We start from the raw sequence: 144,179 nt of genomic DNA on the forward strand, positions 1-144,179 counted from the left end.
TAACTTCCACCCTTTTACGATTTTAACAAATCAAATAAAAGTATTATGTATAAGTCATATTAGTATAATTCAGTGCACCCGGGAGTGCACAACAACATCAGCCCAGCCCTTCCTTGCTTCTGTCTGTCCCTCTGCCTCAGTCTCTAACTCTGGAGACAGATAGGGTTCTTTCAGTTTCAGTATTGGTAATGCAGGCAGGGTTGAGGCTGCAGATCATGTTCACTGTCTCAAATATCAGGCTTATCCATATATTTATTAACAGAAACTGAAACATCCGGGCTTTCAGTCCGGGTGCCAGAGCACATTATGGCCTGGCCAAGCCACGCTCAGCCCTCCACCTCCCATGGCTACGGCCCTGCCTGGGCCCCTCTGCTGTGGGCCTTGCTCTGCCAAGGGGTGCCAAATCCAGTACTGGGACCTTGGAAGTGAGTTTTTGTGCCGCAACCAGGAAACCGATGTGTGGATCCACAGTGTCATTTTGAAACCTGTGCATCACTGCAAAACTGACGCATTGCCACTGCCTGCACCTAAGTCATGGACACCATTCACCAAGTGCATGACGTAACGACCTCCACTTTCAACTAAGTCCTGGCTTTGCTGCAGCACCTCCAAAGAACCACTGCTGCATGAGTCTCAGACACCACATCAGCGGTGTATCGTCCAGACCCATTCCATGCCCTGCATGGTTTTCGACAGACCCATTGCCTTTAGCCCAGCGGTTCAACTACAACACCATGAAATCGACACACCGCGCTCTTGACGTATCACTGATGCTGCGCCGCCATCGGAAACCAAAGCCTCGCACATCCAACCAACGCATCACCTCCTTTTCGCAACGCAATGTCCCCGGGAGCCAACGCCTCAACGACCTTGTACTGCCTCCAGGAACCGACATATCACAAACAGTAATAAAATGAAAACACATAATAAGAAAAATCACAACCCAATTAAAAAAAATAAGATATATTTGAATAAATATAATAACACCATAACAAATTAACTCCTATCACTACACCCAGATTATTTTTAAGTGTTTAGTGAAATCTAGCACCTAAAAGACTAAAATACCAACTGCATGTATCTGGTGCGTATGACCGGGACAAAGTTAAAAGTTAAGGTTGACCACAATGAAGCACAAGTCAGACACACAAGGTGGATTGAGCCTGGTCTTGGCTGAATTTTGGACTGAGATTAATTTTTGAAGAAAAAGTCCAGGAGAAGGTTGAGTGCAGCAGGGCAAGGCAGCAGGCTGCATCCAAAGAAGAGTCGTCATCACCGGGGAGCACTGGATGAAGTCTCGGCAAAGCCATTGACAACAGCAGGGAAAAGCTCTGAGCAGAAGAAGCAGGATTTCCTGGCAGAGGGGTTGTCATCACTGGGGAGCTGGTCACCATCAAGACTAGTAAAGTTTTTTACCTTCTGACTTAAGACAACTTTTTGGAAGCCAAAAACCATCCGTGGGACAGAGCTCCAAGCTGTAGCAGAAGAGGGCTCCATGAAGCCAGACACTGTCACAGATAGTGGTGAACATAATTTGCTGCTGCGTAAAATAACGTAGCAGAAGCTACTGCAATGTCAGACTAACTGGCAATGCACCTTGGGTGGATCGACTGTCAGGTAGCTCCTTGTCGTCTGTCAGTTCTTCTGGTAGTGTCTGTGAAACTTTTTCAAAGTCCCACATTTTTGGGCTAGGTAGGAGCAGGATCGCTAACATCACTTCCAAGAGTGCAGGACCTGGGAAGCACCACTTGGTGGGGGATTAAAACTCACTCCTGCAAAGAAGAGGTGCTTAGTTCAAGGTCTCTGGAGCTTGTTATGCCCCTGTAGTTCACACAGAAGGCCAGCAAACTATCCCTTGGACTCATGTCTGATGGTCCTCTGTTCATGAAGATGGTCTGGTTCTCCTTGAAGCATCAAGGCAGCTCTCTAAAAGCAGGGAAGTCCTTTTGTGAGCAAGGCATTCCTCAAGCAGCAGGGCAGTCCTCTGGGAACCGGAGAGAGGATGTGGCCTAACGGCTAGAGCGGTTGACCTCGAAGCTGGGGAACTGGGTTTGCGTCTTGGCAAAGATGCTCAATATCCTGTGATTCTGTGCAAATCACTTAATCTCCCTGTGCCTAACAAAAATGAATGCGTTCTTCTGTAAGGCAACTGATGCTCATGTAAAGCGGTCTGATACCTTTGGGTCTAGTTTGCGCTATATAAAACGTAACATTTATCTTTTTAAAAGGCAGGCCTCAACCAGCAGGGCGGTCCTCTAGGGGTCCAGGAAGATATTCTGAAGTCTTCAACAAGTTCAGAAATGTACTGAAGAGGTGCTCTGGGGGTGCAATATTTGTACCATGAGCCAGCCTTTGAAGCGGGGAATTTCCCATGCTACCCTCACATCTGGTTCTGGAAAGTTCTTCCCTTAACCTACCAAGGCTCCAAGAAGTCTGGTGTGAGAAAAGGCCAGTGCCAGATTCCCTAGCGTGTGTGCTGGAGGCAGCCCTTTGAACTGTAGGTAGACAGGTAAAAGCTCTGCCCCCAGCTATCCTAGCAGGCTGGCCAAGTGTGCGAACACCTAATCCCATTTTTGTCTTACTGGGAGGTATACACAAAGCCCAACAGCTAAGCTAATCGCAGTCATGTGACCAGCCCATCCAAGTACTACGCATCAGTCAACTTTCTCAGCTGCTTACAAAATATAACATGATATTCACCCGACACTCTGGCGCAGCACCTCTGATTAACTCAGTATGTCAAAAGCGTGGTTGCCCAATCCCTGCTGCCGAGACAGCCTTGCAGGGAACACTGTGTGAGAAGCATACCTATAGGCCGCTGGCGCAGGCGCGCTATAGTTTAACTTTGGAAGCCTGCCTCACAGCTGGGAGACTATCACCAGTGCTGCAACTCCCACAGCATTATGCCTCTTAGGCCAGAAGGGACCCAGGGGCGTAATGATCAACCGAACCGACTCCCAGCTGACTTGCGGGGCCACCGGAGTGGTGGCCTGGTGCCATAGCACTGCAGCCTGGCCCCCAGCTAAGTGATTTTCACAGCAACAGAACCTGGCAGCTTTCTGTAATGCAATTCCTTTTGTAATTCACATCTTTCTCTGATATCGGAATGAGGTTGCGTGTCTTTAATAAAGCTACCTATTCTTTTGGGCAAGGCTCTCTGATGTGATTTTGATCACTGTGGTGTCACAATAAACTGAGGAGGCCTCACGGGTGAGTTAAATAGAAGAAGGAGTAGGTGACAGGAGATCCTTGGGAGGGGCTGCAGTGCATGCAGCCTCTGCTTCCGAATCTCCGGTGTAATGTGGCATTTTTCATTCCGTCAGAGTAAGTGCTGCAAGGGTAGAGTGCATGATCCTGTAACCTAGTCTGGTGCCATTCGTGGTCTAGAGGAACCATTGCTCACCTCCGAGAGGCAAAAACTGCCACTGTGAAGGACTGGATCCCCCACGGCCTGGCTCCCCCGATTGAAGCTGTCAGAAGAACACGGGCCAGTCCATGCGTACCTGTAGGCCCCCAACACCAGGATCCCTGTGCATGCCCTAGAAAGGTGAGAGACGCCACAGATTTAGCAAGGGTTGCAAGCAGTAGCACCCACATGACATGTCTGATGTTATATGTGCAGGAGGGAGAATAGTGTACTCCAATTAATAACATGATGACCTAGCGGGAGATACCTTAGTAATAAGGGTTCATGCACGAGCAAAAACAACATGCTGAGTGAATTCTTTCTCAGAACAAGGAATTCACATGCTTTAAGGAATCAAAGATTTAGCTAGAATGCATGGTATCGGCAACATGTACAAATGGGCTCTGTCTGACGAGCACACAAAGTGTGAAGCATCATGTTTCAATAACAGAATACATTCCATGTCTTTTTGTCTTTAAAGCAATTTTTATTTATCATTGCTCAATCTGTTGTATCAAACATCTTCAGTAAGGTCTGGCTTTTTAGTCAAAAGTGCACAGAAAAGTTACACTACATGTCGCCGAATGCAACTTTGGATTAGATAATACATTTCATAAATGGCAGAAAATGTCACACATTATAAGTCTACTTTTGGAAAGCAGTTCACCTGTCTTGGTACGACTTAATGTTGCTCCACAGCCATCAGCTCAGGTCACACTCCCTGACTGTCACATGTGTGCACCCGGCTCCCGAACCCGTAATTGAAACCATCTAGGTAATCGAATTCAGCAATGCAGGTTTTGTTTGTACTTTATGCTGCAGATCATATTTGAATTTTTAAGTAGATTTTGCTCACATTACCAATCCTGTACTCTGTTGATATCATGGCTACACATTTTTTAAACTACAGTCAATTTGCAAGGGCACTAGGGCCTTTCCATTTCTGATACTTTCCAGCAGTTTTAAAATCTTCTTAGAGTTTCTCGTTGCTCAAATCGGTGTAATTTCTGACATTTATGTTTTCCTCATCTTTATTGCTTAATATCTGAAAGAAACACGTTAGTTAGATTCCTCACCTTAGAATATCCCCAGGCGTCAGACTGGGTCCGGAAGATTTTTCGTCAGCAATACCCCTTGCGCGTCGCTAGGCTTCGTCTGCGGCTCCGCGTCCGTCGTCGGCGTCGTGCCCCGGAATGATGTCGTCGGAGCACTTAGACGCCGCCCTAGCGCGCTGACGTCAGTTCTTCTTTTTTCCGCGCCAGTAAGCGCAGATCCGGGAGAGCTACCCCTTTAGTCACTTTTTGACCCTTTTTGATCTTGTCTCGACTCCGGTGCCGGTAGGATGCCTGGTTTTAAAGCTTGTGCTGACTGTAGCCGCTTGATGTCGGTTACGGACCATCACCGCCGGTGCCTTTACTGCTTGGCCTCGACCACGACGCGGAGTCGTGCTCTGACTGCAAGGCCCTGACCTCGAAGGCTAGACGGGAGCGGTCCCGTAAGCGTCTCGAGATTCGCCACTCGGCTCACCATCGGTCGTCGGGATCCAAGTCTTCGGGTAAGTCGAAGCATTCCAAGAAGTCCAAGAGGCGACACCGCTCTTCGGACTCCCCTCGCCGGTCGCGCGACTCGGCCGAGGGTCAGGGTGGTTCCACCCCCGCGGCTCCGGCGGAGCTGCAGGTGCCGCGCACGTCCCCATACCCTCCGGTCCCTGGGACTGACGCGACGCCGGCGGAAGTCAGTGCCTTCCTCTCGGCCATGAGGAACCTGGCTCCGCCGTCGGCGCCCGCTGGCGCGCCTTCGGGACCCGCGGACCCGACTGGGCTCCCTTGCCTGCCGGTGGCTCCGGCCCCGGCGCCGTTGACGGCTCCGGCCTCGACGCCGCAAGCGCCTGAGGGACCTGTTCCCGAGTCCCCGCCGACGCCGGTCGACCTCGTCACGCCTCCGCCGGCGTCGACACCGGTACCACCGCCGACGTCGACTCTGCTCGACGTCGAGCCCCGGTTCAGTCCCACTCTGGGCCCGGCGCCGGTACGGCGTCGATGGACGCCGCGTTCGGCGCCGCTAGAGACACATTATGTCTATTGCCCGGCTCCGTTACTTTCTCCTGTATACCAGGAATCGGATGATGGGGACAACTGGGAGGGATACGAGGATCCTATGGCCGTTCAGGCTCAGCTGTCACAGGACTGGGCAGATGAACTGGGGGAGGCCAGTGGCCTGGATACCTCTCCAGACACTGGATTCGTCTCTCCTCCGACTGTGGCTTCGGAGGAGGGCGCTGCTTTCTCTGTGGTGCTGCGCAAGGCGGCCGCAGCCCTTGGGCTCGAGCTGCCTGCCGTGGCTGTGAGGACTAACGTCCTTACTGAGGTGCTTCAGTCTGCAGCAAGCTCCACTGAGCCTCTGCTGCAATTCAATGAGGCCCTCATTGACGTTCTGCAGGGCACCTGGTCCAAGCCCTCCAGTTTCTCCTGTGGACAGGAACGTCGCCAGGCGCCACCGCCCTGCTCCGGGCGACCCCAGTTTTCTGTCCCAACACCCTACCCCTGAGAGCCTGGTTATCCAGGCCTCTACCTCCCAATCCTCTTTCCCGACCGCCCCGCCGGACCGGGATTCCAAGACACTGGAACAGTTTGGCAAGAAGCTGTTCTCCTCCCTTAGTTTGGGCCTGCGGTCTTTGAACACCGCTTGTCTCTTGGACCGTTATTCCCACTCTCTGTGGGATGCGGTGGAGGACGCGCTGCCCCTATGTCCGGAGGAGGTCCGGACACGACTTACCCAGGCTCTGGCCGATGGGAGGGATGCAGCGCGACATGCTATACGATGTGGGCTTGACACCACGGACTCGCTGGGTAGGGCCATTTCTACCACAGTGGCGCTTAGACGTCACGCCTGGCTGCGGTCCACGTCATTTTCGGGCGATGTCCAGAGCACTCTCATGGACATGCCCTTTGATGGCACTCGCCTTTTTGGCGAGAAAGCGGACAGTGCGCTGAATCGCTTTAAGGACTCCCGGGCTACGGCCAAGTCCTTGGGCCTCTCGGCCCCGCGGTCGCAAACTTCCGCCTTTCGCCCCTTTCGTGGCCAAGGAAGGGGTGCCTCCTCACGTGTGCCTAGCCACCAGCCGCAGAACCAACCTGCGTGCGGTCGCGGACGTGGTTTCCGCCGAGGCGGTTCTGGAGGACGACTAGGTCAGCCCACATCCACCCCGGCAGCATCCGCCTCAAAGCCTTACTAGTCCGAGCTTTCAGGCCCATTCCACGCCAGTGGGCGGCAGAGTTCGCCATCACCTGCTCCACTGGCGGTCCATCACATCGGACAGGTGGGTGCTGCAAATCGTCCGAAGGGGCTACTCCCTCCCCTTCGAGACAACCCCTCCAGCCATGCCACCGCAGCACCACCGTATATCGGGGGATCATTTGAATCTTCTCCACAAGGAAGTTTCGGCCCTCTTGGCCAAGGGGGCCGTCGAGCGCGTTCCGAGCCCAGAAGTAGGTCGTGGTTGTTATTCCCACTACTTTCTGGTTCCCAAGAAGGGCAAAGGGGGCCTACGCCCTATCTTGGACCTCCGGAACGTCAATGCCTTCCTCCGGAAGGAAAGGTTCAAGATGTTAACTTTGGCTCAGGTTCTAGCTGCCCTAGACCCCGGAGACTGGATGGTAGCGTTGGACTTGCAGGACGCATATTTCCACATCCCCGTCCTGCCGGCCCACCGGCGTTACCTGCGGTTCACGGTGGGCCAAGAGCACTTTCAGTTTACCGTGCTCCCCTTCGGCCTCACCAGTGCCCCTCGGGTGTTCACGAAAGTGATGGCGGTGGTCGCAGCTCATCTGCGCAGATCAGGGGTTCCAGTCTTCCCCTATCTCGACGACTGGTTGTTGAAGGCGGGCTCGCCCCAGACAGTCGTCTCCCACCTCCAGACTACGGCGGATCTCCTGCATTTGCTGGGATTTTCCATCAACGTGCCGAAGTCACACTTGAGTCCCTCTCAGAAGCTCCTCTTCATCGGAGCGGTTCTCGATTCGGTGCAGTTCCGGGTCCATCCACCGGAACAGCGGGTCCGGGATATACAGGCCCTGATTCCCATCTTTCAGCCTCTATCCTGTGTTTCGGTCAGGCTAGTGTTGCGGCTTCTGGGGCTGATGGCCTCCTGCATCCTACTAGTGCATCACGCCAGGCGGCGCATGCGGGCTCTGCAGTGGGACCTGAAGTTACAGTGGGCCCAGCATCACAGCAACCTGTCCGACCATGTCTTGATCTCGGAGGGCACTGCACAGCAGTTGCAGTGGTGGCTCACGGACCGCGATTGGGTCAAGGGCAAGAGCCTCTCCCTTCCCCAACCGGAGCATGTCGTAGTGACGGATGCGTCCCTCCTGGGATGGGGTGGCCATATGGGAGAGGCGGAGATCAGAGGCCTCTGGTCTCCGGCGGAGTCTCGTCTCCACATCAACCTGTTGGAGTTGAGAGCGATCCGACTTGCACTGAAAGCCTTCCTTCCCTCTGTCAGGGGAAGTGTCGTGCAGGTGTTCACGGACAACACCACCGCCATGTGGTATTGCAACAAACAGGGCGGGGTGGGGTCGTGGACCCTTTGTCAGGAGGCTCTGCGCCTCTGGACGTGGCTGGAACACCAGGGCGGCACCCTAGTGGTTCAACATCTGGCGGGCTCTCTGAACGCCAGAGCAGACGAACTCAGCCGCCGGTGCATGATGGATCACGAATGGCGTCTGCACTCCGAAGTGGCGCAAGGTCTCTTTCAGCAGCGGGGAGAGCCTTGGTTAGATCTATTCGCCACCGAAGAGAACGCGCAATGTCAGCAGTTCTGCGCGTTGGAATTTCCAAGGCGGCACTCGCTCGGCGACGCTTTTCGTCGCGAGTGGAGTTGCGGTCTGTTGTACGCCTTTCCGCCTATACCACTTCTGCCCAGAGTGCTGAAGAAGATCAAGCGCCTCCGGGCCCAAGTCATCTTGGTGGCTCCGGACTGGGAGGATCTTCTGTCGCAGCAGCAGGGGACGGTCCTCCACCCGAACCTGTCCAGACTCCACCTCCATGCGTGGAGATTGAGCAGCGGCAGTTGATGCCATTTGACTTGCCTCCTGAAGTCTGTGATATCATTCTGGCAGCCAGGCGTCCCTCCACAAAGACGGTATACGCCTGCCGGTGGAACAAATTTGTGGCATGGTGCACAGCAAAGGCTGTGGATCCCCTTTCCGCCCCTCTTTCTGAGGTTCTGCTGTTTCTTCTTTTTTTGGCCCGGCAGGGCTCTGCCCTGGGCACCCTGAAAGGTTATCTTGCTGCCATCTCTGCCTTCTTGCGGCTTCCTGATCAGCCTTCTCTTTTCAAGTCCCCTGTAGTTACACGCTTTCTAAAGGGCATTACTCACACGTTCCCTCCTGTCCCTTTTGTAATGCCTCAGTGGGACTTGAATCTTGTTCTCACATTTCTAATGTGCGCTCCCTTTGAGCCTCTTCATAATTGTCCTCTTCGTCTGCTGACGCTTAAGACTGCTTTTCTGGTAGCCATCACCTCGGCTAGACGGGTGAGTGAGCTCCAGGCTTTATCTTCAAAGCCTCCTTTTCTCTCTGTTCATCCGGACAAGGTTGTCCTTCGGCCTCGTCCCTCCTTTCTTCCGAAAGTGGTGACTCCATTTCATCTTGGGCAGTCTGTCACCTTGCCCATCTTCTTTCCGCCTCCGCATCCTTCCAAAGCGGAAGAGAGGCTCCACCGTCTGGACCCAAAACGTGCGCTCTCCTTTTATTTGGACCGCACAAAGCAGTTCCGGGTGGACGACCAACTTTTCATTGGATACGTGGGTGCTAAGAAGGGGAAAGCTGTGCACAAACGGACCATCTCCCGGTGGGTCGTTTTGTGCATCAAAATTTGTTACTCTTTGGCAAAAAAGGACCCTCCTGTTGGGCTGCGCGCCCATTCTACTCGGGCCACAGCGGCTACTACTGCTTTGGGACGGGGTGTCCCTTTGCAGGACATCTGTCAGGCGGTGACGTGGGCTTCGCTACACACGTTTGCCAGGCATTATTGCCTTGACAGCCAAGTCCGGAGGGATGGCTTCTTTGGCCGTTCTGTCCTCCAGGACTTTCTGGTGTGATCTTGGTTCGCAGACCCACCACCGGGGATGGTATTGCTTGGGTATCTATTCTAAGGTGAGGAATCTAACTAACGTGTTTCTTTCAGATGAACAAGTTACTTACCTTCGGTAACGATGTATCTGTAAGAAACATTAGTTAGTTAGATTCCTCACCGACCCACCCATCCTCCCCGTTCTGCGAACTGACATCTAGGGTTAAGGTTATCCTTTTCAGGCCCCTAGATTTTATTTTTGGCACCAGTGTCGGTCTTTGCATGGCTCTGCGTTCCTGGCGCGGAAAGCTATGTACAAGAACTGACGTCAGCGCGCGAGTGCGGCGTCTAAGTACTCCGACGTCATTCCGGCGCACGACGCCGACGACGGATGCGGAGCCGCAGATGACGCCTAGCGACGCGCATGGGGTATTGCTGACGAAAAATCTTCTGGATCCAGTCTGACGCCTGGGGATATTCTAAGGTGAGGAATCTAACTAACTAATGTTTCTTACAGATACATCGTTACCGAAGGTAAGTAACTTGTTCTTTGCTCCCGAGAAAGTGTCGCTCATAGTTGTTAAATGTTACTCATAATTACACTGTAACTCTGAAAATATCACACATAATCAATCTGGAACATTAGCAGCTATGTGTGACCCAGGACACTGGCAGCAGGCACCAAATGCTCTACCCTTCTGCTCTATCGCTTGTTCTGACATTTACGGCGAGAGCTGTTAAAGTCTCAACATCATATTAACAATCCACGGTTCTGTGCAAATCACTTAAACTCCCCATGCCAAAGCAAAATGTGACCTTGTTTAATGTAATTAACAATGTAAATATTGCTGATATGAAGCACTCCAATGTCTTACGGTTGAGTTTGTGTTAAAATGAAAATTGCAGAAAAATTCATAAAGAGGTAAAAAAAATAATGAGACAAAACCATACCCATTTAGTGACTGATTTTTACAAAGTGAAATTAGAAAGCCAGGATAAATCGCGGCTCCCCTGTTTAATTTGGTGATTTTAGGCATATATTTGATTTCACAAGCACTTTCAAATATATGATTTCAGAATACCAGCGGCACAAAAACTTACCATGTTTGATTAAATAGACCATAATGTTGCTTGAAAATGTTCTGGGATGCAGCCAGGGTTCACATAACAACTGTCTTGCCTCTTATTTTACTAATGGCACGGTCACCAGTGTAGTTGTGGTGGCAGAAATGGTTCTAAATCCATGTTTTAAAAACTATCACTTTTGATAAGTACTACTCAGTGCAGCGTTATCATGAGACCTATCAATTGCAAATGTTCCAAATGTTAATACAAACATTTTCAAGGTCCAGCTTGTGTACAGGCTCTAAGAGCGAAGGCAGACCCTTGGCTCGGCTTTCAGTGTTAATTTGTTGTATAATCACCTCTGGGTCGAATAAGGAGTCAGAGGTGTCACATGAGATAGCACAACCAGGCACATGTCCATATGCAAATAAGGAAGGCGTTTTCTGCTACTATCCATGTAGTATCTCTAAGGTTTGAATATCTGTTTTTTTAATTAAACAGCCAAAATGTTTTCTTTCTCAATTTTCCTCTCATGCATTCTCTCTCGGTCTTTTTCATTATTTCCTTGCTTTTTCCGTTACTGTGATGCTTTGCTCTACCTTTTAATTCTGTTTAACTCGTGTTCTTTTCATTCCATTTCCCTAAAGTAATCTTTTTGTTTCACTATAGCATTAGTTAATATCTTGAGGCTGTCCATTCAAATAATCAGAGGTCACAGCCGAAAACAGAAACGAAACAGCCGAGTTCTTTATTGAGAACTGGACTGCCAGACTCAAACCTTGTTTCCCAAGTACGACCCAGTGTGTAACATTAGGGGGTCACTTTCAATAAGGCCCCAACTCAAGTACTGTGTCACACATCAAGCATTGTGTTCTGTTTTAGAGACCACTTCTGGAACTTTGTGTCTGGTTCCGGAGATCTCATATGGCAAAAGCTGTGTCAAGTTCTAGAAGCCGCTCCTTGACTAGTGTGTCCATTTCTGAAGATCCATTTGTAGTTGTGTACATGGTTTTGGTAGCCTCATCCAGTGGCGTAGCTTGGTCACTATGTTTGGGGGGCTGTGAGCTTCAGATTTTCCGAAAATCGGGCTGGCATATAATGTTTCAATACATTTTACGACAAGCAGGGTGCATGAGAGGGGCCAAGGTAGCAGTGGTAAGGGAGAAGAATGGGATTAGTAGGAGTACTGAATGAGAAAACACAATATTTTGTCAAAATAATCCAATATTTTGAGGGCTTTCAAAACAGAGAGGGAGAAAGTGTGTACATGTGTTTTTGTCTGTGTATGTAAACATCCCTGGTGAAATTCGACTGACATCTCACAATACCTGACTGAAAGCACCTGTACCCAACTATTTACCAGAAAATACATTTAGTAGGGGAATGTAACACCCCAAACACCCAGCACCCTCTGAAACTAAGCCCCTGGCCTCATCGTGAGTACTGTGCCCAGTAACAGTAAGTAACTTATTGTACAGTTGATTAAAACTCATAATTTTAAAAGAAGAATCCTTTGAGACATTAAAAGTACTTAAAAAGAAAGGAAAAGATACAAATCATTATCTTAATTTACACTTTAACAATAACATCCTAACATTAAAGTGTCCAGTTACAGAGACCACATCTTAAGCATTGTCCCCCTTTCTGGAGGTCGAGTGGTGTTTTTCTAGAGATCTCATTGTATTATGTTAATTTCTCGAAATTACTTCTAGATCACTGTCTCCTGATCTAGAAATCTCATTGGGAGCCTAGTGTGCTTTTTTGCAGGCCTCATCTGTGGTATTGTGAACATTTCCAGTGTCTCATCACATGTATAGTATCCAGTTCTGAAGCACTTACCTAAAATATTATATTCAACTCTGAACACCATATTAACAGGCAAATAAATGCAGAACTGAGAGATACCAAGAATTTGAGCATTGAGGAGCAAGCTTAGGCATGCTGTACTAAAATAATTTAACAAAAGGAGCAGTGAAGGTCTGCAGCAGCATCTTTGCACAGGTGGCGAGAACAAAACGTGAACATGGACCAATGAGGTGTAGGATGAACATAGAGGGCCAATACAAGCCACGGTAGATCTGGAGACAATGTATTGTCTATGAGCAAGAAGGCAGTAGGGTGAGTCGGAGAGTTTACGTACTGTTGGATTCCTTGTCACTCTGTTTCAAGGGTGCACAACAGAGCAGCCCCACTGCATCAACTATCTTGGCAATAGAGTGCGCACATGTTCTAAGGATCAGGAAACTCTTACACAGCCTCCTCATGGCATGGTTGAGGTTCTTATGGGATCTTCAGTAGTTTCTTGGTCTAGAAACTAGTCATGGCCAACCTCTTCACAGCAGGGTATCTTGCACGGCATAAGGAACATGTTCTCTCGACCCCCAAGCTCAACCTCTTCACTTACACCTATGTGTCAGCATAGCAGGAGGACTATTCCTTCTCAACCCCAACATCAAACTCTTCTTAGAAGTGTTTATCGTTCAACAAAAACAGGGTGTTCTCTCAACCCCAGCTCAAACCCTTTCATTTACACCAATGTGTCGGTTCAACATGAAAAGTGCACCCTCTCAAGCTCTTCACAGTAGGGTATCCGTATCTTACGCCAGGTAAAGCGGGTGTCGCTCGACAGCCCCTTCAGTCACAGCAGTGTATCAGCACAGCAAGAGTATCCGCTCCCCCAGAACCTAGACCCTCAACAGCCGGTGAAATTGTACAGCTTCAGCAGGATCCATCCTCCAACCACTGAAGGACTCCTTTACTCCCACGCACTCGCACCAGGCAGCTTTGTACAATTCTCCATGAAACGTACCTGAGGAAGAAGGAAACACACAAAAGGGAAAGTCACAGCACAAGCTGTAACGCGTGAAGAGTTTTACCTACTGGTGCGACGTGTGGAATGGCAGAGCGTCCACTGACCCAGAGTGACTCACCACTATACTATTGAATCGTTCATTTAAAGTATTTTCAGGCTCTGTTGGGGTGTGGATGCTAATTCGTTACTCCATACCTTTACTTTGCTTTCCCTTTGTGGGTGACTCAAAACTAGTTACACTTCAGTACAAAACACTTGCAAAAGTACTGTTTTCACGCAAAAGCCCAGCTCGGGCTCAATTTCGTGACCTGTGTGCCCCTGTAAGCTCTAAGCAGAGATAGGTGTGCTTTACTAACAGCTGCTCGGCTCCGAGCACTGCTGCTTCTGCCTCCTAGAGCCGAGGCTCACCTCTCCTGATGTGGGAGGGCCTGCTTGTGGGCCGTCCGAGGTGGCCAATAGGCAAGACCTCCGGAGTCTGCCGATCCTAGGGGCAGGGCTTTAAGTTGGCTGGGTCTCACCGGTGCTGAGCACCGGCAGTTTTTTAAAGGGGGCCTCGAAACGGATCTGCATCAGGCTCTGTTTTGTGCCCTGGCACAGGCGGTCAGTTTTTTTACGGACTGAAGTGACAATAGGCACATTGATGTGCGCTGCTCACACTGCTCACTTCTCACTAGTGGAGAAGTTACCGTCATGCCATGTGAGCATTGTAGGGGAACGGAAATCCTTTAAAGAGAGTCATTTTCTCTCAGGATTTCCCTTGTTTTTTATTTAACTCAGGAGCAGCAGCATTGTTGTGGTGCCGCCAGGGCATTAAGTGGAAGCTTTTTAGGTCTCGCCTGACCCAGCACATGCGCTGGCCTGGTGAGACATTTAGTAGGTGGGTTTAGAAAATGCGACCCACATTTTTTGCGCTGGCGACAAGCTACAGTGCACGATGGCGTGCACGCGCTCAGCTGCTCCCCGCATTCCCCCCTCCCTTCTCGCCCAGCCATCTGCCTTTCCTGCGCCAGCCTTCAGCACCATACCCCTCCCCCCGCTGTTGCGCGCGCATCCCTAGCGTGCGTCATTGCGATCACTTTCGCTTTTAGAGTGATCGCGATGAGGGATTGTAGCGCGGGGATGCCCTCGGGTCACCAGGCGCTTTACAAATCGCTAAATAATAATTTACAAATCGCTAAATAAATTGTCAGTGTGCTAAAAAATGCCGCTTGCAATCCACTTCCCTTTTGTTGTGTTCTCGGAGAAATACCATGCTATTTGTATTCCTAGGGTGGTTTTATACACAATTGTAAGCCGTCCGATGGCAAAACTTTCCCCCACGCATTTGTCTTCTTGATGGCAGCCGTAAATTACCCACTTCCTTTCTGGTTGGAGTACCAAGCTCCGTTGCCTTTCAAACGATCAAAGTTTAGTTTCTTTCAAAGCCCAACTAGAAACAACCTATTGTGTGTCACGGCCCTTTTAGCCGCAGTCCAAGCAGCCCATAAATACATAAAGCAGCCCATTAAACAACAGGGCATCGACTAACCCGTTGCCTCAATTGAGTCACTGAGTGGGGAGAACTGAACTCGAAACAAAGCACCCCCTTAAAGCACAATGCAGCCCATTGTTGCGGCACCAGAGTGTTTGCGTTGTGAGACCATCTAAGGGCCAAGCCGAGAAATGTTTGTTTTCTGGGGTAGCAACATCCCGTGGCATATTCCATAAAACAAGGTACACTATGGGGATATTGGAGGAGACGTATTTAAGGCGCAGGCAATGTTTGTCCAAAGAGCACCGAAGAAAGTGCGACTTGCTGTGCGGAGACTGCAAAGGTTATGAACTTGTCAGTCGTCTGCGGAAAAGTGAGCGCTTGTCTGTGCTCTCGCCCGCCCCTCCATAGCCCACACATGCCCCGTGTGTCAGCCGGCCCAGGATCTCGAAGGCACCATGGGCATGGCCGCGGCTGCAGCCCAGCCTGCTTCCTCACATGGCAGCTTGTCTCTGCTTTCCCCTTGCTCCATGAAAGCGCTTGTCTCTGCCCTCCTCCTTGGTACACAAGCCTGGCTGTGTAGCCGTGGGACGGTGATGGCCCGCCCGGATTAGCCAAGTTCACAGCTTGTTGTCCACACGTGAAGGCGGCCGGCTCAAAACAAGCCTCTGCCGCCCTTGGGCGCGGAGCTCCTCTGCGTTTTCTATTTTATAAAAAAAAAAGTGTAACAGATTTGCACATGCCGTTGGCCACTTCCGGCTAAAAGGTATTTTTGGGCAGAAAGAAATTTCCAGTTCCCGGAATCATTTACTTATTATTGTGCTGTAGAATGATGTCGGCAGGGCCAACATTATTTTAACAAGCATTGGCATAGCCAATAGGTCTCGCCTCTGGGACCTTATAAGTGTTTAGCCATGCAACAGTTGATGTTGTTGCACCAAGGATATTGTGCTGCATAACTAAATACTAATAAGGTCCCAAAAGCGAGACCTATTGGCTATGCCAATGCTTGTTCAATATTATATACAAGTCATAGTTGCTGCTTATTTATCTTATGTAACTAACAACCACAATAGTCCTGACTTGTTGCAGGTATGATGTTACTTGTTGTATCATATATTTGGATGCAAAGACAGAAACAGCAAAATACAAGGGCGGCACACTATGCCAAGCACAGATTTTTAGCTCATATGTTTTTAACCCACGCCCTTAATTACATTGGACACGCCCCTTGGAGAGACCCGCTAGTTTTTTCATCCCACTTAAAGCCCTGGCTAGGGGGATACACAATCCCGAGGGGATACTAAATATTACACAACACTGTTTTAAAGCCCTGGTTTTATGTAACTTACCTTACCGCCTGCGTTCAAATTCAGTGAACTGTGCTCAAGTTGCTCTGCTCCACTGCCAGCGCTCCCTGCTGCCTGCACCACGGTCGGGTGGCATCATAACTCGAGTGCTGACTGAGACGTAGCCTGTCCACCTAAAGCAACGACTCAGTGGTTAAAGAAAAGCGAAAGGGCCTATGTCAGTTTCGTGTTTCTTTCACCAAGGCCAACCAGACATGCGTACTTCACCTCACTGCGTCAGTGAGCCTGGTCTCAATATGGGAGTTGCCTTTGCTCGCTCTAACCAATCAGGTGCTGCTGTACTGTGGTTCATTTATACAAACAGTATAAAAGCAGCATCGGGATTGGTTTAAGTGAATGCTATGTCTGAATCTCACTCGAGATGTGAAAGGAGCGTGGGTGGTGCGGAAAGCGCGGGCTGTGGAGCAGATCGGCGTGGGCATAGTTGATTGAAATTGAGCGCAGGCGGTAAGGTAATTTATATAAAACATGGTGCTTACCCCAACTTGCCTGAATCACACACAAAGTAATTAGCTCCTCATTCGGGCTCCAAGCTGTTTGTAGGAGGCGGGTGGGGTTAATTGTGTAGCAGCAGGGGGAGAGAAGGCAAGAAAGCGGGCTGATAAACAGTGCCTTCTGTGTTTTTTTAAAAAATGAGCGAAATTATGTTCATGTAAGTCACTGGAGGCGGCAGGGACACTGCTGTTTGCATTCCCATAATGCAGACAGAAAGCTGTTTTACGCCCCTCTGGTTATCGGACCCCTGGGCCCAGTTCGCCCTGCGTGCTAGAGTCGAGGGAGAGTCTCTGGAGAGACTCGTGTTTGACGGTGGGCTGCAGAAAGGGGTCAGTGCAGGGTCTCTTTCAAGCAGCGTCTCCTCCAGGCAGGGCTTTAGTGGACAGGGTCTAAAAGGCAGGTGCTGAGACTGGTCTCTGTCGGGCTCTCCATTTTTGCCCTCCCCCAAAGAAAATCTCGATCATTATCACTGGACCGCAAAGAGACTCGTTTTAGTTTTCAGTCTCTCACCATTTTAGAACTGAAGCCTTTTCAATATGCTATACTACCAAGCAGAGGCGCAACTAGAGCCAAATTTCGGGGGGGGGTTGGGCTAAGAAAAAATTGGGGGGGGGGGGGGTTGAATCTTTCGAGCCATAGGCAGAGTGGAGCTGCAGGGGCTCTTAGAAGGGGTGAAACAACAGCGAGGCCTCATTAACATGCAATTGGTCTTTTAAAGACCTGTGAAGTGCCCGGGTGCGGCTGTGTGTGCGCCGCGAGGCTGTCTCATCTCGGGCTGCCACACGCTACGGGGGGGGGGGGGGGGGGGGGGTGTTGAAGCCCTGTGAGTGCAATGGGTGTTGCGCGCCTGCTACCAAGCCATGATTGTTGCATATTTATGTTGCGCATCTAGCAACCATTGACAAAGCCAATAGTACTGGCTTGTTGTAAGTGCATTGTTAGTTCCTGGATTGTATATCCCGTTGTAATTACAGAAGTAGCAAACTACCAGTCGGGCCTCACACAATGCTAAGCATAAGTTTTCAGCTGAAGTGCCTCTAAACCACGCCCATAAATACGTCGGCTTCACCCCTTTGAGACCCCTCCCCCCCCTCCAGTTTTTTCATCCCACTTGAAGCCCAGCCCCCAGGTAACCCTAAGGGTGGGATTAAGGGAGGTACTTCTGAAGCAGGCTTGGGGCATCAGCTTTAGAAACCTAGCAGCAGACATGCCAACCCTCCCGATTCAGGTGGGAGACTACCAATTTCAAGGCTAGTCTCCCGATTCCTGGGGGGTTTCAGCAGACAGGGGGGCTTGGTATTGTGTAACGTGCTAATTCTTTCAGCAACAGTGAGAGTGGCGATGCAGGGGCTCTAGAAAGGGTGAAAACCCAACAAAGCCTCATTAACAAGGGAATGGTCTTTTAAAGACCTTTGAAGTACGGTTGTGTGTGCCCGGGAAGCGGTTTCAGCCCGGGCTGCCACACAGTGAGGGAATGGTGGGGGGGTGGGTAGAATATGCACTGCCAGCAACCTGTCATGCTTCTGAAAGGTAAGAAAAAAAACGTGCATTTGCTTTTCAAATGTCCAGTCCTGCAGCAGCACCAGGGCCGGCTCCAGGGCGTTGCGACCGGTGCCACCGCACCAGGTGCTGACTCTTCGACGGGGCGCCTGTTTGGAAGTATTTTATGGTGTTAAAAGCACCTGCTGCTGCATTGCTGACCTCTGAAATTTTCATGCAAAAATAAACATGCCAAGATAAGTGATTAATGTTCTTCCAGGAAAGAGAAGGAGTTTTGTCTAGTGGAGGATTTAACTCATTTTATGTTAGCACATAGGTATAAGATGCCTGCTGCAAAGAACTATGCAGATCACAAAGTGCATATATTTTAAATAGGTTAGTGCATTTGTCAGAGATCCTTTTGTTACTACTAAAATCCTAACATGGAACAGTGAGCTAATAACTCATCAAAGAGCTGCATGCAAACTGCAAGGTATAGATTAAAAGAACTATGATTTTTTTCCTCGGGCTTTCATCATTATGATGTTTTTAAAAGGATTCATTTTGGCTTAAAAAAACCTTCTTAAATGTAACCCCCAAACATGGGGTTATGTTTTAAATTCTGAGTCTGTGCTTTTCCAGCCTAAGCACTCTTAAACTATACTGTCTACCAGTATGGATGACATGTGACTCACTTTGTAGTCTTCTGGCTTATGTAACATTTCCTATAACCTATTTTACACACACGATTGATTGTCTGGTATAGGAAGCGCAGAGAGTGTGTTTATGGAGACTTGAGGGGGCACTGTTAAAGGTTAGTAATGAGGGAGTCTACGGGGGGCGCCAACAAACACTGTCGCACAGGGCGCCACCAGTGCTAAAGCCGGCCCTGAGCAGCACACTTCCAAAACCCATACATGACAGTAACCCGATTCAAGACCCCATTCTCCCGATTTTTTTTTTTTTTTTTAATCTCCCACTTTGCTCTTCTGAAATGTTGGCATGCATGTAGCAGCAACCGAGAATCACCCTGACCCAATAGTATAGTAAAGACAGATTATGAGCTATACAAATGTCATATAAAATTTCCTGCCCTCCGTCTCGAACCCTTAGGCCCTTCGAGATCTCAGCCAGGGTCGGACTGTTGCATAGGGCAATGAAGCAGTGCCCGTTGGGCTGTTGACAGTGACACCGTGCTTTTTATCAGTTTGTGGGGCTGTTTTATTAGCTATTGGGCTTGTATTTGTAGTTGATTTCCCTGATATTTAAATAAACATTCCCTGCAGCAAGCACAAACGCACGTAGTCTCTCATTTCTTGAAAAATTCCCTTTACTTCACAAGTTCAAAACTGTCTTGATTTGCAAATATGGGCCACTTTTTTATTAGCTGTCTAGTTTACTAATGTGGATGGGTCACTTTAATTTTTATGCCCAGGCCAATTTTTTGTCCCTGTCGGATTCTGCTCTCAACAACTGTGCCCAGGGTCCTGCAAATGCTGGACTGAGGCCAACATCTGGTGCCCAGAGGCCCTGCCTGGCCTACGCGTCTCTCAGTTTAGTCTGAAACACTGCTTTGGTCTCGGGCAATAATACTGAACTGGTCAGCCAGAAACCTTAGAGAAGAACGACTAGAGAATGTCAGTGAATGGCAGAGGGAGAGAAACTGAGCGAGAAAGCCAGGGATGGACATAGAATTGGCGAGAGAGACAGTAAAACCGGGAGAGTGACCAATATATACAGCGCGATACAGAAAGACAGACATGGAAAGAGTGAAAGCCAGGGACACACCGAGGAAAAAGTTAGACTGAAGTATGTAAACCGAGAGACCGAAATCAGAACATGAGAGATAAGAAGCAAAAGACAAGTGGTGGAAGGAAAGCTACAGAAAGTAAAAAACAGACAAAGGCAGTACGATATAGAAAGACATTGAGACAGAGGTGGGGAAAGAGAGCAAGAGAAGCAGAATTGATGGAGACGGGTGGAGAGAGACTGAAACATTACAAGAGAAACAGGAAAAAATAAACTGCAAAAGAAAGAGAAGCCGCGCAAAATGGGGAGGGATCATGAAATAGAGACAGAGAGAGGAAAAAGACAGAGAAATGGTCAATGAGGCGTGTATTCAGTTTTAATTCTTATTGTTTAAAAATATCCCAATTGAGTGGCTAACATTCCACTATCAATTCGTAGGTCCTTTTGCAAGTGTGTAGAAACATTGTGTGCCCGAAAACATCAGAAGACGTTCCTTGGGTATACGGGGGCTATGAGCCGATGGCATTTTTGGGGTTTAATTCCATACCTTACAAGCCTTTTTTTAAAAGGTATATCTCTAACGGATATTGATTAGTGAGTCTGATTACTGTCTCATACCATATTTATCTTCAACCTCTTTACCACCTCCTGGAGAAAGGCTTAATTGCTCGCTATTGGCACATTTTGATACAGCAATTTACAAAATGGAAATGTTTGTCATACACATGGAATGACACCTAAAAGACCCGTGGTAAACAACCCTGTCCACCATAGATACTTCCCAGTACCACCTACAGGCCCAGGACCTAAAGAAAAGATCACATCATCTGCCTCTGCCTTTTTCCTATCATATGAAGATACTGGATTGACTTTTAAATGGCCACAATACATGCCGTAAGCGCTATTTAAAAAGCAATTTAAAAGACCCCTCATAGGGTGGACAATTCACTGGGGTGGGCAGACTCCAGCACTAACTAGACTTAACATTTAATTGGTGAACAGCCATAATATCGAAAAAAAATATCGACTGGGACAGAATATCGAGTTTTTAATATAGAGTGGACAGAATATCGAATTGCCAAAATATAGTGGTGCAGAATATCGAAAATCAGGTAAATATCGATTTACATAATATAGAAGTAAGTAATATCGACAGTCATAATATAGTGGTTAAAAATATCGCTTTTTTATTTTTTTTATAGTGTTTTAAATGTTAGTATATGTGTTAAAAGTATGTATTTTGTAATGTATGTTTGAATATTTTTAAAGTAATGAATTTCATGTTTAGTTTTTGTGTAATTTAATTCCGTTGTGGGTTTATAGGGGATTAGGGTGGGAAGTCATTTAATTATAGTACATTAAATAATCATTTTTAGGAATTATTAATTATTTTTAATTTTGCGTTTTACTTCTGTTGTGGGTTTATAGGGGAATAGGGTGGGAAGAAATTTAATTAAGTAATTATTGGTATTGATGATTAATTTATTGCAATTAATTGGTAAATAATTTTCAATTGGTAATTTTTATTAATTGGAAATAAATTTGTATTAATTGATGATTATATTTTATTATTCGGAGCGGGTTGTGGGTTTATAGGGTAATGGGGTGGGAAGTATTTTAATTATACTTAAGTAATTATGGAAAATATTTGTGTGTAGTGGTTGTTAATTTACTGTTAATTATTCATTGATATTTTTTTATCAATTTTTGGTATTGAAAATGAATTGGTTATTTAATTATTGGTAATTAATGTGTATTAATTGTTTAATTGATAATTATGTTAATTGTATTAGATTATTTGTTGTGGGTTTATAGGGGAATATGGTGGGAAGTAATTTAATTGTAATTCATTGTAATTATTTTTGTATATTGATAATTAATTTATTAATTGGTATTTGTATTAATTTTTGGTATTGAAAATTAATTGATTGATAATTATTGATAGGTAATTAATTTAAAAATAAAATGTATTGGTATTTATAATTAATTTTTAAATATTTTGTGATTGGTAATTAATTTTCATACTTTTTTTATTGGTATTAATAATAATTGATTTGTAATAAAATATTAAATTAATATTTTCCCTACTATTGCACTCACTGGAGTGGGAATAGTAAATGTTACCCTCCCGCTATCCAACGCTTTCCCTACTGTTGCACTCACTGGAGTGGGAATAGTAAATGTTACCCGCCCGCTATCCTACGCTAAAAATAATGAATATTTTTAATTAATATTACGTTAATATATATATGTTTACTTACATTAATTATTAATTGTAAAGTTATTTAAGTATGTGTTAGTTAATTATATTTAGTATTTCATTAATTTTACATTACTTTTAAGACATTTAAAAAATGTGATATTTTGACCAACTATATTTTTTACAACAATATTTTTGATTCTATATTTTTGTACTTACCTGTTTGTAGATAGGGATTCGATATTTTGGCATTCGATATTTTGGTAGGTCGATATTCTCCTCCTCGATATTCTGTCAGTGATCCCATTTAATCCCATACTGCAGAATAACCCTGGGCACACAGTGCAGTGACTTTTCCCTTGGAAGAAAAGTCCCTTGGTCTTTTCGTCACAATGAGCACCACCCCAGTTGTGGTCTAGAGTGCTAGTTGGAAACTGTGGAAGCAGGAAACCTGGCTTTAATCATGCCCCCCCCCCTCATTTGGCTAAACTGTGTGCTCCTGTGCAATCACCTTTATCCCCCTATCTCCATTCCTTGCCCAATATTTGAAGTATTTAAAATAATTCTCAAGGCTATTAAAATGCTTGTTCAAAAAAAAAATGGCTGGATATGACTACTGGGGAGGGTATGTAAATGGGGCTCTCTCTGTGTCATTTCACTAAAAATGGAATGTGTTAAAATAAGTCTTTGTAACAAGCAGTACTGCATTACCGTACCTGGTTCCAACTTTACCAAATAGTTTTTGCACAAATTATGTTCTCCTTGTGCCTCTGTCTAACAATGTATGTAATTAAGCTGCATCAGTTTAAAGTGTGCCTTATTGGACACTGTCGACACCCCTTCACAAGCTCTCATCCTCTCCCTGTCTGTAAATTTGCCATTTCGCGTGTAACTACTGTGCTGGTTTGTCTGCTCGTAGCGCTCACAAATGTGAGCCACAAGGTGACTACAGTAGGGCAGGGCTGTGTGAGCTAGTTTTGCATATTATAGGAACTGACTTGAACTAATCCCAAAGTTCGCCGGTGCTTCCTCCAAAGATCAAAATCTATTCTTGGGTACAAATATGCCAAAACTAGGTAGCCCACACCTTTTTCACCTTTCCTTTCCAACGACTTGGTCCATGCTATCTGTGGCAACAGGGCGATGTGCCACAGGGGCATGTCTGCTGCGAAAGGCTGCCTTTTAATCATTGTTGGCCATACTCTGTTGCAGAAATAGCAAGCATGATGGCTCATGTAAGGGAGGATAACCTGGGGCCACCTGGGCCTTCATTAGTAAAGTGGGGAGTGGCTCATCATGCGAGCCTCGGAGGAGGAGCACATGCTGCAGCTGGGCCGCCAATGAGTAGAGTTGGACATTCGGAACCTTCAGCCCTCCCTGCTCACACCTGCTTCAGAGTCCGGTTTAACTCTGCTCCTTTTGCCTGCCCATTTCAGACCACCCATCAGTTTGCTAGAGGGCAAGGGCTACATACTTCTGCCGAGGGAGCAAATAGGTGCCCCCCCCTGCAGCACATGAAGACAATCTGGGTAGGAAAAACATTTTTGCCTCTGCCTGATGGATAGTGGGAGTGTTTTCTTAAACGTAATGGATGACTGTAGGCCGGCTACCAGGCACCTCATATTCATCCTTTGGCTGTTGTCCTCCTCCAATGTTCTTCCTATGCCTATATATAAAATCTGATGTTTCCCAAGGAATCGCCAACTAAGGGAAGTCATCACTGTTTAGCTCCTTCCTCTCCTCCTCTGCCCGCTCACCCCCAATCGGGAATAATTTGGATTTGTTTTGGTTAGTAAGAAGACCTGAGATTTTACAATTTTGTGAAAGCCTGCAACAGATTTGGAACAGAGTACATTGATTGGATGCGGCAGGTACACCAGATTATCATCGGCATACATGGCCACTACAAGGATGACACCCACCAGCTCTTTCCCCACAGGTTAAGCACACTTTGTAGTCTGCAGGCAAGCTGTTCCATAGTAAGTGCAAAGAGCATGGGCGACAGAGGGCAGCCCTATCTTGTTCCGTGCTCCATACCAAATCACTGAGACCATCGTGCTCTCCGGTCCTGGGGCAGTGGCAGGGTGTACACAGCTTAATCCTTTTAGTATAGATCAGGCCTATAGCCCGTAGCACTTATAGAGCGGTCAAACAGACGGTGTTGAAGGTCTGTTTAATATTAAGTAGGGCCAGGGTGCAAGCCTGATCCGACCGGCCTACACAAACGTCAGCTGGCGTATATTTGAAGAGTGCTTATCTGTTGTGTAAAACTACATTGGTCATCGTACACCAACCTCAAGGGGGGGTTCTAAGAGGCGATTAGCTAGGACTTTACTTGGTATTTAACGTCTACGTTTAGTATGAAGAGTAGGTGATAAGACGAGATGTGGGTCGGGTTCCTATCGGGCTTGGGAAGAACTGTTTGAGCTTCTCTCTTTGAAGCTGGTAGCACCACTACCTCACAAACTTCATATGAATAGCCTATAATGTTAGACAATATTTAAATAAACCTGCCCCAGTAAGAGTTTAGCAAGCATTGCCAAGCCAGGTGACATAAGCCTGCACACTCCATGGCACATCTGACATTTGTTACTAATTGAGACTGATCACATTATGGACCAGAGCAGGGGTGAAAAACATTCTGTGTAAAAAATAAAAATGTATGTATTTTTTAACTGTAGTTCATGGGAACCGGCTTCACTTGAGACCAGTAGTATATCCAACCATAGTATCACAAAGTTCCTCCTCCCACAATCTCTTGGCAGTATATCATAATTTCTAAACTTTCAAAACCTGTCTTTTTCTATTAAGTCATAGGAATTAATTCGGGCCATTCTAGAGGGAAAGCAGGAAACTCCCTGGCTGCCTAGCCCATTTGAAAGTAAATATAAACATTTAACGCATTAGGACCAGCTCTCGGTTTATAGTCTTCTAGCAACTGAAACTGGCCAATGGGAAAAGGTGCCTAAGCTGAGTGAGCCCTTCTTGCAAATGAAGCCATCGCCAAGGGCTTGAATGCTGGCATTAGCAAGGCATGTTCGGTTAGCGGCATCGCACGGCAGTACAAAATCTCATGTTCATCCCTTCTAACAAGCCTCCACCATACCCAATGCATTCATCATAGCAGATGCATTTCAGAGAAGCATCTATGTTTAATTATTAATATAGTTTGTAACGACCCAGAGGTCACTTGCTCACTCTAGTATAATTTTTGGCCGTTGTGACGCTGGGGCCCTCCACGATATAGCATTAGTTGGCTTTGGCTACCCAGTGGTATCTTTGAAATTCTGGAGCACCTAAGCCTCGTGAGGGCCTCCCTTCATACCCTCAGCAGCTTCCCCACCCAATCATTCTAGTAAGAAGAGGATGGGGTGATGGAGATTCTGTTATATTTAAAGAGGTAAAAAACTTTGAGGATACTCACCCTTTTTAGGTCTTTCCTAGGCAGCGCCTGTGCTGTCTCTTCGAGACATGCTGTATTCAGGATATGGGCATGAAGCTTGGCCTACTTTCTGCCCATCTATTTAATTGGCTCTTGTTACTGTGCTTTCTAAATGGTGGCTTTTCATTGGTCAATTGGCTTAGTAGTTCCCCCTTAGTACCGCCTTTTCTTCTCTTGTAATCTTCCATTAGGACATTCCTCGTTACATGTGGCGTTGCTCGGCAGGTTTAATTACAGCCTCCAACCATTATTTTCTTAAATGTTTTTCTCTTGCCTGCTGTTGCAGGCAGGACACTCTCCTGCACCACCTATTTTTATGTACGCTGCCAGACACGCCTTGGCAGGAATAATACAGTCCACGCCATTCTTTTATTTACGGCACCGAGTGTTACCGCATGCCTTTTTCTGTTTATTTACTTTTTATTATTTTTACAATGGCTGCACCCGCGCTTTAGTTTTAAACATCTTAAGCTAAAGCGGGGATGCTGCGATTGCTTCAAAAGTAAAGAAATAGAAAAACATTTTTTTCTATTTCTTTACTTTGGAAGCAATTGCAGCACCTGTGCTTTAGCTTAAGATATTTATAGATAAAGCGCGAGTGCCGTGATTGCTTTGCAATGCAATAGCTTTGGCATTACTGAAAGTTTGAGGTATTGGCGTTGCATTATTATTAGCCATGCCAATAGCTCAAACTTTCAGTAATGCAAGACATATTGCATTGCAAATGCTTGTTTAAGTATCTGTCAATCCAGACATTGATATTAGCAGTCAAATCCAAGTCTCAACTCAAGAAATCGGCCTGTCAATCACCGGGACTATAGTTTTCTCTGACCAAGTTTTCTACATCATGTAGTAGTCTAATCCTCAAATAGAGATACCATCAAACTGGCTATTCTGTATCGGGGCGAACCATGCTGGAAGGAAGAGGAAATATCTCACCCATATTCCAGTAAATGGGAGACTCTGGAATATCCACCAAACATAATGATGTCTGTGATTAGCGGAGACTATTCTCTGGAATTTTTCACAAAAACAAATGTCAGCTGCATAAAGTGAAAGTAACCTCCTCAGAGTTTGTCCCTGTCTCAGCCGGCACACCAGTGGCACCGGAGACCGTGCACAGACGCAGAGACCGCCTCAACTCCAGAAGGATTTGTTTTATCATTGTAACAAATGTGCAAATGCAAAAAGTATGTGACTGTTGGCCTGGCTATAAACGCACTGATTGTTAATGGGGGACCAGTTTGTCGATAAAAGGGCATAATCTGGCAGAACTGAATTTTGCGAGGTTCTTGTTATCCATGTTGAAGTATGATTGGCATTTTATCGTTCCCCACGTGGTTTAACAAGTATAGAGATTATAGCCTCCCTAAATTATGGCAGGCAGTTGCCCACTCTCCAGTGCTTCATTACATACTTTGATAAAATGTCTGGGTTTGATCTAGCCCTGCCTATGAGTAGGGCGGTTCATGGTAGGAATCTCTTACATCTGACATTTACTGAAAGGGGAAGCTCAATGTTTATAGATTTTCTTTGTTTCCAGCCCCTTTTTTCAATCTCTTTCAGACTTCTCTATCATAGATAGCATTTATAGTGATCAAAACCCTCTGTGCATTTCGACTACCTGGCCTAAGCATGAGAATTCCGTAGGGCAGTTCTCAGGGGAACTTTTAGGGCCAATGACCAGGGTAGAAGGTTAAGGTGGGCCCAGATAAGCCCAGACTCCTTCTATAAGTATTTTGGCTAGGTTCAAGAGGGAACTTGGGGTGTGTGTGTGTGTGTATATATGTGTGTATATGTATGTATGTGTGTGTGTGTATATATATATATACACACACACACACACAACTGGACGTGAGGAGGAAGGGGCTGCTCTGGAGGCCTTCTGTCATTTCACTTACAATTGGACATTTACTCAAGGCACCACCAACATCTTCAAGGGTAGAGTGAAGAGCTGGTTTGATCATGGTGGTTCCCGTACAGCCAGGAAACTGAGGTGTGCATTAGGAACCATCCCAAGGGACCATGCTGTGGTAAGAGTGCAGAGGGATATATAAAGACGAATTTGCCAGGCGGAAGGCTGAGCTAAAGGAGGAGGCTTGGAGTAAGCTGATTGAGGCCTGTACCATGAAAAATAGTAACCAGTTCTGCAGTGTTGTAAACCGTCCATTTCTGTCAGGGTAAAATTCTGAGGCCCCTGATGCACACATCACAGAAGAGGAATGGGTTAGCTATATCCAGGAAATGTTTAGTAGTCCAGGAGATATTTTAGTGGGTGGTGGAGGAAAGTCGCCCCTTGTGATGAAGTTAGCAATTGTATTGCAGGGCTGTCTAGGAATAAAGCGCCAGGACCCGATGGTATCCCACCGGACCTTTTTCTATCCAACCCTCAGCTATGGGTGCCAATCCTCACCAACATCATAAACGCTGCAATTTGAGTGGACTTGCCAAGCACCTGGTCCTGTCCACCATCGTCCCTGTCTTTAGAGAAGGTAATAGTGACCGCACCCTTTGTTATAGGCCCATATTCCCTACTGGATTCATCTGTCAGTGCTGGGTTGTGTTTTGTTGGATCAGTTGTCCTCATGGGTGGATGATAACACTATCTTAACCAACATACAATATGATTTTTGTCCAGGGAGGTCCACAATCGACCAATGCTTAAACCTGTATATGATTTTCAACAAATATACCATTGCTCGATCAGGTAGTATACATCTTGCCTTTATGGACCTGTATTCCGCTTTTGACAGTCAACAGAATTAAGTTATGGGAGAGCTTGTTGAGCATGGGTGTGAACAAGGAGATCGTCTTTTTTTTGTTCAACTTCACAGGGACATCAAAGCGGTGGTTCGATTCACGAATGATGGCCTGGTTAGCCGTCCATTCCCAATCCAGAGAAGGGTGCTGACTGGGCTGTATACTAGCCCCGTTTTTATTCAATCTATATATTAAGACCTGAAGAAGGTACTAGGCAACACTTTGGTAGACTGCCCCCAGGTGGGTCAGCGAGGTCTGCCGGTACTATTATGCGGAAGCAGCTGTTCTCATGGCTAGGACAGCGAGGTGTCGGCAAACCCTACTCGACTCCTTTGTGAAGTTTGTAGAGGACCGGGACCTGTTAGTCAACAATTCGAAGTCCTATGTGATGTAGGTGGGACCAAGTGCAAGGAAGTCCTTCAATTTCAAGGTAGGATCTACATCGGTCCCGAAGACCAGTGCCTTTATTACCTGGAAGTCATGCTGGATGCTAAATTAAACTAGGGTCCTCTAAAAAGGGTAATTTCTAAGGGCAAATGCAGCAATGTTTAACTTTGCTTCACGTTGGGTAAAAAACCAGTAGGTGGTATTTTGGAGATCTATAGAGCCAAGTGTCTAGCTCAAGTTACTTATGGCAGCAAAATCTGGTGTTATATTTCAGTTTATGAGCTACAAAGAATTGAAAATGGGTTTTGTAGACCACTTCTTTGTACAACCCAGGGAACTCCTACTTTTTCTGTACAGGAAGAACTGGGTATGCCCTACTTGTCAGATCTGCTGTCATGCCGCCCATTATCTTATTGGACTAAAGTGTGGGGGACCAAGGGTACTGGTCTACATAAAGGGATTGCATGGCCCTTGATTATGACCATCATATCCCCTGGTTGAATTGTATCCGGGAAGGGTTTAGGACTCTTGGAAGGGATGATCTTTTCAGTGACCTGGATTCAATCCGTAGGAAGGATTTACCATGGGCTAAGAAGTACTTTTTAAAGATTCCGTGCAGTAAAAAGGGAGCAGTATGAGTTGATGAAGCCCAGTGTCTCCTTGCCCACCCTAGAGGGAGCAGCAAATGTGATATCCTGCCACCATGTGGTTGTGATAGTAAGTCCCCCAGGACCTGATCAACCTTTTAATGTTTTGCAGTTATTATGAGGTGCTGGGGAAGACCTACCTAATCCCAATTTTAAAAACAGCAAATTTTAAACCAGTGCATCCTGCTTTTACTCTAGTCTTAGATCGAGCTGTGACTAGCATTATGTTTTGAGATAGCCTGATGAATTTATAATTATTATTTATGTGAAATAGGTGTTTGATATTTACATATGGAAATTGGCAATAGTTGATATTAACCGGCTGGGAGCTCTTTTTTATTCTTGTATCTTTTATGGTTTTTATCAGAAAGCCGCATAAAGTTTTATTGATTGATAAAATGTTGGCAAACTATGTCTACATTTATATAAAACTGTGCTGTAAGGACCAGTTTTTTAGTTTTGGGCTGCTTGTTTTCCAGTTCAAGGAGGACCTAGCCTGGAAGTTCAGGATCGACTGTTCCTTTTGGAGCAGTGTCAAAGGTGACTTGCATATGGCTGGGTCCAAACGGAGGTGGCATGGTGTGCAAAATAAGGATGCACTGGGATACAGCTTCATTATTGGTGGCTGAGTTTATTTCAGTCATTCCATCACGATTTTTGGTATTATTTAGGTTCTTCCGAAAGCAATCCCTCACATTTTGCCAGTGGGCACAGCATATTTACCAAGAAATGTTGCCTCTCTTTATGGATAGTGTTTTTGCTCCATTAGCCCCTTTGTTATGCTCCAAGCATATGAAAACTGGAATATGTAGCCGTTATTCCAGTGCCTTATTTATGGCCTCGATTGCATGTGATGTATACATTTATGACCCAGACTTCAGGTCCCCGACAGCATAGAAAAATACGTGTGGACTGGAACAGCATATCGCACATGGATCCAGGAATCTTGGCGTCTATGGTGACAGACTGGGAAGGAATGAAAATACCAGCATTGAAATATAGAGCCTCGTCCTGCTGCACTGCAGCTCTATGCCTGCCCTGCACCTCTAAGTAGCTGACACAGATGCTTGAGGTCTTGGAAGCCAACTGTGTTTCCTGTGCTGATGGTCTGAAATTGTGAGTGAGTGTATCCTATGTGCATTAGGCCTAGGTCGGTCTACACTATTTGAGTGGACTGTAGGGGTGTGGTATTTGAGTAGATGAAGCCCATGTGCACTTATTCATAGGGCATTCAGTCCAAAATAAAATGGTATGTTTAGGCATGAGAGCTCAACAGCGTTCAGTCTTGTGAAAAAGAACATGGAAAGATCCAAATTCGCACACGGGCATATTATCAAGAACTGTTAAAATTATTGCTGCTTTAACTGCAGCTAAAGTGGCGATAATGGGATTGATAATATGCCCTTGAATTCCAATAGAAGCCCATGTTCTGGTGTGAACATGGGCTTCTATTGGAATTCTCAAGGGCATATTATCGAGCCCATTATCGCCGCTTTAGCTGCAGTTTCCTGCCACTAAAGTGGCGATAATTTTAACGCCGTCCTTGATAATATGCCCCATAGTTTTGGAGAATATTTGGCAATAGTAGACTAATCATTTTCCTGACAGACGTGCTTTCCATATTGCCTTCTCATTTTGATTTCATCTTTGGAAGGTGCACCTTTTCTTCTTATTTATTTATTTATTTATTTATTTTTTATGGAGTTTTATATAGCGCGAACTGGAGCCGAAGGTGTCGGAGTGCTTAGCACCAGTTGCGTTACATGAGGACACATTCTTCTGCCTTTCACAGACAAAGGTTTTCAATCTGCTATGGAATAGAACTAGAGTGTGCATCTGCAGTTTGCATGAGGTCTGCAAATGTATTATTTTTGGGTACTTTTGTAAACTTTATTTGCTGAATCGAGGCTTTCATCTCTTACATTAACATTACAGAGAGTGGAGGTGCAGCAGCCACGTACAGAAAGGACACTCCCTGCAATCAAGCCTTGGCCATGGGCCAGAATAATACTGTTCCAAAGGGCTTTTATTAGGTAGGTGCACAACTAGAGCCTCAAAGCACGCTGGCCCATGAACTGCAGGTGTGTACAATTATACAACAAGTGACAAAACGAGGACCGGTGCAGGAGAAGTGTGTGACTGAGATTCAGTCGACTGGAAATTGAGAGTAGTTGGGGAAGATATTGATGTTGTAAAGAATAAATGACAGGATGATTGCCAGGTGAGGTTAGTGGTCTCAGTGAGAGCTCCAGGACAAGAGGGATGGATCTGAGGATGGATGAGTGGGTGGAGGTGGGCTTGGCACACTATTTCTTTCTTGCAGCATGTCCTTGGTTCCACTTGAGGTCTGATTTGGTGGTGTTTTGGATCCAGTACTTATGCCCAAATGTGTCTTTAAATCTGAGGAAATTCCAAAGGGGCCTATGAAGATCACAAGGTCCCTGCCTTTGCGTGAGGCAAGGCACAGCCCTACTTGGGTGTAAGTGTCTGCTCCACCCACCTATCTAGCCTAGGAAGACCTAGCAGTCTGGTGATGGGCTACCAGGTTGCAAATGTCACAACCAAGCTCCCTGTGTGTGTGTGTGTGTGAGTGTGTGAGTGTGTGTCTGTGTCTGTCTAGAGGGAATGAACAAAGCCCGGCTGGCATCTACACCAGAAGTGTGTTCTTTAAACAACATTCACAGCAACATCAATGGAAAGGATGTACACAGCCTCTCCACACAGCATTAATACATTGCCTGCATTTCTGTGGCTGGAGTGTGGCGACTCATACATATTTGTGATGGAGGCTAGAGGCCGGGTTATCCTTAGAATTTCAATGAGGGCCTATCTAGTAAATGTCTGCTGATTCGTTCTTCCTGGGCATTTACATTTGGTGAAAGGGAGGTGTGGGGGTGGGGGTAGTAATGCAGGTTTTTTTGTTTAAGGGGAAGATCTTGCCAGGGATGACCTTTTAATGTTACCCTGATTGAGGAGTCAAACAGATGCAAGAGTTTGCCACCTCATCAGCACGTTTTCATATAGTTGTATTTACGCTGCTATTGTTGTGAAGGACTGTTATATAGCTGCTGACTATCTGTGCTTAATGTTAAAATGTTTTTACCTTTACATGGTGGAAACCGTACAGGTGAGAAGACTGTGATCAGGGATGTGCTGGAGGGAAACCGAAGAAGAACCTGAACAAGCATGTGGCCCTGCAAGTAAGACTGACCATTGTCAAGGAGGTGTCCGTAAGATAAGTCGGTGACTAGAAGGTGTGCCAAATCAGTGGACCTCCTAGGAAGCCCACAAAAAGCAACTTGGTATACTTCATGGAATTGGATCTATTTACTCTTTCAACATGAGTAGCATAGGGTCAGGTTGTAGGCATACTTTGTTTTTGCAGGTGGACCAGTAAACTTGGCAACGTAGTTAGTTTAGGGTCAGTTTGTGGATTGAAGCTTTCTTTCTTCCAATGCCCTCCCTGATTTCCTTTGCTGTCATAATACCCACAGCACCACATTGTACACCTTCCACCAGTTTTCCTTCCTCTTGGGGCCCTCCTCGCTATTTCGCGAACTATAGTACATACTCCCGGGGAACAGCTTTACTAATCCATTGACGCTTGCAATTAGCCAGGGTTTGCAACGATAGTGTGGGTCGCTATACGATGGTAACTGGGCACTTGCTGGGATATCGTGTTTATGCGCCTAATATTGAGAACCCAGAATTTATCCACAACCTCCATACTCCGCTTTTGCAGTTCGATGCTGACTATATTTGCATGGGTGGCAATTTTAAACTTCTATTGGCCCCTGCGCAGGACAGCACGTCTGGCTCTCTCAATTCCAAGCCACGGTCACTTTGTGTGTTATTGGAGTAGTGTGACTCGCTTGGTCTTGTGGATGTTTGGTGACTCTGGCGACCGGGGGAGTCTGCATATACTCACTACTCTGCGCAATATGACACCTGGACTCGATTGGATTTCGGGCCGGTATCCCCAACTTGGCTGCTTGATATAGGGCATCTCCGCATCTTCCTAGTACATTCTCTGATCACTCCCCTGTGGTTCTCACAGTCAGGGTCCCTAGTACATTCTCTGATCACTCCCCTGTGGTTCTCACGGTCGGGGTCCCTAGTACATTCTCTGATCACTCCCCTGTGGTTCTCGCGGTCAGGGTCCCCAGGCCTGAGGGGTGTGAGACCCGTGGAGGTTTCTTGGTCAGGGGTTAATGGACGAGGTGTTCAGTGCAGAACTTTGTGCTGCTATTGTAGAATACTTTGATTTAAATAAAGGTTTGGTGCAATTGTGGGCCACTCTTTGGGAGGCTTTTAAAGCTTCGATGCAGGGAGTCAGTATTTCTAAACATGCTGGGGTATTGAAAGAACTGAGGCGTATAAATTAGCTCGCATTAGGCGGCAGCTAGACTCACTAGACTCACTTGACAGGGAACAGGTGGTGCAATCGGACCCAGCTAATCGTGGCCGACGATTGGCACTCTTGTTAGAATTCAGGGGAGCGGCTGAGCATGAAACACATTTTTTAAGTAAATATTCCACAGACCTAGTCGCACCTTGGTGCGGCTCCTGAGACCCTCGACCGGACAATCTTACATTGCCTATATCCGTTCCTGATGTGGACAGACACTGATGGGCACACCGGATATACGGGATGAATTCCTGGACTATTACTCAAATCTGTATTCAACGCGCGTAACTCATGGTGATGAGGTTTGCAATTAATATTTAGAGGAAATTACGTTGGTTTGGCTTGATAAAGTAATGCAACAATTCCTGGCTGAGCCATTCTCTACTGAGAATCATTAGTGCTATCAATGACAAAAGGTTCGACTGGCCAGGAATTGGATGGTTTCACTGGCAATTTTTATTAAGCTTACAAGAGCCTCTATTAGATCGCAGTATCTCCCAGACTCAGTTGGAATTTGTCCCTCACAGATCGACAGCGTTAAACCTGCGTACATTGTTTACGGTTATACACAGAATCTCACCGGAGGTCCCGGTGGCTGCCGTATTACTTGACACCAGGGCCTTTGACCCTTTGGAATGGCCTTTTCTCCTGACAGTCATGAAGAGGATATAAATGCCTAAGGGATTCATTGAGCTCACTGCACTACTTTATACTTCGCCTATAGCCAGGCTTTGTCTAAACGGCACCCTGTCTTCTCAGTTTGCTCTCACCCGCGGTACTAGACAGGGCTGTCCGCTTTCTCTGTTGCTTTTCCTTATCGCGTTAGACCCACTGGCCTGACAATTGCTGGAGCGACATCTACATGGGGGTCTTCAGTTCACGACGGGTCCCCTTTTAATCTTACTTTACGCCAATGACATTATTCTTTATGTACGCCACCCAAAGGAGAATTTGGAACCACTAATCGGGGAGATCATTTGATTTGGTGGATTCTCGGGTTTGGGCATAAACTGGGGTAAGTGTGACATTTTTCCTCTAACCCCAAGCGTAGACAAGTGGGACTGAGTTTCCCGTGAAGTGGTGTGATGAATCGGCTAGATATTTGGGAATCCAGATACACAAAGAAACTGAACAGATCATCTTACTCAACTATGGCCCAGCACTGCATAAGTTACAGCAACAGGTGGACCGCTGCTTGAAGCTCCCTCTTTCTCTGGCTGGTCAAGTCGCAATCATAAAAATGGTGGTCCTCCCCAAATTCTTATTTGTTTAATAAAATATCCATTCTAATCCCCAATAGCTTTTGTAAAACTATCCATTCCCTCCTCATCAGGCTCGTTTGTGGTGGGGGCAGAGCCAGAGTTGGTTGGGCCACATTGACCTTACCGTATGAATTTAGGGTCCGAAGGGCGCTTAGAATGCATATTACAGAATTTCCATTGGAGCCTGAGTCCTTCCCACCGCTAACGATAGTGATTACGAGCAGCGGGGGGACCACTTGATTTCCAAATTATACAAGTTTTCAATGGCTTTAGTCCCTAGTAGGGATGCCAAGAGCCGAGAGGCATTGGAGCGAGACCTAGGACACCCGCTGCAGGACTCGCATTGGTCCTATTGTTGTACCCAGACCAGAGGTTTCCCTAAACGGTAGGCATAAGTTGATCCAAGTACCTATGGAGGGCATACATGTTGCCTGCAAAAATCAATGCTATTGACCCAAATCGGCCTCACAGCTGTCCTAAGTGTGGAAGTCCTCATGCCAATTTTGCACATATATCCTGCAATTGTGTTAACATTGGGGATTACCAGAGATCCATTCACATAATTCTATCACGTATGACACAACTGGACTTTGCCCCTATGCCTGAGGTAGCTTTGTAGGGATATGTACACGGTTTCCCCAAGCAGAAGCGCAAATTTCTTGCTATTGCCCTTCTACTTGCGAAGAGGGAGATAGCGCTCTGGTAGGGCAGTAAGGTTACTCCTACTACAAAAGCCTGGCTTAACAGCCTCACATATTGTAATACAAATTGCGAACTGTATGCATCAACACAACCCCCTGCATCTAGACCCAAGGACATTTGTAATCCCCTTATCTACTTGAACTTAGCTCTACCCCCTACCTCACAGCAGCCGGCAGGAATAGTTCCCACCGGGGTGGGGTGAACCTGTATTACTATGTTTTTTTGCTATCGATGTAATGGCCATGCTGGGAATGTGGGGTGGTGGATTTATAGGAAGAAGAATGCTGCCGGGGGGGGGGTAATATATAATGCAACAGGATGCACCGCGCTCTTGACATATCACTGATGCTGCGCCGCCATCGGAAACCAAAGCCTCGCACATCCAACCAACGCATCACCTCCTTTTCGCAACGCAATGTCCCCGGGAGCCAACGCCTCAACGACCTTGTACTGCCTCCAGGAACCGACATATCACAAACAGTAATAAAATGAAAACACATAATAAGAAAAATCACAACCCAATTAAAAAAAATAAGATATATTTGAATAAATATAATAACACCATAACAAATTAACTCCTATCACTACACCCAGTTTTTTTTTAAGTGTTTAGTGAAATCTAGCACCTAAAAGACTAAAATACCAACTGCATGTATCTGGTGCGTATGACCGGGACAAAGTTAAAAGTTAAGGTTGACCACAGTGAAGCACAAGTCAGACACACAAGGTGGATTGAGCCTGGTCTTGGCTGAATTTTGGACTGAGATTAATTTTTGAAGAAAAAGTCCAGGAGAAGGTAGAGTGCAGCGGGGCAAGGCAGCAGGCTGCATCCAAAGAAGAGTCGTCATCACCGGGGAGCACTGGATGAAGTCTCGGCAAAGCCATTGACAACAGCAAGGAAAAGCTCTTAGCAGAAGAAGCAGGATTTCCTGGCAGAGGGGTTGTCGACATCACTGGGGAGCTGGTCACCATCAAGCCTAGTAAAGTTTTTTACCTTCTGACTTAAGACAACTTTTTGGAAGCCAAAAACCATCAGTGGGACAGAGCTCCAAGCTGTAGCAGAAGAGGGCTCCATGAAGCCAGTCACTGTCACAGATAGTGGTGAACATAATTTGCTGCTACGTAAAATAACGTAGCAGAAGCTACTGCAATGTCAGACCAACTGGCAATGCACCTTGGGTGGATCGACTGTCAGGTAGCTCCTTGTCTGTCAGTTCTTCTGGTAGTGTCTGTGAAACTTTTTCAAAGTCCCACATTTTTGGGCTAGGTAGGAGCAGGATCTCTAACATCACTTCCAAGAATGCAGGACCTGGGAAGCACCACTTGGTGGGGGGTTAAAACTCACTCCTGCAAAGAAGAGGTGCTTAGTTCAAGGTATCTGGAGCTTGTTATGCCCCTGTAGTTCACACAGAAGGCCAGCAAACTATCCCTTGGTCTCATGTCTGATGGTCCTCTGTTCATGAAGATGGTCTGGTTCTCCTTGAAGCATCAAGGCAGCTCTCTAAAAGCAGGGAAGTCCTTTCGTGAGCAAGGCATTCCTCAAGCAGCAGGGCAGTCCTCTGGGAACCGGAGAGAAGATGTGGCCTAACGGCTAGAGCGGTTGACCTCGGAGCTGGGGAACTGGGTTTGCGTCTTGGCAAAGATGCTCAATATCCTGTGATTCTGTGCAAATCACTTAATCTCCCCGTGCCTAACAAAAATAAATGCGTTCTTCTGTAAGGCAACTGATGCTCATGTAAAGCGGTCTGATACCTTTGGGTCTAGTTTGCGCTATATAAAACGTAACATTTATCTTTTTAAAAGGCAGGCCTCAACCAGCAGGGCGGTCCTCTAGGGGTCCAGGAAGATATTCTGAAGTCTTCAACAAGTTCAGAAATGTACTGAAGCGGTGCTCTGGGGGTGCAATATTTATACCATGAGCCAGCCTTTGAAGCGGGGAATTTCCCATGCTACCCTCACATCTGTTTCTGGAAAGTTCTTCCCTTAACCTACCAAGGCTCCAAGAAGTCTGGTGTGAGAAAAGGCCAGTGCCAGATTCCCTAGCGTGTGTGCTGGAGGCAGCCCTTTGAACTGTAGGTGGACAGGTAAAAGCTCTGCCCCCAGCTATCGTAGCAGGCTGGCCAAGTGTGCGAACACCTAATCCCATTTTTGTCTTACTGGGAGGTATACACAAAGCCCAACAGCTAAGCTAATCGCAGTCATGTGACCAGCCCATCCAAGTACTACGCATCAGTCAACTTTCTCAGCTGCCTACAAAATATAACATGATATTCACCCGACACTCTGGCGCAGCACCTCTGATTAACTCCGTATGTCAAAAGCGTGGTTGCCCAATCACTGCTGCCGAGACAGCCTGCTCAGACAGCCTTGCAGGGAACACTGTGTGAGAAGCACACCTTTAGGCCGCTGGCTCAGGCGCGCTATAGTTTAACTTTGGAAGCCTGCCTCACAGCTGGGAGACTATCACCACTGCTGCAACTCCCACAGCATTATGCCTCTTGGGCCAGAAGGGACCCAGGAGCGTAATGATCAACCGAACCGACTCCCAGCTGACTTGCGGGGCCACCGGAGTGGTGGCCTGGTGCCATAGCACTGCAGCCTGGCCCCCAGATAAGTGATTTTCACCGCAACAGAACCTGGCTGCTTTCTGTAATGCAATTCCTTTTGTAATTCACATCTTTCTCTGATATCTGAATGAGGTTGCGTGTCTTTAATAAAGCTACCTATTCTTTTGGGCAAGGCTCTCTGATGTGATTTTGATCACTGTGGTGTCACAATAAACTGAGGAGGCCTCACGGGTGAGTTAAATAGAAGAAGGAGTAGGTGACAGGAGATCCTTGGGAGGGGCTGCAGTGCATGCAGCCTCTGCTTCCGAATCTCCGGTGTAATGTAGCACCTCTTCATTCCGTCAGAGTAAGTGCTGCAAGGGTAGAGTGCATGATCCTGTAACCTAGTCTGGTGCCATTCGTGGTCTAGAGGAACCATTGCTCACCTCCGAGAGGCAAAAACTGCCACTGTGAAGGACTGGATCCCCCACGGCCTGGCTCCCCCGATTGAAGCTGTCAGAAGAACTCGGGCCAGTCCATGCGTACCTGTAGGCCCCCAACACCAGGATCCCTGTGCATGCCCTAGAAAGGTAAGAGACGCCACAGATTTAGCAAGGGTTGCAAGCAGTAGCACCCACATGACATGTCTGTGATGTTATATGTGCAGGAGGGAGAATAGTGTGCTCCAATTAATAACACGGGAGATACGTTAGTAATAAGGGTTCATGCACGAGCAAAAACAACATGCTGAGTGAATTCTTTCTCAGAACAAGAAATTCACATGCTTTAAGGAATCAAAGATTTAGCTAGAATGCATGGTATCAGCAACATGTACAAATGGGCTCTGTCTGACGAGCACACAAAGTGTGAAGCATCATGTTTCAATAACAGAATACATTCCATGTCTTCTTGTCTTTAAAGCAATTTTTATTTATCATTGCTCAATCTGTTGTATCAAACATCTTCAGTAAGGTCTGGCTTTTTAGTCAAAAGTGCACAGAAAAGTTACACTACATGTCCCCGAATGCAACTTTGGATTAGATAATAAATTTCATAAATGGCAGAAAATGTCACACATTATAAGTCTACTTTTGGTAAGCAGTTCACCTGTCTTGGTACGACTTAATGTTGCTCTACAGCCATCAGCTCAGGTCACACTCCCTGACTGTCACATGTGTGCACCCGGCTCCCGAACCCGTAATTGAAACCATCTAGGTAATCGAATTTAGCAATGCAGGTTTTGTTTGTACTTTACGCTGCAGATCATATTTGAATTTTTTAGTAGATTTTGCTCACATCACCAATCCTGTACTCTGTTGATATCATGGCTACACATTTTTTAAACTACAGTCAATTTGCAAGGGCACTAGGGCCTTTCCATTTCTGAGACTTTCCAGCAGTTTTAAAATCTTCTGAGAGTTTCTCGTTGCTCAAATCGGTGTAATTTCTGACATTTATGTTTTCCTCATCTTTATTGCGTAATTTTACTCCCGAGAAAGTGTCGCTCATAGTTGTTAAATGTTACTCATAATTGCACTGAAACTCTGAAAATATCACACATAATCAATCTGGAACATTAGCAGCTATGTGTGACCCAGGACACTGGCAGCAGGCACCAAATGCTCTACCCTTCTGCTCTATCGCTTGTTCTGACATTTAAGGCGAGAGCTGTTACAGTCTCAACATCATCTCAACATTCCACGGTTCTGGGCAAATCACTTAAACTCCCCATGCCAAAGCAAAATGTGACCTTGTTTAATGTAATTAACAATGTAAATATTGCTGATATGAAGCACTCCAATGTCTTACGGTTGAGTTTGTGTTAAAATGAAAATTGCAGAAAAATTCATAAAGAGGTAAAAACAAAACCTTAAAATAATGAGACAAAACCATACCCATTTAGTGACTGATTTTTACAAAGTGAAATTAGAAATCCAGGATAAATCGCGGCTCCCCTGTTTAATTTGGTGATCTTGGGCATATATTTGATTTCACAAGCACTTTCAAATATATGATTTCAGAATACCAGCGGCACAAAAACTTACCATGTTTGATTAAATAGACCATAATGTTGCTTGAAAATGTTCTGGGATGCAGCCAGGGTTCACATAACAACTGTCTTGCCTCTTATTTTACTAATGGCACGGTCACCAGTGTAGTTGTGGTGGCAGAAATGGTTCTAAATCCATGTTTTAAAAACTATCACTTTTGATAAGTACTACTCAGTGCAGCGTTATCATGAGACCTATCAATTGCAAATGTTCCAAATGTTAATACAAACATTTTCAAGGTCCAGCTTGTGCACAGGCTCTAAGAGCGAAGGCAGACCCTTGGCTCGGCTTTCAGTGTTAATTTGTTGTATAATCACCTCTGGGTCGAATAAGGAGTCAGAGGTGAAACATGATATAGCACAACCAGGCACATGTCCACATGCAAATAAGGAATGCGTTTTCTGCTACTATCCATGTAGTATCTCTAAGGTTTGAATATATGTTTTTTTAATTAAACAGCCAAAATGTTTTCTTTCTCAATTTTCCTCTCATGCATTCTCTCTCGCTCTTTTTCATTATTTCCTTGCTTTTTCCGTTATTGTGATGCTTTGCTCTACCTTTTAATTCTGTTTAACTTGTGTTCTTTTCATTCCATTTCCCTAAAGTAATCTTTTTGTTTCATTATAGCATTAGTTAATATCTTGAGGCTGTCCGTTCAAATAATCAGAGGTCACAGCCGAAAACAGAAACGAAACAGCTGAGTTCTTTATTGAGAACTGGACTGCAAGTACGACCCAGTGTGTAACATTAGGGGGTCTCTTTCAATAAGGCCCCAACTCAAGTACTGTGTCACACATCAAGCATTGTGTTCTGTTTTAGAGACCACTTCTGGAACTTTGTGTCTGGTTCCGGAGATCTCATATGGCAAAAGCTGTGTCAAATTCTAGAAGCCGCTCCTTGACTAGTGTGTCCATTTCTGAAGATCCATTTGTAGTTGTGTACATGGTTTTGGTAGCCTCATCCAGTGGCGTAGCTTGGTCACTATGTTTGGGGGGCTGTGAGCTTCAGATTTTCCGAAAATCGGGCTGGCATATAATGTTTCAATACATTTTACGACAAGCAGGGTGCATGAGAGGGGCCAAGGAAGCAGTGGTAAGGGAGAAGAATGTGATTAGTAGGAGTACTGAATGAGAAAACACAATATTTTGTCAAAATAATCCAATATTTTGAGGACTTTCAAAACCGAGAGGGAGAAAGTGTGTGCATGTGTTTTTGTCTGTGTATGTAAACATCCCTGGTGAAATTCGACTGACATCTCACAATACCTGACTGAAAGCACCTGTACCCAACTATTTACCAGAAAATACATTTAGTAGGGGAATGTAACACCCCAAACACCCAGCACCCTCTGAAGCTAAGCCCCTGGCCTCATCGTGAGTACTGTGCCCAGTTACAGTAAGTAAGTAACTTATTGTACAGTTGATTAAAACTCATAATTTTAAAAGAAGAATACTTTGAGACATTAAAAGTACTAAAAAAGAAAAGATAAAAATCGTTATCTTAATTTACAAGTTCACATTAACATCCTAACATTAAAGTGTCCAGTTACAGAGACCACATCTTAATTTACAAGTTCACATTAACATCCTAACATTAAAGTGTCCAGTTACAGAGACCACATCTTAAGCATTGTCCCCCTTTCTGGAGGTCGAGTGGTGTTTTTCTAGAGATCTCATTGTATTATGTTAATTTCTCGAAATTACTTCTAGATCACTGTCTCCTGATCTAGAAATCTCATTGGGAGCCTAGTGTGCTTTTTTTGCAGGCCTCATCTGTGGTATTGTGAACATTTCCAGAGTCTCATCACATGTATAGTATCCAGTTCTGAAGCACTTACCTAAAATATTATATTCAACTCTGAACACCATATTAACAGGCAAATAAATGCAGAACTGAGAGATGCCAAGAATTTGAGCATTGAGGAGCAAGCTTAGGCATGCTGTACTAAAATAATTTAACAAAAGGAGCAGTGAAGGTCTGCAGCAGCATCTTAGCACAGGTGGTGAGAACAAAACGTGAACATGGACCAATGAGGTGTAGGATGAACATAGAGGGCCAATGCAAGCCACGGTAGATCTGGAGACCATGTATTGTTTATGAGCAAGAAGGCAGTAGGGTGAGTCGGAGAGTTTACGTACTGTTGGATTCCTTGTCACTCTGTTTCAAGGGTGCACAACAGAGCAGCCCCACTGCATCAACTATCTTGGCAATAGAGTGCGCACATGTTCTAAGGATCAGGAAACTCTTACACAGGCTCCTCATGGCATGGTTGAGGTTCTTATGGGATCTTCAGTAGTTTCTTGGTCTAGAAACTAGTCATGGCCAACTTCTTCACAGCAGGGTATCTTGCACGGCATAAGGAACATGTTCTCTCAACCCCCAAGCTCAACTTCTTCACTTACACCTATGTGTCAGCACAGCAGGAGGACTATTCCTTTTCAACCCCAACATCAAACTCTTCTTAGAAGTGTTTATCGTTCAACAAAAACAGGATGTTCTCTCAACCCCAGCTCAAACCCTTTCATTTACACCAATGTGTCGGTTCAACATGAAAAGTGCACCCTCTCAAGCTCTTCTCAGTAGGGTATCTGTATCTAACGCCAGGTAAAGCGGATGTCGCTCGACAGCCCCTTCAGTCACAGCAGTGTATCAGCACAGCAAGAGTATCCGCTCCCCCAGAACCTAGACCCTCGACAGCCGGTGAAATTGTACAGCTTCAGCAGGACCCATCCTCCAACCAATGAAGGCCTCCTTCACTCCCACGCACTCGCACCAGGCAGCTTTGTACAATTCTCCATGAAACGTACCTGAGGAAGAAGGAAACACACAAAAGGGAAAGTCACAGCACAAGCTGTAGCGCGTGAAGAGTTTTACCTACTGGTGCGACGTGTGGAATGGCAGCGCGTCCACTGACCCAGAGTGACTCCCCACTATACTATTGAATCGTTCATTTAAAGTATTTTCAGGCTCTGTTGGGGTGTGGATGCTAATTCATTACTCCATACCTTTATTTAGCTTTCCCTTTGTGGTTGATTCAAAACTAGTTACACTTCAGTACAAAACGCTTGCAAAAGTACTGTCTTCATGCAAAAGCCCAGCTTGTGCTCAATTTCGTGACCTGTGTGCCTCTCTAAGCAGAGAGGGGTGTGCTTTACTAACAGCTGCTCGGCTCCGAGCACTGCTGCTTCTGCCTCCTAGAGCCGAGGCTCACCTCTCCTGATGTGGGAGGGCCTGCTCGTGAGCCGTCCGAGGTGGCCAATAGGCAAGACCTCCGGAGTCTGCCGATGCTAGGGGCAGGGCTTTAAGTTGGCTGGGTCTCACCGGTGCCGAGTGTGGAATCTGAAATAAAAGCAAGAAATGAATCCACGCAACCAGTTCTCTGTCAAGGGTAAGATAAGAGCGTTTATTGGAAAAACCAACAACGGAATAACGTGCAGCACGGAGGCATGAGCAAAGTCACTGAGTGCCCAAAGAGGTGACGTGCTTGACAGTTTTTATAGGTCCAAACCACAGAGGATGTAGCATCATAACATACGTTGCACAAATTAAGCATAATTCGTTTGACCAATTAACAAGGGCCTAGATAGTTGCATACCATTTAAGGTCCGAAAAAGGATGTATGACGTTACAACGCATACTATTACAACGCATGCCTTTACAACGCAATTTTTACAACGCAAATACCTTTACAACGCGTGTTGTTACAACGAATACTGTTACAACGCGATATAGTTTTATTAATTGTAAAGTGCTATTACAACGAATTCAAATATAACGCATACCTTTACAATGCATCAATATAGTCTTTTTTTTTTTTTTCTTTTCCTTTTTGTAAAATAAAACCTGCCACGGGATACAGGGAAATTAGGGGTTTTTGGGTGGGGAAGTGTTTTGAAATGTAGAGAAAAACGGAACGTTAATGTAATGAAATGCAAAGCATTTTTTTAAATTAATACTCGAGTATTAAAATTAATACTCGAGTATTAAAAAAAATACTCGCTTGTTTCCTATTTTAAAAATTTAACATACGCAACCATTTATTAAATATAATATACTTACAAAATAGAACTAATTCATTAAATAAGTGTTCGTGAAAAAAAAAGTATACCATACACATAGTCGCCATTTTAAACATTGTAGTTCCCAAATTGTCCTACAACACTTTCCATGAAATTAATACCACAACACTACTTTCAAAATGGATACCAAAACGAATCAAAATAGTGAAAACAACACATCTTAACATGCTATTTTTAATTATATGTTTCCACAGTAAATAAAAGGTTATTAAAAAATATAACCAACGCTAACTATGACAGTTGCTAAAACCTATAAATACAACCAACACACCATTTTAAAACCAGTTGATTATCAACTCCCAGAGTGACCAGACGCCAAAAGCTGAAGCTCTGACCTCTTCACCGAGATAAGACCCGACTCCATTTACGAAGTAATATTTGCCGAAATACAAGTAAGTTTCTAAAACGAATAGCAGAAATGTTTAGTTGAATCATTTAAAACGCTGTACCTAATAAGTTTGAGTTTGCATCTTTAAATAAAAAAAAAAAAAACAACCTATTACCATAATTTATTTTAACATTACTATCATATAAACTAAGGTGCCGATTACGATCCTGGAAAAACCAGGTACGAACCGTCGGACGGAGCATATTCTCCGTCCGACGCGTACCCGGTCGGAACAATATTCAAACATGGAAGTACGATTCGCACGGAAATGCTATTTCCGTACGATTCATACAAAACACCGACCGATGAAAATATACACACACATGTGATCCGGGAAAGCGCCGACGTGAGGCCGGGACGCACGCAGCTTGCCTTTCACGAACCAGGAAGTACGATTCGCACCGACGTCGTCCCGCACGGACAATATTTTCCGGCAGCCAAAAACTGCTGGGAAATCAGGACGACGCGAACAAGGAGTACCTGCATGCGATGGACAGACATGGACCCGAACCTACGTGTCATCCCGGCCCTCATAGCAGTCGACCTCCTCTACAGGTTCTGACGCAGACGCCGCAGAAGGTCAGAACAACAAAGGGGGGGGAGCAGGGGCAGGCCACAAAACCCCCACCCAAGTCACACAGCACACATGCTCTGGACATACCTGACCCCCAGGCCCTGGTCACTACGAGGGGGTGGGGGCGTGTCCAGCAAAGCCAGCGTCCGCCACAACGGAAGTGGTTGACGACGCGAACCGGTAACACAACAATACAGGTACGTCCCGTACCCACGCCTTAAGAGCGTGGGTACGAGTCGTACCACGCCCACACCTACGTCACCCCAACAATGGCGGGACGGCTCGTACCCACGTGGCAAAGGCCTGGGTACGGCCCGCACAAGCATTCCACAGCGTGGGTACGGATATGTACGGACCGTACCCCCACCCCCGTATGCATGGAGCGTACCCACACCCGTTCTAAGCGTACATATCCTGATATAGGAGGGTTGGGTGCAGAGTCCTCCCAGCAGTGCCCAGACACAGGAGGGGTGGGTGCCTAACACTCCCAGCAGTGCCCAGACACAGGAGGGGTGGGTGCCTAATACTCCCAGCAGTGCCCAGACACAGGAGGGGTGGGTGCCTAACACTCCCAGCAGTGCCCAGACATAAGAGGGGTGTGTGCAGAGTCCTCGCAGCAGTGCCCAGACACAGGAGGGGTGGGTGCCTAACACTCCCAGCAGTGCCCAGACACAGGAGGGGTGGGTGCCTAACACTCCCAGCAGTGCCCAGACACAGGAGGGGTGGGTGCCTAACACTCACAGCAGTGTCCAGACATAAGAGGGTTGGGTGCCTAACACTCCCAGCAGTGCCCAGACACAGGAGGGGTGGGTGCCTAACACTCCCAGCAGTGGCCAGACATAAGAGGGGTGGGTGCCCAACACTCCCAGCAGTGTCCAGACACAGGAGGGGTGGGTGCCTAACACTCCCAGCAGTGCCCAGACACAGGAGGGGTGGGTGCCTAACACTCACAGCAGTGCCCCTGCAAAGAAAAGGGTGGAGTACCCACAGATCCAATGCCCACAAATGTCAGTCGGGTGCACAAAGATCCTGCAGTACATGTACCACATGTGTGCGAGGCTGGGAGTATACACATGCATAGCGCCGAAGAGAAAACATGTCCACATGAAGTCATGTCAACAGTCTACATACACAAGTACAGTGACCACCAAGGACGCCACGAATGATGCAGGTGGAGACATCGCTCAGCATACATGGCCAAAATCTAACGAGTCCGTCACACACCCAGCCAATGTAGACACAGCTCAGCACCACATATTGGAATGACCCTGCAGGGGAGATGTCAGGTTACACAGAGGAAGGAACACACCTTGGGACTATGTCACCATGCAGTAGCTGCTTACATGAACAAAGTTATGTAGCCAACAGCTTGTGATGGCACACAGATACCAGGGTCCACCCTATGACCAGCACAAGACCACAATTCCCACTCACCCAACACATCACCACCCAAAATAATGGAGCAGGTCCACCAACAGCAATACCAGATAGACAGTAGTGTACTAAGGAAAAAGAAATTGCTTTATTCAGCATCCAAAAATCTGTTTGTCCCTTGAAATTCAAAATGTACAATGCCCATAGGGCAATCCAAAGTTCAAATCCAGGTGGGGGACACAGTGGGACGCGTGTCCCCTAGCTTGCCTGCACAGTCAGACTCCTTTGTCTTCCAGAGGTGGGGGGGGGAGGACCAGGCACCGCAGGGACATGAGGGCGAAGGGTAGGCGTTGTGGGTGCAGGGACGGAGGACTCCACCACAGGGGGTGGGGCAGCGCCAAAGGCGGAGGTCAGGATGGCGCTGCACACCTTAGCAAGGTCCTCCAGCGACTCCCCTGCACCCGAAGGAACCACAGGCCCCAAGGAGGGGGGGGTCGGAGGGATGGGTCGCAGCGCCACTGGGGGAGGGTATGGACGAAAATAAACATACAAATGCGATCCGGGAAAGCGCCGACGTGACGTCGGGACGCACGCAGCCTGCCATTCACGAACCAGGAATTACGATTCGCACCGACGTCATCCCGCATGGTGAATATTTTCCTGCTGCCAAAAACTGCCGGGAAATCAGGACGACGCGAACAAGGAGTACCTGTACGCGACGGACAGACATGGACCCGAACCTACGTGTCATCCTGGCCCTCATAGCAGTCGACCTCCTCTATAGGTTCTGATGCAGACGCCGCAGAAGGTCAGAACAACTAAGGGAGGGTGGGAAAGGGGGGGGGGGGCAGGACCAGGGGCAGGCCACAAAACCACCACCAATGTCACACAGCACACATGCCCTGGACATACCTGACCCCCATGCCTTGGTCACTACGAGGGGGTGGGGGCGTGTCCAGCAAAGCCAGCGTCTGCCACAAAGGAAGTGCCTGACGACGCGAACCGGCAACACAACTATACAGGTACGTCCCGTACCCACGCTCACACCTACGTCACCCCAACAATGGCGGGACGGCTGTACCCACGTGGCAAAGGCCTGGGTACGGGTCGCACAAGCATCACATAGCGTGGGGACGGATATGTACGGACCGTACCCCCACCACCGTATGCATGGAGCGTACCCCCAACCCCAACAGTGTAAGTATGACCCGTACCCTCACCCCCGTACGTATACGTCCCACCCCAACAGTGTAAGTACGACCCGTACCCTCACCCGCGTACGTATGGAGCGTACCCCCACCCCAACAGTGTAAGTACGACCCGTACCCTCACCCGCGTACGTATGGAGCGTACCCCCACCCCAACAGTGTAAGTACGACCCGTACCCTCACCCGCGTACGTATGGAGTGTACCCCCCACCCCAACAGTGTAAGTACGACCCGTACCCTCACCCGCGGACGTATGGAGCGTACCCCCACCCCAACAGTGTAAGTACGACCCGTACCCTCACCCGCGGACGTATGGAGCGTACCCCACACCCCAACAGTGTAAGTACGACCCGTACCCTCACCTGCGGACGTATGGAGCGTACCCCCACCCCAACAGTGTAAGTACGACCCGTACCCTCACCCGCGTACGTATGGAGCGTACCCCCCACCCCAACAGTGTAAGTACGACCCGTACCCTCACCCGCGTACGTATGGAGCGTACCCCCCACCCCAACAGTGTAAGTACGACCCGTACCCCACCCGCGTACGTATGGAGCGTACTCCCACCGCAACAGTGTAAGTACGAACCTTACCCCCATGGAGCGAACCCACACACGTGTATGTACTAAGCGTACATATTGTTAAATAGGAGGGGTGTGTGCCTATCACTCCCAGCAGTGCCCAGAGTCCTCCCAGCAGTGCCCAGAGACAGGAGGGGTGGGTGCAGATTCCTCCCAGCAGTGCCCAGGGGCAGGAGGGGTGGGTGCCTATCATTCCCAGCAGTGCCCAGAGTCAGGAGGGGTGTGTGCAGAGTCCTCCCAGCAGTGCCCAGAGACAGGAGGGGTGTGTGCAGAGTCCTCCCAGCAGTGCCCAGAGGCAGGAGAGGTGTGTGCAGAGTCCTCCCAGCAGTGCCCAGAGGCAGGAGGGGTGGGTGCCTATCACTCCCAGCAGTGCCCAGAGGCAGGAGGGGTGTGTGCAGAGTCCTCCCAGCAGTGCCCAGAGGCAGGAGGGGTGGGTGCCTAACACTCCCAGCAGTGCCCAGAGTCAGGAGGGGTGGGTGCAGAGTCCTCCCAGCAGTGCCCAGAGACAGGAGGGGTGTGTGCAGAGTCCTCCCAGCAGTGCCCAGAGGCAGGAGGGGTGTGTGCAGAGTCCTCCCAGCAGTGCCCAGAGGCAGGAGGGGTGGGTGCCTATCACTCCCAGCAGTGCCGAGAGTCAGGAGGGGTGTGTGCAGAGTCCTCCCAGCAGTGCCCAGAGTCAGGAGGGGTGGGTGCCTAACACTCCCAGCAGTGCCCAGAGTCAGGAGGGGTGGGTGCAGAGTCCTCCCAGCAGTGCCCAGAGGCAGGAGGGGTGGGTGCCTATCACTCCCAGCAGTGCCCAGAGTCAGGAGAGGTGTGTGCAGAGTCCTCCCAGCAGTGCCCAGAGGCAGGAGGGGTGGGTGCCTATCACTCCCAGCAGTGCCCAGAGTCAGGAGGGGTGGGTGCAGAGTCCTCCCAGCAGTGCCCAGAGACAGGAGGGGTGTGTGCAGAGTCCTCCCAGCAGTGCCCAGAGGCAGGAGGGGTGTGTGCCTATCACTCCCAGCAGTGCCCAGAGTCAGGAGGGGTGGGTGCAGAGCCCTCCCAGCAGTGCCCAGAGACAGGAGGGGTGTGTGCAGAGTCCTCCCAGCAGTGCCCAGAGGCAGGAGGGGTGTGTGCAGAGTCCTCCCAGCAGTGCCCAGACGCAGGAGGGGTGGGTGCCTATCACTCCCAGCAGTGCCCAGAGGCAGGAGGGGTGTGTGCAGAGTCCTCCCAGCAGTGCCCAGAGGCAGGAGGGGTGGGTGCAGAGTCCTCCCAGCAGTGCCCAGAGGCAGGAGGGGTGTGTGCAGAGTCCTCCCAGCAGTGCCCAGAGGCAGGAGGGGTGGGTGCCTATCACTCCCAGCAGTGCCCAGAGGCAGGAGGGGTGTGTGCAGAGTCCTCCCAGCAGTGCCCAGAGTCAGGAGGGGTGGGTGCAGAGTCCTCCCAGCAGTGCCCAGAGGCAGGAGGGGTGGGTGCCTATCACTCCCAGCAGTGCCCCGAGTCAGGAGGGGTGTGTGCAGAGTCCTCCCAGCAGTGCCCAGAGGCAGGAGGGGTGGGTGCCTACCACTCCCAGCAGTGCCCAGAGTCAGGAGGGGTGTGTGCAGAGTCCTCCCAGCAGTGCCCAGAGTCAGGAGGGGTGTGTGCAGAGTCCTCCCAGCAGTGCCCAGAGGCAGGAGGGGTGGGTGCCTAACACTCACAGCAGTGCCCATGGAACGCAAAGGGTGGAGTAGCCACAGATACCATGGCCACAAATTCCAGTCAGGTGCACAAAGACCCTGCAGTACATGTACCACATGTGTGCGAGGCTGGGAGTATACACATGCATAGCGCAGAAAAGAAAACATGTCCACATGAAGTCATGTCAATAGTCCACATACACAAGTACAATGACTATCAAGAATGGCACGAATGATGCAGGTGGAGACATCGCTCAGCATGCATGTGCAAAGTAGAAGGAGTCCGTCACACACCCAGCTAATGTACACACAGCTCAGCGCTAAATATTGGGGAACACCCTGCAGGGAAGATGTCAGGGTACACAGAGGAAGGAATAAACCTTTGGACAATTTCACCATGCAGCAACTGCTTACATGAACACAGAAACCTAGCTAACACCGTGTGATGGCACACAGATCCCAGGGTTCCTTCCTATGACTAGCACACTACTACATTTCCCACACACCCAACACATGAACACCACCCAAAACCATGTAGCAGCCCCACCATCAGCAATACCAGCAAAGCAGTAGTGTTCCAAGGGGAAAAAAATAAATTGCTTTATTCAGCATGAACCAAAAAATCTTGTTTGTAGGAAGTTCAATATTTACAAAGCCCATAGGGCAGTCCAGAAGTCACAGCTGGATGGGGGACACAGTGGGATGCGTGTCCCCTAGCTTGCCTGCACAGTTACATTCCGTCGTCTTCCACAGGGGTGAGGGCATCATGTGGGGGGGGGGAAGAAACAGGCACCGCAGGGACAGGAGGGTGAAGGGTAGGCGTCGTGGGTGCAGGGATGGAGGACTCCACCACAGGGGGTGGGGCAGGGCCAAAGGCGGAGGCCAGGATCTCGCTGCACACTTTAGCAAGGTCCTCCAGGGAATCCCCTGCACCCGAAGGAACCACAGGCCCCAAGGAGGGGGGGGGGGGTCAGAGGGAGGGGTCGCAGCGCCACTGGGGGAGGGTGTAGACAGGGGGGGGAATCAACCACCCTGACCGAGGACTTCCTTGACCGCTTGCGGGGTGGTGTCACTGTGGGGCTCAGGGACAGAGCGGCCATGAAGGAGTCTTTGGGGGAGATGTGGCCAGGAGAGCTGAGGGGAGGGGATTTGGAGAGAGTGGATTGGGTGGAATGCGGACTCCCACTCTGGCTGCGTGTCACACGTTTGCCCCCCGACCCAGTGGGTGTGCCTACTTCACCCTGTGTGTGCGTGTCAGGAGGTGTGCGGTGGACCTTCCCTGCTGGTGTGGTGCCTGTGTGTGTTGTGGTGGGTGCATGCTGACATCTGGGTGTACGTGGGACAGGCATGGGAGTGGGAAGTGTGGATGGGACAGGGGTAGGGGGTGGGACGTAGCGCTGCAGGAGACCCACTGCTGCAGTCAGTGTCGAGTCTATCGACCTCAGCAAGCTGCGTTGGTCAGCCTGCGATGAATGAATGCCCTCCAAGTATGCCTCCATGTTGTGCAGCTGTGGCCATGGAGGACATTAAGGATCGCAGCCTGACCAACCTGCAACTGCCGCTGGATGTCCACAGACTCGGCATTGGCGGCAGCAGTGGAGACAGGGGCAAGGGGTGCGGTGCCTGGCAGGAAGGAGAAAGGTGGTGACCGGGCATGTTGGGAAGGGACACGAGCAAGTGGGAGGCGGCTGATCGCAATGAAGGGGGCGGGGCGAGATGTAGTGCCGCTGTCAGCTGCTGGTGCAGCCGCCGCCCACTCGGAGAGATCATCCTCGGACCCGTCAGCTTCATACTCTGTTGTGCCAGTCGACAGGTCCCCGGCTTCACTCTCCTCCGCCTCAGTCCCACTTGATGTGCCAGCCCCGATGTCACCGCTGGCACTGGTGCTCGGCCCCTCTGCTCCGTCTGTGCCCATGTCTCCCTCCGTGTCCCCCGACGATGCTGTGGGCAGGGTGAAGAGACAGAAATGAATCATACACCTGTATACATATGTCACATGAGTCCAATCTACATAGGTCACAGTGCATAGCCTGAAACAAAAGAAGAGTAACATCTACAAAACAAGGTACACATGTAGGGCATGCAAGACACAGTTGTTTGACCCACCATGCCACCGAAAAACTATGGAGAGCATGACACAATAGCAAATGAGATGGAATGGAATTTTGACTGAGGAGCAAGGCCCTGGGGACAATCCAGTGCTGCATCTGCACCACACAGCGTGGCAGGAATTAGGGATGAGCAGGGACCATATCCAGGAACAAGAGGCACATGCAGCCTAGGTTATACTGAAAACATGCCCACCATGACTGGCCCACTGCACCTTGAGTGCATGTCCAGACAAACATCACACACTGGCCAGTCCTAGCAAGGAGATATCAGGTTGTGACATGAAGGCCATGCCCGCACCACCCACCCCCTACATGAGACTATTATTTGGAGACACAGGAAGCACTTACATCCCTTAGTCTGGGTGAAATACACATGGGATGCAACAAATCAAGGTTGCACACAAAATACCCAAGGTGCGCCTGTCCAAATAATCATGTACGAATGGGCATCATCAGATGATTGTAACAAGACACAGGCAATGTCCACGGTGAGTATGAACAAGGAATATCAGGTCAGGCTGTACAGTGGACACTTGTACTACATTTCACGTCAATATACATTTGGCCAGGGGACAATGGCACAGAGCACAACCTATGCTGTAGACACAGAGATTGTCGACATATTCGGATTACACACATGATACCTAGGAAAATATGCCCCTGGGGACAGTAGTGGCCACACAACTCCATGCTCCTGAATGGGAATGACTGCAACACACGCTACCATCCCCGCACTATGCGTACCGCACACTCATGCACATCATGTCACAGGCCACCACATAGGATATGCGTGCTGTAAGGCATAACACTTGAGAGACTAACTCCCATGTCTGGACTCAGCATTAGTGCTAACTGACATGGAACCCACAAGACCAGAACTGGACAGGGCACAGGCAAGGTCCCAAAACCTGTTACACACCACCCCCACACATGATCTTGCAGGCATTGTACACGTGGAGAAGGTGCCAGGCTACATAACCTTGTGACGGAGTGACTTCACAAAGACCAGGGAACACATTGCAAGGAGGGGAAGGGAGGCAGGAGAGCACTGCAATACTGTGGGTAACAGGATCTGCACAGCACCATTAAACCCTGGCAGTGCATCCATGGAACAGTGCACTTACAAATGCTGGTGAAACACAACAAACACACATGTACCTACCCCCTTCCTGCTGCTGCATCTCCTGTAAGCGCCTGTCCAAGTCTGGAAATACCACCGCCAGCACACGCTTGTGGATGTGGGAGAGACGGCGGCGCCCGCGGTTCTTATGGCTCTCAGGTGAGTCCATCAGCAGGACCCGTGCGATCCTCCGCGTCCAGCACCGGATATCCTGCCAGCGTTTCCTCACCTGGGACAGGCGCCGCTTCCGACCATCCGCACTCCTCACGGCACTGACGGCGGTCAGCCAGATCTGCTCCTTGGCAGAGGCGCCTACCTGTGAGGATGTACAAGTGACACTACATCAATACACCTGCAACATGTCACAGAGACACATATGAGAACAAATTAGCTGGTTACAACAAGGCATGTCATGCAGCCAACGCATTGCACCTTTGCCATAGGGACATACTCCTCTGGGGAAGGGCAAAAGCAGTACGTGCCAGTGAAAGTACACAGGTGGAATGAGGGCAAAGACACAATCAATTATAAAGGCTCACACTGTGCATCACACCCACCCCTCCTGTCTCTGGGCACTGCTGGGAGGACTCTGCACCCACCCCTCCTGACACTGGATACTGCTGGGAGGACTCTGTACACACCCCTCCTGCCTCTTGGCACTGCTGGGAGTGATAGGCACCCACCCCTCCTGTCTCTGGGCACTGCTGGGAGGACTCTGCACACACCCCTTCTGACTCTGGGCACTGCTGGGAGTGATAGGCACCCACCCCTCCTGTCTCTGGGCACTGCCGGGAGTGATAGACACCCACCCCTCCTGTCTCTGGGCACTGCTGGGAGTGATAGGCACCCACCCCTCCTGTCTCTGGGCACTGCTGGGAGGACTCTGCACACACCCCTCCTGACTCTAGGCACTGCTGGGAGTGATAGGCACCCACCCCTCCTGTCTCTGGGCACTGCTGGGAGTGATAGGCACCCACCCCTCCTGTCTCTGGGCACTGCTGGGAGTGATAGGCACCCACCCCTCCTGTCTCTGGGCACTGCTGGGAGGACTCTGTACACACCCCTCCTCACTCTGGGCACTGCTGGGAGTGATAGGCACCCACCCCTCCTGTCTCTGGGCACTGCTGGGAGTGATAGGCACCCACCCCTCCTATGTCTGGGCACTGCTGGGAGACATCAGGCATTCCCCCCCCCCCCCCCCCCGGGACCCCCCTACAGTACATAGCATGTGTGTCACACCTGGACACAATGGCAGAAGTCACAGTCACAAAAAAGGGACACAGTCTGTGCTAGTAGCCTCTGCACTCACCTGATACCCTGCTCGCCCATACAGCAGGGGGTACTGTGGGAGGATCACATCCAGCAATGCCAGGTTCTCCTCCAGGGTGAATGGCTGTGACCTCTCCACAGACCTTGACATGGTTCCAGGGAATCAGGAGCAGCAGCAGTGTGGTAGAATCGAAATATGTGCAGGCAAGTGATCCCTCATGGGACCTAGCTGCCTTATATCTGCCTTGCTGGCCTGTTTCATGCACAGGAGTACAGAGTGATTGGTCACTCACATTTGCATCCTATGTTTCCTCCAATCCCTTCAAACCTAGCACAGTAAGTGGGTATCTTTTTTAAGATTCCGTGCAGTAAAAAGGGAGCAGTATGAGTTGATGAAGCCCAGTGTCTCCTTGCCCACCCTAGAGGGAGCAGCAAATGTGAAATCCTGCCACCATGTGGTTGTGATAGTAAGTCCCCCAGGACCTGATCAACCTTTTAATGTTTTGCAGTTATTATGAGGTGCTGGGGAAGACCTACCTAATCCCAATTTTAAAAACAGCAAATTTTAAACCAGTGCATCCCGCTTTTACTTTAGTCTTAGATCGAGCTGTGACTAGCATTATGTTTTGAGATAGCCTGATGAATTTATAATTATTATTTATGTGAAATAGGTGTTTGATATTTACATATGGAAATTGTCAATAGTTTATATTAACTGGCTGGGAGCTCTTTTTTATTCTTGTATCTTTGTGGCTTTTATGGATTTTATCAGAAAGCCGAATAAAGTTTTATTTATTGATTGATAAAATGTTGGCAAACTATGTTAACATTTGTATTAAAATGTGCTGTAAGGACCAGTTTGTTAGTTCTGGGCTGCTTGTTTTCCAGTTCAAGGAGGACCTAGCCTGGAAGTTCAGGATCGACTGTTCCTTTTGGAGCAGTGTCAAAGGTGACTTGCATATGGCTGGGTCCAAACGGAGGTGGCATGGTGTGCAAATTAAGGATGCACTGGGATACAGCTTGATTATCGGTGGCTGAGTTTATTTCAGTCATTCCATCACTTTTTTTTGTTGGTATTATTTAGGTTCTTCCGAAAGCAATCCCTCTCATTTTGCCAGTGGGCACAGCATATTTACCAAGAAATGTTGCCTCTCTTTATGGATAGTGTTTTTGCTCCATTAGCCCCTTTGTTATGCTCTAAGCATATGAAAACTGGAATATGTAGCCGTTATTCCAGTGCCTTATTTATGGCCTCGATTGCATGTGATGTAAACATTTATGACCCAGACTTCAGGTCCCCGACAGCATAGAAAAATTAGTGTGGACTGGAACAGCATAGCACACATGGATCCAGGAATCTTGGCGTCTATGGTGACAGACTGGGAAGGAATGAAAATACCAGCATTGAAATATAGAGCCTCGTCCTGCTGCACTGCAGCTCTATGCCTGCCCTGCACCTCTAAGTAGCTGACACAGATGCTTGAGGTCTTGGAAGCCAACTGTGTTTCCTGTGCTGATGGTCTGAAATTGTGAGTGTATCCTATGTGCATTAGGCCTAGGTCAGTCTACACTATTTGAGTGGACTGTAGGGGTGTGGTATTTGAGTAGATGAAGCCCATGTGCACTTATTCATAGGGCATTCAGTCCAAAATAAAATGGTATGTTTAGGCATGAGAGCTCAACAGCGTTCAGTCTTGTGAAAAAGAACATGGAAAGATCCAAATTCGCACACGGGCATATTATCAAGAACTGTTAAAATTATCGCCGCTTTAACTGCAGCTAAAGCGGTGATAATGGGATTGATAATAAGCCCTTGAATTCCAATAGAAGCCCATGTTCTGGTGTGAACATGGGCTTCTATTGGAATTCTCAAGGGCATATTATCAAGCCCATTATCGCCACTTTAGCTGCAGTTTCCTGCCACTAAAGTGGCGATAATTTTAACGCAGTCCTTGATAATATGCCCCATATTTTTGGAGAATATTTGGCAATAGTAGACTAAAATCATTTTCCTGACAGACGTGATTTCCATATTGCCTTCTCATTTTGATTTCATCTTTGGAAGGTGCACCTTTTCTTCTTATTTTTTTTATTTATTTTTTTATGGAGTTTTATATAGCGCGAACTTGAGCGGAAGGTATCGGAGTGCTTAACATAGCACCAGTTGCGTTACATGAGGACACATTCTTCTGCCTTTCACAGACAAAGGTTTTCAATCTGCTACGGAATAGAACTCTAGAGTGTGCATCTGCAGTTTGCATGAGGTCTGCAAATGTATTATTTTTGGGTACTTTTGTAAACTTTATTTGCTGAATCGAGGCTTTCATCTCTTACATTAACATTACAGAGAGTGGAGGTGCAGCAGCCACGTACAGAAAGGACACTCCCTGCAATCAAGCCTTGGCCATGGGCCAGAATAATACTGTTCCAAAGGGCTTCAATTAGGTAGGTGCACAACTAGAGCCTCAAAGCACGCTGGCCCATGAACTGCAGGTGTGTACAATTATACAACAAGTGACAAACTGAGGACCGGTGCAGGAGAAGTGTGTGACCGAGAGTCAGTCGACTGGAAATTGAGAGTAGTTGGGGAAGATATTGATGTTGTAAAGAATAAATGACAGGATGATTGCCAGGTGAGGTTAGTGGTCTCAGTGAGAGCTCCAGGACAAGAGGGATGGATCTGAGGATGGATGGATGAGTGGGTGGAGGTGGGCTTCGCTTCTGATAGCTGTTGATAATCAAAGTCCGCTCTGGGCTGCTGTCGGCCCCCGAGGATACAGAACGCAATATGACCTGATCATGAGGTTAATTTGGGCCTGCGAACACTGGCCGCTCGGCTGTTCCAACGACTGTTGGGTATTGTACCATTCTCCTTGAGCTAGTCTATTGCTGGAAGCTAGGATTCAGTTCAAGATTGCTTGCTTGACGCACAAGGCTCTCCATTATACCACCCCCATTTACTTGGCAAAATAACCTCGAACTTTCTGTTCTGAATCGGGCCCTAAGAAGTTCTAACACACTCTTGCTAAAATCTCAACTTGAAAAAGAAAAGCACCTTCAACCACTCCTTGTCCGGTCTTGCCCTGAGAATTTGGAATGCTCTTCCTCCCCAAATGAGATCGAGCCCTTCATCCTCCTCATTCATAAAACAAGTCAAAGGTTTATTACTGAATAACCAGTTGCAACAGTACATCTGAAGACACATATATAACTTTTGTTTTTCATTGACGACATGGGTTTCTCATGCACTGTTACTTTTCAAATACCTCTGGGAGGACTCTGCCCACACCCCTCCTGCCTCTGGGCACTGCTGGGAGAACTCTGCACACACCCCTCCTGTCTCTGGGCACTGCTGGGAGGACTCTGCCCCACCCCTCCTGACTCTGGGCACTGCTGGGAGTGTTAGGCACCCACCCCTCCTGCCTCTGGGCACTGCTGGGAGGACTCTGCACACACCCCTCCTGCCTCTGGGCACTGCTGGTAGGACTCTGCACACACCCCTCCTGTCTCTGGGCACTGCTGGGAGGACTCTGCACACACCCCTCCTGCCTCTGGGCACTGCTGGGAGTGATAGGCACCCACCCCTCCTGTCTCTGGGCACTGCTGGGAGGACTCTGCACACACCCCTCCTGACTCTGGGCACTGCTGGGAGTGATAGGCACCCACCCCTCCTGTCTCTGGGCACTGCCGGGAGTGATAGGCACCCACCCCTCCTGTCTCTGGGCACTGCTGGGAGTGATAGGCACCCACCCCTCCTGTCTCTGGGCACTGCTGGGAGGACTCTGCACACACCCCTCCTGACTCTAGGCACTGCTGGGAGTGATAGGCACCCACCCCTCCTGTCTCTGGGCACTGCTGGGAGTGATAGGCACCCACCCCTCCTGTCTCTGGGCACTGCTGGGAGTGATAGGCACCCACCCCTCCTGTCTCTGGGCACTGCTGGGAGTGATAGGCACCCACCCCTCCTGTCTCTGGGCACTGCTGGGAGGACTCTGTACACACCCCTCCTCACTCTGGGCACTGCTGGGAGTGATAGGCACCCACCCCTCCTGTCTCTGGGCACTGCTGGGAGTGATAGGCACCCACCCCTCCTATGTCTGGGCACTGCTAGGAGACATCAGGCATTCCCCCCCCCCCCCCCCGGGACCCCCCCTACAGTACATAGCATGTGTGTCACACCTGGACACAATGGCAGAAGTCACAGTCACAAAAAAGGGACACAGTCTGTGCTAGTAGCCTCTGCACTCACCTGATACCCTGTTCGCCCATACAGCAGGGGGTACTGTGGGAGGATCACATCCAGCAATGCCAGGTCCTCCTCCAGGGTGAATGGCTGTGACCTCTCCACAGACCTTGACATGGTTCCAGGGAATCAGGAGCAGCAGCAGTGTGGTAGAATCGAAATATGTGCAGGCAAGTGATCCCTCATGGGACCTAGCTGCCTTATATCTGCCTTGCTGGCCTGTTTCATGCACAGGAGTACAGAGTGATTGGTCACTCACATTTGCATCCTATGTTTCCTCCAATCCCTTCAAACCTAGCACAGTAAGTGGGTATCTTTTTTAAGATTCCGTGCAGTAAAAAGGGAGCAGTATGAGTTGATGAAGCCCAGTGTCTCCTTGCCCACCCTAGAGGGAGCAGCAAATGTGAAATCCTGCCACCATGTGGTTGTGATAGTAAGTCCCCCAGGACCTGATCAACCTTTTAATGTTTTGCAGTTATTATGAGGTGCTGGGGAAGACCTACCTAATCCCAATTTTAAAAACAGCAAATTTTAAACCAGTGCATCCCGCTTTTACTTTAGTCTTAGATCGAGCTGTGACTAGCATTATGTTTTGAGATAGCCTGATGAATTTATAATTATTATTTATGTGAAATAGGTGTTTGATATTTACATATGGAAATTGTCAATAGTTTATATTAACTGGCTGGGAGCTCTTTTTTATTCTTGTATCTTTGTGGCTTTTATGGATTTTATCAGAAAGCCGAATAAAGTTTTATTTATTGATTGATAAAATGTTGGCAAACTATGTTAACATTTGTATAAAAATGTGCTGTAAGGACCAGTTTGTTAGTTCTGGGCTGCTTGTTTTCCAGTTCAAGGAGGACCTAGCCTGGAAGTTCAGGATCGACTGTTCCTTTTGGAGCAGTGTCAAAGGTGACTTGCATATGGCTGGGTCCAAACGGAGGTGGCATGGTGTGCAAATTAAGGATGCACTGGGATACAGCTTGATTATCGGTGGCTGAGTTTATTTCAGTCATTCCATCACTTTTTTTTGTTGGTATTATTTAGGTTCTTCCGAAAGCAATCCCTCTCATTTTGCCAGTGGGCACAGCATATTTACCAAGAAATGTTGCCTCTCTTTATGGATAGTGTTTTTGCTCCATTAGCCCCTTTGTTATGCTCTAAGCATATGAAAACTGGAATATGTAGCCGTTATTCCAGTGCCTTATTTATGGCCTCGATTGCATGTGATGTAAACATTTATGACCCAGACTTCAGGTCCCCGACAGCATAGAAAAATTAGTGTGGACTGGAACAGCATAGCACACATGGATCCAGGAATCTTGGCGTCTATGGTGACAGACTGGGAAGGAATGAAAATACCAGCATTGAAATATAGAGCCTCGTCCTGCTGCACTGCAGCTCTATGCCTGCCCTGCACCTCTAAGTAGCTGACACAGATGCTTGAGGTCTTGGAAGCCAACTGTGTTTCCTGTGCTGATGGTCTGAAATTGTGAGTGTATCCTATGTGCATTAGGCCTAGGTCAGTCTACACTATTTGAGTGGACTGTAGGGGTGTGGTATTTGAGTAGATGAAGCCCATGTGCACTTATTCATAGGGCATTCAGTCCAAAATAAAATGGTATGTTTAGGCATGAGAGCTCAACAGCGTTCAGTCTTGTGAAAAAGAACATGGAAAGATCCAAATTCGCACACGGGCATATTATCAAGAACTGTTAAAATTATCGCCGCTTTAACTGCAGCTAAAGCGGTGATAATGGGATTGATAATAAGCCCTTGAATTCCAATAGAAGCCCATGTTCTGGTGTGAACATGGGCTTCTATTGGAATTCTCAAGGGCATATTATCAAGCCCATTATCGCCACTTTAGCTGCAGTTTCCTGCCACTAAAGTGGCGATAATTTTAACGCAGTCCTTGATAATATGCCCCATATTTTTGGAGAATATTTGGCAATAGTAGACTAAAATCATTTTCCTGACAGACGTGATTTCCATATTGCCTTCTCATTTTGATTTCATCTTTGGAAGGTGCACCTTTTCTTCTTATTTTTTTTATTTATTTTTTTATGGAGTTTTATATAGCGCGAACTTGAGCGGAAGGTATCGGAGTGCTTAACATAGCACCAGTTGCGTTACATGAGGACACATTCTTCTGCCTTTCACAGACAAAGGTTTTCAATCTGCTACGGAATAGAACTCTAGAGTCAGCATCTGCAGTTTGCATGAGGTCTGCAAATGTATTATTTTTGGGTACTTTTGTAAACTTTATTTGCTGAATCGAGGCTTTCATCTCTTACATTAACATTACAGAGAGTGGAGGTGCAGCAGCCACGTACAGAAAGGACACTCCCTGCAATCAAGCCTTGGCCATGGGCCAGAATAATACTGTTCCAAAGGGCTTCAATTAGGTAGGTGCACAACTAGAGCCTCAAAGCACGCTGGCCCATGAACTGCAGGTGTGTACAATTATACAACAAGTGACAAACTGAGGACCGGTGCAGGAGAAGTGTGTGACCGAGAGTCAGTCGACTGGAAATTGAGAGTAGTTGGGGAAGATATTGATGTTGTAAAGAATAAATGACAGGATGATTGCCAGGTGAGGTTAGTGGTCTCAGTGAGAGCTCCAGGACAAGAGGGATGGATCTGAGGATGGATGGATGAGTGGGTGGAGGTGGGCTTCGCTTCTGATAGCTGTTGATAATCAAAGTCCGCTCTGGGCTGCTGTCGGCCCCCGAGGATACAGAACGCAATATGACCTGATCATGAGGTTAATTTGGGCCTGCGAACACTGGCCGCTCGGCTGTTCCAACGACTGTTGGGTATTGTACCATTCTCCTTGAGCTTGTCTATTGCTGGAAGCTAGGATTCAGTTCAAGATTGCTTGCTTGACGCACAAGGCTCTCCATTATACCACCCCCATTTACTTGGCAAAATAACCTCGAACTTTCTGTTCTGAATCGGGCCCTAAGAAGTTCTAACACACTCTTGCTAAAATCTCAACTTGAAAAAGAAAAGCACCTTCAACCACTCCTTGTCCGGTCTTGCCCTGAGAATTTGGAATGCTCTTCCTCCCCAAATGAGATCGAGCCCTTCATCCTCCTCATTCATAAAACAAGTCAAAGGTTTATTACTGAATAACCAGTTGCAACAGTACATCTGAAGACACATATATAACTTTTGTTTTTCATTGACGACATGGGTTTCTCATGCACTGTTACTTTTCAAATACCTCTGGGAGGACTCTGCCCACACCCCTCCTGCCTCTGGGCACTGCTGGGAGAACTCTGCACACACCCCTCCTGTCTCTGGGCACTGCTGGGAGGACTCTGCCCCACCCCTCCTGACTCTGGGCACTGCTGGGAGTGTTAGGCACCCACCCCTCCTGCCTCTGGGCACTGCTGGGAGGACTCGGCACACACCCCTCCTGACTCTGGGCACTGCTGGGAGTGATAGGCACCCACCCCTCCTGCCTCTGGGCACTGCTGGGAGGACTCTGCACACACCCCTCCTGCCTCTGGGCACTGCTGGGAGGACTCTGCACACACCCCTCCTGTCTCTGGGCACTGCTGGGAGGACTCTGCACACACCCCTCCTGCCTCTGGGCACTGCTGGGAGTGATAGGCACCCACCCCTCCTGTCTCTGGGCACTGCTGGGAGGACTCTGCACACACCCCTCCTGACTCTGGGCACTGCTGGGAGTGATAGGCACCCACCCCTCCTGTCTCTGGGCACTGCCGGGAGTGATAGGCACCCACCCCTCCTGTCTCTGGGCACTGCTGGGAGTGATAGGCACCCACCCCTCCTGTCTCTGGGCACTGCTGGGAGGACTCTGCACACACCCCTCCTGACTCTAGGCACTGCTGGGAGTGATAGGCACCCACCCCTCCTGTCTCTGGGCACTGCTGGGAGTGATAGGCACCCACCCCTCCTGTCTCTGGGCACTGCTGGGAGTGATAGGCACCCACCCCTCCTGTCTCTGGGCACTGCTGGGAGTGATAGGCACCCACCCCTCCTGTCTCTGGGCACTGCTGGGAGGACTCTGTACACACCCCTCCTCACTCTGGGCACTGCTGGGAGTGATAGGCACCCACCCCTCCTGTCTCTGGGCACTGCTAGGAGACATCAGGCATTCCCCCCCCCCCGGGACCCCCCCTACAGTACATAGCATGTGTGTCACACCTGGACACAATGGCAGAAGTCACAGTCACAAAAAAGGGACACAGTCTGTGCTAGTAGCCTCTGCACTCACCTGATACCCTGTTCGCCCATACAGCAGGGGGTACTGTGGGAGGATCACATCCAGCAATGCCAGGTTCTCCTCCAGGGTGAATGGCTGTGACCTCTCCACAGACCTTGACATGGTTCCAGGGAATCAGGAGCAGCAGCAGTGTGGTAGAATCGAAATATGTGCAGGCAAGTGATCCCTCATGGGACCTAGCTGCCTTATATCTGCCTTGCTGGCCTGTTTCATGCACAGGAGTACAGAGTGATTGGTCACTCACATTTGCATCCTATGTTTCCTCCAATCCCTTCAAACCTAGCACAGTAAGTGGGTTCTTATTGTGTTTTTTTCTTCAGCATGATGTCAACCCCACAAACACATTGCAACAAAGTAGATTCATTCCAACTGACTTCTGCTGTGCACCTTCCAGAACAAATTCAAACTTAAAACTTGGTCTCCATGACAACCAGCATGCATGTAGGCCTTAATACTTGTCCCTCATGTGTCCCCTATGTAAAAATGAGCTTCACACACAGGTACGGTGCGTTCCAGGGCCCTAGGGCACCCCAAATGCATAGCAACGGCCCGTACAGGCGTGTGTACGGGCCGTACCACTATGAGTACGCATACTCAAGAACACCCATAGGTGTACGGCCCGTACACGCGTGCGTACGTTCACTATCACTATGGGTGTCCTCGCGTATGCGTACTCGTAGTGGTACGGCCCGTACACACGCCTGTACGCTCACTATCACTACGTGTACGCATACGCGAGGACACCCATAGTGATAGTGAGCGTACAGGCGTGTGTACGGCCCGTACCACTACGAGTACGCATACGCGAGGACACCCATAGTGTTAGTGAACGTACCCACGCGTGTACGGCCCGTACCACTACGAGTACGCATACGCGAGGACACCCATAGTGATAGTGAGCGTACAGGCGTGTGTACGGCCCGTACCACTACGAGTACGCATACGCGAGGACACCCATAGTGATAGTGAACGTACAGGCTTGTGTACGGGCCGTACCACTACGAGTACGCATACGCGAGGACACCCATAGTGATAGTGAACGTACAGGCGTGTGTACGGGCCATACCACTACGAGTACGCATACGCGAGGACACCCATAGTAATAGTGAACGTACGCACGCGTGTACGGGCCGTACCACTACGAGTACGCATACGCGAGGACACCCATAGTGATAGTGAACGTACGCACGCGTGTACGGGCCGTACCACTACGAATACGCATACGTGAGGACACCCATAGTGATAGTGAACGTACGCACGCGTGTACGGGCCGTACCACTACGAGTACGCATACGCGAGGACACCCATAGTGATAGTGAACGTACGCACGCGTGTACGGGCCGTACCACTATGGGTGTTCTTGCGTATGCGTACTTACTGACCGTACACATGCCTGTACGCTCACCATCAGTATGGGTACACATACGGCAGCACTCCCATAGTGATATGGGAACGTACACAGGCCCTCATAGCAGCAGTAATGGTTTTCACACATCACAGTGGTGACAGGCAGCACACAGGAAGGAATAGGGCTGACATACTTGTCCATGGATGGACATCAAGGCATTGTCTGGGCAGTACTACATGTGTGGGGCACAGGTGTGACAGGCTGTGATGTGGCACATTACTCCTGAGTCGAGAAGGCACCAGATGTATGATGAGATGTGTACACATGTAATGAGTGACGGTGCAATGTGTGCCAGGCATGCCCTTGACTCCTTTGACATGTGTGCATGTCCTACTGCACACTTGTGATGAGCGTCACTGGCATGGCACGGACACCAACACACGGAAGTGTCCCCTGATGCCCGGTACACGGGTTACCACACCTGACATGTCACTACCCACGGTGCACGATGTGACTATGTCATGTATGTGTGGGGGGTTCCCATTAGGTTGATGTTGGAGCTCCCTCAAAAGATGCAGCTGTTGCAGCAACCAACATGTGTCTGTGTGTAGATTGACATTGCACACTGTTCCGCACACCATGCCACATGTGGTATCGGATGTGAGGTGCGTATGTATGCATGGGACACGGAGTAGCGTAACAAGGACATGTCTGCTTCCTCTCTATGAATGTGTGGTGAGTCATGACATGTACACCTTCATGGCAAGGTGTGTGGGCTGTCCTAGTGTAATGTCATGTGACCTGTGGCTCTAGTGTTCCGCTCGCAGTCTCTGCAATCGACATCCTACTTCTGCTGATGTGTGGATGTATGTCACTCCTGTCTTGCGTCTGGCTGTTCACTTGCACTGGGACACAGCTAATCCCATGCCATGGCATGTGGAGGTTCACAATCTCCGTGTGTAGCTGGGTCTTGGTAGGAGTGTCACCTGGCAGCCATACATGTCCAGGGCATGTGGCACATACCTGACTCCGTATGTAGCATATGTGTATAGACAGATTAACATGTGCTCAGTACAAATTAATTGTTGTTGTGGTGCACTCACTCTTCCTTGTCACTTCCAAATTACTGCAGAGCGCCGCCTCTTCCCCGAGCAATTCCGGACTTGGCTGCCATGCGGGAGAATGACTGTATCCGGTGCTACCGCTTCCCCCAACGGTTGATTCTGGATTTGACGGGGAGACTGGCACCACACCTGCAACCGCTGCACAGGTATCCTACGGCACTGACACCCAAGCTGAAGGTAATGGCAGCCCTACATTTTCTAGCCACGGGTACCTTTCAAAATTCCATAGCTCACGTTGGTGGCATGTCCCAGAGCATGTTCTGCCGTGTGCTGCATGATTTCGTAGAGGCCATGTTGATTCACCTGGATGACTTCATCCATTTTCCTACCCCTGAAATGTTGACTGGGGTCAAGCATGGATTCTATGCCCTGGTAGGGATGCCCCATGTCATTGGGTCCATAGATGGGACACATGTGGCTTTGGTACCACCACAGGCACAGGAGGTAGCGTACCGGAATCGCAAGCACTACCACTCCATCAATGCCCTTGTGGTGTGTCTGTCCAACATGGTGATTTCACATGTCTGTGCTCGTTTTCCAGGATCAGCACACGATGCCTACATCATGAGGCGTAGCAGGGTGCCTGAAATGATGACGCAGCTGCGCAACGAACGAGCATGTGTTGTTGGTGGGTACAGTCTGTCTGTCCTGTATTTTGCGTAGACTTCCAGCACGACCGCTTCTCCTGTCCTGCTTATGTCCATGTGTTTTCCATGTAGGGGACGCTGGCTATCCCAACATGCCATGGCTGATCACACCTCTCCGCAACCCCATCACGCCGGCCCAGCTCCGCTACAACACACCCATGGCCGGACAAGGCGAGTGATAGAGAGGACGTTTGGCCTCCTGAAGAGCCGATTCAGGTGCCTACACAAGACCGGCGGCGCCCTCCCATATGCCCCGGCGAAGGTCTGCCAAATCTTCATGGTCTGCTGCATGCTGCACAACATGGCAGTTGAGAAAGCTGTGCCACTCATCCTGGATCAAGATGACCAGGACCATCCACCCGTGGAGGACGAAGGGCTTGGCAATGGGGCTAGTGATGTGGAGGATGTGGAGCCGCAAGAGGACATCCGGACTCGGCTCATACGCGACTTCTTTGCATAGTGGTGAGTACCAGTGTCTGAGTGTGCACGCATTGGTCCCCGTGTGGCATGTGTTGCGATGTGTGTCTCCACCTGCATGTATGGCATGTGAGTCAGAGGTGTGTGTGGGTTTGTCACTGGAGTGATGGTGCCAGTGATGGTTGTATTTCCCCAGTCATAATTGTGACCTAGCATGTTGTCAACCATACATGTGTCGAGTACATGCACATGCAAGTGGCTGTGCTTTTTGTGGCTGACTTCTTGTGTGTCTCTCTTCCCCAGGTACTTGCGCATGCCGTCTGCTGCTTGCATTGTTGTGGCACTGCTATTCCTCATGGACACGTCATCGTGTGCTGACGTTACAGGCGCGGACACGTTTGGAAGTCTCCTTAGGGTAAGGGATACATCAGGGGTGTATTGGGTGTGGCAGTTGTTCACGATGTATGCACACTGCCCCTGTCGATGTTTGGTTCCTCTGCAGACATGTTGCATGACCATGGTACACATTACATGCAGCTGGGTACACCTGAATAGATGGTCAGACTTGTTGACAGTCATCTGTGATGGGATAGTGGATTGTGATGATGGCATCAATGTGTGTAACACTGCCCTCGGACACATACGGTTTGCATTGGCTTGACATGCTGTGGGACTTCCACATCAGCGGATCAATGGTGTATGGCAGGCTCTCCGTGAGCAGCTGGGGGTGTTTAGCTGTTAGCCGACACTTGTGTGCCAGTTCCATGGCTATCATGCATTTGTGCTGCAGAAGGGGGGTGTCAGTGTTGGACCCACATGTTACTCCACATGACCTGTGTATGTGTACTCCGAGTTGCCTCTGCAATCCCGAATACATGACTAATAAAGGTGTCCCTATGCCTCCAAGGTGCCTCTTCTCAGTCAATGCTGGTGTGTTGCCACGGTGCCTCCGGCATGTCTGGCTTGGTTTTCCCTGATAGTGGCTATGTGTCTATGTGTAGAGTAGCAAGATGCAAGCTGTGTGTGTGGGATTAGACTGTGTATTGTGCATGATGTCCATGACTGTGTGGGTATTGTGACATGTGCCATCCCCATGCATCCAACGTTGGCCAGGCCCCCATTGTCTGCATCCACCGGACTCAAGCTTGCAGGACATGGTTCTGCCACCTGTCTATACATACCTGGGTGCCCCCCAGGACACTCTACATGATCCCTGACCTCTGCGCATGACTGTTGCTGTACTCAATATGTCTGTCGGCACGGTTGTGCGGCCACCCCCTCAGCTGGTTGGGCCCATCACGGGTGTGTATGGTGCTCCATGTCTGTCTTGCCTAATACACTGTGACCCGTGTGTCCTGTGCCAGACTCAGGCCCCAGGGTATGGATGGTTGAAGTCCTATGAGAACTCCCACCAGGGTCTGTTACCCAGAATCCCTTGCAAACCTAAAAAATTGGCAAAAAAAACACATTTTCCCCACAATTCTGTCGTGGAAAGTTCCGGAATCTGCGTGGATCCACAAATTTCCACCCACCCCGCGTTCCCCAAAGTCTTACGAGAAAAACGGTACCTCACTTGTGTGGATCGGCCTACTGCCCGCGACAGGAAACGGCGCAAAACGCAACCTGGTCACACCTCAATTTCGCAGTGAAAAATGACCCTTTTTTGGAAAAATGACTAGGTGTAGTTTTTGAACCCTAGCTCTGCGGGCACCTGGGGAAACCTAGCAAACCTATACATTTTTGAAAACTAGACACCCAGGGGAATCCAGGATGGGGTGACTTGACTGCCTCCCACCAGGGTCTGTTACCCAGAATCCCTTGCAAACCTAAAAAATTGGCAAAAAAAACACATTTTCCCCACATTCTTGTCGTGGAAAGTTCCGGAATCTGCGTGGATCCACAAATTTCCACCCACCCCGCGTTCCCCAAAGTCTTACGAGAAAAACGGTACCTCACTTGTGTGGGTCGGCCTAGTGCCCGCGACAGGAAACGGCGCAAAACGCAACGTGGTCACACCTCAATTTCGCAGTGAAAAATGACCCTTTTTTGGCAGAATGACTAGCTGTAGTTTTTGAACCCTAGCTCTGCGGGCACCTGGGGAAACCTAGCAAACCTATACATTTTTGAAAACTAGACACCCAGGGGAATCCAGGATGGGGTGACTTGACTGCCTCCCACCAGGGTCTGTTACCCAGAATCCCTTGCAAACCTAAAAAATTGGCAAAAAAAACACATTTTCCCCACATTTCTGTCGTGGAAAGTTCCGGAATCTGCGTGGATCCACAAATTTCCACCCACCCCGCGTTCCCCAAAGTCTTACGAGAAAAACAGTACCTCACTTGTGTGGGTCGGCCTAGTGCCCGCGACAGGAAACGGCGCAAAACGCAACCTGGTCACACCTCAATTTCGCAGTGAAAAATGACCCTTTTTTTGGGAAAAATGACTAGCTGTAGTTTTTGAACCCTAGCTCTGCGGGCACCTGGGGAAACCTAGCAAACCTATACATTTTTGAAAAGTAGACACCCAGGGGAATCCAGGATGGGGTGACTTGACTGCCTCCCACCAGGGTCTGTTACCCAGAATCCCTTGCAAACCTAAAAAATTGGCAAAAAAAAACACATTTTCCCCACATTTCTGTCGTGGAAAGTTCCGGAATCTGCGTGGATGTTCAAATTTCCACCCACCCCGCGTTCCCCAAAGTCTTACGAGAAAAACGGTACCTCACTTGTGTGGGTCGGCCTAGTGCCCGCGACAGGAAACGGCGCAAAACGCAACCTGGTCACACCTCAATTTCGCAGTGAAAAATGACCCTTTTTTGGAAAAATGACTAGCTGTAGTTTTTGAACCCTAGCTCTGTGGGCACCTGGGGAAACCTCGCAAACCTATACATTTTTGAAAACTAGACACCCAGGGGAATCCAGGATGGGGTGACTCGGCTGCCTCCCACCAGGGTCTGTTACCCAGAATCCCTTGCAAACCTAAAAAATTGGCAAAAAAAACACATTTTCCCCACATTTCTGTCGTGGAAAGTTCCGGAATCTGCGTGGTTCCACAAATTTCCACCCACCCCGCGTTCCCCAAAGTCTTACGAGAAAAACGGTACCTCACTTGTGTGGATCGGCCTAGTGCCCGCGACAGGAAACGGCGCAAAACGCAACCAGGTCACACCTCAATTTCGCAGTGAAAAATGACCCTTTTTTGGAAAAATGACTAGCTGTAGTTTTTGAACCCTAGCTCTGCGGGCACCTGGGGAAACCTAGCAAACCTATACATTTTTGAAAACTAGACACCCAGGGGAATCCAGGATGGGGTGACTTGAATGGCTCCCACCAGGGTCTGTTACCCAGAATCCCTTGCAAACCTAAAAGATTGTGAAAAAAACCACATTTTCCACACATTTCTGTAGTGGAAAGTTCCGGATTCTGCGTGAATCCACAAATTTCCACCCACCCCGCGTTCCCCAAAGTCTTTCGAGAAAAACGGTACCTCACTTGTGTGGGTCGGCCTAGTGCCCTCGACAGGAAACGGCGCAAAACATAGTGAGGTGACATCAAAATTGCCTATCTCAAAACCACCTGGTTTTGCAAGGGGGGTCTCTTGGCTTTTTGGCCCGGGGCACGGCGGCCATCTAGGGAAACCTACCAAACCCACGCATTTCTGAAAACTAGACACCCGGCGGCTTCCAGGGAGGTATGGCTTGCGTGGATCCCCCAACGTTTCCTTACCCAGAATCCCCTGCAAACCTCAATCTTTGCTGAAAAAATCACTTTTTTCACACATTTTGGGGTGGGAAAGTAGTGGCATCACCGGGCTCACACAAATTTACCACCACCCAGCGTTCCCCCAGGTCTCCCGGTAAAAATGGTGCCTCACTTGTGTGGGAGGCCCAAGTACCCGCCGCAGGCAAGGGCCCAAAACGCAGTGAGGCGACATCAAAATGGCCTGTCGCAAAACCACCTGGTTTTGCAAGGGGGGTCACTTGGGTTTTTGGCCCGGTGCTCGGCGGCCATCTAGGGAAACCTACCAAACCCACGCATTTCTGAAAACTAGACACCCGGCGGCTTCCAGGGAGGTATGGCTTGCGTGGATCCCCCAACGTTTCCTTACCCAGAATCCCCTGCAAACCTCAATTTTTGCTGAAAAAATCACTTTTTTCACACATTTTGGGGTGGGAAAGTAGTGGCATCACCGGGCTCACACAAATTTACCACCACCCAGCGTTCCCCCAGGTCTCCCGGTAAAAATGGTGCCTCACTTGTGTGGGAGGCCCAAGTACCCGCCGCAGGCAAGGGCCCAAAACGCAGTGAGGCGACATCAAAATGGCCTGTCGCAAAACCACCTGGTTTTGCAAGGGGGGTCACTTGGGTTTTTGGCCCGGTGCTCGGCGGCCATCTAGGGAAACCTACCAAACCCACACATTTCTGAAAACTAGACACCCGGCGGCTTCCAGGGAGGTATGGCTTGCGTGGATCCCCCAACGTTTCCTTACCCAGAATCCCCTGCAAACCTCAATTTTTGCTGAAAAAATCACTTTTTTCACACATTTTGGGGTGGGAAAGTAGTGGCATCACCGGGCTCACACAAATTTACCACCACCCAGCGTTCCCCCAGGTCTCCCGGTAAAAATGGTGCCTCACTTGTGTGGGAGGCCCAAGTACCCGCCGCAGGCAAGGGCCCAAAACGTAGTGATGCAACATTTGGGATAGGCAATGTTGATGTCGCATCACTACGTTTTGTGCCCTTGCCTGCGGCGGGTACTTGGGCCTCCCACACAAGTGAGGCACCATTTTTACCGGGAGACCTGGGGGAACGCTGGGTGGTGGTAAATTTGTGTGAGCCCGGTGATGCCACTACTTTCCCACCCCAAAATGTGTGAAAAAAGTGATTTTGTCAGCAAAAATTGAGGTTTGCAGGGGATTCTGGGTAAGGAAACGTTGGGGGATCCACGCAAGCCATACCTCCCTGGAAGCCGCCGGGTGTCTAGTTTTCAGAAATGCATGGGTTTGGTAGGTTTCCCTAGATGGCCGCCGAGCACCGGGCCAAAAACCCAAGTGACCCCCCTTGCAAAACCAGGTGGTTTTGCGACAGGCCATTTTGATGTCGCCTCACTGCGTTTTGGGCCCTTGCCTGCGGCAGGTACTTGGGCCTCCCACACAAGTGAGGCACCATTTTTACCGGGAGACCTGGGGGAACGCTGGGTGGTGGTAAATTTGTGTGAGCCCGGTGATGCCACTACTTTCCCACCCCAAAATGTGTGAAAAAAGTGATTTTTTCAGCAAAAATTGAGGTTTGCAGGGGATTCTGGGTAAGGAAACGTTGGGGGATCCACGCAAGCCATACCTCCCTAGAAGCCGCCGGGTGTCCAGTTTTCAGAAATGCGTGGGTTTGGTAGGTTTCCCTAGATGGCCGCCGAGCACCGGGCCAAAAACCCAAGTGACCCCCCTTGCAAAACCAGGTGGTTTTGCGACAGGCCATTTTGATGTCGCCTCACTGCGTTTTGGGCCCTTGCCTGCGGCGGGTACTTGGGCCTCCCACACAAGTGAGGCACCATTTTTACCGGGAGACCTGGGGGAACGCTGGGTGGTGGTAAATTTGTGTGAGCCCGGTGATGCCACTACTTTCCCACCCCAAAATGTGTGAAAAAAGTGATTTTTTCAGCAAAAATTTAGGTTTGCAGGGGATTCTGGGTAAGGAAACGTTGGGGGATCCACGCAAGCCATACCTCCCTAGAAGCCGCCGGGTGTCTAGTTTTCAGAAATGGTGGGTTTGGTAGGTTTCCCTAGATGGCCGCCGAGCACGGGCCAAAAAGACAGTTGACCCCCTTGCAAAACAAGAACGTTTCGACATTGTTTCTACAACGTGAGAATTTTGGAACAATATTGCATGGACAATGTGATCGATATTTTGAGGTTTGCAGGACATTGAGGATAAAAAACCTTTTTGAAATTCACAAGAGAGACATCACCATGAACTCCCATGGGTTTACCACAATATCTACAGTCGGTGGGTTATTTTTACATGGAACATACACTTTGGCAGAGAAACTAAAAACACAAAGAATCCTGCACAGCCACCTATTCCTCAAACACACACACATACTGGTTGGATTTGGCACGAGGGCGAGTGATGGTTCAGTATATTAAATTTTATTAACAAGAGATTTCACAAAAATGAAATGCACTGTCAATAATTCAATGGAGAAAAAACTGAACCAATGACTCGCAGCTCGTGAGCTGTAAAGCCACGGCAAGGCACCAACCGCTTTACAGGCCATTCACACATCTTTCATACGTGATACACACAAGACCATTCACACCACCAGGCACAAAAAAAACACATTACAAATTTCACAAAAGGGACAAGGTACACCCTGCTTCAGAAAGGCAAATATTACTGCTCAGCCATCTAATCCTCAAGCACACACACATACTGGTTGGATTTGGCACGAGAGTGAGTGATGGTTCAGAATATACAATTGTATTAGCAAGTGATTTCACAACAATGAAATGCACTGTTAATAATTGAAAGGGCGAGAAACTGAACCATTGACTCACAGCTCATGAGCTGTAAAGCCACGACAAGGCACCAACCTCTTTACAGGCCATTCATACACCTTTCATACGCGTGAGACATACAAAACCATTCATACCGCCAGCCGCGGGCCCATCACATAACAAAACTCCCACCAGCACACAGCGCCATTCAAGGGCCCATCACTTTCACACGCCCACATTCCTGACACAGCAACTACACAAGCAGATGGATTGCGTGGAGTGGCACTCAGCTAGCGGTGTGTGTAGTGACCAGCAGCAAGTCACTACTCACACAGCCAGCCGAGCGCCAGTCCACGCACACCGCCAGCCGAGCACCAGTTCACGCACACCGCCAGCTAAACACCAGTCCACGCACACCGCCAGCCAAGCACCAGTCCACGCACACCGCCAGCCAAGCACCAGTCCACGCACACCGCCAGCCAAGCACCAGTCCACGCACACCGCCAGCCAAGCACCAGTCCACGCACACCGCCAGCCAAGCACCAGTCCACGCACACCGCCAGCCAAGCACCAGTCCACGCACACCGCCGGCCAAGCACCAGTCCACACACACCGCCAGCCAAGCAACAGGCCACGCACGCCAACAGCCAAGCACCAGTCCACGCACACCGCCAGCCAAGCACCATTCCACGTACACCGCCAAAGAAGTGCTAGTCCACACACACTGCCAACACATTTAGGATTTTTTTAGACAAAAATAAAAACACAAACAAATCACAAATAGATAAAAATCTACAAACACAAAATCAGAAACTTAACACATTGCACTAAAGCCAACCTTGAAACAGAATCACATTTTCCAAAGAAAACAAACCAATCAGTTAACTTTACCACTCATGATTGCTCCCAAAACTTCTTTTGGGTATGGTACGCTCTAAAACAAGCAGGGACACACAGCCCAGGTTTAGATGGACAGTCGGAGCAGTACATACGAGTCTCCTTCCGCTTATCTCTTCGCCAACAGACTCTACATCTCCTAGTGGGAAAATCTTTTGCCGGTGTGGGAGGGATGAAATCAGGAAAGTGGCGATCTTTCAATCGAACCACATCCTCCACAACTCCAAATCTAGGAACACTTGCCTGTTCCACAACAACAAGGCTAGCTATCACAGAGTGCTGAAACTGAATAAATGTCAACTTTGACGCAGGAGAACACTCCTTGAACACAATAAAAGCATTGAACATTGCTAATTCGAAGAAATGGATGGCCAACTTCTTATACCAAACATAAGCCTTACGAATAGCAGAGTAAGGTTCCAACCTCTGATCTACTCTGTCAACACCACCCATGTGCTTATTGTAGTCTAGAATGCACACAGGTTTGCGCACTTCAGCAACCTGACCCCAAACAGCCACAGGTGAAGTACTCTCATCATGGATGGTAGTCAGCATGTACACATCCCTCCTGTCCACAAATTTCACAGCTAGTAGTTCATCACTACGCAAGGAACTGCACTGCCCCCTCTGAAGTTTTTTGCAAACAAGCTCTTTCGGATAAGCTTTACGGTTAGAGCGGATTGTGCCACATGCAAAAGTGTCCACTTTATACAATTCCTTAAATAATTGCACAGCAGTTTAGAAGTTATCAAGGTACAAATGGTGGCCTCTGTTAAACAGTCTCCTAGCAAGATCCCACACAATTTTCTCTGCAACTCCAAAAGTGGACGGACATCCTGGGGGGTCAATGGCAGAATCTCTACCAGTGTACACACGAAAATTAAATACATATCCTGTCCTACTCTCAGACAACATATACAGCTTAATTCCATAGCGTGCCCTCTTGCTAGGGATGTACTGCCTAAAAACCAAACGGCCCTTGAACAAGACCAAAGACTCATCAATAGATATTTCTTTCCCTGGAGTATAGATCTCAGAAAACCGATCCACAAAGTGATCAAGAACGGGCCGAATCTTAAAAAGACGGTCACAGTCAGGGTGATCTCGTGGCAACGCCATTGAATTATCCACAAAATGCAGCATACGTAGCAAAAGTAAATACCGATTACGAGTCATAACTGCAGGAAATATGGCAGTTGCCAACAAGGGGCTAGTAGACCAATATGAAGCCAAGGTTGGCTTCCTTACCACACCCATCAATAAAGTCAAACCCAAAAACTTCTTAATCTCTTCCAGATATGTGGGAGTCCACCGGGTAGCTCTAGACTGGGGCCTAAGTTTGTCGCTGTTGATCCTCAAAAACTGTTCAGCATACAAATTCGTCTGCTCAACAATCTCACCCAAAAATACATCATCCATAAACAACTGAAAAAACTGAATAGGCAAAAAGTTTTCACAATTCACTGTACACCCTGCAACACCGCTAAAGGCAGGCAACACCGGCTGCACCATGTTTGGATCAACCCAAAGTCCAGCACTTCCAGTAGGAAGCCTAGCAGCCTCAGACTGCAATCCAGATGCCTCTTGCACCATCGGCACAGCAGTTTCCTCCTCTAAGACAGGCACTTCATCCGCACTGAGAGTTGCTTCATCCACACCAAGAGTACCTTCATCGGCACTGAGAGTACCTTCATCATCCGATGATTCCATGTTGAGTGAAAACTCACTGCCAGAATCTTCCCCTCCCTCCTCTCCCTCAGACGCACTGTCAGTCTCATAATCATGATCAGAGGAAGATTCAAGAAGCATACCGACCACCTGTTGAGCAGTCATTCTACGGCTAGCCATATTGCTTACTAATAAATGTAACTTGTCAACAACAACAAACTCTTTGTAAAATAAGTAATAAGCAAAAAGCACCTTTATCAAAAACTCAAATATACTCCAAAACAATACCACTCACTTGCCAGAGGCAGCAAAACTACTCACCACCACCAACTCTGTACAGACACAGTATGGATCAACAATATCCCACTAAAAAAGAAAGAGAAAAACAATTACACATAAGACTATGCAAAACACATCGCAAAGATTTTCATGCTCAAACCACTAACTAAATATGCCGCCATTATGACATCACTTACAAAAAAATTCATTCGGACATTATATTATTACTCATTTGGTGTAAATACAACAACAAAAAAATTCTTACCAACACAATGCAACTACACAAAACTGCAGAACAGCCACCGTTGAAAAGCTTTAGTCTAGAAAAAAAAGATGAAAAAAAACTTTATTGTAACATATGCATATAATGCTCTAGACCATCACGTACTGCGCAAAATGTATTGCTTGACCCTCCCACTTTCAAAAAGGAAAGATTGATGGCCCAATCCTTTACAAGCAACGCGGCAAGATTCTGGAACTGAGCCTCAGCTCCGGACCACCCCCTCCCTCTTCCCAGTCCTTCAAAACTAACCTCAAATTTCTCCTCCTGCAAAGACACTTCCAAACTTAATTCACACCCTCTCCATTGTGTGAAGTAAGTCTTTACATTATAGGAAATTCTGTTCTCCATGCCCGTAGAAGTGCCTACCCAGTGTGTTCCTGTGTTTTGCGTGTCTGCCATTTATTGCACTTTTATACCTCTACTTGTACTTTATACTCTTTGTAAGTTGACACCACTACATTACACCTGCTTGTGCTAAGACATCAAGCCTTCTAAGGTCCATTGGGGCCTTCTACGGTGTAGCATGGGAATGCGCTCCCTCAGTACAGTGGTGTGGTGGACTGGTCATGAATGCTGAACCCGGTTCCCCATTTCCAAATTCAACAGCTCCGGCCATAGTGCCACATCCCCACTGAACGCCATACTTGCCCACTGAGAGAAACTCGCACTGCCTTCAGCTATAACCTAATTGTGCCCGCTACAAACACTTGGATGTGGCACAATTCAAATTATGCACTTGATAAGAGTAATACGCAGACAAAAAAAAAAAACTCCTAGGGAATGCCAAGCATGTGAAATGTAAGCAGAAACAACATGGTTACCTAAACGATCTCTCACTACCTATTCAGAAATCAGCGAGTGGTTTCACCGGAAGAGTTATGGACATGACTAGAGGGCCCTGAAGGGAAACGTTTCACTGTCCATTGCTTACATCCTTACAAAACATAAGCAGTATGGTAGACCACATCCATAAACACAGAACCATGGTGCACATTGTGTTTTCCAATTCACCCATCAACCAGGTATTGCAGTACCTACAGAAATGGTAACCTCTCCCACCCTAGAAACAACAATGATGTTCAAAGGAAGACGAGAAAACGAAAGTAGCAAAACACTGGCAAACTCTGACGCTGGTGTACTTGGATGCAAATGAAATCAATCTGGCCACTTTGCAACCCCTCTGTCTTACATTATTTCGCCCCCCCCGGGAACAACAATGCTGTTCAAAGTTAGACGAGAAAACTAAAGACGCACTGCACTGGCAAACTCTGATGCTGGTGTGCTTGGATGCAAATAAAATCAATCTGGCCACTTTGCAATCCCTCTGTCTAACTTTACTTCGCCCCCCATGGGAACAACAATACTGTTCAAAGTTAGGCGAGAAAACTAAAGACGCACTGCACTGGCAAACTCTGATGCTGGTGTGCTTGGATGCAAATAAAATCAATCTGGCCACTTTGCAATCCCTCTGTCTAACTTTATTTCGCACCCCCTGGGAACAACAATACTGTTCAAAGTTAGGCAAGAAAACTAAAGACGCACTGCACTGGCAAACTCTGATGCTGGTGTGCTTGGATGCAAATAAAATCAATCTGGCAACTTTGCAATCCCTCTGTCTAACTTTATTTCGCCCCCCCCTGGGAACAACAATACTGTTCAAAGTTAGGCGAGAAAACTAAAGACGCACTGCACTGGCAAACTCTGATGCTGGTGTGCTTGGATGCAAATTAAATCAATCTGGCCACTTTGCAATCCCTCTGTCTAACTTTATTTCGCCCCCCCCCTAGAAACAACAATACTGTTCAAAGTTAGGCGAGAAAACTAAAGACGCACTGCACTGGCAAACTCTGATGCTGGTGTGCTTGGATGCAAATAAAATCAATCTGGCCACTTTGCAATCCCTCTGTCTAACTTTATTTCGCCCCCCCTGGGAACAACAATACTGTTCAAAGTTAGGCGAGAAAACTAAAGACGCACTGCACTGGCAAACTCTGATGCTGGTGTGCTTGGATGCAAATAAAAGCAATCTGGCCACTTTGCAATCCCTCTGTCTAACTTTATTTCGCCCCCCCTGGGAACAACAATACTGTTCAAAGTTAGGCGAGAAAACTAAAGATGCACTGCACTGGCAAACTCAGATGCTGGTGTGCTTGGATGCAAATAAAATCAATCTGGCCACTTTGCAATCCCTCTGTCTAACTTTATTTCGCCCCCCCTGGGAACAACAATACTGTTCATAGTTAGGCGAGAAAACTAAAGACGCACTGCACTGGCAAACTCTGATGCTGGTGTGCTTGGATGCAAATAAAATCAATCTGGCCACTTTGCAATCCCTCTGTCTAACTTTATTTCGCCCCCCCTGGGAACAACAATACTGTTCAAAGTTAGGCGAGAAAACTGAAGACGCACTGCACTGGCAAACTCTGATGCTGGTGTGCTTGGATGCAAATAAAATCAATCTGGCCACTTTGCAATCCCTCTGTCTAACTTTATTTCGCCCCCCCTGGGAACAACAATACTGTTCAAAGTTAGGCGAGAAAACTAAAGACGCACTGCACTGGCAAACTCTGATGCTGGTGTGCTTGGATGCAAATAAAATCAATCTGGCCACTTTGCAATCCCTCTGTCTAACTTTATTTCGCCCCCCCTGGGAATAACAATACTGTTCAAAGTTAGGCGAGAAAACTAAAGACGCACTGCACTGGCAAACTCTGATGCTGGTGTGCTTGGATGCAAATAAAATCAATCTGGCCACTTTGCAATCCCTCTGTCTAACTTTATTTCGCCCCCCCTGGGAACAACAATACTGTTCAAAGTTAGGCGAGAAAACTAAAGACGCACTGCACTGGCAAACTCTGATGCTGGTGTGCTTGGATGCAAATAAAAGCAATCTGGCCACTTTGCAATCCCTCTGTCTAACTTTATTTCGCCCCCCCTGGGAACAACAATACTGTTCAAAGTTAGGCGAGAAAACTAAAGACGCACTGCACTGGCAAACTCAGATGCTGGTGTGCTTGGATGCAAATAAAATCAATCTGGCCACTTTGCAATCCCTCTGTCTAACTTTATTTCGCCCCCCCTGGGAACAACAATACTGTTCAAAGTTAGGCGAGAAAACTAAAGACGCACTGCACTGGCAAACTCTGATGCTGGTGTGCTTGGATGCAAATAAAATCAATCTGGCCACTTTGCAATCCCTCTGTCTAACTTTATTTCGCCCCCCCTGGGAACAACAATACTGTTCAAAGTTAGGCGAGAAAACTAAAGACGCACTGCACTGGCAAACTCTGATGCTGGTGTGCTTGGATGCAAATAAAATCAATCTGGCCACTTTGCAATCCCTCTGTCTAACTTTATTTCGCCCCCCCTGGGAACAACAATACTGTTCAAAGTTAGGCGAGAAAACTAAAGACGCACTGCACTGGCAAACTCTGATGCTGGTGTGCTTGGATGCAAATAAAATCAATCTGGCCACTTTGCAATCCCTCTGTCTAACTTTATTTCGCCCCCCCTGGGAACAACAATACTGTTCAAAGTTAGGCGAGAAAACTAAAGACGCACTGCACTGGCAAACTCAGATGCTGGTGTGCTTGGATGCAAATAAAATCAATCTGGCCACTTTGCAATCCCTCTGTCTAACTTTATTTCGCCCCCCCTGGGAACAACAATACTGTTCAAAGTTAGGCGAGAAAACTAAAGACGCACTGCACTGGCAAACTCAGATGCTGGTGTGCTTGGATGCAAATAAAATCAATCTGGCCACTTTGCAATCCCTCTGTCTAACTTTATTTCGCCCCCCCTGGGAACAACAATACTGTTCAAAGTTAGGCGAGAAAACTAAAGACGCACTGCACTGGCAAACTCTGATGCTGGTGTGCTTGGATGCAAATAAAATCAATCTGGCCACTTTGCAATCCCTCTGTCTAACTTTATTTCGCCCCCCCTGGGAATAACAATACTGTTCAAAGTTAGGCGAGAAAACTAAAGACGCACTGCACTGGCAAACTCTGATGCTGGTGTGCTTGGATGCAAATAAAATCAATCTGGCCACTTTGCAATCCCTCTGTCTAACTTTATTTCGCCCCCCCTGGGAACAACAATACTGTTCAAAGTTAGGCGAGAAAACTAAAGACGCACTGCACTGGCAAACTCAGATGCTGGTGTGCTTGGATGCAAATAAAATCAATCTGGCCACTTTGCAATCCCTCTGTCTAACTTTATTTCGCCCCCCCTGGGAACAACAATACTGTTCAAAGTTAGGCGAGAAAACTAAAGACGCACTGCACTGGCAAACTCTGATGCTGGTGTGCTTGGATGCAAATAAAATCAATCTGGCCACTTTGCAATCCCTCTGTCTAACTTTATTTCGCCCCCCCTGGGAACAACAATACTGTTCAAAGTTAGGCGAGAAAACTAAAGACGCACTGCACTGGCAAACTCTGATGCTGGTGTGCTTGGATGCAAATAAAATCAATCTGGCCACTTTGCAATCCCTCTGTCTAACTTTATTTCGCCCCCCCTGGGAACAACAATACTGTTCAAAGTTAGGCGAAAAAACTAAAGACGCACTGCACTGGCAAACTCTGATGCTGGTGTGCTTTGATGCAAATAAAATCAATCTGGCCACTTTGCAATCCCTCTGTCTAACTTTATTTCGCCCCCCCTGGGAACAACAATACTGGTCAAAGTTAGGCGAGAAAACTAAAGACGCACTGCACTGGCAAACTCTGATGCTGGTGTGCTTGGATGCAAATAAAATCAATCTGGCCACTTTGCAATCCCTCTGTCTAACTTTATTTCGCCCCCCCTGGGAACAACAATACTGTTCAAAGTTAGGCGAAAAAACTAAAGACGCACTGCACTGGCAAACTCTGATGCTGGTGTGCTTGGATGCAAATAAAATCAATCTGGCCACTTTGCAATCCCTCTGTCTAACTTTATTTCGCCCCCCCTGGGAACAACAATACTGTTCAAAGTTAGGCGAGAAAACTAAAGACGCACTGCACTGGCAAACTCTGATGCTGGTGTGCTTGGATGCAAATAAAATCAATCTGGCCACTTTGCAATCCCTCTGTCTAACTTTATTTCGCCCCCCCTGGGAACAACAATACTGTTCAAAGTTAGGCGAAAAAACTAAAGACGCACTGCACTGGCAAACTCAGATGCTGGTGTGCTTGGATGCAAATAAAATCAATCTGGCCACTTTGCAATCCCTCTGTCTAACTTTATTTCGCCCCCCCTGGGAACAACAATACTGTTCAAAGTTAGGCGAAAAAACGACAGACGCACTGCACTGGCAAACTCTGATGCTGGTGTGCTTGGATGCAAATAAAATCAATCTGGCCACTTTGCAATCCCTCTGTCTAACTTTATTTCGCCCCCCCTGGGAACAACAATACTGTTCAAAGCTGGGCGAGAAAACTAAAGACGCACTGCACTGGCAAACTCTGATGCTGGTGTGCTTGGATGCAAATAAAATCAATCTGGCCACTTTGCAATCCCTCTGTCTAACTTTATTTCGCCCCCCCCTGGGAACAACAATACTGTTCAAAGTTAGGCGAGAAAACTAAAGACGCACTGCACTGGCAAACTCTGATGCTGGTGTGCTTGGATGCAAATAAAAGCAATCTGGCCACTTTGCAATCCCTCTGTCTAACTTTATTTCGCCCCCCCTGGGAACAACAATACTGTTCAAAGATAGGCGAGAAAACTAAAGACGCACTGCACTGGCAAACTCTGATGCTGGTGTGCTTGGATGCAAATAAAATCAATCTGGCCACTTTGCAATCCCTCTGTCTAACTTTATTTCACCCCCCCTGGGAACAACAATACTGTTCAAAGTTAGGCGAGAAAACTAAAGACGCACTGCACTGGCAAACTCTGATGCTGGTGTGCTTGGATGCAAATACAATCAATCTGGCCACTTTGCAATCCCTCTGTCTAACTTTATTTCGCCCCCCCTGGGAACAACAATACTGTTCAAAGTTAGGCGAGAAAACTAAAGACGCACTGCACTGGCAAACTCAGATGCTGGTGTGCTTGGATGCAAATAAAATCAATCTGGCCACTTTGCAATCCCTCTGTCTAACTTTATTTCGCCCCCCCTGGGAACAACAATACTGTTCTAAGTTAGGCGAAAAAACTAAAGACGCACTGCACTGGCAAACTCTGATGCTGGTGTGCTTGGATGCAAATAAAATCAATCTGGCCACTTTGCAATCCCTCAGTCTAACTTTATTTCGCCCCCCCTGGGAACAACAACACTGTTCAAAGGAAGACAAAAAAACGAAAGAAGCACATCACTGGCAAACTCTGATGCTGGTGTACTTGGATGCAAATAAAATCAATCTGGCCACTTTGCAATCCCTCAGTCTAACTTTATTTCGCCCCCCCTGGGAACAACAACACTGTTCAAAAGAAGACAAAAAAACGAAAGAAGCACATCACTGGCAAACTCAGATGCTGGTGTACTTGGATCCAAATAAAAATAATCTGGCCACTTGGCAACCCCTCTGTCTTACTTTATTTCGCCCACCCAGGGAACAACAATACTGTTCAAAGTTAGGCTGAGAAAACGAAAGTCGCACTGCACTGGCAAACTCTGATGCTGGTGTGCTTGGATGCGAATGAAATCAATCTGGCCACTTTGCAATCCCTCTGTCTAACTTTACTTTGCCCCCTGGGAACAAAAATACAGTTCAAAGGAAGACAAAAAAACGAAAAAAGCACATCACTGGCAAACTCTGATGCTGGTGTACTTGGAAGCAAATAAAATCAATCTGGCCACTTTGCAACCCCTCTGCCTCACTTTCTTTCGCCCCCCCTTGGTACAACAATGCAGTTCAAAGTTACACGAGAAAACGAAAGTCACACTGCACTGGCAAACTCTGATGCTGGTGTTTTATAAGCAAATAAAATCAATCTGGCCACTTTGGAACCCCTAGGACTGACTTTATTACGCCCCCCACCCCCATCCCACGCTAGCAGCACCCCCCAGGTGAAACACGACAAAGAAACGAAAACGAGCGTGTTTTTTTTTTTCAAAAATCACATAAAATCGCCTGCGCTTGGACGATCCAAGCGCAGGAACAAAGCAGAGTTTTCAAAAACCCATTTACACCCCCCCCAACATTGTGCCCCCACCCTACCTACCGCACAGATCCACTAATACCCCCTCCCCAGCCCCAAAACTGACCTTTACTCTCCGACGCGCAGGAAGCAAATGGCTTCCAGCGCCTCGGAGAGCAAAGGGGAAGCCTCCGGTGACGTCAGCGCGGCTCCCGCGCTGACGTCATTGATGACGCGGGCGGGGGGGGCGGGGGGAGGCAGGGGAAGGTCTTCCCCTGCCTCCCAAGCAAAAAAAAAAAAGATCGCGGAGTCACGGGGGGAGCGCCAGCGCTTCCCCCAAGGGTGGGTCCCATGACGAGCTGGACTCGTCATGGGCACAGCGCGACTGTGCTCCATGACGAGTCCAGCTCGTCATGGGCACTGAAGGGGTTCAGGTATATGCACCATAAGTTGCAGCAGCTTCCAAGAGGAAATCATTGGAGCGTTCCGCAAAAGTATCTGCCATCCAATTTAGTAGTGGAAAGGAGCACACGTGTTCCTCAAGTATCGGAGCATCCAGCACCATAACAGGACACCTGTCAGCATCCTCGAGATAACTTCGTTCAAGGAATTCAGTAGCGGCCTCTCCGATATCCCAGTTACCAAGGACTCCTTGTGTAGCACCCAAAGCCATGAACCCAATTCCAGAACAAGCAAACTCATGATCCAGTAACGGACACATCAGTTCATCAAAATCCGGGTCAGGTGACACCAAGTTTGACAGACACAAGTCCAGAGCCCATTGGAAGGGACAATCTAGGCAATGAAAGACGGGCTGCACACAGGTAAAATAAGCAAACCGGAATGACAATCCATACTTGGCGCTTAAGGTCGCCAGCGGTAAAGTGCCATAGTAATCAAGCATCTGGCTACGAAGATGTAGCAGGCGGAGCATTCTGTCTTGTAACCCCAGGCGTGCAGCCATAACGAAAAGCGCAGATCAACAAGAGGATCCCGGCCCCAAGAGCCAGTAGCAAGGGAAACCCTCCGAAGACACTTGAAAAAATAGAATGTAAAAACGCAGGGATCACACCAAAAATAGTTTGGAAAGATGTCACGAGGCCTGAGCCGACAATTTTAAAAAAATGAACAAGGCCAGTCGTAGACGAAGCATTAAAGATATCAACGTTCCAAAATGTAGGGGGAGGTCAGTATTTAAAAGAGCTTGTACTTCAGTGCGTGTGTTTGCTATGTGAAGAAGAAATGTTTCACGGGACGAAGTCAAAGAAACTTCTTTTTGAGACAAAAGAGCTCTTATTCTACTCATCCTGTTGAACTCTGCGTTCAAGGTTGGAATCGCCGGCCAGATGGATATATCGAGCCTGCCATGCGGGGGTGGGAAAAGGACGTTATTACAGCAAACCACCCTTTGTGAAACGGTGACTATGTAAGGAATACCCACTAGCATCCCTCAGCAAGCTTCATTATTTAAAAGCAAATAACTACCGTTGGCAAGCAGCTTAAAAGAAGACGTTATAACTGGCATCGGAATACCTTTTAGGACACAAGCTAAATTAGGAGCGTGTATATTGCAAGCGCCATGTAATTGTATATGTCTACAAACCACAGAATGATCAGGAGCGGAATTACATTCTTCACCTTTCAAGTAAACTTCCTTGCCATCCCTCACACATCTATATGTGAAAGGAAGTGACCAAACTTCGTGCAGGAAGGCATTACCAAGCTGTTCATATCTGCCTATGGCATAATGCTTCATGCACGAACTGAACTTAAACCTTGAGAAAGGCAACGTGATCAATCCGTGTACAAGCCACACAGCCGAATTCAACTCAGCAATAGAAAAAGGTAATGGTTCTAGTTTTTCAATGTGCAGTAATGCGCAAGTTGCGTCTTTCATGGACATGAACTGCTGTTTATCGGTCAAATTAAAAGGAAGGAATAACGAAGACGTATTCATGTAATCCCAAGGGACTTTCCCTGCTTTTAACGTTTGCAAGGTCCATGCAAACTGCATAATTGAACGCAACTGATTTTGACCATGATATAACACAGACACTTCATCTTGCACAATGTCTACGACAGATGAAACAATATTATCTAATGTATAAATTCTAGAAGACAAGGTGTTAATACTATTATCTATAACAGCCAATACTTTCTCCATATTGGCCTGGTCAATAGCACGTAGCCTGAAAGCAGCTTCAATTTGCGATAACTTCCAAACTTCATTGTAAATAGCATAAACCCATCTCTTGGACCTGCCACTCGTAGGACCCTTAACAAAATCATTCAAATCTATTTTGTCATTTAATCATGATAAATGAAGCTTAACTGAAGCTAATGTGGAATGTTGTAACCATGACTGGCATAACTTACCTACCGAGTAAGTAGTTACCGTGTGTGACGATGGAAAACGAGGGTCTACTCTAAATTGTGTATACCCTGGTGTCAAATTCAGAAACCGACGTTGACAGGAATCTGAACCTGTCTGCCACACCAACCATCCCTCAGGATCATTTGCTGAAATATTGAAGGTGGTGTTGGAGACGAGGGACTGCAACATAGTAAGGGACAGATCTGTGTGATTCGCCCAATTAGGATAAGCACCCAGATCCGGGATTGTGGGGGAATTCAATTTTTTAGATATAGCCAATCCAAAACAGGTGGTCTGAAAAATAGTTGAATTCAAAAATAACATATGATTTGGGATAAGACAGGCACGATGCAAAGCTTCTGTTCCTTGTACCTGCCACGGTTTAGTTCCCCAAACCGATTTAAGATCGATAGTAGCTTTCCATAGGTCATAACCTCCAATAGCCAATTCATCCATAAAGGATTTGGAATATAATAATTTGGTGTGTGTCAGTCTAACCTTAGAAGCTGGTTCTACCGCCACCTTAAAATAAAAAGAATTAGGGTCAGACACACTAAAATCCGAAAAGTATGTGAATTTTTTCACTAAAGTGGCAGAACTGCCACTCATAGGGACAGGACAATGTTCCCACTGAGTGAAATTAACAAAATTCCGAAAGGTATTTGCCCTGTGTAGGAAATGTGTGCCATAATGTTGATAGCAAAACTGTTCATCGTAATTTGCAGTATTTAAATACAAATCCTCAGCATCAAATGCAGCATAATATTTCAAATCAGAAAACGGTGTTTCTATCGCTTGCACATCCCAATCATCTGATCGGATGTTCTGTTTAACTACATCACCCATAGAAACACGAAAAACAGTTGGCACATTAATCACTTCGGTGGGACCATGAATTTGAAAGTTCACAGCATCCCAAGCTATTCCATCACTTACAGGCCAGGCGGTGATGTTCACAAAAGTCTGGTCCCTTTTCATGATGTGTGATGAGGAATGGGGGGCTAAAGTTCCATCAATTAAACGAATTGCAGTTCGTTCATTCAGGTAGTGTCCATTTATCAATTTAAAAAACACTACCACAAAGCCAATGGACATGAACAAAAAAATACTTATTAGCACCAGCCAGATGTAAGTCCAAGGTGCAACCAAAAAATGTCTCTTGAACCAGGCAAAACATTTAGAAATTTTGGAAGGGGCAGTGGAAGTAAATGATTCAGTTTCAAAGGAAGAATGTGACTGGGCAATTGTTGTTGAATGTAATAGAGGCAAAGGTACTTCTGTTGGATAAGCATACTCAGGATCATCAGGTAAACCAGCAGCATTAGATGGCATAGAGGGAGTAGCAACTGCAAGCTCAACGGAAACTTCAGGCAAGATGTTAGAGGGTGGTACCACAACCGAGTTTCTCAGCATCGAAGGGCAAGAAACTGAAGGTGTCATACTATGGAGAATCGGCCACCCGCTGTAGCTTGACATTGTCAATCGAGATGTACCTGTTATCCTTGCGACCAGGAAGTGGAGGCAACACAACTGTACGTGTACCCAGAACTCCAAGCACCGGGACCGGTGCATGATAAGAGGGGCCAAACTCCTCCTTGTTCTCCACCTTCTCACGGACCAGGTCACCAACTCGAGGTAGCCAGCCGACTACCGGAATCTGGAGTGCAGCTTCTGATGTAGAGGGTACGTGTCCTTTCGCTAGAGTGTCTCTTGCTTCTTGTAGATTCTGCAATACAGCACAGTGGTCATCTAGGTCAAAAGGGGCGGCCGCTGCCGCCATGTCTAGACCATCAAGGTCCGGGACAAACATTCTTACTCCAAAGAGCATCATGTACGGGGTCCTCCCACCCAGAGACCTTCTAGGGAGATTATTAAGTGCACGTTGTACGTCATACAAGTGGGAGAGCCAGTTCCGGCCTGTACCTAATACCCTCTCTGTCAAAGATTGCTTTAGGTCACGGTTCATCCGCTCCACAACACTGTTCCCTCAGGCCGGTATGGAGACGAAAATTTGACTTGGACCCCCAAATCTCTCATGGCCTCCTTGTACGCCCGTGAGGCGAACGCAGGACCCTGATCAGAATGAAGGGTACCACATGCAAAACTCCCTACAAAGACACACAAATCCTTGATGACAGTTCTGGCATCAGCACTCCTTTGTGGCCATACCCACAGGAAACGTGTGCACGAATCAACTGCAACCAAGATGTATTTGTACGCAGTATCAGAGGTAAAAGGACCGCAGTGATCTAAATAAACGCACACGAGTGGTTGATTAGATGTATGCAACTGTGTTTGTGGTGGACGCGCTGCAGTGGAAGGCTTAATCTGCTGGCAAATTTCACAAGTAAGAACATATGCCCGCGCTTGTTTGTATAAACGGTACCACCAGTAACGTTGTTGCAACAGAGATACAGTAGCCAACACTCCGGCATGCGCAGACGCAACACCCTCGTGAGCAGCTGATATCAAAGAGTATCTACGGTCCGCGTTGGGAATCACCCTGTCACCAACGTCGTTAATCCTCACTAACGGGACGTTATCAGGACTTAAGCGATAATGGTATTGAGAAGGGAAACCTTTCGGAAAAGTCGTCCCGGTCTCGGAAGCAGCAATAGCTGCCAAGATGTCATCATCGATCTTACTTTTGGATCTTGTAACTGCTGCTACTAGATATGTTGCCACTGCTGTTTTTGCTGCCTCGTCAGCCAAACTGTTACCGACAGCATGGACACCAACTCGTTGGTGACCAAGAGTGTGAAATACATTCACGAGTGGTAGCAGTTCTTTAAGTGCTGCCACTCGAACCCAAAGCGTTTTATGCTTTATTGTGCTACCTTTGGAATCATGAAAATCATTCTGAATCCAAAAATGTAGATTGTCATTGTAAGATTGAACACAATAGAACGAATCACACAAAACAAGAGTGGGGATTCGAAGATCAGCGTACTCCAGCGCAAGCACCAGAGCACGTACTTCAGCCAACTGCGCGGTACAATCACCCAAGGTCTGTGTATGCACAGCTTCAGATTGGAACTCTCCATTCACGAAGGTACCCACAACAATTGCGCAGGCAGCTGAATAGGAGTGCTTTGATCCAGTAGCGGGCTGCGCAGACCCATCAGTGTAAATGACACAACGGTACTCCTCAAGTGGGCGCAATGTCGAAGGAGTCGGATGAACGAATTCATAATCCAAGAACTCCTGAGACTGCAACGCCGCGTCAAAGATATATGTGACGTCTTGCGAAGCCAAGGAAGTTACCCATTGTATCCACCTTGGATGCAAAGCCTTAGAATTTGGTACACTAGCTTTAGTGACTGCCTCGAGGGCAGGGTTCGGTGTTACCACCAGCATGTGCTTTCCTTGTGATAGCGCTCTTTCTTTCAAGATCGCCATCTGAACTGCTGTCAGTACTTTTTCGACAGTGGAAAAGCGCAGCTCAGCTGATGTGTACAGATGAGATTTGTAAGCAATGGGAACGGTGTCTCCCTCATTGAACGTTAAGTACGTGAAACCCACCGCGTCTGGTACAATTCTAATGACCAGGTTAGTGTGGTTATCACGAGTTTGTAAGTATTTAGAAGCAAGAAGATCAGACTGCAAAGTTTGTAATGCAGCTGTATGCTCTGGCAGCCAGCATGATTTGGTAAAAGTAGGTTGTACCAAGGCATAAAGCGTCTTGATACGCTGGGCATAATCAGGAATGTAGGTACGACCGAAATTCAAAAAACCCAGCAATGATTGCAATTTTTTCAGCGTTGTAGGAGTACAAAGGCGTGCGCACTTCTCAAGGAAGTGCGGAGCCTAGCCGCGACCCTCACTATTGAGTTCGTACCCCAAGAACAACACTGTGAACTCGGCAATGTGGCACTTCGCAAAATTGAATTTGTATCCAAAATCAGCAAACGTAGTAATTATGCCATCCACGCGAGCAAGGTGTGGGAGCAACTCGTCGTCTGTCAGATAGATGTCATCGACATACGAGTATGCATCCGGGTCTATATACTCTAGGAGCGAGACCACTCGACCAGCAAAGACCCCAGGGCTGTTCTTATAGCCCATAGGTAGCCTTTTAAACTTTCTTTGTTTACCGCCCGAGGTAAAAGCCGTCCACTCACTACTCTGGGTTCAGTAAAAACTAATCTTTTTAATTGTCAAGCTTGAACGAACCTTTAGTCGAAACTCAGGTAGATTAAGCAGTCACTCCCGTTATCCGGAAACCAAAGTGAGGGCGTTGTGGACTAATAAAAGTACTACTAAGGCGTATCAGAACTTAACCACGTTGGGCGCCATGTTGCAGGGATTCTGCTTATGCACAGAACTATGCGCAGGAAACCAGGACCTCAGAGAATTGTGGTGTACCTGAAACTCCCCTCAGAACCAAGAACCCCATATCCGACTAGCTTAGTGTCCCATTTGTTAGCCTAGATCTAGCTAGGCGGTCCCAATGTATAGAAAACCCAGAACATGCCACTTAGATATTTCTCAGGAGTGGTGGGAATCCGAAATACCTGTTTGTACTTATTTACCAGTCCACAACAGAATAATACAGACACGGTAAAGTTTAAAGAGTTTATTTTATAAACCTCGCGTCCTAAGATGCAGTACTTTGGCTAACACTAGCAGACAAATGGTTAAGATCAAAACCATCAGCATTGTTACAATACCATACAGAATAAAAGGAGCAATCATAATAATAATGACAGTGGTATGCAGCCACACTCCTTTCTCTAGCAACTAATAAATTATTATTAGACTAATAGAAGGTCTCTTAGGCTAATAGGGGGGGACCCCATACCGTATAGATCAGCTTAGTGGAATCACTTCAAAGGATCAGCTAGCTCTCTCATGCATCAGCTCTTCTGTTCGAATGAAATCTAAAACATTCTGTACTGTAATATTAAAGGCACTTGTCCTTCAGATAATGGCAGCTGCATGTATGATATGTCTAAAAAGTGGTATGATCAATCTGAACACAACACTCTGCACCGTCTAGTGTCCTAGACTTGTTCTTTACATGATGTACAGACGAAGGTCGCAGCACACTGTTAAGAATGTTAAACAATAAACTGTTATCCTGTAAGGCAAAGTCGAGTAAGCATTTCTAAAATGAATAACGTATAACAACTGTGTCGCGTGCAAAGCAGCAGAAACGGCAAGCTGGCTTTTTAACAGTTGGCTCGGTTATGCTAACTTAGTGTTGTAAATAGGGAGTGGCTAACCCATATTACAATATCACCAAAGGGGGGATTGATGGAGCAGGGTTTTTTCTTTAAAACCGAATACCTGTTTCATTTTCGTATGTTATAATTAAAAGTATTACTGATTAATTATTAACTACTAAAGATTTGTCAAAGTCGTGTCTAATCAACCTTATTAACAGAAGAATTACACGTGGGAATGCTATTGCATGGCTAAAATAATAAGTGAACTAAGTTGGTGAGCAAATTGACAGAATAGATGTTGCTTATGTGATGTTATTGTGTTTTGCGCTTATAATTAATATGCATTAATGGCTTTTGATGTCACAAATGGCTAGATAAATACATACACATAAGGGTATTAGCAGGGGAATAACACTGTATAATCATTTTGTGCAGTAATTCTGTTTTGTGTTTCATTTTCAATTAAGTTGACCAATGTGGCCTACCAAAAGATGGCTACCACCCGCAGCCTGCATTCGAGTTGATGGAAAATTTTGCAAGGAGGCTTCGCGCTGCCTGTGACCTTGCCCTTTTGACGAACTGAAAAGCCATGATCATGACGACAAATCCAGGAGTGATGCCAAGTGCCCCTGAACATAAAATTTGTTGCTAAATAAAATGCTGACTTTATGAACTTCTAATGATCCCACAAATGGGATACAATTTATCCAGAAGAGACATCCGTAAAAGTAACGAATTAGTTGTGGACCCCTTATTTTCTATTCATTATTTGAGACGATCAATGTGTGTGAAAATGTTTGAAAGTATCCCAATGTACCAAGACAACATATTTACGCCAGTTCTTCTGGTAGTGTCTGTGAAACTTATTCAAAGTCCCACATTTTTGGGCTAGGTAGGAGCAGGATCTCTAACATCACTTCCAAGAGTGCAGGACCTGGGAAGCACCACTTGGTGGGGGATTAAAACTCACTCCTGCAAAGAAGAGGTGCTTAGTTCAAGGTCTCTGGAGCTTGTTATGCCCCTGTAGTTCACACAGAAGGCCAGCAAACTATCCCTTGGACTCATGTCTGATGGTCCTCTGTTCATGAAGATGGTCTGGTTCTCCTTGAAGCATCAAGGCAGCCCTCTAAAAGCAGGGAAGTCCTTTCGTGAGCAAGGCATTCCTCAAGCAGCAGGGCAGTCCTCTGGGAACCGGAGAGAGGATGTGGCCTAACGGCTAGAGCGGTTGACATCGGAGCTGGGGACCTGGGTTTGCGTCTTGGCAAAGATGCTCAATATCCTGTGATTCTGTGCAAATCACTTAATCCCCCTGTGCCTAACAAAAATGAATGCGTTCTTCTGTAAGGCAACTGATGCTCATGTAAAGCGGTCTGATACCATTGGGTCTAGTTTGCGCTATATAAAACTAAACCTTTATCTTTTTAAAAGGCAGGCCTCAACCAGCAGGGCGGTCCTCTAGGGGTCCAGGAAGATATTCTGAAGTCTTCAACAAGTTCAGAAATGTACTGAAGAGGTGCTCTGGGGGTGCAATATTTATACCATGAGCCAGCCTTTGAAGCAGGGAATTTTCCATGCTACCCTCACATCTGGTTCTGGAAAGTTCTTCCCTTAACCTACCAAGGCTCCAAGAAGTCTGGTGTGAGAAAAGGCCAGTGCCAGATTCCCTAGCGTGTGTGCTGGAGGCAGCCCTTTGAACTGTAGGTGGACAGGTAAAAGCTCTGCCCCCAGCTATCCTAGCAGGCTGGCCAAGTGTGCGAACACCTAATCCCATTTTTGTCTCACTGGGAGGTATACACAAAGCCCAACAGCTAAGCTAATCGCAGTCATGTGATCAGCCCATCCAAGTACCACGCATCAGTCAACTTTCTCAGCTGCCTACAAAATATAACATGATATTCACCCGACACTCTGGCGCAGCACCTCTGATTAACTCAGTATGTCAAAAGCGTAGTTGCCCAATCACTGCTGCCGAGACAACCTGCTCAGACAGCCTTGCAGGGAACACTGTGTGAGAAGCACACTTATAGGCCGCTGGCGCAGGCGCTATAGTTTAACTTTGGAAGCCTGCCTCACAGCTGGGAGACTATCACCACTGCTGCAACTCCCACAGCATTATGCCTCTTGGGCCAGAAACTTATAATGATCCCACAAATGGGATACAATTTATCCAGAAGAGACATCCGTAAAAGTAACGAATTAGTTGTGGACCCCTTATTTTCTATTCATTATTTGAGACGATCAATGTGTGTGAAAACGTTCGAAAGTATCCCAATGTACCAAGACGACATGTTTCCGCCAGTCATCCGTTTTGTACAATATGATTGTTACTTTTTGGAATGTAATTTTAGTATAAATATTAGTAGGCTAGAGAGGTCTAGCGCCACTTCTTCCCGAACTGATGATCAGAGGTCCCGATGCTGACAGAAGAGCACGGTGACTCTACATGATGGCTAGAAACTTTGATTAATTTGCTGAGGACCGGTTCTGACTTAGGATCTGACTTTTAGCCAGAATAGGTAAATATGAGAGAAATAAATTTGCATTTAATTGGCTCTTCATACAATTTTAGATAAACGAATATTCTGTTTGAATCACTGTGTCGGGTGGTTATTTTATTGTCATGTTTATTGAATTTATTTGTTTGTTCTGAAATGTTTCACCAGATCTATAGCAACTAGTTGATGCCATTGACCTCAGGGTACATGCAGATTGGTTAGGTATCGAAAGTGTCTCCCCTTATACATGGCACGGATAGAGTGGTAGGATGAATGTTGGTGTAATGGGCCCCACCAGCGTGTGATGTGTGTGTGCGTGTGTGACTGTGAGATCACTCCGTCCGTGGAAGTAGAGGGGATTCGGAAGCTCCGATCTGCACCACCAGCACCTAGGGAAACCTACCAAACCCACACATTTCTGAAAACTAGACACCCGGGGGATTCCAGGGAGGTATGGCTTGCGTGGATCCCCCAACGTTTCCTTACCCAGAATGCCCTGCAAACCTCAAATTTAGCTGAATAAATCACCTTTTTCACACATTTTTGTGTGGGAAAGTTGTGGCATCACCGGGCTGACACAAATTTCCTCCCACCCAGCATTCCCCCGGGTCTCCCGATAAAAACGGTGCCTCACTCGTGTGGGAGGCCCAAGTACCCGCGACAGGCAAGGGCCCAAAACGTATTGAGGCGACATGAAAATTGCCTACCTCAAAACGACCTGGTTTTGCAAGGGGGGGTCACCTGGGTTTTTGGCCCGGTGCTCGGCGGCCACCTAGGGGAATCTACCAAACCCACACATTTCTGAAAACTAGACACCCGGGGGATTCCAGGGAGGTATGGCTTGCGTGGATCCCCCAACGTTTCCTTACCCAGAATGCCCTGCAAACCTCAAATTTAGCTGAAAAAATCACCTTTTTCACACATTTTTGTGTGGGAAAGTTGTGGCATCACCGGGCTGACACAAATTTCCTCCCACCCAGCATTCCCCCGGGTCTCCCGATAAAAACGGTGCCTCACTCGTGTGGGAGGCCCAAGTACCCACGACAGGCAAGGGCCCAAAACGTATTGAGGCGACATGAAAATTGCCTACCTCAAAACGACCTGGTTTTGCAAGGGGGGTCACCTGGGTTTTTGGCCCGGTGCTCGGCGGTCACCTAGGGGAACCTACCAAACCCACACATTTCTGAAAACTAGACACCCGGGGGATTCCAGGGAGGTATGGCTTGCGTGGATCCCCCAACGTTTCCTTACCAAGAATGCCCTGCAAACCTCAAATTTAGCTGAAAAAAATCACCTTTTTCACACATTTTTTTGTGGGAAAGTTGTGGCATCACCGGGCTGACACAAATGTCCTACCACCCAGCGTTCCCCCAGGTCTCCCGATAAAAACGGTGCCTCACTCGTATTTTTATTTTTTGTAAAATTCCCTGATGTCTAGTGGTCTTTTTGCTGCCCCCGGGGGGGGCAGATTGGGGGCCAATGCCCCATCTGCCCCCCAGGGTGGGCAGAAAGGCTGTAATGGTGGCGGGTGGGTGGGGGCATTGGCGTGCCCGTTTCAGGCAGCCCCCAACCTAAAACAAACTGAAAACAAATCCCTGGTGTATAGTGGGCTTTCTGGCCCCCGAAGGGGCAGATTAGGGGCCAATGCCCCATCTGCCCCCCAGGGGGGGGCAGAAAGATTGTGATAATTGGGGGGTGGGGTGGGGCATGGGCCTGCCCGTTTTGGGCAGCCCCCACACCTATTGTTTTTTTTTTTTAATTCCCTGGTGTCTAGTGGGCTTTTTGGCCCCCCGGGGGGGCAGATTGGGGGTTACTGCCCCCATCTGCCCCCCAGGGGGGGAAAAAAGAATACATTTGGCCAAAATTATTTGGGGGGAGCAAAGGCCCTTGCCCAAGGGGCCGCTCCCCCCCGGTGTCTAGTGGGTGGATCCCTGCTTGGGGATCGCCCTCCTGTGGCGATCCCCAAGCAGGGATCCACTGGGGAGGGGTACCATTGGAAAGGGGAGATTCTCCCCTTTCCAACGATACCTCTCCCGTCTTTCTACGTGCTCAGGGGGCTGAGATAGCCCCCTGAGCACGTACAAAATGAAACTCTTGGCTCATTTCATTTTCAGTTTCAGTGTAATGACGTCGGTGCGATGTGCGCGCCGATCGTCATTACACTGAAAGCAGGGGGGGCCTCGGGAGCTGGGGAAGCTCTTCCCCAGCTCCCGAGGCTATTTTCACTAAAAGGGAATCCCTCTGGTGCCCGCACCAGAGGGATTCCCCAGGGAATGCCTCATGACGAGCTGGACTCGTCATGGGCACAGTGCGACTGTGCTCCATGACGAGTCCAGCTCGTCATGGGCACACAAGGGGTTAAGGCGCAGGCAATGTTTGTCCAAAGAGCACCGAAGAAAGTGAGGCTTGCTGTGCGGAGACTGCAAAGGTTATGAACTTGTCAGTCGTCTGCGGAGAAGTGAGCGCTTGTCTGTGCTCTCGCCCGCCCCTCCAAGGCCCACACATGCCCCGTGTGTCAGCCGGCCTAGGATCTCGAAGGCACCATGGGCATGGCCGCGGCTGCAGCCCAGCCTGCCTCCTCACATGGCAGCTTGTCTCTGCTTTCCCCTTACTCCTTGAAAGCGCTTGTCTCTGCCCTCCTCCATGGTACACAAGCCTGGCTGTGTAGCCGTGGGACGGGGATGGCCCGCCCGGATTAGCCAAGTTCACAGCTTGTTGTCCACACGTGAAGGCGGCCGGCTCAAAACAAGCCTCTGCCGCCCTCGGGCGCGGAGCTCCTCTGCGTTTTCTATTTTATAAAAAAAAAAAGTGTAACAGATGTGCACATGCCGTTGGCCACTTCAGGCTAAAAGGTATTTTTGGGCAGAAATAAATATCCACTTCCCGGAATCCTTCACTTATTATTGTGCTCTAGAATGATGTCGGCAGGGCCAACATTATTTTAACAAGCATTGGCATAGCCAATAGGTCTCGCCTCTGGGACCTTATAAGTGTTTAGCCATGCAACAGTTGATGTTGTTGCACCAAGAATATTGTGCTGCATAACTAAATACTTATAAGGTCCCAAAAGCAAGACCTATTGGCTATGCCAATGCTTGTTCAATATTATATACAAGTCATAGTTGCTGCCTATTTATCTTATGCAACTAACAACCACAATAGTCCTGACTTGTTGCAGGTGGTGAACAACCTTTACAACGCAACTTTTACACCGCACTACCATTACAACGAAACTATTACAACGCGAAATCTGTTACAACGCATGCCATTACAACGCATGCCATTACAACGAAATGCACTAGATGGCGTGCTAACATTAGAAATAGTGTAGTTTTACTATCCAAACACCTTCCCTACTGCAACGTGGACTGGAGTTAGAATAGTAAATTATACATTTCTAATGTCAGCACTCCATCTAGTGTACGTCGTTGTAAAAGCATGCGTTGTAAAGGCTGGCGTTGTAACAGATCTTGCGGTGTAAAAAATGCGTTGTAACGGCATGCGGTGTAAAAGCATGCGTTGTAACGTCATACATCCGTTGCAGGTATGATGTTACTTGTTGTATCATATATTTGGATGCAAAGACAGAAACAGCAAAATACAAGGGCGGCACACTATGCCAAGCACAGATTTTTAGCTCATATGTTTTTAACCCACGCCCTTAATTACATTGGACACGCCCCTTGGAGAGACCCTCTAGTTTTTTCATCCCACTTAAAGCCCTGTCTAGGGGATAGACAATTCCGAGGGGATACCAAATATTACACAACACTGTTTTAAAGCCCTGGTTTTATGTAACTTACCTTACCGCCTGCGTTCAAATTCAGTGAACTGTGCTCAAGTTGCTCTGCTCTACTGCCAGCGCTCCCTGCTGCCTGCACCACGGTCGGGTGGCATCATAACTCGAGTGCTGACTGAGACGTAGCCTGTCCACCTAAAGCAATAACTCAGTGGTTAAAGAAACGCGAAAGGGCCTATGTAATTTCGTGTTTCTTTCACCAGGGCCAACCAGACATGCGTACTTCAACTCACTGCGTCAGTGAGCCTGGTCTCAATATGGGAGTTTTCTTTGCTCGCTCTAACCAATCAGGTGCTGCTGTACTGTTGTTCATTTATACAAACAGTATAAAAGCAGCATCGGGATTGGTTTACATGAATGCTACAGCTGAGTCTCATTCGAGATGTGAAAGGAGCGTGGGTGGTGCGGGAAGCGCGGGCTGTGGAGCAGATCGGCGTGGGCATGGTTGATTGAAATTGAGCGCAGGCGGTAAGGTTAGTTATATAAAACATTGTGCCAATATTACTGGCTTGTTGTAAGTGCATTGTTAGTTCCTGGATTGTATATCCGGATGTAATTACAGAAGTAGCAAACTACCAGTCGGGCCTCACACAATGCTAAGCATAAGTTTTCAGCTGAAGTGCCTCTAAACCACGCCCATAAATACGTCGGCCACACCCCTTTGAGAGCCCCCTCTCCAGTTTTTTCATCCGACTTGAAGCCCAGCCCCCAGGTAACCCTAAGGGTGGGATCAAGGGAGGTACTTCTGAAGCAGGCTTGGGGCATCAGCTTTAGAAACCTAGCAGCAGACATGCCAACCCTCCCGATTCAGGCGGGAGACTACCGATTTGAAGGCTAGTCTCCCGCCTCCCGATTCCTGCAAGCAAAGACCCGATTCCTGGGGGGTTTCAGCAGACGGGGGGCTTGGTATTGTGTAACGTGCTAATTCTTTCAGCAACAGTGAGAGTGGCGATGCAGGGGCTCTAGAAAGGGTGAAAACCCAACAAAGCCTCATTAACAAGGGAATTGTCTTTTAAAGACCTGTGAAGTACGGTTGTGTGTGTGCCCGGGAAGCTGTTTCAGCCCGGGCTGCCACACAGGGAGGGAATGGTGGGGGGGTGGGTAGAATATGCACTGCCAGCAACCTGTCATGCTTCTGAAAGGTAAGAAAAAAAACGTGCATTTGCTTTTCAAATGTCCAGTCCTGCAGCAGCACCAGGGCCGGCTCTAGGGCGGTGCGACCGGTGCCACCGCACCAGGTGCTGACTCTTCGAGGGGGCGCCTGTTTGGAAGTATTTTATGGTGTTAAAAGCACCTGCTGCTGCATTGCTGGCCTCTGAAATTTTCATGCAAAAATAAACATGCCAAGATAAGTGATTAATGTTCTTCCAGGAAAGAGAAGGAGTTTTGTCTAGTGGAGGATTTAACTCATTTTATGTTAGCACATAGGTTTAAGATGGCTGCTGCAAAGAACTATGCAGATCACAAAGTGCATATATTTTAAATAGGTTAGTGCTTTTGTCAGAGATCCTCTTGTTACTACTAAAATCCTAACATGGAACAGTGAGCTAATAACTGTCATCAAAGAGCTGCATGCAAACTGCAAGGTATAGATTAAAAGAATTATGATTTTTTTCCTCTGGCTTTCATTATTATGATGTTTTTAAAAGGATTCATTTTGGCTGAAAAAAAACCGCCTTCTTAAATGTAACCCCCAACCATGGGGTTATGTTTTAAATTCTGAGTCTGTGCTTTTCCAGCCTAAGCACTCTTAAACTATACTGTCTACCAGTATGGATGACATGTGACTCACTTTGTAGTCTTCTGGCTTATGTAACATTTCCTATAACCTATTTTACACACATGATTGATTGTCTGGTATAGGAAGCGCAGAGAGAGTGTTTATGGAGACTTGAGGGGGCACTGTTAAAGGTTAGTAATGAGGGAGTCTACGGGGGGCGCCAACAAACACTGTCGCACAGGGCGCCACCACTGCTAAAGCCGGCCCTGACCAGCATACTTCCAAAACCCATACATGACAGTAACCCGATTCAAGACCCCTTTCTCCCGATTTTTTTTAATCTCCCACTTTGCTCTTCTGAAATGTTGGCATGCATGTAGCAGCAACCGAGGAAATCACCCTGACCCAATAGTATAGTAAAGACAGATTATGAGCTATACAAATGTCATATAAAATTTCCTGCCCTCCGTCTCGAACCCTTAGGCCCTTCGAGATCTCAGCCAGGGTCGGACTGTTGCATAGGGCAATGAAGCAGTGCCCGTTGGGCTGTTGACAGTGACACCGTGCTTTTTATCAGTTTGTGGGGCTGTTTTATTAGCTATTGGGCTTGTATTTGTAGTTGATTTCCCTGATATTTAAATAAACATTCCCTGCAGCAAGCACAAACGCACGTAGTCTCTCATTTCTTGATAAATTCCCTTTACTTCACAAGTTCAAAACTGTCTTGATTTGCAAATATGGGCCACTTTTTTATTAGCTGTCTAGTTTACTAATGTGGATGGGTCACTTTAATTTTTATGCCCTGGCCAATTTTTTGTCCCCGTCGGATTCTGCTCTCAACTGTGCCCAGGGTCCTGCAAATGCTGGACTGAGGCCAACATCTAGTGCCCAGAAGCCCTGCCTGACCTACGCGTCTCTCAGTTTAGTCTGAAACACTGCTTTGGTCTCGGGCAATAATACTGAACTGGTCAGCCAGCAACCTTAGAGAGAAGAACGACTAGAGAATGTCAGTGAATGGCAGAGGGAGAGAAACAGAGCGAGAAAGCCAGGGATGGACATAGAATTGGCGAGAGAGACAGTAAAACCGGGAGAGTGACAAATATATACAGAAAGACAGACATGGAAAGAGTGAAAGCCAGGGACACACCGAGGAAAAAGTTAGACTGAAGTATGTAAAACGAGAGACAGAAATCAGAACATGAGAGATAAGAAGCAAAAGACAAGTGGTGGAAGGAAAGCTACAGAAAGTAAAAAACAGACAAAGGCAGTACGATATAGAAAGACATTGAGACAGAGGTGGGGAAAGAGAGCAAGAGAAGCAGATAATTATAGATAAAGATGGAGACGGGTGGAGAGAGACTGTGAAACATTACAAGAGAAACAGGAAAAAATAAACTGCAAAAGAAAGAAGCCGCGCAAAATGGGGAGGGATGATGAAATCGAGACAGAGAGGAAAAAGACAGAGAAATGGTCAATGAGGCGTGTATTCAGTTTAATTCTTATTGTTTAAAAATATCCCAATTGAGTGGCTAACATTCCATTATCAATTCGTAGGTCCTTTTGCAAGTGTGTAGAAACATTGTGTGCCCGAAAACATCAGAAGACATTCCTTGGGTATACGGGGGCTATGAGTCGATGGCATTTTTGGGGTTTAATTCCATACCTTACAAGCCTTTTTTTAAAAGGTATATCTCTAACGGATATTGATTAGTGAGTCTGATTACTGTCTCATACCATATTTATCTTCAACCTCTTTACCACCTCCTGGAGAAAGGCTTAATTGCTCGCTATTGGCACATTTTGATACAGAAATGTACAAAATGGAAAAATCTGTCATACACATGGAATGACACCTAAAAGACCCGTGGTAAACAACCCTGTCCATCATAGATACTTCCCAGTACCACCTACAGGCTCAGGACCTAAAGAAAAGATCACATCATCTGCCTCTGCCTTTTTCCTATCATATGAAGATACTGGATTGACTTTTAAATGGCCACAATACATGCCATAAGCGCTATTTAAAAAGCAATTTAAAAGACCCCTCATAGGGTGGACAATTCACTGGGGTGGGCAGACTCCAGCACTAACTAGACTTAACATTTAATTGGTGAACAGCCATAATATCGAAAAAAAATATCGACTGGGACAGAATATCGAGTTTTTAATATAGAGTGGACAGAATATCGAATTGCCAAAATATAGTGGTGCAGAATATCGAAAATCAGGTAAGAAATATCGATTCACATAATATAGAAGCAAGTAATATCGACAGTCATAATATAGTGGTTAAAAATATCGCTTTTTTTATTTTTTATAGTGTTTTAAGTGTTAGTATATGTGTTAAAGTATGTATTAATTTTGGAATGTGTGTTTGAATATTTTTAAAGTAATGAATTTTATGTTATTTAATTTTTGTGTAATTTAATTCCGTAGCGGGTTGTGGGTTTATAGGGGATTAGGGTGGGAAGTAATTTAATTATAGTACATTAAATAATCATTTTTAGGAATTATTAATTATTTTTAATTTAATTTTGCGTTTTACTTCTGTTGTGGGTTTAAAGGGGAATAGGGTGGGAAGAAATTTAATTGTTATTAAGTAATTATTAATTGGTATTGATGATTAATTTATTGCTATTAATTGGTAATTAATTTTTAATAATTGGTAATTTTTATTAATTGGAAATAAATTTGTATTAATTGATTATTATATTTTATTATTCGGAGCTGGTTTATAGGGTAATGGGGTGGGAAGTATTTTAATTATACTTAAGTAATTATGGAAAATATATGTGTGTAGTGGTAATTATTTTACTGTTAATTATTAATTGATTTTTTTTTTTATTATTTATCAATTTTTGGTATTGAAAATTAATTGGTTGTTTAATTATTAATTGGTAATTAATTTGTATTAATTGTTTAATTGATAATTATGTTAATTGTATTAGATTATTTGTAGTGGGTTGTGGGTTTATACGGGAACATGGTGGGAAGTAATTTAATTGTAATTCATTGTAATTCTTTTTTGTATATTGATGATTAATGTATTAATTGGTATTTGTATTAATTTTTGGTATTGAAAATTGATTGTTAATTATTGATAGGTAATTAATGTAAAAATGTATTGGTATTTATAATTAATTATTAAATATTTTGTGATTGGTAATGTTCATACTTTTTTTTATTGGTAGTAATAATTAATGTATTTATAATAAAATATTAAATTAATATTTTCCCTACTATTGAACTCACTGGAGTGGGAATAGTAATCTTTACCCCTACGCTATCCAACACTTTCCCTACTGTTGCACTCTCTGGAGTGGGAATATGAATTTTTACCCCTACGCTATCCAATGCTTTCCCTACTGATGCACTCACTGGAGTGGGATTAGTAAATTTTACCCTCCCGCTATCCAACGCTTTCCTTACTGTTGCACTCTGTGGAGTGGGAATAGTAATTTTTACCCATACGCAATCCAATGCTTTCCCTACTTTTGCACTCTGTGGAGTGGGAATAGTAATTTTTATTATTATTATGGAGGTTTATAAAGCGCATGGTTACGCACACCGGCGTGTCCCCACTACGCTATCCAATGCTTTCCCTACTATTGCACTTACTGGAGTGGTAATAGTAAATTTTACCCGCCCGCTATCCTACGCTAAAAATAATGAATATTTTTAATTAATATTACGTAAATATATATATATGTATTACATTAATTATTTATTATTTTTAAAGTTTTTTAAGTATTTTTAAGTATGTGTTAGTTAATTATATTTATTATTTCATTAATTTTACATTACTTTTAAGACATTTAAAAAAAATCTATATTTTGATCAACTATATTTTTTACAATAATATTTTGGATTCTATATTTTTGTACTTACCTGTTTGTAGATAGGGATTCGATATTTTGGCATTCTATATTTTTTCCTCGCTATTTTGGTAGGTCGATATTCTCCTCCTCGATATTCTGTCAGTGATCCCATTTAATCCCATACTGCAGAATAACCCTGGGCACACAGTGCAGTGACTTTTCCCTTGGAAGGAAAGTCCCTTGGTCTTTTCGTCACAATGAGCACCACCCCAGTTGTGGTCTAGAGTGCTAGTTGGAAACTGTGGAAGCAGGAAACCTGGCTTTAATCATGCCCCCCCCCCCTCATTTGGCGAAACTGTGTGCTCCTGTGCAATCACCTTTATCCCCCTGTCTCCATTCCTTGCCCAATATTTGAAGTATTTAAAATAATTCTCAAGGCTATTAAAATGCTTGTTTAAAAAAAAAAAATGGCTAGATATGACTACTGGGGAGGGTATGTAAATGGGGCTCTCTCTCAGTGTCATTTCACTAAAAATGTAATGTGTTAAAATAAGTCTTTGTAACAAGCATTACCGTACCTGGTTCCAACTTTACCAAATTGTTTTTGCGCAAATTATGTTCTCCTTGTGCCTCTGTCTAACAATGTATGTAATTAAGCTGCATCAGTTTAAAGTGTGCCTTATTGGACACTGTCGACACCCCTTCACAAGCTCTCATCCTCTCCCTGTCTGTAAACTTGCCATTTCTCGTGTAACTACTGTGCTGGTTTGTCTGCTCGTAGCGCTCACAAATGTGAGCCACAAGGTGACTACAGTAGGGCAGGGCTGTGTGAGCTAGTTATGCATATTATAGGAACTGACTTGAACTAATCCCAAAGTTCGCCGGTGCTTCCTCCAAAGATCGAAATCTATTCTCGGGTACAAATATGCCAAAACTAGGCAGCCCACACCTTTTTCACCTTTCCTTTCCAACGACTTGGTCCATGCTATCTGTGGCAACAGGGCGATGTGCCACAGGGGCATGTCTGCTGCGAAAGGCTGCCTTTTAATCATTGTTGGCCATACTCTGTTGCAGAAATAGCAAGCATGATGGCTCATGTAAGGGAGGATAACCTGGGGCCACCTGGGCCTTCATTAGTAAAGTGGGGAGTGGCTCATCATGCGAGCCTCGGAGGAGGAGCACATGCTGCAGCTGGGCCGCCAATGAGTAGAGTTGGACATTCGGAACCTTCAGCCCTCCCTGCTCACACCTGCTTCAGAGTCAGGTTTAACTCTGCTCCTTTTGCCTGCCCATTTCAGACCACCCATCAGTTTGCTAGAGGGCAAGGGCTACATACTTCTGCCGAGGGAGCAAATAGGTGCCCCCCCCCCTGCAGCACATGAAGACAATCTGGGTAGGAAAAACAGTTTTGCCTCTGCCTGACCGATAGTGGGACTGTTTTCTTAAACGTAATGGACGACTGTAGGCCGGCTACCAGGCACCTCATATTCATCCTTTGGCTGTTGTCCTCCTCCAATGTTCTTCCTATGCCTATATATAAAAAATCTGATGTTTCCCAAGGAATCGCCAACTAAGGGAAGTCATCGCTGTTTAGCTCCTTCCTCTCCTCCTCTGCCCGCTCCCCCCCAATCGGGAATAATTTGGATTTGTTTTGGTTAGTAAGAAGACCTGAGATTTCACAATTTAGTGAAAGCCTGCAACAGATTTGGAACAGAGTACATTGATTGGATGCGGCAGGTACACCAGATTATCATCGGCATACATGGCCACTACAAGGATGACACCCACCAGCTCTTTCCCCACAGGTTAAGCACACTTTGTAGTCTGCAGGCAAGCTGTTCCATAGTAAGTGCAAAGAGCATGGGCGACAGAGGGCGCTCCATACTAAATCACTGAGACCATCGTGCTCTCCGGTCCTGGGGCAGTGGCAGGGTGTACACAGCTTAATCCTTTTAGTATAGATCAGGCCTATAGCCCGTAGCACTTATAGAGAGGTCAAACAGACGGTGTTGAAGGTTTGTTTAATATTAAGTAGGGCCAGGGTGCAAGCCTGATCCGACCGGCCTACACGAACGTCAGCTGGCGTATATTTGAAGAGTGCCTATCTGTTGTGTAAAACTACATTGGTCATCGTACACCAACCTCAAGGGGGGGTTGAAAGCCTTTCTGTAGCAGGTCCATAGCCTGCAGATTAGATCGAAGGCTATTGGCATCTGCGTCAAGTGGGACATCCAAATGCAGGTTCAGGTCTCCTAGCAGAGTAAAATTTGCTGAAGACAACACTAAGTCGGCAACTGTGTCCGTTATATTGGTGATAAAATTGCTGAGGGCGCCAGGTGGTCGATAGACTAACATACCAGAAAAAGTGTTTAAGGGGGAGAATTCAAGAGTAAAGTGTAAAGTCTCACAGGCTGGCGTAGAGGATGGGGTGACACGACATCTAAAATTGTCCCTGTAAATAATGGCCAGTCCTCCCCCTCTACCTGTCTTACGATCCAGACGTTTACAGGTATAGCCTTGGGGGGTGGCCCATACAACTGTAGGATCGATATCTAGCTGAAGCCAAGTCTCCGTTAAAAAAAGGGCATCAGGTTTAAGATCTTCTATCAACATAGCTAGTTCAATATGATGTTTTGGCAGGGATCGGCAATTGAGGAGACACATCTTCCATTTGCGCGTAAAGGAATGATTCCCTGAGTCTGGAGGTGAAACACTCCAGTCACAGGTTTTGCAGCGGGCCTTACGGTTTATAGGCAAGACCGAATGTAGGCAGGCAGCTTTAGTAGTAGAACGAAGTGCATGCAGCAAAGGAGCACTGTAAATAACACGGTTGCCTACCATGTCTGCGGAACTGGGGATGGGGACTGGAGCTGGAGCGACCGGTCGCGGACTGGCGCAGACTGGCTTCTCTTTGGCGCCTCTTCGGCGCGTCTATGGCGCTCCCGCTGCGCGGTGCAACAGTGGATTAAATAGATTAGGCTCAGAGGAGACTGGAGCGCTAGTGCAAAAATGACTCGTATCAAGGTTTCTCGAGCGCACAGGTGCTGGGAACTTAAATAATCAAGGCTCAGAGGAGACTGGAGCATCAACCCCCTAAGATGGCCGCCCTATAATGGCACCACCAGGAAGTGAACGCGCTCTGTACTCCCTCCACATCAATCAGCCTAACGCTGCGGTGTACCGGGGAGTCAGAGTACAATTCAATTTAAAATGACAAAAATAGCAGCAACAATGTAGCAAGCATAAACACGTTTTTTAGATAAAACACCAATAGCAAAGCACCCACGATGTTGTTAGCTGAAGCGCTAGTGCAAAAATGACTCGTATCAAGGTTTCTCGAGCGCACAGGTGCTGGGAACTTAAATAATCAAGGCTCAGAGGAGACTGGAGCGTCAACCCCCTAAGATGGCCGCCCTATAATGGCACCACCAGGAAGTGAACGCGCTCTGTACTCCCTCCACATCAATCAGCCTAACGCTGCGGTGGACCGGGGAGTCAGAGTACAATTAAATTTAAAATTAAATTAAATTAAAATTTAAAATAACAAAAATAGCAGCAACAATGTAGCAGATGGAGCTAGGGTGATGGAGATTCTGTTATATTTAAAGAGGTAAAAAACTTTGAGGATACTCACCCTTTTTAGGTCTTTCCTAGGCAGCGCTTGTGCTGTCTCTTCGAGACATGCTGTATTCAGGATATGGGCATGAAGCGTGGCCTACTTTCTGCCCATCTTTTTAATTGGCTCTTGTTACTGTGCTTTCTAAATGGTGGCCTTTCATTGGTCAATTGGCTTAGTAGTTCCCCCTTAGTACCGCCTTTTCTCTTCTTGTAACCTTCCATTAGGACATCCCTCGTTACATGTGGTGTTGCTCGGCAGGTTTAATTACAGCCTCCAACCATTATTTTCTTAAATGTTTTTCTCTTGCCTGCTGTTGCAGGCAGGACACTCTCCTGCACCACCTATTTTTATGTACGCTGCCAGACACGCCTTGGCAGTAATAATACAGGCCACGCCATTCTTTTATTTACGGCACCGAGTGTTACCGCATGCCTTTTTCTGTTTATTTACTTTTTATTATTTTTACAATGGCTGCACCAGCGCTTTAGTTTTAAACATCTTAAGCTAAAGCGGGGATGCTGCGATTGCTTCAAAAGTAAAGAAATAGATAAAAAAAAATTATATTTCTTTACTTTTGAAGCGATTGTAGCACCTGTGCTTTAGCTTAAGATATTTATAGATAAAGCGCGAGTGCCGTGATTGCTTTGCAATGCAATAGCTTTGGGCATTACTGAAAGTTTGAGGTATTGGCGTTGCATTAATTTTAGCCATGCCAATAGCTCAAACTTTCAGTAATGCAAGACATATTGCATTACAAATGCTTGTTTAAATATCTGTCAATCCAGACATTGATAGTGGCAGTCAAATCCAAGTCTCCACTCAAGATATCAGCCTGTCAATCACCGGGACTATAGTTTTCTCTGACCAAGTTTTCTACATCATGTAGTAGTCTAATCCTCAAATAGAGATCCCATCACACTGGCTATTCTGTATCGTGGCGAACCATGCTGGAAGTAAGAGGAAATATCTCACCCATATTCCAGTAAATGGAGACTCCGGAATATCCACCAAACATAATGATCTCTGTGATTAGCGGAGACTATTCTCTGGAATTTTTCACAAAGACAAATGTCAGCTGCATAAAGTGAAAGTAACCTCCTCAGAGTTTGTCCCTGTCTCAGCCGGCACACCAGTGGCACCGGAGACCGTGCACAGAGGAATGGGAATCGGGGTCACCCTGCCTCGTGCCTCTGCTGATGAGTAATATTCACCTGCACTCTGCTCCTTACAGTAGCCGTACTTTTTTTGCCCCAAGCCAATATGCTTCAGCACAGTCATCTGGAATGGCCACTACAGTGATTCAAAGGCCTTTTACGCAACCAAAAACGCAGAGACCGCCTCCACTCCAGAAGGATTTATTTTATCATTGTAACAAATGTGCAAATGCAAAAAGTATGTGACTGTTGGGCCTGGCTATAAACGCACTGATTGTTAATGGGGGACCAGTTTGTCGATAAAAGGGCATGACCTGGCAGAACTGAATTTTGCTAGGTTCTTGTTATCCATGTTGAAGTATGATTGGCATTTTATCGTTCCCCACGTGGTTTAACAATGGATGGCTGAGTTGCTGAAGTGGGCTAGTTGTGAAAGTGTGCTTAGGAGGCGACAGGTGACCAGGGCAGGGGATGAGCAGGGACTGGAATGGGTGAGGGCATGGGAGCTGATAGTACAGGCTATGAAGGATTACCGGCTGGAGAGCACAGAGCAGGAGGACCGGGAGGGAGGGGCTCCACGAGGCCTAGGCGTCACAGGCGAACAACCGGCAGCAGTAGCAACAGTATGCTAGACCTCATGATCGGGGCCTCCGCCAGCAGTAATGGGTGGGTGGGAGGGGGGGGAGTTATCGGGGTGTTGTAGTAGTATAATGACGGACAGCTGGGGATTGAGGCGGCTGGGAGAAAAGCAGATATTGCCTTGGGAGGTTGACCTGCTCTATTGTGACAGGATGGCTACGATACTCAGAGAATGGTAATGTTGTGCCGCCCAGCCTCCGGGATGTGGGCTGAATGGCTGTGTACAGGATTACAAAGATGCGGGGGCTCTGAGATATCTGGTGGGCGTAGGTTGCTCGTATGGAGTTCTGATACTTAATTCTGCTATAAAAATACGTTTAAAAAAAAAAAAAAAAAATTCTATCCACGTGAAAGATCACTATGATAATGAGGTTCAGTGGTTATAAATTTACTTTTTCCAACAATGAGATGGTGTGAAACCTATGTGAACAGCCCCTCCTTGGCTCTGCCAGATGTAGTTGCAATAGCTGGTGTGTGGAATGTTTTGTAACCACTGATGTGTAGAGGGTCTTTCATCCAAGTTTCTTGTAGATTAATAATGTTAAAATTGTTAATAAACTCAATCCACAGAGTATTATCTTCCTTGGATTTTAATCCTGCAATGTTCCAGAATTGTATTTGGCTCCTATCCTCTGGGTCTCTTCCAGTGTCATTTATCCCGGCATTTTGAACATATGGCTGAGAGTAACAGATGTTTTGTGTTGGGCTAGGGATTCCCTCCAGTGTGCTGGTGCCCACCGTGTCCCGCTCTGGGCCGGTTCTTTCCGATTCAAGAGGCTCGTCTAAAGTATTAATAAGTGACAGGTCAAGATGACTCGTACTGGGCGCCCGGTCCATAGTGTTAGTTGTAACTGTACAGCAAGGTTCCCCCATTTGTTGTCAATGAACTAGGTCAAGGTTAGAGAGTGTTTCAAATCGGTTATAAACAGGGACATTGAACTGATGAACTGACTCGTAGGGCCCGGGGTTGGTACTTCCCTGGAGTGGGTAAATTTATTAATACTGTCTGGGTGGTAAAAAAAGCCTAATGGTACCAGGTTAATGCCCTGGGTAAAGATGGTACGAGACCCAGCTCTGTTCAGTATTTCACGAACTAATTTTGGAGATTTAAATGTCAATATTCACACAGTCCCCCCCCCCCCTCATGATCTTCTGGCCTTTGCCAATCCACGGGGCACTTCTGGCCATCTTAAAGTCATCATACAGCCTTTCTGTGAGTCCTGTCCTAGAGCCTAGCCAGTGTAGTGATTTATTTCTTAGATTCGCCCATGATTCCGGGCTCCCCTTCTGTGGACTCAGTACGTTTGTTAGCACGACTACGTAGGGGGTGGCTGCGGGCGGTAGATCTGGATTGTTGTTTTGTTGATCACCTTCAATGCCCTGCCCAATGCTAATAGAGCTAAGATTGGAGCCGGGGGGGCTTTATAGATACGGGCGGGGCTAGAGGGTGAGTACTCAGATGGGCCTCTTGATTGGAGGTAAAGTTATTCTCTGGTCTACGTAATAAGCCTCTGGTCTGTTCATTGTTACTGATGGGTAATATACCAGCAGTTTGACAATTCTCTCTTATCACTTTATACTTTCTTGCACTTATGCACATCTAATAAATCCTCAAAGTTGCTGTGTTTTTGCTAAGACTGGTAAGTACTAGATCTTCCAGCGTCCCAATTCTGCTTGATAAGTTATCTAATGTTGCTCTAATATAGATATCCAGGGAATCCAGTTTATCATTAGTCTTGGTCACCTCCTTTTCAATATGAGTATTCGGGGTGCCTACATGTTTTCCCCTATCCCCTGGTTTCTGCGAGACTAGCGAGAAACACTTTTTGTAGACCTTTTTTCGTGTTTTAAGTTGAGGTATCGCCGGTAGTGCACTTAAGGTCCCCGTTGTTTTAGGAATGGAAGCAGGATTTCTAGCTCGCTTGGGAGGTGGTTGTCCTTCCTGATCATGGCCACTTCCTGTAATATGGCCGGATATATCCGCACTAGGCCCATTAGTTTTTAATGGCGAACTTTCAATTGGTAAATCAAGGCACCCCTGTGTAATAACAGTTATTGGGTTTGTAACAGGCTCTAAATTAGCCGTGCTCAATGACTCCTCTACAGTTAGAATCTGCTGCTCGATTACTCCCACTGTCAAGTAAGTGAGTAGTGTCTGGCGTGAGCGCGTTTGTGTATTAGGCTGCCTGTTGTTAATATTTTGAGGTACAGTTTGTGCCTTTCTTTTGCCCATAGTTACGTAGTTTGACCTAAATGGTGTGGGTCTACTTCCGTGGATGCAGGATACAGCTAGAGGACCGGGTATAGTCAAATCGTGAAGAACAAAGAGCACAATATCAAACAGTAATGACAGCGATAACCCACTTCCACTGTACCTTACAGACTCAAGTGCCGCCACGCTAGGGTCGTGACTCCAATTTTTTTTTTTTTTTAATTGTTCACTTCCATTAATTTACATTCGCCCCGGGGACCTCATCCCCCGGGGCATACCGAAATGCAATTTTTTATTTTTATTTCTGGGCCATTTTGGGTGACGGGGCCCCCATCCCCGGCACCTGACCTCCTGACCTCATGTTTAGGGACCGTGGGGGAGCCCCAATCCCCCATGGTCCCGCCGGATCCCCGTCCCCTGCGGGAGCCGGCATTGCTTTTCCACACAGGGAGCTGCTGCCATGCAGCTCCCCATGTGGAAAAGCAATCTGCTTTGGATTTTGGAAGCTATCAAGGGCTCCAGGAGGGGGGACGCGCGGCCCCCCTCCCAACATGTTTAAAGCCCCGGGGACTTGGTTGTCCCCGGGGCTTGGGGGGGCCTTGGAGGCCCCCCCAACACATTAAAACACAAGCCCCGGGGGGTGGCAGTCCCCGGGGCTGGGGGATGGCCACGTGCCCTCCCGCATATCATATACTTAGCCCCGGGAGGTGGTGGTCCCCGGGGCTGCAGGGGCCCCTGCTATTGAATTTATGGTGCCCCTGGGACCTGGCCCACCCGGGGGCTTTTTTTTAAATAAAGCGCAAGAAGCCGAGCTTCGTTTTGTATAAACTTTCGGCGGGATTCGTGACCCCACCGCAAGTTTCGGCAAAATTATATTTAAAAAATCTTTTTTGGGCCCTAGGGGTCCTTGTGGGACCCCCTAATCGGGCCTAGGGGGATCAGGGTGTTTCTAGCCTGCCCCCTTTTCTTGTTTTTCACCTTTGTTTCACTGTTTTCTTGTGACTCGGTTCTACAGAGTCACAAGATGGCTGCCAACACTTCCTGGTTTGGAGTGTTGACAGACAATCACAGTGAAGCTCATGGTCGTGAGGGTTCGCGAACCCACTGCATCCCTAGATATCAAAACTTTTATTTTTTGGATTTCTCAAACTACTGAATGGATTTACACCATTTAAAAAAAAAAAAGGTCCCTTTCTGAACCAAGCACTACCTTTTTGTCAAATTTGCTGTAATTCCTTTCAGCAGTTCGGGCTGTAGCCATGGCTAAAGTTTCCTATGGGAAATTGATTTTCCAACTTTTATGTTTTGAATCTTTCAGGAACTACTGAACGGGTTTACACCATTTAGCAATAAAGACTCTTTCTGAACCAAGGGCTACCGTTTTGCCAAAATTGGTGTAATTCCGTTCAGCAGTTCAGGCTGTAGCCGTGTCTAAAGTTTCCTATGGAAAATAACATGGGGAAAACACGTTTTGGGACCCCTCCTTTATTCTCGGACCCTGCTTGGCGAATTGCGCCGAAACTTTCAGGACAGGAGCTGATCACAAGTTTTGAAAATTACGCGAAGACTCGTTAACCGGCGCTAAAGTTGTTGGAAAAACAAAACATTTTTTTCCTATGGATACTAGGTCCTAGCTATAACTACCTACTGGCGACCGCTAGTAGGTAATATATATATATATATATATATATATACACACACACGTATAGAGTCCTGCTCTGGTTGCCTCTCAGTTCTCACTTGGGGGCATACTTATGAGAAAATGTCTGTGTGTGGAGCTCTGCCAAATTTGGCAGTGCCATGCTTTGACATTTTCCCTAGCACTGGTGTTAAATTTAGATGCCGAACGACAATGCAGGCACCCTTGCACCACAGTGCAAGCCTATCTGCATTGCAGGGAATGATTGTTTATGTGTAGGAAGGTTTCCCTTCCTGCGCATAAACAATCACTAATGGTGATTTGTTACTTCTATATGCACTGCTGAATGCAGCAGACAGAAAAAGCAAAAACAAGGAGAAATAAAAGTATTTCTCCTCTTTTTGCCATTCAAATCCTGCTCTTGGATGGCGTTAGTTTTTGGTGCTGCCTCAGATTTACACCTCCTTGTAAATCTAGGGCAGCATCAAGAGCAATGGGTGTTGAAGTGGAACACCCACAGCAACACCCATTGCACGGCCTTTCACGCTAAGTGATGCGTGTAAAGGGGCCCTATTTACAAGACAATGTTAAGCCAGAAACACCTCGTTGTAAATATGGAGAAGGGCATATCACAAACAGAACGTCGCTAAAAGTGACACTCTGGTGGTGATCCCCTTGTAAATATACCCCTGGGTTTCTCTTGCCACCGAGCGGGAGGGTCTGAATCCCTCACAGAGTGATCGACAGTGTCAGGGACTATAAAATGGTAAAGTACCACGTGGCTCGAGCTGCATGGTGATTGGTTGTGTAATCACATTGTAAGTGTGATGCAGGGCCTGTAATTTGCTTTCATTCGCTGGCATACAGCAAGTTGCAGGCTATGATTTCAGACCCCTGATCACTAACAGAGTGCACGTGTGTCAGCACTCTATACAACACAAATAGTGCATGTGTGATAGGCTGAGCATAGCCTGTCGATCATTCAAACAGGCAGTTTGGTTTTCATGTCACTATGAGGGTCTGGTACTATGGTGCTAAAGCAGTTCTGCATAACTTTAGACTATTAGAGTAAAATTGGAACAAGTCTAATGTTCACTGCCGCAACCCCCATGAAGTCAGTCATCTCTGTTTAAGAGTTTACGGCAGGAGTATCTCAACAAGGTCTGTATGGAAATATATGCTTTGTAAAGTGCCCACCGACTCTCAAAGTGATTGTTTGATACTGAAGGGAAGGTGTACTGTTAAGTAACTCAGGGGTGCTAATTTTATCAACTTAGGTAAAAGGTGAGCAAGGTCAACATTTTGTTTACAATGCCATAACCTCACAAAATGTCCTGTATTTCACATCAGACTTGTTCCACAAAATGCAATGATTACAGTATTACACCATGTTGAATATATAATTGTTTTCATTTATTTAAAAATGGGAGTTTGGGAGCACGGTAACCATGTGAATTAATAGAACATGGGTGGCTGTTCATGTCAAAAGCAGTTTTTTACTTTTTTAGTGTCAAATGGGCCCTAAAAATGAATGTAAAGAAGCATTTCATACTAAAAATAGCACACAATGCTGCATTAGCATTTTGCATACTTTCTGAAAAGAAAACGGTTGGGACAGAAAAGTCCTCTGCATGGTAATGGACTTGTACCCCTACCCTGAGTGCCCAACTGTACTGTTGTCTGTAACCCCCCTGCTGCTGATGTTTGTTGGACTAGGCCAACATGGATCATACATGCGTGCCATGACATAGGCCCATCTCACGGATTGGTGATTTGTTGGACTTGGGGTGCCCAAAGCGCTACTCTCATTGTGGTGGAAGGCTACCGCCTTGACAAGGAGCTAAGCGGCACCAGCGTGGAAGTGGCAGCATACGTGTAGTGATCAGTAGTAGTGAACAGGTACATTTTACCCTGTTGCAGGTTCACTCACCTTTTTAAAAGTTCAGCAGCTGTGTGCTTAACTATACCTTATCCTACAACCGGTAGATGTGGAAGTGCTATGCAGTGCAGGAGTGGCGACTCTGCTCTAGGTGTATATGTGCCTGGGAAGGTTACAATACAGGGATAGGGCAGCGCTGAGCAGTGCATGCATGGTGAGTGTATGTGCTGGGTGTGTGTGTACCTGCAAGGATAACAGAACATGAAGGATGTAGTGATGTGCAGTGCATGCATGGTAAATGCATGTACTGGGAGTATGTGTACTAACTAGGAGTATAGTACATGAAAGAGATAGTGTTGTGCAGTGTGTACACGGTGAATGTGTGTGCCCGGTGTATGGGTCTCTGTGGTGGCACAATACATAGAGGTAACAGTGCTGGGCAGTGTGTGTTCTGTGGCTGTGTACATACACTGAGTGCACGTTTGCCTATAAAGGAGGACCTTAGGTTCCCTTTCAGAATACCCAGGCCTGAATGGTAAAAACATGAGGCGGTAGAGGATTCTTCCCAGACAGATTTGTGTATTTGCTGCATTTCTGTGAGCTTGGTGGGGACACACTTGGGAGAGGAGAGATGGGCACTACCTATACTCTTCAAAAGGTGTTAATTGATTCAGTGAGTTTGCATAGAGAGACAGAGAGACACAGAGTTGAGGTAAAGAGTGATAGAGGTGATTGAGATTGAGAGATAGAGGTGAGGTAAAGAGAAAGGTAAACAGATGTGGGTGTGAGAGATGTGTATTGATAGTGAGGTTTGGTAAATCTAGGTGAGGGGGAGAGTTCAAATAGAGTGAGAACTGTGATAAGTACATAATGTAGAGTTTGGTAGAGAGGTAAAGAGAGAGTGATAAGATAGAAGAGTTGATGATGGCAATAAAGACGTAAGACAAAGTTTATTCTTTAACTTGATAACCACAAAATCCCTGAGAGCATGAGGGTTAAGGTGGGGTAGGTGGTTTTGTGGTTTAAGATTCTCTGTAGTGTGCATGATCATCAGACAAAGAATCTGCTCTTCTGGCTATCTTGATCACTTTACCAGCAGGCCCTTTGGATGCTGGAGGTCTTGAGCAAGCGCCCAATTTGCCCAGGCCTTAAACAGCCCTGCACAAGCACCAGAAATCAAAGAAAGATCAGAACTGGTGCAATTTCTCACATAACAATATGGACGATCCTGAGTGAACCAAAGGGTCTCAGGGGAGCAAAGTGTGGTGTGCAACAAAGGCTCAAAGATTATCTGTAGCACGGGACTACCTGGTATTCTGCAAGATGGAATGGCAGGAAAACGTGCTTCAGTTCAAGGAAGTGGAAGCTGATGTACATTGGGAGCAATGACTGTTGTGCATCTGAAAGGACAGGCTGATTGACAGTAAGGGGCACAGACGGGTATACGTTGGAGGACAGAGTGTGATGTGGAGCAGTGAGCACAGGCTGATGTGCACATGCTTAATGTCCACTGGTAGAAGAGCACATGATAATATCAGAGCCTTCTGCAGAAGAAAATAGCATATATTGGTGTTGGTCTGTGCACATGGAACCTGTGTGTCTGCACGCTTGTGTGCATGAGTATCTATATATTTGTTGATCAGTAGCATGTCATGTCTTTTAGGCTAGTCCTGTCATTAAAGGCCCCTTTTACATAACATTGTCCCATCCACACGACAATATCTGTTCTGAACAGGTGGCCTTTTACCTAATAGTTTGCTCCTGTCTCTTCGACACCAGGCTCTTAGTATTTTATCATACTCCCTGTACCTGACGCACATAAACATGTCCTCAGACACTGCATAATTATTCTGTATAAGAGTCACCACTTTATTCATCCTTGGCCATCAGCCCGCTGTGCATGATCGCATTGTTTGGAAAAACTTAAATGATTGTTTTCAAAGCATATATCGATTCTAGAAGAAACCCTGGAGTGACCACTCATGTATATAAGACCCTTATTTCCCCCTGCTAATTAGAGAAGAATTCCTTTCACACTTACACGAGGTCCTGCATGCTGAATCTTCGACACGCAGCAGTCTGACATCCCTCACGCGGTGTCATCCTCGAAGCAGAGAAAGGGTCCTTCATTCCCAGCCATCAGGTGAGGAGGTTGGTTCTTCCCTAGGCTATATATATGAACTGCACAATGCGGCGCCCCCCCCCACCCGTTGCCGTTTGTTTTGCCTTTGTTTCTCTCGCCATTTGTGCTTGTCATCTGTATTCCCTGCCCGTGTTTGAGTTTCTTTTTCCCTTGTTTTGTTCGCCATTTGTGCTTAATAAAGTATATTTGCCTGTTTATCTGTCCAGCTTGTGTCCTTCCTGTTAGCCCGCCTACATCGCCGCCTTCCCTCCCCGCTCCCCGCTTCCCGCCACCACCGCAAGCCCCGCCCCTTTTTTCATTCTGTTCCCGCCCCGCTCCCGCCTCCCAGCTGCTCCGCCCACCCGCGCACTTCGCCTTTATATGGCGACCGTGCGAACGCGCAGCGGTCACGCGCAGCGGGCGCGCCGATTGTGCGCCGAAGGCGCGCCAAAGGTAAGCCCGTCTGCGCCCGTCCGCGACCGGATCGCGACCAGCGCCAGGACCCCTGGCCCCCGATGCCGCCGACCGACCCGCCTGACGTACTCCGCCGCCACCCTCATCGCTCTCAACTCTGGCCGACTCCCAGAATGCCATCAAGCCACACCACGACGCACCCACGGACCTTTCAGCTGCCACGCCTGCAAATTCACCTGCATCCGGACCTGCCGCACACCAGCCCCCGCCAAGTCGAACAGCAGCAGCACCCACCTCAAGTGCATCCTGCTCAACACCCGCTCCGTCCACAGACACGCCATCGAACTCTGGAACCTCCTAGACGCCACAGCCCCTGACGTTGCCTTCCTCACAGAGACCTGGATGAACGCCTCTTCAGCTCCCGCCATCGCTATCCCAGAGGGCTACAAGATCGTCCGGAGGGACCGCAACGCCAACCAGATGGGAGGAGGCATCGCCATCATCCACAAGAACACCATCCGTCTCACGACCAGCACCGAGAACACCCTGACCACTGCCGAACACCTGCATTTCCAGATCCACACCAACCCGAACACCACCCTCAGAGGCACCCTGATCTACCGACCCCCTGGACCACGCACGCAATTCAGCGAGGACATCGCCGACTTCGTCAGCCCGCATGCCCTCCCCTCCGCTGACTACATCCTCCTGGGGGACCTCAACTTCCACCTGGAGAACAACAACGACCGCAACACCAGCACCCTGCTGGACAACCTCGCCAACCTGGGACTCAAGCAACTGGTGTCCACCCCCACCCACCTCGCCGGACACACACTCGACGCAGTCTTCTCTTCCAGCACAGACATCGACTTCAGCCACGCCACAGAGCTCCAATGGACGGACCACAGCTGCATCCACTTCACATTCAAGAGAACGACGACCCACCACCACCAGCAACAGGCCGCCCGCAGAAGCTGGAACAAGATCACAGCAGACCAGCTCGCCACCTCCCTGAGCCAGCACCCTCCTGCCAGCTCAGCGAACCCCAGCCAGGCCGCCGTCAACCTCACGAAGTGGATCAGCATCTGCGCGGACGAGCTCGCCCCGCTGAGGACCCCGCCCAGCAGACCCGGAAGCAAGAAAGCCCCATGGTTCACGGACGAACTCAAGAGCTCCAAGAAGAACTGCCGAGCCCTCGAGAAAGTCTGGAGAAGGGAACCTACACCGGACAACAGGACCTCCTTCAAGCTTGCCACCCGGAAGCACCACCAGCTTATCCGCGCCGCCAAGAAAACAGCATTCAAGGAACGGTTGGACAACAACGCACACAACTGCAAGGAACTCTTCAACATCGTGAAAGAGCTCTCCAACCCCAGCGCAGGAAACAACGACATCACCCCATCACAAGACCTCTGCAACTCCCTCGCTTCATACTTCCACAACAAGATCACGGACATACACAACAGCTTCAACAACCAACCAACGCACACCATGACCGAACAATCACCCCCCACCACCACCCTCCACGCCTGGACCCCGATCAGCACCGAAGACACCATCCGCACGATGAACTCCATCCACTCCGGATCACCGACCGACCCCTGCCCTCACCACGTTTTCAACAAGGCCGACGCTGTCATCGCACCCCACCTGCGAGACATCATCAACACATCATTCAACACCGCCACCTTCCCTGAGAGCTGGAAACACGCCGAACTCAGCGCCTTACTCAAGAAACCAACAGCGGACCCCACCGAACTCAAGAACTACCGCCCCATCTCGCTCCTCCCGTTTCCAGCCAAAGTCATCGAGAAGACCGTCAACAAGCAGATGGCCGCCTTCCTCGAGACGAACGGATCCCTCGACCCCTCACAGTCCGGCTTCCGAGCCAATCACAGCACCGAGACCGCCCTCATCGCCGCCACCGATGACATCCGAGCCCTGATGGACAATGGAGAAACAGCGGCCCTCATCCTCCTAGACCTCTCCGCGGCATTCGACACGGTCTGCCACCGCACCCTAGTACAGCGCCTCAGTATCATCGGAATCCAGGACAAGGCGCTGGAATGGATCATCTCCTTCCTCGACGGAAGGACACAGAGAGTCCGCCTACCACCATACAAATCAGAAGCCTCCGAAGTCATCTGCGGCGTCCCTCAAGGATCATCTCTGAGCCCCACCCTCTTCAACGTCTACATGAGCCCCCTCGCGGCCATCGTACGCAAACACAACCTCAGCATCATCTCCTACGCCGACGACACCCAGCTGATCCTCTCCCTGACCAACGACCCCGCCTCCGCCAGAGCCAACCTGCACGAAGGGATGAAAGAGGTAGCCGAGTGGATGACGACCAGCCGCCTGAAACTGAACTCTGACAAGACGGAGGTCCTCATCCTGGGCTCTTCCCCCTCCGCCTGGGACGACTCCTGGTGGCCTCCAGCCCTGGGCACCGCACCCAAACCAACAGACCATGCACGCAACCTGGGCTTCATCCTGGACTCCTCCCTCTCCATGACCAGGCAAGTCAACAACGTCTCCTCGGCGTGCTTCAACATCCTACGCATGCTACGGAAGATCTTCCGGTGGATCCCCACCGAGACCAGGAAGACCGTCACCCAGGCCCTCGTCACCAGCCGACTGGACTACGGCAACGCCCTCTACGCCGGTACCACCGCCAAGCTCCAGAAGAGACTCCAGCGGATCCAGAACGCCTCGGCCAGACTCATCCTCGACATCCCACGAACCAGCCACATCACCGGACACCTGAGAGACCTTCACTGGCTCCCCATGAACAAAAGAATCACCTTCCGCTTCCTCACCCACGCACACAAAGCCCTACACGACCAAGGCCCGAGCTACCTCAACAGCCGGATCAACTTCTACGCTCCCAAACGCCACCTCCGATCAGCCAACCACGCCCTCGCCGCCGTCCCCCGCATCCGAAGAGCGACTACAGGAGGAAGGTCCTTCTCCTACCTGGCCGCCAAGACCTGGAACTCCCTCCCGACCGACCTGCGCCTGACCCAAGACCACCTCTCCTTCAGGAAGAAGCTGAAGACCTGGCTGTTCGAGCAGTAGCGGCACCCCCCCCCCCAGCGCCTTGAGACCCTACGGGTATGTAGCGCGCTCTATAAATGTCACTGATTGATTGATTGATATTGAAGCAGGCACTGGGGAAAGAGCAACAGATGGACTGTTGATGAGTTGCACTTCGGCGATGCAATCCGCCATGAATTGCGCAACTTACAAGGAGCATGGCGCTCGAGGGCTGACTTAGTCAGTGCACAAATGGATGCACGAGTGGGTTACTGAACCTGGCTCGCGATTCCAGTGTCCTTTACTCCTAAAGCGTGATTGGAGCACTTGAGGAACCTTGGACTCAGAGAGGGGAAAAGTACTTACTTTTGGAACTTTCCTTGTCCTCTTTCTATGATGACATCCATGGTCCAATGGGATTACTCACCTGGCTTTTTAAATGAACTGCCCGCGAAAGTCTTTGATTTTTGAACTTCCCAGCATACATCCGGCATTGATGAAGGCATCCGCCGAAACGCGTCTGCCAGGAGCTGCGAGAGAGGACATCGCGTTACTGTAAAAGTGCTATATGGCGGCATTAAATTACTGAATTGCAACCCAAGCATGTGTCAGACCCGTTTTTATCCACAAAGCGGGATTGGTGGTATGTTTAAGGCGGAGGTCGGCTCCGCTTTGACTGACACGCCTCTTGGTTTGGTGCTCCGCATATCGCCGACAAGCCAGTGGACTCCGTGCATGAACTGCACAATGCGGCGCCCCCCCAGCCTAGATATTGAAGCAGGCACTGGGGAAAGAGCAACAGATGGACTGTTGATGAGTTGCACTTCGGCGATGCAATCCGCCATGAATCGCGCAACTTACAAGGAGCATGGCGCTCGAGGGCTGACTTAGTCAGTGCACAAATGGATGCACGAGCGGGTTACTGAACCTGGCTCGCGATTCCAGTGTCCTTTACTCCTAAAGCGTGATTGGAGCACTTGAGGAACCTTGGACTCAGAGAGGGGAAAAGTACTTACTTTTGGAACTTTCCTTGTCCTCTTTCTATGATGACATCCATGGTCCAATGGGATTACTCACCTGGCTTTTTAAATGAACTGCCCGCGAAAGTCTTTGATTTTTGAACTTCCCAGCATACAACCGGCATTGATGAAGGCATCCGCCGAAACGAGTCTGCCAGGAGCTGCGAGAGAGGACATCGCGTTACTGTAAAAGTGCTATATGGCGGCATTAAATTACTGAATTGCAACCCAAACATGTGTCAGACCCGTTTTTATCGACAAAGCGGGATTGGTGGTGTATATATATATATATATATATATATATATATATATATATATATATATATATATATATATATATATATATATATATAAAGAGAGTTGCCCCCCGTTGGAACGCACCCGCAGGAGATAAGTGAAGATCAAGGGAAGTCTCCTCAAGGACCTCCACAGCCAATCCTGACGTGTTTCGGGCATATGCCCTTTATCAAAGGTGAGCTGCGGTGTAATGGCAAACATTCAGGACTTCCAGCATTTACCCTCTTTTATTCCTACTCCAAACATTAACATCAGGTGAGTTTACACAACATCCTGGAAGTTTGCATAGCATCCTGGGAGTTGAAGTCCTGTCATAACACCCATGTGGGCTGTAGCCACCACGTCGTGAAATTCACTTGAATTAGGGTGCATTCAAAGCTGCTCCCCCCAGTGTGAACAATCTCCTCCTGCTCCACACACAATTGCCCACTACAGGCAACCAAGGATCCGCGCTGATAACGCGGCGGTGCTGTTCCGCGACTGGGCCGGCCGCAAATATGAAAAGAAAGAGAGTTGCCCCCAGTTGGAACGCACCCGCAGGAGATAAGTGAAGATCAAGGGAAGTCTCCTCACGGACCTCCACAGCCAATCCTGACGCTTTTCGGGCGTATGCCCTTTATCAAAGGTGAGCTGCAGCGTAATGGCAAACATATATATATATATATATATATATATATATATATATTCACTGAAAAAACCATAGGTTTCACACATGTTATAGTTAGCGGAAATTTTACTGATAAAAAACCAGTGAAATTCCCCCGTTATAGTTAGTGCAGGCAACTATAACTCACGCGACCGCAATCCTCTGCTGATGCTAATACTGTATTTAGACACTTATATGCCCATGTCTTCTTCCATACATTTTTAGCTATACATATATTACAAATATTTTTTTTTCATAAAGACACATATGTCATCAGCAGAAGATTGCGGTCGCGTGAGTTATAGTTGCCTGCACTAACTATAACGGGGGAATTTCACTGGTTTTTTATCAGTAAAATTTCCGCTAACTATAACATGTGTGAAACCTATGGTTTTTTCAGTGAATTTGCAAGGTTTTTTAAATGCTAATTCCTAACTATAACGTGTGTGAAACCTATGGTTTTTTCAGTGAATTTGTACGGTTTTTTAAATGCTAAGTTACTTTATGCCATTCGAGGCGTGCGCGCCCACTTAACGCAGTTCGTTCCGTGCACGGTTTTTATCAACTTTAATAAGCCCTGTACATTTGGTGGCCTTCGGCCACCAAAAGCACAGGGGGTGGGGTCAATGTGCATAGTGTTTTTTTTATTTCGATTTTATAATTTCATGTTGCCAAAATTTAGTTTTTTTTACCTATTAATAAGCCCTGTACATTTGGTGGCCTACGGCCACCAAAAGCACAGGGGGTGGGGTAAGTGTGGATAGTGTTTTTTTGCCTTATAATAAGCCCTGTACATTTGGTGGCCTTCGGCCACCAAAAGCACAGGGGGTGGGGTAAGTGTGGATAGTGTTTTTTTCCCTTATAATAAGCCCTGTACATTTGGTGGCCTACGGCCACCAAAAGCACAGGGGGTGGGGTAAGTGTGGATAGTGTTTTTTTCCCTTATAATAAGCCCTGAATATTTGGTGGCCTACGGCCACCAAAAGCACAGGGGGTGGGGTAAGTGTGGATAGTGTTTTTTTCCCTTACAATAAGCCCTGAACATTTGGTGGCCTTCGGCCACCAAAAGCACAGGGGGTGGGGTAGGTGTGGATAGTGTTTTTTTACCTTAGGTAATATATATATATATATATATATATATATGTATGTGTAGATATATATATATATATATCATGTGAACAAGGCCTCTAGGTACCAGTAGGTAATATATATATATATATATATATATATATATATGTATGTGTAGATTACCTACTGGCGATAGCCAGTAGGTAGTTATAGTTAGGACCACGTTTCCATAGGAAAACCTCAACATTCTATTTTGAATAACTTTGGCGCCGGTCGACGAATCCTCGCGAATTTCTCAAAATAGGTGGGGCGCTACGCTCCGCTCCTACCCTGAAAGTCTCGGGGGGATTCGTCAAGCGGGGGCTGAGATAAAAGGGGGGTCCCAAAACGCGTTTTTCCCATGCATTTTTCCATAGGACCTTTAGAACGAGCTACAGCCCGAATGGCTGAACAGAATTACTCAAAATTTGGCAGAGAGGTAGTCCCTAGGTCAAGGAAGTGCCTTTTGTAGGTTTGGTGTAAATCTGTTCAGTAGATTCTGAGAAAATAGCCTTTAAATCAATATATATATCTGAGCCAGCTTACGGTACGCTTACCGTACGCTTACGGTAAGCGTACGGTGGCGTGCGCGAGCGCGATTCTGATTGGCTCTTAGATCTTAGTAAACATTCGAATCGGCCGAAACCAGGAAGCGGCGGCCGCCATTTTGTCTCTCGCACTGAGAGAGATTTTTAAAATCGGAAGCCCAAAAACATGTAAAGGGGCTGTTTTGACAACTCCCTCCCACATAGTCATGTTGAGGGAGTCCCCAAACATCCCCCAAGTGCAAAAACGGTTTTATTTTTTTTTCGGCAATTTCGCGGGGTACGCTTACCGTACGCTTACGGTAAGCGTACGGTAAAAAAATAAAAATAAAAAAAACACTATCCACACTTACCACAAATGTGCTGGGCTTATTACAATGGAAAAAAACACTATCCACACTTACCCCACCCCCTGTGCTTTTGGTGGCCGTAGGCCACCAAATGTACAGGGCTTATTATAAGGGAAAAAAACTTAGCATTTAAAAAACCGTACTAATTCACTGAAAAAACCATAGGTTTCACACACGTTATAGTTAGGAATTAGCATTTAAAAAACCTTGCAAATTCACTGAAAAAACCATAGGTTTCACACATGTTATAGTTAGTGGAAATTTTACTGATAAAAAACCAATGAAATTGCCCCGTTATAGTTAGCGCAGGCAACTATAACTCACGCGACCGCAATCCTCTGCTGATGACATATGTGTCTTTATGAAAAAAAAATATTTGTAATATATGTATAGCTAAAAATGTATGGAAGAAGACATGGGCAAATAAGTGTCTAAATACAGTATTAGCATCAGCAGAGGATTGCGGTCGCGTGAGTTATAGTTGCCTGCGCTAACTATAACGGGGCAATTTCATTGGTTTTTTATCAGTAAAATTTCCACTAACTATAACATGTGTGAAACCTATGGTTTTTTCAGTGAATTTGCAAGGTTTTTTAAATGCTAATTCCTAACTATAACGTGTGTGAAACCTATGGTTTTTTCAGTGAATATATATATATATATATCATGTGAACAAGGCCTCTGGTAGGCTGAAACGCATCATGGCAGGCATGCTGAGCTTTGAAGAAAATACTCACTTGCACTTACAGCTGAGTCTGTTATCGGCTGTTCCGGTTTCCAACAGATTTGGGATTCCTGGGATCTTTGTGGCGAAACTTTTGACATATACATATATATATTATCTACTGGCGGTCGCCAGTAGATAGTTATAGTTAGGACCATGTTTCCATAGGAAATCTGAAAATTCTATTTTGAATAACTTTGGCGCCGGTTGACGAATCCTCGCGTAGTTTTTAAAATAGGTGGGGTGCTCCGCTCCGACCCTGAAAGTCTCGGGGTGATTAGTCAAGCGGGGGCCGAGAAAAAAGGGGGGTCCCAAAACACGTTTTCCCCATGCATTTTTCCATAGGGACCTTTAGTCCAAGGTACAGCCCGTACGGCTGAACAGAATTACTTGAAATTTGGCAGAGAGGTAGTCCTCAGGTCAAGGATGTGCCTTTTGAATATCTGGAGTCAATGTGTTCAGTAGTTCCTGAGAAAATTTCAGTTAAAAGTACATATATATCTATAAGCGCGCACCGTGCGCGCACGGTGACGTGCGCGAGCGCAATTCTGATTGGTTGTTAGATGTCAGTAAACATTCGAATCGGTCGAAATCAGGAAGTGTGGTCCGCCATTTTGTCTCTCGCAGTCTGAGGCAGTGAAAAACAAAGGTGGAGAACGTGAAAAGGGGGCAGGGTGGACAGTTCCTGACCCCCTAGCCTTTGTCAGGGGGTCACTGAAGGACCCCCAAGGATGAAAAAACTTTTTTTTTTTTACGAAAAAGCGTGTGGTGTGCGCACCGTGCGCGCACGGCACGCACAACGCATCGTGGGCGCTCGGTGCGCGAAGCGCACCGAGTGCCCACAGCGCGCGCACGGTGCGCGCACGGTGAAAAACCTTTAAAAAAAAGTATATATTAATAAATACATAACTTAGCATTTAAAAAACCGTACAAATTCACTTAAAAAACCATAGGTTTCACACACGTTATAGTTAGGGATTAGCATTTAAAAAACCTTGCAAATTCACTTAAAAAACCATAGGTTTCACACATGTTATAGTTAGCTGGACATTTCCCTCGTAAAAAAACAATGACATTTCCCCGTTATAGTTAGTGCAGGCAACTATAACTCACGCGACCGCAATCCTCTGCTGATGACGTCAGATATTACATCACTGTATTTAGACACCTATTTACCCATGTCTTCTTCCATTAATCTTTAGCTATACATATATTACAAATATTTATTTTTCAGAAAGACACATATGTAATCAGTGATGTAATATCTGATGACATCAGCAGAGGATTGCGGTCGCATGAGTTATAGTTGCCTGCACTAACTATAACGGGGAAATTTCATTGGTTTTTTACGAGGGAAATGTCCAGCTAACTATAACATGTGTGAAACCTATGGTTTTTTAAGTGAATTTGCAAGGTTTTTTAAATGCTAATTCCTAACTATAACGTGTGTGAAACCTATGGTTTTTTAAGTGAATATATATATATAAACCATAGGTTTCAGGGACGTTATAGTTAGTTGGACATTTGACTCATATAAAACTAGAGAAATTCGCCTGCTAAACTGTTATAGTTAGTTGAGCTAACTATAACTTGCGCGTTCGCAATGCACTGGTGATAACGTCACATATTACATCACTCATGACATGGTCATTTATGAGGGCAGCCCCATCTAACAAAGGCCGACCTCTCAGCAAACATGGCCTCGTCCATGTCCGCTCCCCATGTGGTGAGCCTCGGCCATTACCCTGTCCCCCATTTTTGAGCTATGTTGCGTTTGGCTATCATTATCCCTAGCGTGGCCCAGCCCTGCGCCAGGCGCGAGAGGTCGTTAGGTTCCCATATATTCAAAAGGCAGCGTCTGGGTTCTGGTACCAGCGAGACTCCCCCTGACTGTGACAGCGTACGCATCACCTGCTTCCAGTACTCCTGGAGTACGGGGCATTCCCATATGGTATGGAAGAAGTTTCCCACCTCCCCGCAGCCGCGCAAGCAGAACGGATGTGGCGCACTACCTATACTGTGCAGAGTGTGTCTGGTGTAGTAGGAGCAGTGCAGAATGTGGAGCTGTACCAGCCGGAGCCTCGACGGTATACCCACCTCTCGCGGCGAAGCCAACGCCTCCCGCCACTCCGGGTCATCAAATTCCCCCACATCACGGGACCATTTCTCACGGAGAGGGCCCATTGGGTCTGGTAGGTTGTTGATCAGCTTGCGGTATGTAAGCGATGTGGCCCTTTTAGGCATATAATCCGTTAATAACCGGTCCTCCAAAGGCGACGCCTCCGGTACTGCCACACCTGGTGTTAACCTCGCCAGTAAGGCGTGTTTGATTTGTGTGTATCGGAACCACTCGGAGGGCGCTAGCTCATATTGCTGCTGAAGACGCTCAAATGCAATGATGTCATCCCTGTGCCACATGTCGCCAATCGTAGAGATCCCAATATTGTCCCAATTATCAAAGCCCCTGCTGTTTCTGAGCTTCCCAAGCTGTTTTGTGTCCTACAGAGGTGTGTCAAGACCCCGCGCCGCCCTAACTTGGCCTGCGCCACATGCCAAATGGCAACAGTCTGTCTAAGGGGGCCGATGAGCGCAGGAGCCAGTTTACCATCATACAGGGGTGACAACACACCTCGCTCTCCCAGTAGGTCCCTATCTGCTTTGAATGCCGGGTCTGTACGCGGAACATGGAGCCACTGATTAATTACTTTTAGCTGCGCTGCCCAGTAATAAAGCTGAATATCTGGAAGCGCTATCCCTCCATCATACCAGCCGCGAGTTAATTTGGACTGCGCTATACGCGGTGGTCTGCCACCCCACATAAGGGTAGTCACCTGCGCCGCTATTGCGCGGAAGTATTCCGGCGGTATGCGACACGGTGTGTTTTCCAGTATATATACGAATCGAGGCAGGGCCATCATTTTAAATAGGGCAGCTTTCCCCAGCAACGTGAGCGGCAGCGCACCCCAGTGACGCGCATCGCATTTGAGCCGGTCTAGTGGGGGTTGCAGATTCAGTTTTAGAAAGTCCGCAGGGTTTGCAGTGACGTGGATACCCAGATATTTAAACGATCCCGTCGCCGTCTGTAATGGGCAGTCCACGGGGAGCCGAGGAGAAGGGCCGCGCAGCACATACAGTACCGATTTTGACCAGTTGATAGTATAGCCGGACGCTCTCCCGAAGATTTCACAAATGTTAAGTAGAGCGAGGATTGAGCGCCTCGGGGAAGACAGGTAGAGCAGCACATCATCTGCGTAGAGGGAGATGCGGTCTTCCCAGTCATTTGTCCACTTAAGTCCTCGAATCAGGGGCTCCCAGCGGATCCAAGCCGCCAAGGGCTCCAGCGATAGGGCGAAGAGCAGGGGCGACAGGGGGCACCCCTGATGAGTTCCACGTGTCAGGGGAAAGTCTTCAGACATGTGCCCGTTAACGGCCACATGGGCCAGTGGTTTAGTATAGAGAAGCCGGACCCAGGCACAAAATTTGGGTCCAAAGCCCAAGTGCGTTAATACTGCGAAGAGGAAGGGCCATTCGACCATGTCAAATGCCATTCACGCATCCAACGAGAGCAGCACCGCTGGCTCCCGCAATTGCACCACTCGGGCCAACACGCCGTGTAAGCGCCGCAAATTAAGGGTCGTGCTCCGGCCGGGCATAAAACCAGATTGGTCTGGGTGTATAATGTCCAGCAAATGCGGTGTTAGTCTGGACGCCAAGAGTTTCGCAAGGACCTTTGCCTCCGCATTCAGCAGCGATATAGGACGATAGGAGTTACACTCCGAAGCAGGTTTGCCGGGTTTCAGTATAGCCACTATGGTGGCTGTTCGCTGGTCCTGCGGGAGTTCGCCCCTACGGAGACTATCTGTAAACATATTAAGCAAAGGAGGGGCAACCGTCCCGGCTGTTCACTTATAGAGCTCAACCGGTATGCCATTCGGTCCCACCGCGTTACCCGATTGCAGTGCAACGATTGCCATTTGTACCTCCTCTACTGTGATGTCAGCCTCCAAGACACTCGCCGCCTCAGGGGTGAGCCGGGGCATCGCCAAATCCCGCACATATGTCCTCGCCTCCTCTTCTGTCATGGAGGATGTGGAGGAGTAAACCAGTTGGAAATGACGCGCAAGAGCGCCCACTATCGCGTTGGGTTCCGTCAGCACCTGGCCTTCCTCAGATTTGAGTTGCACTATCCACCTGGCTCCACCCTCCCGCCTGTCAAGCCACGCCAGGAGCTTCCCAGTCTTATCACCTAGGTCATATATCTTGTGCCGCGTGGCTATCAACTGTTGCTTCGTGTACTCTGTGAGGTGCGCCCTATACTTGGTCTGTGCGGGTTTTAGGACCGAGGCCGACTCTGGGGAGGGGTCTCGAGCCTGGCGTGCCTCTGCCGAGTGCAGCTCCTGTTCGAGCGACTGCAGCTCTGCCAGATTCGCTCACTTATGCGCTGCGATGGTAGTGAGCGCCTGATCTCGGAGGACCGCTTTATATGCCTCCCACAAGATCGTCGGTGAGGCAACAGAGGGGGCATTTTCCGCAAAGTAGAGGCCCGTTGCCTTCGAAAGCGCCTTATGGATCGCAGGGACCTGGAGATAACCGGGACGAATTGAGGGGATACGGCGACGTGCGAGGTGGTAACATTCGTACTTCAGAAGTAGCGGGGAGTGGTCCGAGATACCCCTGGGTCTGATCTCAACGTTGTCTATATTGCGAAGACAGTTAGCGGAGCCCAAGAAGTAGTCAATCCTAGTGAGACTGTTATGCACCCCCGAGTGATACGTGTATTGCTTTGTTGTTGGGTGATGCAGCTGCCATAAGTCCGACAGCCCCAGGGCCTCAACAAAGCCTCCGAAACGGGACATTACCGCCCACCCGCTCGCTGAGGGTGTCTATCGAGTGCTTCGTGTACAACTGCATTAAAATCGCCGCCAAGGAGCAGTTCCCCTTCCGGCAGGTCAAGGAGAAACTCACTGAGTGCTGGCAGCGCAGTGGCATGCATTGCGGGAGGAATATAAACGGAGACTATGTTAAGGGGGCGTCCCTCCCATTGGGTGGCTATCGCCGCGAACCTCCCCGATCTGTCCGTTTTGTGTTTGTGTATAATTAATGGGTACTGCTTCCGCACCAGAATGCCCACCCCCCTAGACCCGGAGGTAAATTCTGAATGTGCCACCATTTTGCATCCCCACAGGTCCATTGCTTTACTAGTGGTGTTAGTCAGATGGGTTTCCTGTAGTAGGACAATCGCCGGAGCGCATCTCTAAAGACTATGCAAGACTAGGCCACGTTTAATTTTGTCCCCCAAGCCACGCACGTTCCACGTGAGCAGAGAGAGTGGCGGTATCGGAGTGGATGAACTCGGTGCAGGCGCCACCTCACAAGCAGCAGACATTAGAACGCTTGATATCGAGGGTAATTAACAGCGCGTAGAAAACGACGCGCAGCATGTGTTCTGTAGTGGCTGTGTGCACTGCATTGCAAACATTACTGTCAATGTGAACCTTAAATACTGAAACAACCCGAAAAAAAAACCCTTACCCCCAACCCCCTCCCTGCCTCCCTGCCATGCGGACTCCAAACTGCCTGCCACCCCAACTCAGCAGAGTGCTCAGAACCCATACCCCAGTACCTAACTTGTGCGCAAGGAGCGGAAGGTCCGAGGAAGACCAGAGACATCCCCATTTCGAGCGTCCAAATGTTCCGAGCTACATTAGGAATGCGCAGACACCTCACCACCTAGGAGCCATCCCCCTTACCCTGCACCGTCCAATAAAGAGTCAAAGTTTATCGCCTCTGGATTAAGCCTCGTTTTGCAGCCTGGGCCGCAGCTTCCAGAGCATCATCTCGGCCAGTGGGGTCCGTCGCCTCTCCAGGTGGCCGTTTTCGCCTGTCTGAACGTCCTGAATGTTTCACCTGCTGCCATCCCTCAAGCCAGTCATGCGCTTCCTCCGGCGATTCAAAAAAACATGTCTTTCCATCCGCTACCACTTGCAGTCTGGCCGGAAATAACATGGAATAGGAAAGTTCGCGGGCCCTCAGTCTCTTTTTTTACTTCCAAGAAGCTCCTCCGGCGCGCCGACACAGCCGCCGTGTAGTCAGGAAAGAAGGACACTTGTGAATTCTGTATACGCAGAGGTGGAGCCACGCGGGCCGTCTGTAGAATGACATCACGATCGCGAAAGTTAAAAATACGGGCCAGGACCGGCCGGGGGGGAGCTCCGATCTTAGGCCTACCCCCGGGCACCCTGTGCGCCCGCTCCACCGAAAAGAAGGCAGAGAGTCCCCTGGGTTACAGTTCAGTTTTTATGAGGTTCTCCGCGTAGAGATCCATGGCTGGGCTCCCCTCGCTCTCCGGAATGCCCGTGATGCGTACGTTGTTGCGGCGGGAGCGTCCTTCCTGGTCATCAAGCCTCTCGACCATGCGCTTGTTTTCGGCCTCTAATTGCGACACTTTTTGAATCAGAAAGCTAGAGTCTTTCGCCAGAGTAGCAGTCACCTGTTCAACCTCCGTGACTCTGGCGGACATTTTCTGGAAGTCAGCGCGGAGGAGCGTCACGTCCGTGGAAATAGACCCCACCGTCGTTTGCACATTAGTCAGGGCGGCCATGATATCCTCTAATGTCACGTTAGGCTGGCCGGTTGCAGCGGGGGTCCTCTCTGCGCGATCGGCGTGTTCCGTCAACAGGGGAGAGTCTTTAGTATATGCGTATTTGTCCAATTTCCCTTGCTGATGCGCCCTACTCACTTTACCGCTCATGGTGGAGCCGGGGACCAGGCTATGTAGAGGGCTGTCAGCACTATGGCACAAGAGACAGAACCAGTCGCCTTTTCACTCCACGCTGAGCCCGAGGCAGCGCCGCCACTCCTCAGGTGCTGGCACTGCGTGGGGGCAGGACGCACGCTGGACGGCACACCAGCGAGCCACTCACCATCACTCCGGGGCTCCTACAGCCGCGTGCGCCTGTGTGTCTCACTCATCCGCACCCCTCGCCATAGAGGGCGTGGTGCGTCGCTGTCCCGTCGATCACCGCCTCTGTACCTGGCTCGTGTAGGCGGTACATGCACTCTATACAGTGCAGTCCGGGCGTCTCAGACGGCTATTCAGGCCCTCACATTAGTCCCCGGGCCATCCAGGCCATCAGCCCCACTACTCCCGGCGTCTGAGGTGCCGTGTAGCCACCATTGCTCAGTAGCAACGCCGCTCCGCCCCCATCTCGGCGATGCGGCAGCGCCTCCGAGGTGCTGTCAGTCCGTTTGGAAATTGGGCGTCCGCCGAGGCAGTCATGCTCCAGGCACCACCCCCTGGTCGTCTTCAGTGCAGTCCGTCTGACTTCTGGGCTGGGGGCACTTCTCTGCAGCGACCCCGGGTCTCGTGCGCAGCACCAGGGTCGCGCCTCTCTAATCGAGGCCCTGGTTTCAGCCGAGGAGATAGGCCCAAACTATCGGTGCGGTGCCGGCCGCTTCACAGGCCACGGGAAGACTCCGGAACGGCACCGCTGGGTGTCGCTTTGTTGCGGCGTTACAGGCACGGACTTTGGGCTCGTACTAAGGCACGGATCATTGAGCGGATGGCGGGGAGGACGGTCTCACCCCCGGAGCTCCTTCAGGCTGCGGCCATTACGCTCGCCAGCTAGCCACGCCCCACTCACTACATATGTTTTAAGGCAGTATATGTGAGTGTTGGAGTATATAAATGACTATACGTGAGAGTAAGTTATTTGAAGGAGTGGGTGTACAAAAGTGTCTGCTTGTATCCGTGATTGTATAAGACAGTAAGTATGTGTTAGTATCTGCATAAATAAGTGATGTGGTGTGTGTACAAATAACGCAGTTGGTGTGTATAACTGTATACATGAGTAAATGGGTATGTGATTGATTCTGTGCATGACTGACTAGGTGTGTGAGTAACTCTATGGATGAGTGGCGGACTGTGACTGTATGTATAGGTGTAGGAGTGCATATTATAGTATGATGAGTAACTGCATGTATAAGTGAGTGGATGTGACTGTAGACCTAGGATATAGTGGGTGGTATGTAGTATCTGGCATTGTTCTGTATATGGTTTCAAAAATAGTAGTCTGTATTTTAGAGTGCGTGTATCAAAGTTTATATTAGGCCATCAGTATGTGTATCAGATTATCAGGTGGATGATGTCATCAGTGATGTCATTTGAGATGTCATTAGTGATGTCATCAGTGATGTCACTAACCATGTCATGAGTGATGTAATATGTGACGTCCTCGCCAGTGCATGCATTGCGGGCGCCCAAGTTATAGTTAGCTCAACTAACTATAAAGGGCGAATTTCTCTGGTTTTATGAGTCAAATGTCCAACTAACTATAATGTCCCTGAAACCTATGGTTTTTTTCAGTGAATTTATAAGGTTTTTTAAATGCTAATTCCTAACTATAACGTCTGTAAAACCTATGTTTTTTTTCAGTGAATATATATATATATATATATATATATATATATATACACACACATGCTACACCTACATATCTAGGATAGGTACATTTAAGCAAATTACGTAGGGAGCATATTTTAAGGAGTACTATGGTAAAAATGTACCTACTGTTTACTATATTGGTACTTGCAATTTCTTTGGTATGGTTCTGTCTCCTAATTGTCACAGCAAATGTGTTTTACACAAGACTGGCACTAAACCAATAAATACTTATTGAAATGTACTAACCGCCATTCTGTGCATTTTCTGAGAATAGAAGTAAGCACGAGTGACTGAGCGAAAAGTACTGTACTGTTTTCCACGATCCCTGATGAATCAGGGTTGTCATGTTCACTGGTTGGCAGACTCTACCTACACCACTGCAAGATACAGGGGGGAGTGGTGATACTGGCACTGTGAGGCTAGCTGGTCTAACTGCTGACATATCCTGTATGGGTGTCCGAAAGCTGTTTGGACACCAAGCCCTCAGTTTAGGTCATCCAAAACGCGCAGGTCCTGGGGATTCCTAGGAACTACACGACAAGCAAGCATAATAACCTTTTCTCATTGACAGAAAAGACTGCACCCCCAAATCCATTACATTTATTGGATTCTAACAGAGAAGAGATTTTAGCTCTAGGTGTTTGTAGGATCTAAATCTATAGATAGACAGAGGGACCTCTAACTTTAAAACAACATCACCCTTTACCAGTATGGCATTCTTCAAAACAATGGCTCCATCCTTAAGAAACAATGACTATTGAAGGTTTTTAAATAACACTTCTAGCTCCAGAAGAAATTGCTACCAGAGGGAGTCTACATACAGCCACATGGGCACACATTGACCAGACTGTTGGCAGGTGTGCATTGGGCCTGTATCATTTAGTCTGTCTGCATGGGGTGTATTTGTGACTAAACATACTGGATGTTGGTCTGTGTGCATGGATACCTTCATTTTTGTGGTTCTGTCCATACAAGTGTCTTTGTCTGTGTGCATGGTTGTTCATATTTTTCTGTGTGTAAGTGTCTATATCTGGAGCATCTATAGATAGTTGCAGGGAGGTTCCTTGCAAGATAGGGAAGTAAAATTAAAAGATGTCAGGCGTGGCTCTTGCTCAGTCTGGCATAACATATTGAGTTGAGGCCCAGACCCCAACCCACCAGCCTGACTGGGATCCTGCTGCTGTCTAAGATGCCTCCCTGCCTGTTTTATGGCAGAGCTGGTTGACGTATACTATTTACGTGAGATCAGTGGAGTAAGTGAGGGTTTCATAAGGCCTGTGTACATATACACTGTCCTTCCATCATTGTTGTAGAGCTGGCTCTTTAATGAGCCTGTCTACAGTCTGAAATGCAATGTGCACGTCTTGCACATGTAATAGATACATAGTGCACCTACACACCCAACTTAAACATGTCAACACTTACAACGGCTTTACAACAGAGAGTCAGTGACAGTATTTTCTTTTATTTGTTTTGTTTTAGATGTGATATTTAAAATAAATTACAGCTGTTACATAGAAAACTGATGCCATGGGACTGTCCCAAGCACATATCAGGTGCCCTCCCTGTGTGGGCCCTTGGCAATGTCCCATTTTGACTATGCTTCATTGACTACTCTACCATCATGGTCTTTGCTGGACAGATAAGAGAGGCCCAGAAGCAGTGTGTTCATGTTGCATTTCATCCTGCTGCCTGCATGCAGTGCCCTCACTGATGGTAGTGAAGCGCCAGGAGAGCCAGTTCTGATGATTCATAAGTCATATTAGTAGGGTCATTGCCTTATATGTGCTACCCCTGTTTCTTTTACCTTTGTACATTTAAATACGTTCTCCCTGTTTTTACTTATGTATTATCTGTGCAAAGTCGCCCAGGACACGGGGGCATGTTTTATGCTGTTTTATGCTGATTCAATTCGTTGATGTTTATCACATGGTGGTAAGTTCCACCCTTTTACGATTTTAACAAATCAAATAAAAGTATTATGTATGTAAGTCATATTAGTATAATTCAGTGCACCCGGAAGTTCACAACAACATCAGCCCAGCCCTTCCTTGCTTCTGTCTGTCCCTCTGCCTCAGTCTCTAACTCTGGAGACAGATAGGGTTCTTTCAGTTTCAGTATTGGTAATGCAGGCAGGGTTGAGGCTGCAGATCACGTGCACTGTCTCAAATATCAGGCTTATCCATATATTTATTAACAGAAACTGAAAGATCCGGGCTTTCAGTCTGGGTGCCAGAGCACATTATGGCCTGGCCAGGCCACGCTCAGCCCTCCATCTCCCATGGCTAAGGCCCTGCCTGGGCCCCTCTGCTGTGGGCTTTGCTCTGCCAAGGGGTGCCAAATCCAGTACTGGGACCTTGGAAGTGAGTTGTTGTGCCGCAACCAGGTAACCGATGTGTGGATACACAGTATCATTTTGAAACCTGTGCATCACTGCAAAACTGACGCATTGCCACTGCCTGCACCTAAGTCATGGACACCATTCACCAAGTCCCGGTTTTGCTGCAGCACCTCCAAAGAACCGCTGCTGCATGAGTCTCAGACACCGCATCAGCAACATCGGTGGTGTACCGTCCAGACCCATTCCATGCCCTGCATGGTTTTCGACAGACCCATTGCCTTTAGCCCAGCGGTTCAACTACAACACCACGAAATCGACACACCGTGCTCTTGACATATCACTGATGCTGCGTCGCCATCGGAAACCAAAGCCTCGCACATCCAACCAACGCATCACCTCCTTTTCGCAACGCAATGTCCCCGGGAGCCAACGCCTCAATGACCTTGTACTGCCTCCAGGAACCGACATATCACAAACAGTAATAAAATGAAAACACATGATAAGAAAAATCACAACCCAATTAAAAAAAATAAGATATATTTGAATAAATATAATAACACCATAACAAATTAACTCCTATCACTACACCCAGATAATTTTTAAGTGTTTAGTGAAATCTAGCTCCTAAAAGACTAAAATACCAACTGCATGTATCTGGTGCGTATGACCGGGACAAAGTTAAAAGTTAAGGTTGACCACGATGAAGCACAAGTCAGACACACAAGGTGGATTGAGCCTGGTCTTGGCTGAATTTTGGACTGAGATTAATTTTTGAAGAAAAAGTCCAGGAGAAGGTAGAGTGCAGCAGGGCAAGGCAGCAGGCTGCATCCAAAGAGGAGTCGTCATCACCGGGGAGCACTGGATGAAGTCTCGGGAAAGCCATTGACAACAGCAGGGAAAAGCTCTGAGCAGAAGAAGCAGGATGTCCTGGCAGAGGGGTTGTCGTCATCACTGGGGAGCTGGTCACCATCAAGCCTGGTAAAGTTTTTTACCTTCTGACTTAAGACAACTTTTTGGAAGCCAAAAACCACCAGTGGGACAGAGCTCCAAGCTGTAGCAGAAGAGGGCTCCATGAAGCCAGACACTGTCACAGATAGTGGTGAACATAATTTGCTGCTGCGTAAAATAACGTAGCAGAAGCTACTGCAATGTCAGACCAACTGGCAATGCACCTTGGGTGGATCGACTGTCAGGTAGCTCCTTGTCTTCTGTCAGTTCTTCTGGTAGTGTCTGTGAAACTTATTCAAAGTCCCACATTTTTGGGCTAGGTAGGAGCAGGATCTCTAACATCACTTCCAAGAGTGCAGGACCTGGGAAGCACCACTTGGTGGGGGATTAAAACTCACTCCAACAAAGAAGAGGTGCTGAGTTCAAGGTCTCTGGAGCTTGTTATGCCCCTGTAGTTCACACAGAAGGCCAGCAAACTATCCCTTGGACTCATGTCTGATGGTCCTCTGTTCATGAAGATGGTCTGGTTCTCCTTGAAGCATCAAGGCAGCCCTCTAAAAGCAGGGAAGTCCTTTCGTGAGCAAGGCATTCCTCAAGCAGCAGGGCAGTCCTCTGGGAACCGGAGAGAAGATGTGGCCTAACGGCTAGAGCGGTTGACCTCGGAGCTGGGGACCTGGGTTTGCGTCTTGGCAAAGATGCTCAATATCCTGTGATTCTGTGCAAATCACTTAATCTCCCTGTGCCTAACAAAAATGAATGCGTTCTTCTGTAAGGCAACTGATGCTCATGTAAAGCGGTCTGATACCTTTGGGTCTAGTTTGCGCTATATAAAACTAAACATTTATCTTTTTAAAAGGCAGGCCTCAATCAGCAGGACGGTCCTCTAGGGGTCCAGGAAGATATTCTGAAGTCTTCAACAAGTTGAGAAATGTACTGAAGAGGTGCTCTGGGGGTGCAATATTTGTACCATGAGCCAGCCTTTGAAGCGGGGAATTTCCCATGCTACCCTCACATCTGGTTCTGGAAAGTTCTTCCCTTAACCTACCAAGGCTCCAAGAAGTCTGGTGTGAGAAAAGGCCAGTGCCAGATTCCCTAGCGTGTGTGCTGGAGGCAGCCCTTTGAACTGTAGGTGGACAGGTAAAAGCTCTACCCCCAGCTATCCTAGCAGGCTGGCCAAGTGTGCGAACACCTAATCCCATTTTTGTCTCACTGGGAGGTATACACAAAGCCCAACAGCTAAGCTAATCGCAGTCATGTGATCAGCCCATCCAAGTACCACGCATCAGTCAACTTTCTCAGCTGCCTACAAAATATAACATGATATTCACCCGACACTCTGGCGCAGCACCTCTGATTAACTCAGTATGTCAAAAGCGTAGTTGCCCAATCACTGCTGCCGAGACAGCCTGCTCAGACAGCCTTGCAGGGAACACTGTGTGAGAAGCACACCTATAGGCCGCTGGCTCAGGCGCGCTATAGTTTAACTTTGGAAGCCTGCCTCACAGCTGGGAGACTATCACCACTGCTGCAACTCCCACAGCATTATGCCTCTTGGGCCAGAAGGGACCCAGGAGCGTAATGATCAACCGAACCGACTCCCAGCTGACTTGCGGGCCACCGGAGTGGTGGCCTGGTGCCATAGCACTGCAGCCTGGCCCCCAGATAAGTGATTTTCACAGCAACAGAACCTGGCAGCTTTCTGTAATGCAATTCCTTTTGTAATTCACATCTTTCTCTGATATCAAGGAATGAGGTTGCGTGTCTTTAATAAAGCTACCTATTCTTTTAGGCAAGGCTCTCTGATGTGATTTTGATCACTGTGGTGTCACAATAAACTGAGGAGGCCTCACGGGTGAGTTAAATAGAAGAAGGAGTAGGTGACAGGAGATCCTTGGGAGGGGCTGCAGTGCATGCAGCCTCTGCTTCCGAATCTCCGGTGTAATGTAGCACCTCTTCATTCCGTCAGAGTAAGTGCTGCAAGGGTAGAGTGCATGATCCTGTAACCTAGTCTGGTGCCATTCGTGGTCTAGAGGAACCATTGCTTACCTCCGAGAGGCAAAAACTGCCACTGTGAAGGACTGGATCCCCCGCGGCCTGGCTCCCCCATTTGAAGCTGTCAGAAGAACTCGGGCCAGTCCATGCGTACCTGTAGGCCCCCAACACCAGGATCCCTGTGCATCCCCTAGAAAGGTGAGAGACGCCACAGATTTAGCAAGGGTTGCAAGCAGTAGCACCCACATGACATGTCTGTGATGTTATATGTGCAGGAGGGAGAATAGTGTACTCCGATTAATAACATGATGACCTAGCGGGAGATACGTTAGTAATAAGGGTTCATGCACGAGCAAAAACAACATGCTGAGTGAATTCTTTCTCAGAACAAGGAATTCACATGCTTTAAGGAATCAAAGATTTAGCTAGAATGCATGGTATCCGCAACATGTACAAATGGGCTCTGTCTGACGAGCACACAAAGTGTGAAGCATCATGTTTCAATAACAGAATACATTCCATGTCTTCTTGTCTTTAAAGCATTTTTTATTTATCATTGCTCAATCTGTTGTATCAAACATCTTCAGTAAGGTCTGGCTTTTTAGTCAAAAGTGCAGAGAAAAGTTACATTACATGTCCCCGAATGCAACTTTAGATTAGATAATAAATTTCATAAATGGCAGAAAATGTCACATTATAAGTCTACTTTTGGAAAGCAGTTCACCTGTCTTAATGTTGCTCTACAGCCATCAGCTCGGGTCACACTCCCTGACTGTCACATGTGTGCACCCGGCTCCCGAACCCGTAATTGAAACCATCTAGGTAATCGAATTCAGCAATGCAGGGTTTGTTTGTACTTTATGCTGCAGATCATATTTGAATTTTTTAGTAGATTTTGTTCACATCACCAATCCTGTACTCTGTTGATATCATGGCTACACATTTGTTAAACTACAGTCTCAACATCATCTCAACATTCCACGGTTCTGGGCAAATCACTTAAACTCCCCATGCCAAAGCAAAATGTGACCTTGTTTAATGTAATTAACAATGTAAATATTGCTGATATGAAGCACTCCAATGTCTAAATATTGCTGATATTAAGCACTCCAATGTCTTACGGTTGAGTCTGTGTTAAATGAAAATTGCAGAAAAATTCATAAAGAGGTAAAGAGGTAAAAACAAAACCTTAAAATAATAAGGAGACAAAACCATACCCATTTAGTGACTGATTTTTACAAAGTGAAATTAGAAAGCCAGGATAAATCGCGGCTCCCCTGTTTAATTTGGTGATTTTAGGCATATATTTGATTTCACAAGCACTTTCAAATATATGATTTCAGAATAACAGCGGCACAAAAACTTACCGTGTTTGATTAAATAGACCATAATGTTGCTTGAAAATGTTCTGGGATGCAGCCAGGGTTCACATAACAACTGTCTTGCCTCTTATTTTACTAATGGCACGGTCACCAGTGTAGTTGTGGTGGCAGAAATGGTTCTAAATCCATGTTTTAAAAACTATCACTTTTGAAAAGTACTACTCAGTGCAGCGTTATCATGAGACCTATCAATTGCAAATGTTCCAAATGTTAATACAAACATTTTCAAGGTCCAGCTTGTGCACAGGCTCTAAGAGCGAAGGCAGACCCTTGGCTCGGCTTTCAGTGTTAATTTGTTGTATAATCACCTCTGGGTCGAATAAGGAGTCAGAGGTGAAACATGAGATAGCACAACCAGGCACATGTCCACATGCAAATAAGGAAGGCGTTTTCTGCTACTATCCATGTAGTATCTCTAAGGTTTGAATATATGTTTTTTTAATTAAACAGCCAAAATGTTTTCTTTCTCAATTTTCCTCTCATGCATTCTCTCTCGGTCTTTTTCATTATTTCCTTGCTTTTTCCGTTATTGTGATGCTTTGCTCTACCTTTTAATTCTGTTTAACTCGTGTTCTTTTCATTCCATTTCCCTAAAGTAATCTTTTTGTTTCATTATAGCATTAGTTAATATCTTGAGGCTGTCCGTTCAAATAATCAGAGGTCACAGCCGAAAACAGAAATGAAACAGCCGAGTTCTTTTTTGAGAACTGGACTGCCAGACTCAAACCTTGTTTCCCAAGTACGACCCAGTGTGTAACATTAGGGGGTCTCTTTCAATAAGGCCCCAACTCAAGTACTGTGTCACACATCAAGCATTGTGTTCTGTTTTAGAGACCACTTCTGGAACTTTGTGTCTGGTTCCGGAGATCTCATATGGCAAAAGCTGTGTCAAGTTCTAGAAGCCGCTCCTTGACTAGTGTGTCCATTTCTGAAGATCCATTTGTAGTTGTGTACATGGTTTTGGTAGCCTCATCCAGTGGCGTAGCTTGGTCACTATGTTTGGGGGGCTGTGAGCTTCGGATTTTCCGACAATCGGGCTGGCATATAATGTTTAAATACATTTTACGACAAGCAGGGTGCATGAGAGGGGCCAAGGTAGCAGTGGTAAGGGAGAAGAATGGGATTAGTAGGAGTACTGAATGAGAAAACACAATATTTTGTCAAAATAATCCAATATTTTGAGGACTTTCAAAACAGAGAGGGAGAAAGTGTGTGCATGTGTTTTTGTCTGTGTATGTAAACATCCCTGGTGAAATTCGACTGACATCTCACAATACCTGACTGAAAGCCCCTGTACCCAACTATTTACCAGAAAATACATTTAGTAGGGGAATGTAACACCCCAAACACCCAGCACCCTCTGAAGCTAAGCCCCTGGCCTCATCGTGAGCACTGTCCCCAGTAACAGTAAGTAACTTATTGTACAGTTGATTAAAACTCATAATTTTAAAAGAAGAATACTTTGAGACATTATAAGTACTTAAAAAGAAAAGATAAAAATCATTATCTTAATTTACACGTTCACATTAACATCAAAGTGTCCAGTTACAGAGACCACATCTTAAGCATTGACCCCCTTTCTGGAGGTCGAGTGGTGTTTTTCTAGAGATCTCCTTGTATTATGTTAATTTCTCGAAATTACTTCTAGATCACTGTCTCCTGATCTAGAAATCTCATTGGGAGCCTAGTGTGCTTTTTTGCAAGCCTCATCTGTGGTATTGTGAACATTTCCAGAGTCTCATCACATGTATAGTATCCAGTTCTGGAGCACTTACCTAAAATATTATATTCAACTCTGAACACCATATTAACAGGCAAATAAATGCAGAACTGAGAGATGCCAAGAATTTGAGCATTGAGGAGCAAGCTTAGGCATGCTGTACTAAAATAATTTAACAAAAGGAGCAGTGAAGGTCTGCAGCAGCATCTTAGTACAGGTGGCGAGAACAAAACGTGAACATGGACCAATGAGGTGTAGGATGAACATAGAGGGCCAATACAAGCCACGGTAGATGTGGAGACCATCTATTGTCTATGAGCAAGAAGGCAGTAGGGTGAGTCAGAGAGTTTACGTACTGTTGGATTCCTTGTCACTCTGTTTCAAGGGTGCACAACAGAGCAGCCCCACTGAATCAACTATCTTGGCAATAGAGTGCGCACATGTTCTAAGGATCAGGAAACTCTTACACAGGCTCCTCATAGCATGGTTGAGGTTCTTATGGGATCTTCAGTAGTTTCTTGGTCTAGAAACTACTCATGGCCAACCTCTTCACAGCAGGGTATCTTGCACGGCATAAGGAACATGTTCTCTTGACCCCCAAGCTCAACCTCTTCACTTACACCTATGTGTCAGCACAGCAGGGGGACTATTCCTTCTCAACCCCAACATCAAACTCTTCTTAGAAGTGTTTATCGTTCAACAAAAACAGGGTGTTCTCTCAACCCCAGCTCAAACCCTTTCATTTACACCAATGTGTCGGTTCAACATGAAAAGGGCACCCTCTCAAGCTCTTTACAGTAGGGTATCCGTATCTAACGCCAGGTAAAGCGGGTGTCGCTCGACAGCCCCTTCAGTCACAGCAGTGTATCAGCACAGCAAGAGTATCCGCTCCCCCAGAACCTAGACCCTCGACAGCCAGTGAAATTGTACAGCTTCAGCAGGACCTATCCCCCAACCACTGAAGGCCTCCTTCACTCCCACGCACTCGCACCAGGCAGCTTTGTACAATTCTCCATGAAACGTACCTGAGGAAGAAGGAAACACACAAAAGGGAAAGTCACAGCACAAGCTGTAGCGCGTGAAGAGTTTTACCTACTGGTGCGACGTGTGGAATGGCAGCGCGTCCACTGACCCAGAGTGACTCACCACTATACTATTGAATCGTTCATTTAAAGTATTTTCAGGCTCTGTTGGGGTGTGGATGCTAATTCGTTACTCCATACCTTTACTTAGCTTTCCCTTTGTGGGTGACTCAAAACTAGTTACACTTCAGTACAAAACACTTGCAAAAGAACTGTTTTCACGCAAAAGCCCAGCTTGTGCTCAATTTCGTGACCTGTGTGCCCCCCCTGTAAGCTCTAAGCAGAGAGAGGTGTGCTTTACTAACAGCTGCTCGGCTCCGAGCACTGCTGCTTCTGCCTCCTAGAGCCGAGGCTCACCTCTCCTGATGTGGGAGGGCCTGCTCGTGGGCCGTCCGAGGTGGCCAATAGGCAAGACCTCCGGAGTCTGCCGATGCTAGGGGCAGGGTTTTAAGTTGGCTGGGTCTCACCGGTGCTGAGCACCGGCAGTTTTTTAAAGGGGGCCTCGAAACGGATCTGCATCGGGCTCTGTTTTGTGCCCTGGCACAGGCGGTCTGTTTTTTTACGGACTGAAGTGACAATAGGCACATTGATGTGCGCTGATCACACTGCTCACTTCTCACTAGTGGAGAAGTTACCGTCATGACAGGTGAGCATTGTAGGGGAAGGGAAATCCTTTAAAGAGAGTCATTTTCTCTCAGGATTTCCCTTGTTTTTTATTTAACTCAGGAGCAGCAGCATTGTTGTGGTGCCACCAGGGCTTTAAGGGGAAGCTTTTCAGGTCTCGCCTGACGCAGCACATGCGCTGGTCTGGCAAAACATTTAGTAGGTGGGTTTCGAAAATGCTACCCACATTTTTGTGCTGGCGACAAGCTACAGTGCACGATGGCGTGCACGCGCACAGCTGCTCCCCGCATTCCCCCCTCCCTTCTCGCCCAGCCATCTGCCTTTCCTGCGCCAGCCTTCAGCACCATACCCCTCCCCCCGCTGTTGCGCGCGCATCCCTAGCGTGCGTCATCGCGATCACTTTCGCTTTTAGAGTAATCGCGATGAGGGATTGTCAGTGTGATAAAAAATGCCGCTTGCAATCCACTTCTCTTTTGTTGTGTTCTCTGAGAAATACCATGCTATTTGTATTCCTAGGGTGGTTTTATACACAACTGTAAGCCGTCCGATGGCAAAACTTTCCCCGACGCATTTGTCTTCTTGATGGCAGCCGTAAATTACCCACTTCCTTTCTGGTTGGAGTACCAAGCTCCGTTGCCTTTCAAACGATCAAAGTTTAGTTTCTTTCAAAGCCCAACTAGAAACAACCTATTGTGTGTCACGGGCCCTTTTAGCCGCAGTCCAAGCAGCCCATAAATACATAAAGCAGCCCATTAAGCGACAGGGCATCGACTAACCAGTTGCCTCAATTGAGTCACTGAGTGGGGAGAACTGAACTCGAAACAAAGCACCCCCTTAAAGCGCAATGCAGCCCATTGTTGCGGCACAGGAGTGTTTGCGTTGTGAGACCATCTAAGGGTCAAGCCGTGAAATGTTTGTTTTCTGGGGCAGCAACATCCCGTGGCATATTCCATAAAACAAGGTACACTATAGGGATATTGGAGGAGGCGTGTTTAAGGCGCAGGCAATGTTTGTCCAAAGAGCACCGAAGAAAGTGAGGCTTGCTGTGCGGAGACTGCAAAGGTTATGAACTTGTCAATCATCTGCGGAGAAGTGAGCGCTTGTCTGTGCTCTCGCCCGCCCCTCCATAGCCCACATATGCCCCGTGTGTCAGCCGGCCTAGGATCTCGAAGGCACCATGGGCATGGCCGCGGCTGCAGCCCAGCCTTCTTCCTCACATGGCAGCTTGTCTCTGCTTTCCCCTTGCTCCTTGAAAGGGCTTGTCTCTGCCCTCCTCCATGGTACACAAGCCTGGCTGTGTAGCCGTGGGACGGGGATGGCCCGCCCGGATTAGCCAAGTTCACAGCTTGTTGTCCACACGTGAAGGCGGCCGGCTCAAAACAAGCCTCTGCCGCCCTCGGGCGCGGAGCTCCTCTGCGTTTTCTATTTTAGAAAAAAAAAAAAGTGTAACAGATTTGCCACTTCA

The 144,179-nt window shown here is 47.4% G+C and overlaps 1 long non-coding RNA gene across 4 annotated transcripts; it reads left to right on the top strand.

Annotated features, from left to right (window-relative positions):
• The first annotated feature begins 16,544 nt into the window (after positions 1-16,544).
• On the top strand, positions 16,545-93,539 carry LOC146811592 (uncharacterized). Of its 4 annotated transcripts, XR_014966747.1 has the most exons (7): positions 16,550-16,646; positions 31,294-31,391; positions 32,486-32,558; positions 57,025-57,122; positions 61,234-61,331; positions 65,662-65,830; positions 91,416-93,539. It is a non-coding gene; the product is annotated as an uncharacterized LOC146811592 (long non-coding RNA). The 4 variants fall into 4 exon arrangements; XR_014966746.1 differs by lacking the exon at positions 65,662-65,830; XR_014966748.1 differs by lacking the exons at positions 57,025-57,122; positions 61,234-61,331; positions 65,662-65,830 and having other exon boundaries at positions 16,545-16,651.
• The last annotated feature ends 50,640 nt before the right edge of the window (positions 93,540-144,179 follow it).

This window comes from Triturus cristatus, chromosome 7, assembly GCF_964204655.1.
Source record: "Triturus cristatus chromosome 7, aTriCri1.1, whole genome shotgun sequence".
Classification (NCBI taxonomy): Eukaryota; Metazoa; Chordata; class Amphibia; order Caudata; family Salamandridae; genus Triturus; species Triturus cristatus.